The sequence below is a fragment of a genome, unplaced genomic scaffold (genome assembly GCF_019419815.1).
Source record: "Pyrus x bretschneideri cultivar Hongxiangsu unplaced genomic scaffold, Pyrus_bretschneideri_v1 Contig21, whole genome shotgun sequence".
NCBI lineage: Eukaryota > Viridiplantae > Streptophyta > Magnoliopsida > Rosales > Rosaceae > Pyrus > Pyrus x bretschneideri.
This window is the reverse complement of record NW_025999513.1, coordinates 4,873,907-5,015,460: the sequence shown is the minus strand read 5'-3', so window position 1 is coordinate 5,015,460 and position 141,554 is coordinate 4,873,907. Positions and strand designations below refer to the sequence as shown.

Below are 141,554 nucleotides of genomic sequence, written 5' to 3'. Positions count from 1 at the left end.
ATTGTTGTGGCTTATTTCAATTGACAGGGAGAGAGGGGGCCAGCGACACAGAGAGAAAATAGAGAGATATGTGTTTGTAGGGTTGTGTGTAGAGCATGTGTTATTTTCCTATGCAGTGACTTTATTTATAGTAATAAGGGAGGGAAGAATCCTTCTCCTCCAAGGAATACAAATCTTAATAGGGTAGAATAACTAGAATAAAATATAATCTAAGATTTACACAATCACACTTAAATACAAAGTTTATGACAGTTATTATTTTATGAGGTAATTATTACATCATGTCTATGTAACTATTGGGATTTGTTTGTTTTATGAATTTAGGGTTTTGAATCTTAATGTGATCTACTCACGTGTGGATCTACCGTCTAATCTAGATGAAAATTGACAAGTAAACTTTATGCTTAATCTTCCATGAACCATTATAATACTAGAACTTAAGTTGCAGAAAGTCAATGTTTGAGGACTAAGAAGGGACTTGAATTGTCATATTACGGTTTGATCGTATTCCTCTTCACAGTGAGAGATCTTAGGTTCGAATCTCATAGATGGCAAATTCGATACCAAATTAGGTTGCCCAATGTGTGGCTTAACCGAACTTCCTCTCCCCTTGTGTAAAAATATCGATGTACTAAAAAAAAAAAAGGGGGGGGGACTTGAATCAATGATGTTTTTATTTTATTTTTTTTCAAAAATTTATATTATTATTAAGAGAAATGGGAGAGTTTGAAACTATTACAAGAATTTAGGGTAGAGGGAGTTTCGAACTCAGGACGCATAGGTGAAAACTCAACATCCTATGCACTAAGATATTGGACCACATGCAGAATCAATAATGATGATTGATGACTGGTAGATTAGAAAAAAATAATGTTCTTATCTCATATAAATGGAATCATAAAATGAAAATTTTCTAGATACATATCAAAATATGAGTTGTCTGAACGAAGAAATGCAACTTTTTACACATAAGGAACTAAGTATTTCTAATAAAAAAATCTTCAAAATTTAGATCAATCCTACATATATAAAACCAGCTGAAAAGGAAAACAACTGCGTGGTTTTTGAGTACCTACTCCAAGAAATGAATTCATAATGTACCAACAAAAATGATCTCCAATATTCACATGTAAATCCGCATTTTGTGCAACCAAATTCTTTGTAACAATTCGCATTTTCAAACGGAGCAGTTAAGATTTTTCTCAACTAAATCAAAATTATCAGAGAACAAAACATATTTTATTGAGTTTTTGTGGTCTACATCTTGGAAACAACCAACCCCACACCAGGACAGAAACAATAGGCTCCCTCGTAAGGAAGGGCCCATCACTCAAAGTTTTATGCTTGTTTTGTTTTGTTGGTTTATATATGCTTCACCATATAGGATGTTATTTTTTATTTTGTTTTCGTTCGTAGCAATACAAAACTAGTAAGCATATGAAATATGCAGAGTCAAATCATGCAGTGTCCACTGACCATATATTTCGTTTGATTTTTTTATTATTAATTGGGAGCGGCAATTGAAACTTAAAATTTCTTTTAACATTGGGAGAGAATTACCACTAGATGACCTAGTTGTTTCGTTAATTTTCAAGCTTGTTCAGTAATAGAAGATGTTTAAAATCCTGAGAATCTCCAAATTAAGTTGTCTAACTTTTTTTTTCGCCCTCCGAAGTTCTGCACTTGGTCACATATTTTCTATAAATCTGGAGTAGATATGTGCCGTCAAGAATCACAATACAATAACATAAGTTAATTTGACTAACAACATAAACATTAATATAATAACATAAATTTGGCTAGAAAACATTATTTTTATGTTTTTTAACTTCTAACGTACTATAAATTTGATTTTATATCCTAAATTGTACCATTAAATAGTTTCGAATGGTTGATTTTTTTGCTACTATCGATTATCTAACTTTTAATCTAGTGATACTCTTTTTCCAATGCCGACAAGATTTTAAGCCTAAATCACACCAGCTATCAAGCACATTATTAAATTTAAGTCATAAACAAAACCTTAATGATAACTTTGGGGACAAATTAAGGACTAAAGCATGCAGCAAGCAGACGTTCGACATTCCATATTTACTATAAGTTACTCACAAAGGACCCTCTTTCAAGTAAAATATATCAAGGTTGGATTTAGACATTGATCATCGTTTCCAAACTTCGAAAGCAATAAAAAAAAGGGCTAGGTCAAAAGGCAATCAAGAGCTTAAAAAAACACTTGCAAAGCAAGGTGGAGTAAACTGCCCAAACAAAAGTTATAAGTGGAGTGGGGCAAGTGTATTAACACATTTGATTATTTAGCAATTCCAGTAGGAAAAGTAATCTTTAAACCCGTTGATTAGTTAAACCTCACATTGCCAAAACGGCATGGGGAATGGCATAAACTAATCACAATGCCAAATGGGTCAACCTACTTTCAGTTCATTTAGCATTTCCAAATGTTGCAATGCTTTGCCACTGGTCACTGTCATGGTCTATTGTGTTTGTGTAACGAACCTAACAAATATGAATAATCATAAAAACATGTAAAATGTTATTTTTCCTTACATGCAAATCATAGTCTTATACATTAACTTATTAAAATAATAAATAAAAAATTATGCACGCTTGTCAAATAGTAATTTATGTGCGGTTATGAATAATTCTTCACATATAAGCAACCAAATGCTTTCTTATAGAAAAAGAGAAGAAAAAAAGGGGGACAAATTATCAATAGTGTATCAAATATGGAGAGAGGGGTTTACAACTTACAAGGGAAAATACTAAATAGTATGATTAATTACAAAAAATTGGTTCTTTTAAGAATGAGATGGACTCAATTGGAATCTATGACCTTTGACTCCTCCACTAAGAATTTGAAGAAACCCAATAAGATAGGATTGCTTCATGAAACCCCATCTTAATAAATTGTGGAAAATGAAGTATTTTTATGAATTTAACATTAAAAGAGCAGAAAGGTTTGGTCTTTGGTCTTTAGTCAAGCCCCATCTCAAAAAAGTGTTGAGCTAGTTGGAAGGGATGGAGTGTATAAATTAACATGACTAAATACTCATTAGATTTGCTTAAAACGTATTTACTTATTGGACTTGACCAAAAAAGATTTAAAAAAAAATTGCTTAAAATGGATAACAATTTTGTATTTAATATTGACAAAATAAAAAATAGAAAATAAAAATAAAAGAGATGTGGTAGGGGCCTCTCTGTGAGACTGTCCATTCCCTTGTTCCAAGTTTTTCTTTAACAAGTGTCTGGTGTTTAGTCAAATGAGAATTTTGCACATTGCCCCAAAACAAGCACATCATACTTTTCATTAGGGTTAAAGGTTCCCCCGGGATTTAGGGAAAATGATAGATGTGTCTTTGTTTTTAGGACTTGGACTTTGACACAGAGGGGGAGAGAGAGAGAGAGAGAGAGAGTTTATTGAGGTTTTGGAGCTTTGAGATTAGTGGTGGTCTTTATATTAATTCAAGAAAGGTTCTTTTGCACTTTGATTGGAAATGTCCCATTGTTAGATTTTAGCCTTTCGTGGTTCAGCTACTTTCTACTTTCCAGTAAACTGCAACACGCTCGTGTCTTTCCACTACGATGCAGTCAAATTATGTGTATGATAATAATAATATATAATAAGCTATTCATTTTTCATTTATGTTTCGACAATACTTTAATCTATCAAATCAAAGATAATATAAATTTGTTCACTTACTTAAGATTCATACATTTTTATCGTAGAAAATTTCTTAGTCCAAATGGTTCATTTCTTAATCATCGCTTAAATGAGATTGTTCACTCATTCGTATGTATCTAAAACTTGATAGTTTTGAAAGCAATTTTGATTATAATAATCTTTAAACAATGATTAACAAAGTGAACAATTTTAATTATGTAATATGTATGATGAAAATACGTTGATCTTACGCTTGATGAGGTGGGTGTAAGTTTGTTTTGGTTTTTTGAAATTATTTTTTCTTGAGAATACTACATACTATATTAGTGGCTTTATAGCTTGTGGGTGAAATGCTATTTGCCTGCCTAAATGATCATTGTGTTAATTTGCCAGAGTGATTGGGCGACGTGTGATTGGTTCTTATAAAAATAAAACCCTAGTGTTAGTGTGGTAGACCACTCCACGCTTTCATGGCCTTGATGGCATCTGTCTCTTTGGTATTGATAATTTGACATACTAAATTAACAAATGAATACTTAGTGATACCATCAAATAACACAACTCCAATGTAATACCAAGTTAAATTACTTTTTAGTTGATTACTACTTGACACACACTAACATAAACCATGACTAACCAACCCAATACTAAACATGTCAAGTTAGTATTAATCTTTGTTTAATGATAGTAAACAAAGATGCTCCGGTTTTGATTTAGCCCATGTAACTCCTTTGTCTTGAATACATAAAGAAAATGGAACAATATTCTCCAATTATCGTTACACATGCATTATATGAAGGTTTATTTTTAGAATTCGATTTTAATCTCATTTTACTTTCTGTAACTCAAAAGTCACAATTTTACTCTCTGTAACTCAAAATTTTACTCTATGAATGCTTGGGAGATTCAAAGATTATTTTAATAGTTTTCCTGTAATAGATTTAAGAATTATTTTATGATGTTCCGATGTATGAAATATTCTGAGTTTTATAACCGTTAAATTTGTTCAACTATACAACTCCATATCTAATGATTAAAAACCATGGTCCAAACACCGTAGAATTTTTGGAGATTTGGTTTAGAAACAGAAACCTATTTTGGTTCACAAGATACAACAGTGTAGAGATCTGCTAGTGTGCTAGGGAGTACGGACTACTGTTTGACGTAGAGGTCTGCTACTCCTGCCACGTGACGCTGTAGTGTAGAGTGCACAATCTGCAATGCCATAGCCAACGAGAGAGGATCTCGCCGGATCCTCTTTGTGAGGATCTCGCCGGATCCTCTTTGTGAAGATCGGGAGGATTCTTTAATTTTATTATTTTATTATACATCGTGTGGTTATAAATTATTTTAAATTATATTATTCAAAATTGAACAATAATAGTATCTAACGAAAACACAATATATGATAAACGAACATGATTAAAGGACCTCTACAACCTTCACGAAAAGAATACAGCCATGATCTATCTCGTAGCCAACAGGGACTACGTGATCAATATATCGATCATCCACTGTGTTTATAAAGTTGGAAACGTGGCGACCTCTCAATGCGTTTTCTGGTGTCACGATGACGTTGCAGAGAAGAAGAAGATCTTGGCCGTACAAATGTACGTGCCGACGTGGTACGTAAATCACGGAACATCCGACAGCGTAGAGTAAAATGATGAAGATACGAGGTTGAGGAACGGGAATGAACGAAGCAGGCAGCTCGGTACATCTTCCATTCTTCTTCTTCTTCATGCAGAGGGAGAGGAGAGAGAGAGAGAACAGTAAAAGCGAATCTTTAGAGAGAGAGAGAGAGAGAGAGAAGGGGGAGTGGTCAAAGATTGTATAAAAGGACGGTTGGATCGTGAGATTGGACGGCTACAAAGGTTCTGTTGTCGTTGCCTTGGGGAACAAACCACGATATTTACTCTACCCTCAACCCCTTCCCATGCAGAAACTAGAAACTCAAACTAAAACTGAACCGAACCAAAAATATACAGAAAAAAGCTGAAGTAAACAGTATAGTAGTAATTCTTGCTATTGGATTCTAATTTCATTAGAACTATGAGAAATGACGGAGTTTAACAAATGATGAACTACAAATGGCTTAAATTCTTTTTGGGTTATGTAAGCAGTCTAATACAAAAGTTTTATACAACCATAAAATAAGAAAAAAGGATACTACGCCGTTTTTGAACCGCTATTTTGTTTTTGGTCATGTCTCGAAGGTGAGACATGATAGCTGAACAGGTACAGATGTATGTTTTGGTGTCACATGTCGATTTTGAATGTATTTCGGAATCAATGCGTTTCTACTGAATAATGATACATGAAATACAAGGGGATTCCTTTTTCCTTGTAAATCTGAAGTGGCAATTGGCAATAGTTATATTGTTTTTAGTAGCTAGATTGCTTTCCTGTTTAGTTTAGACATCCTATTGGAGTTTCTTCTACTCTTCGTACACAGAAAGAAGCTTCACATCATTGGAAGATCAATCGGTAGTTATGACACAGTGCAAGCAGTTAAACCGACCTTTTAAGCCCTAAGGACATGGCTAGGAACATTGAACTACATTGCGGTGGGCTCATACAAGGGTATCCCTCGAATAAGCTTGTCTGAGGGCTCCCTCAATGAGCCTCCCTTTGTGTGCGTTCATCGTGTGGGATGCAAGTTCGTGTGTGAATGAGCGGGCCTTTGCTCTTGAGTATGCTTCTAGGTGTGCGAATGTGCGAACATTACCAGAAATGAAAGGATAACTAAAATTTTCTATAAATACATCAAAGCCTGTTTCATTCTTTCAACAGATGTTACTGAATTTCATGAGTTGTGTCGAGATCGTATATGGAGAAGAGAAACAAATTGCAAGAGCTGATACCCTTCTATTTCTATCGGTTAGCAGTGAAATAACACACGAGACCACGAGCTCACTTCCATTGAGGCCACTTGGTTGTTTCTGTGGATCCTTTCCTAAAACTTGAAAAACTGGAATTATCTGCAGCATCGTGCCATACCATTTCCATCTGAAGAAAGTAAATGAGAATATGTTGTCATTGGAAATTATATTAGAAGAAACAACGCTACAAGTTTTAAGTTGGACACTTCAATAAGGTAACAAAGTAATAACAGAGCAAAGAAACATACATCTCCAACAATCACCGTGTCGCCTTCTTTCACACCAAGTTTTATAAGAGATTTGTTCACGCCACAAGCATCCAGAACATGCTGGAACCTTCTCCCAGAATCCACATATCTGTTCAAAAACATTCATTACAAATTTTCCGTGACGATTGGAACAGCAAAAACAAGATGCAAATTATATCAGATAGCAACACTGAGGCATCGTAATCAATTTTGGAGAACATTGAATTGTGCATGATCTGACTACAGATTATAAACGTAAGTTGATGAGCACTATGTGTTCCGTGTGACGGTGTGAGACAAAAGAAAACCAATTTATACTAAAACAAGGGTGCTATTTACAGCCATGATTTTATTAAACCCATTGAACAATGGACTAGCTGTCCTTTAGAAACAATACAGCAATAAGAACAAACTGCTAACCATCATACGGAAAACATTGCATGAAATAATTCACACCACAACTTAAACGTCAGCTCTCCAATATGAAAAAAAAAATAGAGGAAAAGGGAATTTCCTGAAACTCAAACAGAGACTCGAGGCCCCTCACTTCACCTTCCCAACCCCTCCCCTCTTTTCCCCTTACCCCCTTCTTTATATCTAAAGACATTTTGTGCACGTGAGCTATTCAAATTAAGGAAATCCTTATCTTTGAGTAGTACTGCATTAGCACAAAGCAATTGAAGAAGAACGAGGTGGCTGTTGATCTGATCTTCATTAATTCATCGATCCATATTCATTATGTATTTTCTAACAAACTACATCATAAAAAGAGGTGGTTGTTGCTTCACTCTATTTACTTGTGCGATTGTCAGACTCACACCACTGATCACTCCCCCCTCATCATGCACTATTCTTTTAAGAAGAAAGAGAAAATGAAACTAAAAGACTTCTATTAGTCAAAATTTCATGATATTGAATCCACAATGCAGGTCACCCATTACAATGCAACTTTTGAAGTTTGAACTTTCCACTATAACCAACAGATAACGAAACAAATTTGATATCATAACAGATCAGACTTGTGATATCAAGAAAGCATAATATGAAAAACTATAACAGTGACATTATTATAACAGTTTCTAACCTACCTCCAATTCGTCATTTGAACAAAGCGTTGCAACCCAGATCCCACAACATGCCAAGTATTGCTACTGCTGTCATGAGTGATCTCAAACTCATTAATAGACGCAGTTTGCTGCTTACGCACCATCTCAGCTACATGATTCAAATTGACCGGGTCTTCCATATCAAAACAAAAGAGACTTGTCAACACAGTGAATGAGTAACCTATGGAGTTAAAGCTTATTTATCCTATAAGTACAAGCAGGTATGGATGTTAAACATTAGTCAGCTGAAAAAAATACTTATAAGCTCTGCTTTTCTCTTTCTTTCCCCTTTTCTTCTGTTATTACACACACAGAATTTTGTTTCTTACAATAATGCGAGACCATTTACATTAATGTATTCATTCCATTTCTCTTCCATTTTCGATCAATTCCAGTGTCGCTTAAATTATAGTAAAGCTTACTTCCAAATTAAACAGTGACATATCTATTTGATAGCCCGTCATCAAACAATCTTCGTAACATGTATAATTTAAACAACCCTATAGTCCATGTGATAATGTGAGAATAAAACAAAATCCACAAGATAATATATGCATGCATTTAGTTAAGAAACCCTTTTAATATAGAAAAAATTAAAGTAAACTGACCTGGGAACTCCTCCTCGGCCACTTTATGTTCTCGTAGAAGCTCATAAGCAGCACAGCTCACTTCATGAGTACCCTCTCTTTTCACTGCACTCATGCAAAAAACACGAATCCCACGAGATTCTAAATTTTCTTTGAATGATGACCAGTTTTCATATGCATCTGGAAGGTCCATTTTATTAAACGCAACTACATAAGGCTTTTCAGCAATTTCAGGGCTAAACAGTTCCAACTCCAAACGTACTGCATCAAACTCAAATTCTGGCTGTTGTGATGAGCCATCTACGACATGTATCTGACATTTCCAGAATGATGAATATTTTATCAATAATGATGGTGTTGATAAAGAATAAAACAAAACATTTTTGCACAAACTTTAAATTAAATAAGGGAACTATATTAGCACTCCAAAATTCTCATTGTGCACTCCAAACATTCTATATGTAGAAAGAAAAATACACTTGTGAGGAAAGCGCAATGAGATTTTTGGAGTGCCAATAACAATTCCTTTAAATAAGAAAATTTGAAACAGTGATTACTAAACAGAGAACAAAAGGGAGTTTTCATTTTCCTCAGCCACAGAAAGAAGTAGACTTAACATTCATCGGAGACTGTAAATTTAGCCTCATAATTTTGCATATATTCTATCATGTAAAGAAGGACACAATGGATGATACCAGAAATTGATTAAAATGACCACCAGAAAAGACCGTATAATTTGGTTGAAGGAGAATTCATACTGTGTTTCCACAGGGTAATATGCGAAGATGAGCTAATGACAACTAAGATGATAAAAAATATATCAAGCTATTTTAATCTTCGAGCATCCAAAATAATTTGTAACAAAGTTCCACATAACTTGAGAGATGATGGTCAAAGCCTATACCAGGGCAGAACACCTCTCAGTGTGCCGTAGGAACTCATGGCCCAAACCGAAACCGCGGTGTGCTCCTTCAAGTAAACCTGGCAGATCTGCTACTACCATTGTAGAATCATAGTCAAACGAAACCACACCCAGATTGGGAAGTAAAGTTGTGAAGGGGTAATTTGCTATTGCTGGCTGAGCAGCACTTATCACACTCAAAAGTGTGCTTTTCCCTGCATTTGGGGCGCCCACTATTCCAATATCTGCAACCAGCTTTAGTTCCAGCTCCAACCACCTGATCAATAATACCAGCATTTATTCATACTGTATCCCTAATTTTGAAATCGCTGGGACCAAGGAAAGGCCATTGATTGTAAGATATCAGACAACATAGACCAATTTTTAAGAATTATTTTAACTAAGCTAATCTCAACTGTTTGATATACTGCCTAGCTTTCAAGATCAAATCTGCAAATCGAGCTTAGAGAAACACTACAAGTCTACAAGTGGGTCTACTTTTACAGTAACATAAGATCTCCTGGAAAGCACCTAGCTTCTAATTGCACCAATATTTAGGTCACCCTACCAATTTCAAACTGCTTCGGCGCATATCATCTTCTACTGCCAGAACGATGTCTCAAATCAATCCTTCAAAAGTTTTTACCATTGTTTTAATTTTGAATGACTACAGACTAACAAAACAATTCCATCTACCACAAATCATCCAAACAATAATAAAGAATCAATGATGACAACAACAGCATGCTTTAAGTTAAAGCAATTCAGATTGACTGACAAGAGACTCAAAGAGGGGTAAACTCACATCTCGGGACCCTCTGCACCATTCTCAGCAATCCTGGGGACCTTATTTGTCCCGGATTTAAACGAAGCGTTTCCTCTCCCGCCTCTCCCTCCAGGCAACAACAATGCACGCTGCCCCGGATGCAACAACTCCAGAAGCACCTCATCCTTCCCCGCCTCTCGGACAACAGTCCCGGGCGCCACCTTAATCACTACGTCCTCTCCCTTAGCCCCATTCTGAGACTGCCCTCTTCCATGATCACCTCTCCCTGCCCGAAAATGTACGCTGTTTCGAAACGGCAGAAGTGAATTCATCGACCCATCCACCTCCATATACACATTCCCACCTCGCCCTCCGTCGCCGCCTGAAGGTCCCCCCAAAGGCACGAACTTTTCCCGCCGCATTGCAACCACGCCGTTTCCTCCGTCCCCTGCCTTGGCAAAGATTTTGGCGCGGTCGAAACACCGCATTACCGCTGGCACTCCCTTCTCCTTCACTTCCACTTCCTCCAATTCACCCTCATTACCGGAGAAATTCACAGCTTTGCCCTCCTTGAACCCTAGGAACTCACCGTCGTCGTTTTGATAAACATTTTCCAGTTCGCCGTCAATTTCACCATCACTGTCATCCTCCTCCTCCTCCTCATCCAGTTCAGAATCGTAATTCCCATCAAAGACCTCAAATTTCCCAGAATTCATCCCTAATTTCTTATATGTGCCACTTTCTTCCTCCTCCTCTTCGTCGCTGCTTAAATAATCAATCTCCTTCTCAACCACCAATGCGGCATTTGACTCAGAGAGCTTCACCTCAGACGAGAACTCCAACAACGACGCATCGAGGGACGGGAGAGAGAAATCCTCTCTGGGAGGCAGGCGAGTGTAGGTGGTGGCCTCGACGCCAACGGAGGACAACTGCTTCGCGCCGGTTCGACCCTTCAGCCTGACGTTAGGGTTAGGGTTAGGCCTCGGAGTTACCTGCTTCTTATTCGGAGGCTTGCGAGTCTGTGGGACCCTCGGGCGAGCCATGGCGCACGGGCAGAAGCTTATGGATATGGTCGCCATTTTCAGGCGCGGCAAAGTGAAACGAAACTCCTGAGTTTTCTTCAACTCAACTGGAAACAGCCTAGTGTGTCGGCATGCCACGTGTCCTGTTCTGGATTACGTTTTCGAAACGCAGCGTTTTGTTCATGGGCTTTTATTCTTTTCCCTTTCCTTTGCACCCTTGTTAAGCCATCTCTAGCAGCGCTGCAGTGGACCCATGTTCTTGAATTATTTGGATCATAAGTACGGGACGTTGGAGCAACGGTATATTTGTGTTATACAAGTTATTTTTTTTAGAAAAAAAGTTATACTCTAGTTAGCAAGGGATTATATACTAGCTAGTTGGCACGGTTGGCTACAAGGTCTCAAGCATAAGACTACGAGCACAAAGGGTGAATGCTCCAAAACACTTTAGTTAGAGCATCCCCAATAGGGGGGCTGGAAAAATGGTAGATGTAACTTGTTTTGGAGCTCTGAAAAATCTTTGAGGTTTTATAAAAGAATATCTCCCAATGAGGAGCTATTTCTTTTAGGCTCTATATGGATATATAGATTTATTTATGTAGTAATGTGATTATGCAATTTTTTTTTATTATTATTATTATTATTTTTTTGTGTTAACTTTTCTTAAGTTGATTGACACACCCCGACAGGAGTCGAGGCATGCTGGCCGACACCTGAAAGTGACGTAACCAAAAAGGAAAGTGATGCATAAGAAAAATGTGGATAAATTTAAACTCAAGCTAACATTTATTTAATCTAAGGTAAAGAGTGCCCAGTAGTGGGAAGAACCCATAAAACACAAATGTTCAGAGCATATATGACAGTACGACAAAAGTTGTGCAGTCGAAACTAGTTAAAGTACTTAATACACAACCAGGAAAATGCCCCTACATTTATCTATGGAAATGTCAGAATACGCTAGAGATTCCTCGTATGCCACAACGAGTTTAGCTATCTAAGTCCTGGATGGGCGAAAAACAGAAGGGTGAGTGGGCAAAAACAAAGGTTTATAAAATACATTTATTTCTGAACAAACTAACCCATCGCCGTACAACATGTATAGTTTCCAGAAAATCATACTACATATAAGTATGAAATCAACTGTAAATCAACAATAAATCCATAAATACGCTAATCATAATATCTCAACAACAGCATAAGTAAAACCAGGTGCTCATCAATCTATGCTAACACATGAGTTGATGTAGAGGGAATCTGACATGAACATGACTGGGTGTAATCATAATATACGCTTGAGTACTACAATCACGTGAAGACTGGCGCTAGGCGCATCACATACAAGTATGAGTTGCCTATTGCAACCTGTACGACAGGACTGTCACCTACAATGGATCCAAGGTGAGCGTGCGATGCGATGTGAACATACACGTGAAACCTGGCCCTGACCCGAGCGAGTATAACACCGGCAAGTATAATGTGTATGAACATGCCATGACAATATGTAAATCTCAACAATATAATGGCATTTTTAAAATTAAATAAAACATGGCATGATAGGCGTAAAATTAATCAAAACACTTGTGGAAACTATAAAACTTTATATTATATATATATATATATATAAACAAATGCCCACTCACTGATACGTCGATGGATCGTAGCCTCCTAGCCTTGTTTGTCCTCGTACCTCCTCGAGGTAAGTCTCACCTATATGTGAAATAACTTTACTAATTAATTAATTAGGACATACACTAAAAGGCTAGGAAAATCCCCCATAGTTTGCTTAAATGGAGAGTTTAAATATACGAAAACATTCTACTCGACATCATGGACCCGTACACGTCAAGCACACGCTGCCCTGAGGCCGGACGAGCCCTCGCCCTCACGTGCAGGCCACGCGCCTGACAAACTGACAGAAACCTTAGGGAATATTCCGTCAGATTTGACTGAATATTCCGTTAAGTTTAAACGACGTTACCTAACGACGTCATAATTTTCCATTAACTTTAACAGAATATTCTCCTTTTTCTCTAGTTGTCCTCCGCCGTCCGCTGCCATCTGGTTCGCCGATTTCTAGAAAAATTCGCTAGATTTTAGAAAAAAATTTAAAACTTCATGTCTTCTTCATTTCTCAACCATTTTTTATGTACTTTATATGGAAATGAAGCTTATGAAGAGTAGAACAAGTTTATACATTTCAAAAGTCCAATAAGTGGATGGGAATGGACTATAAAAGCCTCGAAACTCTAGGCCCTATTTTCATCGTCTCAAACACGTGTGTTCTCACGTTGGCTCCACTTCAAACCTAGGCTAGTGGCCACAAGGAGTTGCCTGGATGTCTCTAAACCTACCAAAACCAGTGCAACTTAAACGGAAAGTAATCAGAAAAATCTACACCTGAGTCAGAGCTTTAAGCTGCTCTGAGTTAGACACTCAAAACTCAACCACTTTAAGATCGGCTTGTACGGATGAACTCATGAGGATGAGGGGAGCACGATGGTGGTGATTTAAAGGTCGATCTATGAGGTTTGATGATGATTCTTTGTTGTTGCAGAGAGAAGGGAGACTCGGGTGAAGGAGAGAAGAAGAAGAAGAAGAGAGAGAGAGAGGGAAATGTTCTGATTGGACAGAAAGAAGAGATTATCTGATTGGGTGAGGGAAAATAGGAGAAAAGTTGATTGGTTGGTGAAGGAGAATAGCGCATGGGACAGAATTTAAAAAGAAGAAGTGATAAGATTTCTACAATTTGAAATCACATGAAATCTAACGCGCCTTATCAAAAACAGTAGTCTAACACTAAATTATTAGTGCACACGTGTACAAATCTACCCATTGTTAACGCACTTTAATTAAACGTAACTTCTTCATTACAAATCCAATTCGGGTCTAACTCGCGCTCACGCATTCGTAACAACGAGTACTAATTAATTACAATATCGAGAAAAATAATTTAAAAGCCGAATAACTACGTCAACGTCAGGTTCCACTTTAGCCAAAAATGGCATATACGTCATTTTACACCCTCGGGGAGAAAATTACATGGAAAATTAGGGACGGGTCGTCACATTGATTTTTGGACTTGTTATCTTAAAATTTTTTTATGAATTCTCTTATCTCAATCTCAGGCGTTGAAAGATACAAATTCTCACTTCGCCCTCTGAAATAATTTGATTTTTACGTACAACATAACAATTTACCTAGTATCAATCGGTAAATTAGCATCATACAATTTTGATTTTTTTTTTTTAAATTTCACCCACCAATGACCATGAACGTTAAATCAATTTGAAATTTCTAATTCTTATGAAATTTAAAACACTCATTAATTAGCCAAATTGCAAGAAAAATATGTAAGAAAAAAAGAAATAAAAAAAAAAGAATAAAAAGGAGAGTATAAGTTTATTTGGAAGTAGAGGGAGATTGATGAAATTTTGCTCATATGGGTTGTTACTTTTTTTGTGGGATTTATTGTTTTTTGGGGCTAGATGTAGCCTAATTTTATGCTACCAAAGAAAGGAAGTTGCTTGCCTAAGTAGTTGATCTAATTGCATTTTCCGGCTCATTGGGGATGCAATTTCTTGCCAAGGCTTGAAATGTAGCAGTCTTATGGAGGATAAAGCCCCTTTTGGAGATACTCTTACAAACTCCTTGCACTTGTTATTTTAACAAATGCAATTGTATCTTAATACATTTAAAATGTTTAATCATATCTTCAATAATTAGTTTTAATATAGGAAAAATGCTAGAGAGACCATATTTTTGCACCACATTCATGTATCATCTAATGTACTATGATAAAGAAAAGAGTATTGCTACTCTTACCCTATTTTTCATACCACGTTTGTGGTTGTACCACCTCCCTAATAGAGGTAGGGCTCACCAATACATGTGGATCTCATCTCTGTTAGAGAAATGGTACAAATGTGGTATGGAAAATGAGATTGAGATCCACTCCGGATCTCTGTGTTCGAAGCCTGCAGACGAAAGATCCAGACCACTCAATTTCAATCCTACGGCCATCGTTCACCTATCCCACTGACCCACTTCACTAAAACCCAAGAACTTGAACAACCTGAATATCTTTCTCTCTCTTGAATGGTCAGATCTCTCGGTTTGCAGGCTCGACACACAGAGATCCGGAGTGAATCTCTTTCCTAAAAAAATGTGATAAGAATTGCTATTTTGTAAAGAAAATACTCTCTAACAACTAGATTTTACTCTTGTAAAATCAACTCTTCCCTTAATTTTAGAGTGCATTGTATCTTCCCACCTTTAAGTAACGGTGAGCATTATTATCATAATAACAGTGAGCATTATTATTATCTTATATTCGAATCTCATGGATAGCAGACTCGATATTAGATTAGATTGTCTATTGTGTAACTTAGATGAACCCTCTCTTCCCTTAATATAAAAATATCGATGTACTAAAATAAAAAAAAATTTAAGTCACTCATTAAATGACAGTTAATACGATGATACTCCTCACCACATCTTACTTTTTGCTCATTCACTTTCTCACCCCTACACCCTAATTCTCCTCCCTTTTTACTATAACTCCATAGTCCATAGTAATATCACACCCATGTGTGTAAAGTGGTGGTTGAAATGATAAAAAGGAAGGGAATTTTTGGTAGGGCAAACCCAAAATCTTGATGGATCCTTTTTGCCCTAATTATGGAGGGAGGCAGGGAACTTTGTGGGTCGTGGGAGCTAAGGAATCTGTGGTGCTGTGTTTGGCTTCATATGAGTTTGTCATACATTCACTCAGTGAACAGTCCCAAGTAGAGAGAATATGGACAAATTTGTGACTTATTGGACAATGAAGTCGTCGGTAAACGCATATAGGCACATTGTAGTTATGATGAGTGGTAGCGAGCTCATGAAAAACAATAGTACTTGGAAGTTGGAAGTGAATGCCTACCTAGTTGTTTACTCTTCTGTTATGTGCTCCACCATTTTAGTGGGTTTATCTGAGTGAGATGTAGGATTACGTTTATATCTTTTGTTTGCATCATGTCATTTCATGTTTGTGTAAACATAAAAGAAATAGTTAATTTTAAGTTGATTCAGTAATGGGTGTTTAGACTCGAGCTCAAATAGTTACTGATGTTGATAGTAAATGAGTTTTGTATTGAGAACGAAAAATATAAACCTTAATAAACGCTAGCATGTGGGTAGAAGATATGCAGTCAAGTCATAACCTTTTTGACTAGTTTACAATTTGTATTTAGAAGTATTTCGTTTTCCTGTTAGGTTAACAATCATTTCATATTGTAACTTATGTCAATTTTGGAGCCTTATTGTCTAGTCGTGTCAAAACCCTAGTGAAATGCGAATGATTCAAAAGGTTGTTGAACAACGTTTTGAAACGGGTACCTAACGGGGATCGCCAATGCTACATATTATGTAAGGTTTGGTAAAACTGTACAATTGGTGTCCTTAGAATAGTACGTGTTTTGTGATCTTCTTGAATTCAAGTTTGCTCAACAGAATCCCACCAGGACCAACTTGATGTTTGTAAGTTATGAGACAAGTACGGCTCTGAGTACCAAGTATAGCCGGTATGTATCAACTTTATATCGCTCGTATATTATTGGTGTCCGTAGTTTTAGGTCTAACTAACCAACCTTCAAATGAATCTAAATTGCGGAGAAGAGAAGTCAAACTTAAGTGTATAAGAGGAATTACATCCATTCTAAACAATGTGACTACGCACACTTCTATTTGTCTAGCTTAACTTTAAGCTAAAGAACTATACAAGTCCTAATGTTGAAACTCAAGTTTTTTTATGTGTTGTGAACAAAGTGGGGAGTCATTGTATCATACAACAATGTATAATACATGTGGGATCATGAAATTTCAAGGGCGGGGGTAAGGTGGATCAGAATACACTTACCTCAGAAGTCCGACCATGAACTCAATAGCCTCCATTGCGGAGTTGACTAAACGGATCAATGATGCCACCATCATCTTATTCCGAAATCAGTGGGCGAAGTTTGTCGACTTCGCTGAGATAAACCATGCTTGTTCTGCAAGATTTAGGAACCTAATCGAGCAACGAATCAACAGGTTTCTTATAATCTTGGAGCCCTTACAATCTAACGATTACGTGCACTGTAGGTAATCACACTCATAAAAGGTACAACATCTACTTCCTAGATATTCTCTATGATTCTCCCAATTTAATAAGGATTCTACCGATTTAATAAGTTCTACTATCTTAAATGGTCCTCTCTTCGACTGGTATAAATACACCCTTATAGGGTTCACCTCTGGTAATGCAATCTCTGCATACTTATTCTCTTGTCCACTGCTTGAGTATCAATATTGCTTACTAACTTAACCATCGGTCGAAGAGCCTTTGACCGGCACACCCCCGGTCTTTGGCTTGCTCACGGTTGTATGTTCTTTTACAGGTTAACGAGTTTGGGCATCTCCACCACTCACGGTGGTGCACAAATTTGGTTTAACAATAGTGTCTTTTTGGATCATGTTTACCGCTTAAATTTACTAAATTTCTTAAACGTATATTCGGCCGGGAAATTCAATAATGTTTGTAAGGGATTAAATAATGCATGTTTTATGACACAAACAACACTGGTACACTAGTACATGAGTCACCCTTAAGAATATAACATTGAGATTACTAATTAAACTTGTTTTTGTTGATGTGTGATTAAGCTTAAGCTTTGCCCGAGCTAACATACACCAGCAATTTGTGCAAATATCTTCACATATATATTCAAGTGAATAGTACACTCCCAGGAGTGATTGTATCGGTTCCCTCACCCATGACTGTAGTCATTGCCATTTCTTTCTCTTGAATTCTTTCTAGCTCCGCCACCACCATCTCCATCTTCGGCCGCCTTTTTGCCGGAAAACTCATGCATTTCAGTGTCAGCCTGATCAAGTCCCTCATTCCCTCCGCGGTGAAGCTTCCAGCTAGCCGGCGGTCCACTAGGTTATTCGAACTCAGCCGTGATTCCACCTTCACGAAGTTCAAAATGTGATTCAGAAGACAAACAGTAGCCTTTAACTAGTATATGTATAGAGACATTGCAAAATTATGTGACCACGTCTCTTAGAGAGCGGAGATTCACTCACACAGGTGAAAGGGATGTGATCAACAATGTAGTCGATAAATAGGGTGCAAATAGTTTTATTTTATCGATGATTAGAGTGCTTGCTTGTTCATACCCATTGAAATAAGCTTTCATTTGATCCCAAGGAGCCAATGTGCACAGCCTCCTGTCCAGTTAGAAGCTCCAAAGCGAAAACCCCGAAGCTGTAGACATCACTCATTTCAGAGGTAACCCCGGATGCTCCAGCCCTATCACATGCATTGTTAGCTTCTGAATATGAATGAAAGCGCCAAAACGAAAACCGAGTTCATTCAGAAGGCATCGAATTACTCTGGATCTTCGAAAAAATTGACACTAGACGTGCGAGAAGGACCTGCTTCTTCTATCTTCTCCAGCAGTTTTGAGATTCCTGCATCTGCAACCCTAGCAATGAAGTTCTCATCAACCAACACATTGGCTGTTTTGAAGTTTTTATGTGCTATGGGAGGCTTTAGGCCATGCAAGTGGGACAAACCTGCAAATTAGATACTTAAAAACTTCAAACATGGTTCTTAATTTCTTCGTTTCTTATGGAGTTCCCATTTGATCTTACCTCTCGCAGCGCCAAGAGCTATTGATAGCCTTTGCTTAAACTCAAGTTTAGTTGATGGCTCTGGTCTAGTATCTGCCACAAATTGAATAGCATCTGAAAAATGCTTATAAAACCAGTACTACGCACACTCACGCGCACACGTATGATCAGTGAAATTAGGTAAAAATAATTACCATATAGGTGACTAGAGATGCTGCCATTTGGTAAATACTCATAAACCAGTACTTGATATCCACTTTCCTGGCAGTAACCTAGAATTGAAACTAAATGTCGATGATGAATCTCCGACAAATATGTCACCTGTTGCAACATAATAACCTGTCACTTCCTCATGAAATTCTATAAGATTAAGCTCATAAATAGTTTTTCGCTTATGAACCCCCGACACCACCTTCATTTTCTGCTTAGCAAACGATTCATTAAGCAACTATATGTATACGAGCTACATTATGTAATGCTCATAAACATAGAGCAATAGACTTCTTATTTTTTCATGATCGGTTACCTCTGAGACAAAATCGTGTCTAGGAGCACCAGGCCGCCTTTTGATAGCCACAACAGTCCCATCACGCAGCAATCCTTTATAAACCAGGCCAAAGCTTCCATATCCCAGCAGACTGCTTTCATCAAAATGCTTGGTTGCCTGGTCTAACTCCTCCAATGTGAAGACCCTCGGCCCCTGCCGTGCCCCCGAGCTGGGCCCACCCCTGTTCCATTCCACTGACAATGTTGGGGAGCAAGGTATCAGAGTTGTTAACAACACTACAGCCATCAATTGACCAATGTAGCATAATTTTCTTTCGAAAAATGCAATATTCAGAACTACTCTAATCAACGGGAAGGGGGATTCAAATTTGGGTGCAAAGAGGCCGACATGCTGCCTGGCTAACTCATACATTCACAGTTCATGTAAAAATAGAAGACAAGAGGAGTTTTACCTATTGCAGATGGATCTGAGGAGCCTGTTTCAGAGGTCCTGTTCGAAAAACTCTTGCAATGAGCCCTGCAAAACCACACGAATGCGATGATGATTGCGAGCAAGGCAAGTGCCCCAGCAGCACCTCCAACAACAGCAGCAGATGGCTTTGGCATTTCAGCAAGTTGGAATCAAGCAACCAGCCATAGATGTGGCAGTACAATAACTTATAGGACTTGCAGATTATACTTTTACAGCCTTTGGCACCAGAAAAATGGAAATTTGAATATATATTGCTGTTGGTGGGGTTTTACTGCAGACAAAGAGCTGAGAAATGCTAACTGGCTGATCTCAAGAATCTACTTAGAAAACAAGAACTTTAGGAAGAATCAGTGCTGCTAAAATCTAAACAAACAGATCAGAAAGACAACTCATTTGCTTCTTCTTTTTCTTTTCTTTTTTTTACGTTGTGCCCCCACTTTGTTTCAGCATCTCATCACAATGACGTTGGAGAAAACCCCATCACTGAAGAACATCTTGGTCCTTTCAAAACCCCCCTCCCATCCCCCACCCCAACTTTTCTCTATTTAAGTTGGGGCAGTATTTTTCACACTCTCGTTTTCTTCTTCTACATTTCTCCTTTTGTTTTATACGACGGTGAGAGAATGAAAGTGCGGAAATCACTTTGCTTAAATGTGATGAGGTAAATGGGTGATTTATGAGACCAAGTAGGAAAAAAAAAACATAAAGCAGAAATTATTATTACCCTTTTCTCGTACTGATGTTACACTTGATGTTGGCTTATATTTGGCATTGCTGATTACAACAGAACAAAACTTCTTGGGTGCTCCAAATTACCGAGTACTCCGGATTTATTGACTAGTAAATTTTAATTTTTTATAAAAAAACAAAGATCTAATGGTTAAAATACGCGGAGTATTCAAGAAAGTTTCTACCTCAGTCACTGTAAATTTCAAATGTAATGGAAAGTTAGAAAAATGATACATTGCAAAGACTTTTGTCAAGTAAAAGAGGCGACAACCTATGAATGCAGATATCAGTGAATGTAAAGAGAAATGACTGAGCTCAAAATCCAACAAAAAACAGGAAGTAAAAAACAAAAAAACAAAAAAATTGAAAAATCTTTATGGGGATAGTTGCTGGTTGTTACCAACTGTAAAATACTTTTGATTTTTACTATGAAAATGTGGACATGTGTGAGAGTGGCTTTAAATTGTTGGACAGTGGAAGACATAACAATTAATTGAAAGGGATCAAATTCAAGAATTTTGTAACATGCTCCTGAGTATCCTATACATTGAAATATTAACCGTCAAATATTAGGTATCGCATTGTCAACCAAGAATCTAACGACCAAAAATCTCAACGTATAAGTATCTGAAGCATACTAGAATTTTCTCAAATTCAAAAGAAAGAAAACAAAGTAGTTATATTGATCAATCATTCACTTCCTGAATTCACTCCCATGATCTTCCTTTTTGCCTCTTTTTCTGTCATCTGATCTGGAAAGAGAGGGAGGGCAGTTCCCGTATTTGTATAAAGTGGAAGTCCTCTCTCTTCCTCCGGATGGGGTCATTTGACAGCTGATCCAACTACACATTATATATCTCACTGCAAGTTCTGCAGCAGGAAAAACAAAATATGATATCAAGTTTCCACAGTATGCATGTCCTTGGTTTTTTATTGCTACACAAAAACACATATATATATCCCATAATTTCTGCTTTGGAAAAATGGGGTAGTCTTAAAATTTCTTACCCTTGCCTGCTTTTGTGAATATTTATAATTCGAGCAATTTGGTTGAGCTGTACGAATTGTTGGTGGGGAAGGCTACTGAGCTGTAAGTCTCTTTCCATTTTATTAATTCAGTTTGTTTGTTTTTCTGAAACTTTTGTTTGTGTTGTTGGTTTGGCTGGAAAGGGAGGGGAGGGATTGGAAAGAGGGTTGTCATGTTGTGCAGCCTACAGGAGGTCCATATCACAGTCTGGATTTTCTCAAATTTGGCTTCTTGTTTGGATCTGGTGTCTGAGACTCTAATCACTGAAAAATCTTCAAGTTCATTTCGGGGTATTCTATACTTGAAGTTTTCAATTGTTTGATCTTAAGTTAAGGATATAACAATTAAGATTTAACGGTTAAAAGCTCTGAAATATAGAATACTCCAAAGCACCATAGAAATTTTAACATTGTTTTCCTTAGTAACTTCATGTGCTTTAACTCCTATATTTCTAGGTAATTCGTGGTGAGTTTAGAAATTTTCTCTTCCATGGCAAGATGTCGCAAGCTATTTTGGCTTGTCTTTTTAAACATTTTGTCAAATATCTTGCTCTCGTAACCTTCATGCTTAAGAAAAACATCAAATGAACATTGGATAATAATTTCATGTGTAGCAACTGTAGGGTGGGAGGATTGCATACCCTGAACCCTAAGTGGATCCATCATAGTAATAGGTATCTACGAACTTCAAAAATAAGGTAATCACATTGTTACACACGGGTTTACGAACTTATTGTGTATTTTTCTCTCATCACGTGACTTGTACACCAAAGTTTTACTCCTTGGCCTGTTGCTTAAATTGCTGCTAGGTATTGGGCCAAGGGTAGTCAAAGTGGTACCATAAAAGCCAGATCATACATGGCATGTATGCTTGGGAGGACTGAAATGAAGAAAATATGTGTGTGGGCAGGGTGGGGCGGGGGGACCATCCATTTTGGTAGGGAGGAATAACCTTGCAGTCCTGCACTTGATTCATGACCAGTGAAAACTGACTGCTGATGGAGGACCGTGAGCAAAGAATCTATTGCACATTTTGAGCCATTTTTCTTCTTTTTTTTTTCTTTCCCTTCCTCATAAATCAATATATATGCATCATATCTTGAAAAGCATCTGACATGTTATGTTACTGGACAGAAAATTAAAAGCGATCTCTGTATGAACTTATTATCCTGTAACATTATGCAAAGATTTCAGTACTGACTTGTAAAATTACAATAAATTATTTAATAATAAAATATATAAGATACTACTTTGTATCAAAGAAAAGAACTTGCATGGAATAATAGAAATAAAAAAATTATGATAGAGTCTGAATATGTACTTCTAGTAGTTGATTTTACATGCAAAAGTAATACTAAATTGTCATGCCCTTAGTTCTCAAAAAAAAGAAAAACAAAAAAAAAATCTCGTGCCTTTATGCATTAAAGTTGGTTTTGTGAAATTTGTCATGTTTATTGTGAATTTTTTTTTGTTGCTAATGATTTGACTTGTTTGGATTTGTCATGTAGTTTGAGTCGAGTCTTTTTTGAGCAAGCTACTCCTTCTTGTCGGCGGTTGTTAATTGCAGGTATAGTTGAGTCTCGTGATATTCTTATGTAATATTTCTTTTTCTTTCAAACTTATGCCCCGTTATCAACCAAAACAAGTAGTAGAACTTGTTTAGGGGCATTCAAAGTCCAACATGTCATGCCTAGCAAAGCTCTCCTAACAATATGGGATCTTTGTTCTCATATATTTTAGTTTGATCCGATTCACGTTAGTTTCACTCAGTGTGAAAACTGCTCAGCACATCTTTAAAGTTGACACGATGCAACTTTGACAAACCCCTCTTGGTACGTTTAAGATCCAATTGTTACGTTACTCGATTAGACCTTGCTTTTTCCCATGTGAAACTACAACACAGCAAACAACAAACAACAATTCTTCGGCGCCGCAAAGGTTTGTGAGTCCGCAATCACAATGTCAATGTGAACCAGCCACGGTCTTGATGTGGAGTTTTTGGAGAAAGAAATGTCGTTTCAATTTTATCTCTAATTGGAGAAATACATAATTTTATCTTATTATTTTCAGCATGTTTCACAAGTTATGTATAAGAGTTTGAATCTGGCCCAAAAATAGGATAGGGGTCAAGATGCAGTCGGGTGCCCGCCGCTGATTCAACTGTCCTCCGAATTGTGCGAAATGGCTGCTTAAAGATTATGGATATCCTGACGGTGGTGCAAGTAATTAATTTTCTCCTAAACACACATGAATAATCATGAGTAATCATTTCATGATGAATTCAAAACTTACCACACGAGTAATCATTTCATGATTAATTCATATATTATTGGGATGAGTTAGATTTTACTGCACTCATTATGTTACTTATTGCACTCATTATGTCGTTTTATCAACACTGGGTGAAGCCCACATACTCTATTTGTGTAAATATAAAAGATTTAAAAATAAGAAAAATATGAAAGAGAAAGAAATTGGAGAGAAATGTGAGAGAGAGGGGAAAGTAGAAGGGGACAATTTTACTTTTAGGGAAATTTTATTTAAATCTATCTAACATTTTTTTACATCTAATTTAAATTTTAAATATTAATTGTTTATTTTACCTTATTGCATAATAACTATTAAGTACAAAATATATTAATAATTAAAATCAAATTTATCAATAGACCTGTTAGATCCTACATCGCTCATGGGAGTGGATCATCTGTGCCTTAAATGTACTTGCCCACCTCCATATAGCACGAGGCCTTTTGGGAGCTCACTGGTTTCGGATTCCGTATGAACTCTGAAGTTAAGGGAGAAAGGGGTCGTAGCATCCTAGGATGAGTGACCCACTGAGAAGATTTCTTGTGAGTTCTCAGAAACAAAACCATGAGGGCGTGGTCAGGGCCCAAAGTGGACAATATCGTGCTATGGTGGAGTCGAGATCGGGATGTAACAATTTGGTATCAGAGTCAATCTTTGGTCGAAAGTGTGCTGACGAGGACGTCGGGCCCCTAAGGGAGGTGAATTGTTAGATCCCACACCGCCCAAGGGAATGGATCTTCTATACCTTAAATGTACATGCATACCTCCATATAGCACGAGGCTTTTTGGGAGCTCACTAGTTTCAGGTTTCGTAAGAACTCTGAAATTAAGCGAGAAAAGGGCCAAAGCAACCCACGATGGGGGACCCACTGGAAAGTTTTCGTGTGAGTTCCCAGAAACAAAACTGTGTGGGCGTGGTCAGAGCCCAAAGCGAATAATATCGTGTTACGGTGGAGTCGAGCCTGAGATGTGGTGGGAGCCCGGGTTGGGATGTGACATGACCCACATACTACTAAACCCTAGCATCACTCTTTGTTTATCATTCGTTCATTTCGACTAAAACCCTAATAGCTTTGATAGAGAAAAACAAACTTTTCTATCGATTGATGGTGATTTTAAAGTTTTTAATTCTCCAACTAAAGTATGACTCAATTTATGAATATTTTGTTTGTTTGTTTGTTTCTTCTTTGGAGTAAATTTCATACTTTTTATATTATATTGTATTTGTTTCTCTATGTCATCTGTATGCGCCCCAAAACACTAGTGCGATGACTTTTGATTAGTACTGCAAAGACATAAAACTTGATTCTTGGTGCAAATAAAGATTGATCAACCTTAACCACAAACTAGTGAGTGGCATCTCTTGCACATTTTTTATTCGAAATAGCTCGAATTTGTTTATTTGTTTATTAACATAGCATCAAAACAACTAGCCCTATGTTACTTCAAAGTTTCTTACAAAGTACATGAAAATGCTCGATTTAAAAAGGGTTGAACTGGAGCTTGCATAACATTCTCTTGGCAAATTCAAGTCTATGAAATGATCTCTTGGATCCTAAGTCCATGGATGGGTTGTGGTAGCAGAAAGAAAAAAAAGGGGCCATGGAAATGCTAGTCCTATACTACAAATGCAATTATAGGGGGCAAAGGACACATCTTTGAAGAAAAAAAACATTCAATTAGGGATATTATTTTATAAAGAGAATGTGTGTAAAGATAATTTTATATTTTGAATTGGGTCTAAGAGGGTAGTTTAGATAATAAATTTGGGTTTAAAGAGATATTAATTCTTTAATAAAAAACAATATGGGTGAAGAGAGTAAGATGAGTGTAGAAAGAAGTTAGATAAGTTGAAATAAAATTTCCCTTACTTTTATTTTTATTTTGAAATTAGAGATTTTTTTATGATGGGTGGGAGAAAATAAAAAATAATTTTTGTACAAAATTACTTTAATATTTATAATTTTTTATTTGTTTTTTTTTAATTATGCATGCAATGGTATAATAGTATTTTCATTAATTTTTTATTAATAAAAAGTGTTCTATTAATTTTTTTGACAAACGTATTGGTAGTTAAAGACTCGTTTAAAAGTACTTTTAAAATGATTAAAAAATTTTTAGAGAACTTTTTGAGTTCCAAAAAGCACTTTACAAGAAGTACTTGAAGTGTTTTTTTTTTGCAAGAAACACCAGTTATATGTTTTTTTTCAGAAAACACTTTAAGTGTTTTTTTTAAGAATTTATTTGTGTTTTTACTAAAGATTGATTGTAAAAATATTTTAACCAGATGTACTTTTAGTTATTTTAAAAGTACATCTAAACGCACTCTAAATTATTAATCAGTCCATAACGTGCTTGAATTAATCCGTCTCTGCATTTATAATCATACATAATTTCAATATGAATTTGTTCTAATTTCTAAATAATAAATATTGATAATACATGATTTGGACAAAGCTTTTGCCAAAAAGTGACCCCTCTAATCAAATTAGTTCATAAAAAAAAAGGTAAAAAAAAATAAGAAACCCAAAGGCTCTTGCTCTATATCGCCACTTCCCGGGCTAGATCGGAGCTCAAAGCTCAAAGCTAAGATTTTTATACATGCCCGTGGCAGCTAGGGCTTTGTTCAGCGACTCTAACCGTGCGCGGGCTCCGGGTTGGTCCGAGTTCAGCAATGTACAGTGGGTCCAGCGACGGCGAAGGCCATGAGGCCGCGCAGAGGAAGATCCCTCCCGCCTCCTCCATGCTCTGGGTCCGCAATCTCCGCCGCTTCATCGGATCCGGCGCCGGACTCGGATCCGAAGCCCTCATGGGTATTTTCCCTCGCACTTCTCTCTCATTTCCATGCTAATCCTTCCAAGTGTCGAATTTTAAATTTTGGAATTAGGGTTTAGATTAGAACCATGTGTTACACGTTTGGGATTTTGGGTGCAGTCAGTAATTCTATGTTTTCCCTCTTTGTTTTAGGAATCATCAACTGTTATTAAGCTGTTTTCGTAGTGATTAGAACTTCCTTAAGAACTAATGAATCAAGTGATAGCGAGATAAGCTCATCGAAACAGAAAAAAGATGAAGGAAAAGATCTCTTAAAGTTTCCATTTTTTGAAGTTTGAGGGCTTGTGTCAATCTATCACAATTGTTCGAATGGTTGTATTTAGGTATGCATTATACATTCAACTGAGCCCATGATTCATGGGTGCCAGCGAATTTCGAAGAGTTCGGCTTGGGTTTCTCTGTTTGGTCTGTAATATGTGAGGCCCCTGGTCATTGACTACTTGAGCCCCTTCCCCAAGTTTTTAGTAGATAATGTGTCGGTGTAATTTGCTTTTATGAGCACATCTGTGAGTGTGCACGCTCGAGATAGAAACCAAGTTTTTAGTTTCTACCTTGCCAGTTGCTATTTAAATTGCTGAAACATGCACTGATGAAACTGAGGTGGATTTAGTTCATACATATCTGTCTCCATGCCGATATTCTCTGCCTGAGATTTAATCAAGTGTTTTATATTATTTTATTCTGTGTAGAGCTTGAAACAAAAAGAATCTTGCTTGATATTTTCAAAGAGAAGCAACAAAAAAGTGCTGAAGCTGGCACAATCCCAAGTTTCTACAAGAAGGCATGTAGTAGGGTTTTTGTTGTATTTCAATGATTCTGTTCGTCTTTGGGAATCTGAGGAGGAAGGCATTAATTTGTGATGGAAAATTCATAATCTTTAATATATATTTGTTTTGACCCTTCTGGTGTGCTCTTTCCTTGGTCCGTTTTGACTTTGCGCTGTCTTTCCATTTTTTCAGAAACCTGAAGAAGGATCTATTAGTCAGAGGGTCCAGAGGCTGGCAAAATATCGTTTTTTAAAGGTAATCATCTGGATTTTCATTCCTGATGATTACTGTTTTATTAAGTTACCTAAGCATCTGACTTTATTGGTGGCATTTACCTTTGTTTTTGCAGAAGCAATCAGATCTTTTGCTAAATGCGGATGATCTAGATGCTATGTGGGTTTGCTTAAGGGAAAATTGTGTGATTGATGATGCAACTGGTGCAGAAAAGGTCTGTGGTAACTGAGACATTTTAATCTGCTTTACACCTTTGCCATATGTTATAAATATCTCTTATGGGTTTCACACTAACATTTTGATGTTGTATCAAAATCTTTCAAGAATAGTATTACGGCATCTCATCTACTTCCGTTACATTATTATCTGCACTTCAATTTATGGCTTTGAATAATTATAAATTTTTTATTGCGTAGTTAGGTATCTGACTAATGCTAATAAGTTCCCTGATTTATCATCGTGTAGATGAACTATGAAGACTTTTGCCACATTGCCTCTGTATGTACGGAGCAGATAGGGCCTAAATGTCGTCGCTTTTTCAGCCCTTCAAATTTCATGAAATTTGAGAAAGATGAACAAGGAAGAATTGCCATTCTGCCCTTTTACCTTTATGTGATGAGAACGGTGGGTATAATTGATAATTAATTCCACCAAGCTTTTTCTTGCATCCTTTTGAAGAATTGAAATTATGCATTATATGACTACTGAATTGCAAAAGTCTGGAATGCTACTTACGAATTGTTGCCTCCAGGTTTCACTTACTCAAGCTAGAATTGACATGAGTGAACTTGACGAGGATTCTGATGGTTTTCTTCAGCCTCATGTATGAATTTTTTGCAAAATTTCAGCATCTAAGTGTTACATAACTTATATTTGAATCTTGAGACTCGTACTTTAGCTACCTCATTTTTCTGTATGATATTTGATAGATCAATGATGCACTATCTTTTTCCATCTTTTCTTATAATTGTAATGATTTTGTTCTTTCTTCAGGAAATGGAGGCCTATATACGAGGCCTTATACCTAATCTAGCACAATTACGGGACATGCCTTCAGGCTTTGTTAATATGTATTGCCGCATAGCTGCACAGAAGTTCTTCTTTTTTTGTGACCCTCATAGACGAGGTATGCCAAAGTTGCAAAATATAAAATGCAAGCCTCTCCACTCATTGCCAATTGGTTTTGGGTGATGCTTTAACTTTAGAAAAAACCAGATTTAAAATTCTTTATTTAATTGTTGAAAAAAATTAAATTAAATTTTTTCACACAGGAAAAGCCTGCATAAAGAAGGTGTTATTGAGTAATTGTCTCCAGGAACTAATGGAACTGCACCAGGTAGGCTGTGAAAGAATTTATGAAAAACTTGCTATGTTATAAATTGCATCATCTTTATTAGGTATATATTCTCCAAAGTAATTAATTATGTCAATAAAACATCCAGTAAATTCCGATCTTCTGCTAACTATATGTCCTGAATTTTATTCCATATTAGGAAACTGAGGAAGAAGTCACTGACAATGAGCAAGCTGAAAACTGGTTCTCTTTGACATCCGCCCAGCGCATATGCGGTGGGTACTTTTCACATCTAAACTTTCATTCCATGTCTCCGGGTTCCATTGTCATTCCTTTTTTGTTATGGGTTGTCTTCTACATGTGGCATATTTGTGCTGCTGTTAAACTGTATTATGAGTTAAACCGTATTATGAGGATTCCATTCTAGAGTGAGGTGATTATCTGCAGTCTTGGCTTTGGCTTGATTGCCATTACCTTGTCTTGATTTCGCTTAACATTCTTGAGTCTAGAAGACAATTAAGTCCTAGGATCAGTATGTAATCTGTATCTCAATCTCAAGATAAATGCAATGATTATATTTGAAAGCTTTAACTCTACTGTAATTCTGTTGCTGATTGCAACCGCGTGCTTTCTGTAGACATGTTCATTGCTCTTGATAAAGATTCGAGTGGATCATTGAGCAAGCAGGAACTTCGAGAATATGCAGATGGGACATTGACTGAAATTATCATTGAAAGAGGTATGCCTAGAAAATTTGAATCCATTGTTTGTACTGTGTACATTCATTTACTTAAAAATGCTAAGAAATCTGTGTGGAATTCTATTTCTGAGGATTCCCCATCTGATATGTTATCATACAGTTTGTATTTTCCTTTTTAGACTCGTTTATTCATGCTTTGCATTTGATATGCCCTCAACAGTGTTTGATGAGCACGTTCGGCGTGGAAAAAGTGGCGGAAGTTCTAGGGAAATGGACTTCGATAGTTTTCTGGATTTTGTCCTGGCCTTAGAGAACAAAGACACTCCAGAGGGGTTAACATATTTATTTCGATGTCTTGATCTTCAGGGAAGGGGTTACCTTACAACAGCTGATATACACTCTCTTTTCAGGTAAATATCCTTCTGTTTATGACTTGTTTGTGGGAGACTTATCAGAAACCCAAAAGAAAACAAAAACTTTACTTGGTGGTAGAACTTCTGTTGTCAAAATTTGTTCTGTTCTTTGCTTGGCTGCTCGTGCAAAACTGCGAGTATTGCTTTTTAGCAATGTTCTGTAACACCAAGCAGAGCCAAATATGGAATGGAAGTAAAGAAGAGGAGCATCCGAAAGCTGGGATGTTACCTGATACAAACTTCCTACAGAAAAACCTCTCTGGTATTTTCCTGCTGGCAGTACTTGAGCAATATATCTGCAAGTCTCAGATTATCAGAGACATGAACATCACTAATGAACTCAACAAACTATAAGATTCCATTGTCCTTTGCCTCAGCACTGATTCCTTACTATGTTGTGTCAGTCAAAATATCTTATTTTGTGGTTTTATGAAACAGGGATGTACATCAGAAATGGATTGAGGGCGGAAACTACGAATTGTGTATTGAGGATGTAAGGGACGAAATCTGGGACATGGTTAAACCAGCTGATCCACTGCGGATTACCTTGGCTGATTTACTAGCTTGCAAACAAGGCGGCACTGTTGCCAGCATGCTCATTGATGTGCGCGGTTTCTGGGCGCATGACAATAGAGAAAATCTGCTCCAAGAAGAAGAGGAACCAGAAGAAGAATCGTAAATACACTCCGAGGACTCAAAAGTTTGCCCCCGGGCTTTACTAACAAATTTAGAGGTTTTTTCGTTCTTTTGTTTTGTTTATTTATTTATTTTTTTCCTTTTTTTTTCGAGTTTTATGTTAACGAAATGATTGCTTTGAATTGTGTAAGTCAATGTGGGATGTAAAATAACAAGTATAGCAAATTGTTGATTGGAATGCTCGGACTAAATGTGAGATCATAGATGCAAGTACAATATAAATTTTGTTTGACTTTAAAGCCTGAGGGTACATTCGGTATTTCGTTGCTTGCCATGGTGCAAGTAATAAAAATGTCATGTTACCAAGTGTCGAGAGCTGACCTAATTGCCAAAAAAAGAGCAAGATTTTTATGTGTTTTTTTTTTTTTTTTTCTTTTAAAGGAGAACAACTGGTAGCAAGTGTTATCTGTCATTTTCGGATCCGGAGAGGTTATGAGGAATTTCATCTTATCCGTGGTCGCAGTCAAGCAAATTCACCAGTTCGGAGCATTGAACTTGAAACTTTTTATATTTTTTTGTTTATTAGGGAGCTGGAGTCCGCGATCCTACCATTGAGTCATTTGCTGTGATTCAAGAATTTGAATGTTGGGTTCTTGAAAAGTATTTTGAATTTTGGAGAAACAAGATATGATTAAAAATATTTCTCAATCAAGATAATCACTAAATAGACGAGTAACACTCATGGAACGAATGCAACCTAGCGTAATATTTAATGTAAAAAATAAACGCTAAATTTGGGGTTATACTATTGGCAAGTCACTTACAGACGAGTGTTCACATGTATGTAACATTTTGGCACGGTGCTTGTAGAGAGCGGGTTCCGGCTTTCGTTCACAGAGACCGACGCCAATTGGTCCATAAATCTCAGCATCGGAAGCAAAATCTTTCCAATTTCACTCACTTTCACTCCCAGAAATGGAGGTCCCCAAGGATCAAATCGCCACTCTCATGGAGCACGGTCTCTACAACTCAGCTCAGATGCTCGTAATCTCTCTTCTCCCTCCTCCAATTTCAAATTTTGTTTGCAGTTTCATAACTTTCCGCCGACTGAAATGACTGTTTATATGTGGGATTAGGGTTGTTTTCTTGTTTCGTCACCGGCCGCCAATGCCGAAATCAATCCGCACCTTAAAGCTGAAAGCTTGGTCAGAATCTTCAACTCCATGAGTTCACTTACTCTCTCTCTCTCTTTAATTTCTTGTTAATTAAATTGTTAATTATTGCTTGCAGGTGCTTCTTGGCGATTCGTTGTATCGCGAAAGAGAGTTTCGCAGAGCAATTGTAAGAAAAATCACACATTTTCCAGTAATTTCGTATTGTAATGTACAAAGTAGTGATCTTGCACAAATGTAGTGGACTTAACACTCTTAGTGATTGCAACAAAATTGGAAGGAATGTGTAATTTTTTACTGAGTGAGCTTACCCTTAGGTGAAAATGCCCATTCGATACTTTCTTGTGTTAAAAATCGTATCTACCTACTTCGGATTTCTTTACTGTACGATTATTATGCTGTCATTTTATTGATTTTCGCATGCTTCTTTATATTTTTTTCTTTTTCGTTGACAGCATATGTACAAGCAAGCATTGCAGCTTTGCAAGATGATTTCCAAGACAAATGCACCATCTACTAGAAGCTCATTGTCATCAACTAGGTCGTCTTCTCCAAATTTGTTTAACATTTCAGGAATTAATGAGAATGAGGTAGGCCTCTTTCACTTTTCAAGTACTTATTTCTGTTTCAGCTTATACCAAAGCATAATAGTGGTTCTTTTTTGTTTGGTGCTATTCTACATGATAGGTGAAGTTCAAAATCGCATCCAGTTACTTTGCGCTCGGTGAGAATGGAACAGCCCTTTCTGAGGTACAGACTTACATGCTCTAATGCTTATGGGCTGGGAAAATTTTCATATTATCTGTGTTAATATTAGGGTAATGCTAGGGAGACCAAAATTTTAAACCAAATTTGCAAACCAAATGATGTGTCACCAATAGCAAATAAGCACGTTAATCAACGCTTAAGTAATAATTTAATCATTAACAACCACATCATTTGGTTTAAAAAATTTGGTCTCCCTAGCATTATGCTGAATATTAACGTCTGAGTATAAACATCCTGACAAGTCTGTTAATTTTGTTGGTTTTACTTGCTTCCTTATCTTTTTTTTAATCTTTTTTTCTATCTATTTCTCCTGTAGCCCTATATATATTGTTAAGTTGTGAGCATAGTTTCACTTCGGCTGGGTACGTTGGGAATATGTACTATATAGGCACAGGGCACCCTTTCTTTGCAAGCTGCTTTTGCAAGAAGAAAATCTACCCATGGGTTTCTCATCAATATCAATATGCACTTATATTTCTTGTGTCACTTTTGGAATATTCTTACTGGGGTCTAATGCACCTTTAAACTTTACAGATGGACAACATTCCAAGCAAATCCAGAAACTTGCCAATGAATCTGTTGATGGGAAAGCTTTATCGGTTTTCTAGACAGAATCGTTCTGCCAGTTTCTTGTTTCAAAGAATGTCTAAGGTTTGTCAATCAAATTGTGATTCTCATGTTTCAGTTTGTATTTTTATGTATGCAGATATTTTGAGTCTTATACTTCTTTGGTTAATAAAATTTTGTGATCATTATGCTGCACTAATACTCTGAATCTCAAGAATTAGGAGTTCTTTGTTTCTCTGGAGTCAGCAATATCATGTTCTGGTGGACATTCATTTTTTAAGACTTGGATACTGTAGTTGAAGTAATTAAAGGGTGGAAAGGTTGGAGTCAAAGGTCAAGGCTGTGATCAATTGCAAGATTATAGGTGTTTTGTTTTGCAGACCCTTTAGATCCCTCGTTCTACGCTTTCCTTTCCTGGTAGCTCCTGTATTATTAAAGAAGGTTGCACCATAAATTACTTTAGAAAAAGTCGATGACCAAGACATTCCTATGGATATAAAAGCCTTTGGATTTCCTTCTTCTGCTCCCCTTAAGTTTAATTGGGCCATATTGCATCCATCTCCACTTGTCTTTATTCTCATGGAGATTATTCTCTGTGAATTCCTTTCCTGTTGCAATGTTTTTAAATGTGTTAATCCTTTCTGGTCTGCTAGCAATCTTTACTTCATCTTGCTATATTCAGGCAGCTTCATTTTTTGCGCTTTTGACAGGCATTGCCCTTATGTCATGGAGGCTATTGTTGCTTTAGCAGAATTAGGAGTTGCTGCCAAAGACATTATTTCCTTGATTCCTCAGGTTTGTCCTGTAAAGTTTTTTCATAGTGAAGCTGTCTTTATCTTATGCTGTTTGTAGAAAAACAAAGTTAGAGGGGCCATATGAGACATGGCTCATGTGGCTATTGTTATCTGATTACCTATGGAGTGAAGCTTTATAATTAGATGTCCATCCCAATGTTTCTTCAATTTAGCTTCTTGACTCTCAATTTCAGACTCCAAACAGAAGCGGGAGGGCTCCATTTGATCATTTTGACTCAAGTCGTTGGCTGCATGTAAGTAACAATGGGGAAAGCAGAGGTCGTTTATCATTAGCTATCATTTGGTCTATATTTATATATTTATGCTATATGTGTATATGGCTTCATATCCACATTGAACCGTGGCACTCATTGTGACAAATATTGTAAGGTTGTTTGGACAGACTTATATGTCAAGAAGAGAGTAGTTACTTTAGCACCTAGTGATGAAGATTTTGTTAGTCAGCCTATGTAGTTGATTTGTCATGCAATAGAAAGAATACACGTGCATTTTGCAATTTAGCTTGCACAATTTTGTTCTTTCACAACTGAGCAATTCTAGGGATAGGATCTACATAATGGAAAGAGGATTGAAGGGAGGAAAGCCCACTTATTCCAACAAAGTTGTTACATTTGTTTTTCTCTGTGCAGCGCTACGTTGAGGCTCAGTGTTGCGTTGCTTTAAATGATTATAGAGGTAATGGGAATATTTTCTTCTGTACTCTTTGGCCTCATTTGATAGAGAGGATTGGCTTGGATAGGACTGTTCACTATATTAAAGGGATTTTATAAGAAGAAATGAATGACAAATTCCTTATTTTGTCCAGGTTGAAGGTTACTCATGAAGAATTGTTGTCCCTTTTAATCCTACCATTTTTGTGGGGATTAGTAGGAATATTTTTTCTTCATGAGTAGCCTTCAACTTGGACAAAATAAGGAATATGTCATCCATTTCTTCCTTTAAAATGTCTTCAGTATAGTGAGTAGTCCAACCCAAGCCAATCCTCTCTATCAACGAGGCCTTTGGGTTTTTGTCTTTATGTGTGTTTGTGGAAACTTGAGAACATATTTAAAAAGTATTCTGTCATGATAAGGCTTGCTTCATCGTCAACACTGCATGCATTAGAGGTCTTTTCTATATACTGATTTAGTACGTGGCCTATATGCGGTCACACTTCAGTTTTGTAAAATTTCTACAACTAATAGATGGTCATCATATTGTTCTGTCAACAACTCAGTGATTGTATAAAATTTCTGTGCAAAAGCCCAGTTTCTTTCAGGCAAGGAAGTAAAGGGGAACTTTGCATGGATAAAGATGGGGATTATTACAGTTAAAATCTTGGTGGTATATAGATTTGCTGTATTACTTCTAGAATCTATTGGATGATGCCCTATAAGGAAGTAGAAAGTTGTTTGAAATAGATATTTGTGGCAGTTCTCATTGATTTTATTTCATAACTATTCTCGATCCTAGATGTAGTTTCATTATGCTATTAGTTTGAAATTCTGCTTGCATTGACAGTCTATGTATTTAACTTTGGCATTGCAGGTGGTCTGGAACTCTTTACGGATCTTGTACAACGTTTTCCTAATAATTTACACCTGTTACTTGAAGTTGCAAAGGTTAGAACTAATTGTTTGCGAGGTTATTGCGCTTTTTTTGCTATGATAATAATGGTATAATGTTGTCTACCGATTTTACTTGATAATAAGCAAATATATGCGTGCACTGATTGCTGAATGAAACTATGCTTATGATGGGAGGAGTAGGTTTCTGACCACTAAATCTCATCTATATGTACCACAAGTATGTAGGTTGCTTGTTTGCTTCTTTTAAGTTTCTCATTCCTACTAGATCTTTGCAGTTGCTCTCTATTAGGTATAATTTGACAAAGAATGAATGGCACTAATACCAACCACCAAAATGCTCACCTCACTACTCAAAGATAAAAGATGATTACAGTTTCATCCCTCTATAAAATTATCTATGAAAATCTTGCTGCTAATTTTTGACGTGTTATCGGCATAAGTTACTTACAGAATTGTAATTAACCAAGTATTTGTTTTTATTTTTCCCAAATACAGTCTTTTGGCCTTATTAAGAAATACCACAAATTTACGCTGAATGAATGCAAAGAGTGCTTTCATTCTGATTACTTGGGTTAAATTTCTATTAACAGACTTAAATGTTGCCCTATGATGTTTCTAACAAGGTTTTGATTTCTGCTTTTGTACATGTAAAAACTTGCATGGGAAGGTTGAAGCTATTATTGGGAAAAACGATGAGGCTATATTGAATTTTGAAAAGGTAATTTCTTGTCATGATGGTGATGCATGTGTTCATCTCTCTCCCTCTCCCTCTCTCTCACACACACACACACAGACCCGCACATGCCCATGAGCATGCTTGTGCATATGCCTTTAAATGAATGCATGTCATGCAAGTATGAATTCACATGTTGATGCTTCTACTCTCTCTCTCTCTCTCACACACACACACACACACACACGCACGCACAGACGCACATGAGCATGAGCATGCTTGCGCATATGCCCTTAAATGATTGCATGTCATGCAATACAAACTCACATCTTGATGCTTCTATTCTTTGCAGGCTCGATCAATTGATCCATATGTTGTAACCTATATGGATGAGTACGCAATGCTTCTAAAGACAAAGTCTGATTTTTCTAAGCTCAATAAATTAGTGCATGATTTGCTGATTGCTGATTCTACAAGGCCAGAAGTATTTGTAGCCTTATCTGTTCTTTGGGAAAGGAAAGATGAGAGAGGATCTTTATCCTATGTTGAGAAGGTCTGTTTGTCAAAATTGAGTAAGTTTGCTGTTTTTTAATTAATTAATTATTTTATATCTCGTAAGTTCCTTATTTTTTGCATCAGAGTATACGAATCGATGAGAGGCACATACCAGGTTATATAATGAAGGTACCGATGTGATCTTTGTATTTAATAAGCTGCAGCATCTATGCTAAAAAATATCACCTTCTCTTTCTGCTTACCCTGTTCTCAATGAGGAAAATATGAAGTGTTCCAAGCTTTCAGGGTAACCTGTTGTTATCAATGAAGCGAGCAGAAGCAGCTGTAGTTGCCTTCAGGGCAGCTCAAGAGTTGAGACCTGATATTCGTTCATATCAAGGTGGGACATGTAAAGGAAAATACTCATGTGCATGACATGCATCTTATGTCCGCATTGACTTATTCATGTTCGATTCAACCATTTTGCAAAAAAGAGAAATATGAAGTAATTGCAGAAGCTTAATGATTGGGTAGCTCAATTATGATTTCAGGATTGGTTCATTCATATTTAGCTCTCTCTAAAATCAAAGAGGCTTTATATGCTTCCAGGGAGGCTATGAAGGCTATGCCTCAATCTGCGAAGGCTCTAAAATTAGTAGGGGATGTACATGCGAGTAACCCCGGTGGTAGGGAGAAGGTAAACCCGTAACAGATTATTTCAGCATGATTTCAGAAGTCAAGTTGACATACTTATGAATTCAACCTAATCTTGAAACAGGCAAAAAAGTTCTATGAGTCAGCCCTTAGGCTGGAACCTGGTTACCTTGGAGCTGCATTAGCTCTAGCTGAGCTCCATGTTAATGAAGGCCGCAATGGGGATGCTGTGTCACTGCTAGAGCGATATCTGAAGGACTGGGCAGATGACTCGCTGCATGTAAAACTTGCTCAAGTATTTGCTGCAACAAATATGCTCCAAGAGTCATTGTCGCATTATCAAGCTGCGTTGAGGTTAAGTGTTATTTTTGGATATCAAGAATCACTTTCTCACTGTTAGGACTTAAAAACGCACATTCTCATTGATTATTTGCTTGGGTGTGTTTGTGTATGGTGTGGAAATTTTAGGGATCCCATTAATAGCAATTTAAGGTAGTCGTCCTGAAATAATTAAGGTCATTTAAGAAATTAAATTCCAACCATTGATGGCATGGGATTATAACACACCTTTGATCTGTTGTGCAATGCTCTATGATCATATGACTATAAGGTGCTTAATTTTTTCTTCTGACATGGATTGCAGGATAAACCAACAGAATGAAGCTGCGAAAAAAGGTTTGGAGCGCTTAGAGAAACAGATGAAGGTCCGTCGTCCTGTTTATACAGCTTAAATGAGTGATTGGGCGTTTGGTTTACATTGTTTAGTATAATGATTTGCTTAACAATGATGAGGCAATTCAGGGAGATGTAGTCTAAAAGTTGTCCTTTCTGTAGGGGGTGGATCCAGATGCACCTGAAGAAGATGATGAAGAAAATGAGGTCGATGATGCTGATGGAGACCAAGAAGAGACCGAGCTTCTTTAAATTATGCTAACCATGAGTATTTGTAAAGCTTCCGTGACGAGACTCTAGTTGCAAAGAATGCCATCGTTGGAAGTAGAGTGGGGGATTTTCCATGCCACAACAGGCCACCAACGGAGTTTTTGTATTGATATGGAAGGCGTAAGGTCTCGCAGAATAGATTGGGAGCAGGAGAGAATATTTACCAGTTGTTGCGTAGTTACGATCTTTGCGACCAAGGCAATCCTCCTAATGGTGGTAACCCTGTAATCTCCAATTCTTCGTTGTGTCATGCAGTGTATTTCATTGGGATCTTTCTCATGTTTCAATACAAGTTGTATAAAGTGTTCGTAATCTCGCCCCGTTGCAATAACTGGATTTAGATGTTCTTTCGAACCTTTGTGCACACAGACGCCCTGGTTCAGTGTCGTCTGTATGGACAAATTTACCTGTAACGGCTTTCTTATCGTTGTTCCGGTGTTATTTTTCGTCTTTGCATAATTGTGTCATCTGTCAAGTTGATTTTGTCAAAGAACAGAAACTAGCTTCAGTAGTCATGAGACATCAGAATCAACGTTTTCTTCACGTGAACGTGGAAGAGCCCACATATGTTACTTATTAAGTTATTGACATACATTTTAAGGTTCAGACCAGAAACGAAAACTACATGTTACGGTGACAGATGGGTTCACTTCTGTACGTGGTAGAACAAGTAGGACTCTCAACAGCGAGCTCCTCAAGGTGTGCAACTGGTCTCATAACCAAGCAAAAGCGTTGTGGTATATGGTTTTGGGTTCGGTGCCATTGGAGGGCAGTTGGGATTTGTTTAACAGCTCCCCGCTCTCCGTTGGCAAAGATGTTTAAGTCCATTCTTTGTTTTCTTCAAACTAGAAAGGTTTCCGAGGTGTCGGTGCTCGGTTCTCCATAGATTGCAATCTCTGTTTCAGGTGGAAAACTTCAACCTGCATAGCGACATGAAGAGGATGTCGATGGTGGCTAACAAAATAAAGAACTAAACCTTTGATGCATAGATTTTTGTAAAGTTTAGAGGCAAGATTATTCAAAGAACAGCTATGATAAAAGATGTTATAAGAGTTTCTGTAACGCACTAGTCTCCGAAAAATGCATACCTGTAGTTGGAATGCCCTTGCTCGTTCTCCTGCAAGGACTCCTCTAGTTGAATGGAGCTCCTGTTGATCACCCGATTTGGCTTTCAGGCATAAATCACTTAACCTAACAACAGATAACTTGGTTTCTAAACAAGAACATTAAAGTACGAAGTTTCACAGTACCTTCTGGGTATCATCCAAAACCGCCTTGAGGAAAGCCACATCATGCTCAAGCCTGACATTGTCAGAATGAACAATATTTGAGAGGTTGTTAGCCTCTTCTTGCGCTATCTCTACACCCGCAACCTTTTCCTTCAGAAATTCCATCTCCTTCGCACTGTCTGACAATTTTCTCTCCATCTCCTGTCTGCTCTTGAGGGCCGAGGATAAATTTTTCTCAGCAGCTTCCTGGCTGGCCATCACAGTAGCTAACTTTCCTTCTAAAATTCCATTCTTTCTTATTAGTGCGGCCATCTTTGATTCATAGTAGTGGTACATACTTGAAGCAGTTGATAGGGCTCCTAGTTTACTATCATTTTCTGGGAACACGGCATCGTTGTTATCCATTGAAAGGTTTCCAGTTCCATGATGGTGAGGATTTGAATTTTCAAAATCATATCCAGATAGTATCTCCTCCGAAAAGAGTCTGCCTCCATATATGTTAGTCTGGACTCCTGAATCAGATTGACTGGTTTTCTTTTCTATTGGCTGAAATTAATGTAACAGTAAGTCATTAGATCATAAAAAATAGTGTATGTTTAACAAAGAATGACTGCGCATAGGGAAATAGATTTTTCTTGCTCTTGTTTGTACAACTGAACTCAAAAAGTTTTTTTATTTTTTTTCCTAAATCATGCAAGTTCCATTCGAGAATTCAAAGCGAGATAAAGATGATAACATAAGTCAGGTAGTGATCATTAATTAAGAAAAGCTTCTGCAGCTTACCTGCGAGAAAGAACTTTCATCTTCCGTACTTTTTGCCACCTTAACAGTCGTGTTGAATTCTTCTTCATTGTGGAATTGTTTCCTGAGTGAAACGTTGCCAGAAACAGGATTTGGATCAACAAGCAAGGACTCCGACAAAGATTTTCTTCCAGAACCATGTTGTTCAATTGCAGATGCAAGATTTTGTCTGGTAACAGAATTAACTGAGCGTTGGGAAGAACCATTACTTAGTTGAGAAGCCAAGCCTGTGGATGATGCGCGTTTCTCAGGCAGCAAAGTTCCAGGGCCTTTGCTGGGAAAAGATCGACGACTTATGGATGATTCATTCTTTTCCATGGTCAGTACTTCAACCTGTAACAAAAAAAGTTTAGGTAATGAGCTAAAGTTTTATGAGAAATCAACTAAAGTCTAAAAACAGAAAGACAAGTTTCCAATAACCTGATTCGTTGGTTCCTTTCTGCATCCCCCAAAAGAAACAAGAAAATCCTTTTCTTTGTGTTGCACGAGCCCGAGGCTGAAACCCTGAGAATATAACATAAGAACAGTGCTTAAAGTACCAGCCAAAAAATTATTTCCATGCTACATTATTTTAGAGGAAAAGAAGAAATCAACACCAATGAAAATTATGCTACAGGTAAAAATCACTGCTGCACACCTTATTCGCGGTGATTGAAGAAGGAGGCGATGTAATGGCCACTGACCACTCAAGTTTAAAGATATCAAAGATCAGAGTTTCAGCATGTCCTGGAACGATTAGGATAAGTCAATATAAGATGTTGCATCCTTTTTCAATGTTTCAATCGCTGAGTTAAAGGAACAATGAAACTCATGCATATAATATGTCAGTACATAAACAGCAAGAAAACTTCAAGCATGTCATTCAATTATGAGGCATACGTTTTTTCCTGCTTCCACCCCCAACGATATACCATTTGTTTCCACATAGGACCCCACAGCAACCAGCTCTAGGAGATGGATGGAAACCTCGTTTCTTTATTCTTGACCATTCCATCTGAGAGAAAAGCCGATCAGCATGTCATAGGTAAACTTTACACTCTCATCCATGAAGAGATGAAATATTGGCTACATAATCAGGCAGTTTATAAGATACAAGCATGGGAGAGAATTCACTCACAGTTTCAAAGTCCATTGAATACAAATCATTCAAAGTCTTGGATTTTGATGTGCCTCCAAATATAAGAAGAGTTTTATCATCATAAAGAGCTGCTACGTGGTTGGACCTTGCAGATGGTCCTGTACCGCTGCACATATATCAATATATATCAAAGTTGAGACAAAACCAGTGTCTACCAAAATAAGAAAGGAGAAGGGTTCAGTAGCAACCATGTGCAACGTAATATTTGTTACAGATAGTTCGATCAAAGAACAATATCATTGAATTTCACACACTTAAGAAAAACCCACTCACGTGCAATGAAGGGGTAACCATGTCAACGACTTCAGATCAAACATATGCAAATCGTTCAATTTCCTCCTTTTAGCATCTTCACCTCCAAATAGGATAATCATAGAGCTTGCCCTGACTACAGTGTGACCAGTGCGAGCAACCTGCCATGCGTGAGATATGTGGGTGGGTTAAATTATCACTCCATTTAACTATCATTAGTTGAGTAATTCACAATTCCTCTAGCAAGACAATAACTTAGAGATACGGTACTAAAGGGTATATAATTTTAACAATGCAGTAATTAGTTACACCTACTAGTTCAATATAATTTTAAATATGTAGTATTTAAAATTATGCTGAAGATTAAAAACGATGAAAAAGGCTCAAGCAGTCATGTTACAACTTTTCAAGTGTAAGGCCTAAGAAAAAATTATACTAAAGCTGAAGAAATGTTTGTGCATTGAAGAAAGAGAATGTACCGGTATATTGCCCTTTGATTCCAAATGAGACCAGCATTCTGTCTCTGTATCAAATGCCCAAACTGCACAAATGAATGAAACATTGGACAATTTCATACAAGCACAAGCAAAAAAGTGATGTTTTCATGAAGCTTCAAAGACAAACTTTAACCTGAAATTTTGTCGCTCCCCGGTTCAGTTTTTCCTCCAATGAGGAGTGCCTTTTTCCCCCAAGACACCTAGACAACAGAAATGACGGAGAAAAATTCAAAATATCAAGCAAGACATTATTGTTGATTCCAATTTATGATATGCTAACCTTCTTATAGTCCACATCTACAGAAACAATCAACCTTCCCATCGTATTTTTTTCTCAATGTTGCTTGGAAACTAGGTCCTAGGAAATGCTTTTTGATATCCAATGTGTTTCGCGAGTATATTCAAATTTTTGTATTGCATAGGAAGGAACTATACACTGGTTCATGATAACAAAGGAAATGCAAACAAACAAGACAACAAGGTTTGGTACGTATATACGATTGTACCAGTTTGTGGCCCTTGCATGCAGGGATCCTTAATGGCAGACTGCTCGGTGACAAGTAAAGCTTTGACGAAGCTGTGGTCCACGTAAAACTATCAAACTTAAGCACCTGACATTTGCAAACACCACTATCAAATTAATTATCAAACAAATCCCAAAGATTCCTACTCCAAACTTCAACCAAATTTCCTGCTCATACCCCTTGAAATGTAAATTTACGCAATAAACACACATTATCCTACCTGTACATCATCTAGCAATTCATTCCCAGATTCACCACCAACAACTATCATCTTGTTCCCAATTACAGCAGCCGCATGCTGTTCAGGAAAATTAAAAAAATATATAAATCTTTTGCTTTCGGCAACACCATCAACAAGCACGAACCAAATCAATGTACCATATGAAACAATCACAAGAAAAAGTATTAATAACACTGTACATTGAAGCGGGGCGAAGGCTTGTCCCCAGAAATCGACAACACCATCCAATTCTCAGAGCTCCCAGTCGCGGAATTACTAATCTCGGGCACAGCAGATAGACACTGGCCATCGAGCTCATCAGAATTACTACTTGCCGGCGCATCACATTCATTCTGAAAAATGTAAACAACCTTTATTGTACTAAGGATTCATTACACCGAAAACAACCTACACGCAATACAAAGCTAAAAAAAAGCCTTACATTGGAGCTGTTATTTCGTTTCGGGTGTCTTATGGGGCTTCTGGTTCCCTGAGCAGAATCCGAACGCTGGACTTTCAACCTGAACACAGTAAATACCAAATTTATATCAAAACCTGAATCTTTAAACATAATTAACACCACAATTTCAAATGTCAAAAACTACACATTATTTACCGACTGCCTCAATGATTAAAAGATCAAAACTAAAAATTAAAAATTAAAAATTTCAAATTTTTACAAAAAAGGGGAAATCAAAAAGAAGAAAAAAGTTAGTTCAAAGTAGAAATAAAGCAAAAGGAGAATAAGAACAAAAGCTCTCACCGTCCCAAGCTTCATGCGCCTGCGAGAAAAACCGAACATCTTCGCGAAACAGCAACCTCCGCAGCAGGAACAAACCTCTTCCTTCCCTAAACAAGCCAAAAAAAAATCATCATCGGACTCGCCAAAAAATCGAACAAAATCCTAAATTTCAAAGGGGAAGCTACATTAATCTTCGAGTAAACAAATGAAGTTCTCAATAAAACAAAATAATTAGAATTTTACTTTAGCGTTGCTGTGAGCAAGTAGTCGCTTACCTTCTGTTTGGTTGCCGAGAAAGTAAGGAAAATGGGGGAGAGAAAATCCCGAATCACGAGCGGGTGAGGTTAACTGAGTGAGTGAGCTGGAGGCAGGGCCTGGTACTGTAACTATACAGACCAGAGGTTAAGGTGCGTACGTTAGCATCTTGGCGCAGGTTGTCCTGTAGCGCATCACAGGAATTTCCTTTTGTTTTTTTACTTAAAGATGAAAATCCTTGCAAGTATTTTCAACATTGTTACTGTAGAAAATAAAATTAAAATAACAATTTATTCCTCGCACACTTGTTTTTATCTTCGAACATCTTATTTTTCAAACACCTATAATTAAATTTGCATATTTCTCTAAATACTTATAATAAATTTATAAATTATTCGGTACTTAAAAATAATAAAAAATTGACACAACTTCTTATTTGAGCATCATTGGGAAAATGAAAAAACCCGTAGCGGATGAATGACGAGAGAAATGGAAAGAGGGACTCCGGGAGAGAGAGTTGGGTGGTGGCTGCAACAACACTTTTCCATTTATTTTTTATCTTATTTTTAAAATGTTAAGAATTATTTTTTTTAATTTAATTAGGTATTTTGCTAACTTCAACAATAAATAGGATGGTTATTTAAAAAAATATATATATTTGTGGATGTCCATAGAAATTAGGAAATTAATTACATTTTTTTTTTCTGTTTGTGTGAAGTGTGGATGACCGTTGGGTGGAGGAGAGAGAGTTGAGAGAGCGCGGTTAAATATTCGAGAGAGACATTTATTGTATGCGGCAGTGGGTCCCTGGGGTTGTCTTGGGACTTGCAAATTTCAGCTCAAAAGATCAAATCTCTGTTTACGTCCACGTTTCGATTCGTAGAGAGTTGTATGGTTTTGATATTCTCGAGTAATTTTTTTTTTCTTTTTCGAAGATATTCTCGATTATAAAAAGGTTGGCTCATGTTAATAATGCGATTTAGTAATTAATCTTTTTTTCTTTTTTTTATTATTTTGTTAATTAGTTTTGGTGATGATAAATAAGAGAATGAATCATGTTTAATACTCAAAGATGAGTAGGAATTTTTACTTAGAACTCTTGGTGATCGAATCACAAAAATCTTTTCTTATGACCAGAACTATTTATGTTATGAATTACATTATAAAAATTATCTCGGCAAGAAATGAATTAACACTAAGTCGTGTGGTCAATCTATTGTAGCAAGTATATAGACGATCCATAATACTTTTACCAATCTCGTTTATATGTTTTTATATTATTTGATAACTAAATGACCTTAGTTTCAATTGATTTTTTGCAAAGGCGATCTTAATAGAGTGACTTACAATATGAACGGCTTTGATCATAAACACGAAGTTCTATAAATCGGCAAATAACGGTTTTGAGTAAAAACTCCGACTCATCTTTTGAGTAGCCAAGTGTTGTTCTGAGTGAATAAACTACTGTGATCAAATTAGTTAAGTTCAAGTATGCACAAGTAAAAGTGGCAAATCATCTCATTGGGTTGTTAACGAGTATCATAATTAAAAACCATTTAATTTGATTTTACCTTGCACTATCATAACCACTACTAATCTCGTCTCTATATCTTGGTGATATTAAATTATACGGGTCTTAATGGTACCCATTAACAACCTAATGAGTTGCTTTGCCTACTCTATGATTGTATCAGTTTTAAGTCTGTATATTAAATACTAGCATATGTCCCACACTTTGTGTGTTAAAAAAATTTTATTTTTGTTTTAAAATGGGAAGGAGAGAGGGAGAAAAAGAGGAACGTCGATTTGGAGAGAGAAATTTTATTTCTTATTTCTTTTTAATTAGAGAATGTTCAATCACTTTTTGGTGAGACTTAAAAAAAACTATAAAATTTAGTTTGTGTGAAATTTGTTTTTTTTTTTTTTTTGGTCAAAAAGAAACGTTCATTAAGTAGAAAAGGTTATAGGCTAAATCCAAACGAAAAGCAAAAATAACCCAAAGCAAACTGGTTGGGGGGAGGGGGGGGCGCAGCCTAATAAGCAAACTAACGAAAATTAAAACCTTAATCCCTAATTTCCAAACACAGGCCGCTGATGCCGTTGGTATCACGAATGTCTTGCCAGTAGCCACCAAAGCAGCAATACTAGAGAAAGCAATCGAGCGGTCAATTCGACCAAGACATCATAACAGAAAACCTACAAACCTGCAACTAAAGACGCCAAACCAAGAAATAGTCACTAGATCCGAAACACCATGACAAATCCCTTCAAATATATACAAACATAGTAGCATGGATGGAAGGTGAGGCTGAGGGGTATGTAAAATACCCTTACTTTGGCCAAAACCGCAGAACACTTGGCCTCGAGGGGATTCCACCATGCTAGTTAGGGGGAAGAGAAGTGAGCAAGGGAGAGGGATATGGCATCCATTTTCGATTTGGCGCAGCGCCCAGGATGGGGTGCGGGTAGATTATGAAGAGGTGAGGTAGAAAGGAAACGTGGGGGAGATGAAGTTCTGGGTTTGCAAAGGACTCCCGGAAAAGAGGGAGGATGGAGAAAGAGTGATGATCGCCAAAGAAAGTGCATGAAGCCCGAAACTGAGACAAGCTCAAGGAAAGGAGGAGACCAAGCTCAAAAATTTGAAACAAAACTGAAATACAAGCAAAAAGGAAGGAGAGAAGGAGAAAAGGAGAGAAGAAGGAGAAAAGAGAAGGAAGGAGGTTGCCACCGGCACCCAAGCCAAAGGCTAGGGTCGGGGGCTAAGGTTTTACCTCAATTTGTGTTTACAGAGAGATGAAGCGAGAGCTATATTTCTGTCGTAGTGACTTACTAGCTTATGACCTGTAGTTTTATGGTTTCAAACACTAAAAAAGACACTAAACTATCTATAATCATTGCAATCCTATCTACTATTGCCATATTAGGCATGCTTTAGTTCATACTACCATGGCAAGGCACTATATAAAGAAAACACATCATTTAACTTCTCACTCTTGTAATACAGAGTTGAGATCTTTTATATACAACCTAATTATGGGTCAAAACATTGAAATTAGGGAAATTGTATGCAAACTTTATGGAAAGAGATTTTTTAGTGCGTCAGGAACACAGCTCGATACACAAAGTGTCATAATATAAGTAGTTAAATACTTGGAAAAAAAAATCCAGCCATTTATATTCTAACATTGGGTGTTTTAGATCGTGTTCTCGACATACTCGAAAATTTCTCTTTTTTGGATAATGCATATAAAATTATTCTATTAAATTACACATACATTTATATAGAATAGTGCTCTACACACATCAATTTTACCAGTCACATCCCGGCCCCGGTGGGACCACTTCCCGGGCCCGCTCCACCACCATAGCACGATATTGTTCGCTTTGGGCTTACCATTCCCTCACGGTTTTGTTTTTGGGAACTCACGAGCAATTTCCCAGTGGGTCACCCATCATGGGATTGCTCTAGCCCCTTTCTCGCTTAACTTCGAAGTTCCTATGGAACTCGAAGCCAGTGAGCTCCCAAAAGGCCTCGTGCTAGGTAGGGATGGGAATATACATTTAAGGATCACTTCCCTGGACGATGTGGGATGTCACAATCCACCCCCTTAGGGGCCCGACGTCCTCGTCGACACATTTCCGGCCAGGGATAGGCTCTGATACCAAATGTCACATCCCGGCCCGGGTGGGACCACTTCCTGGGCCCGCTCCACCACCGTAGCACGATATTGTCCGCTTTGGGCTTACCATTCCCTCACGGTTTTGTTTTTGGAAACTCACGAGCAACTTCCCAGAGGGTCACCCATCCTGGGAGTGCTCTCGCGCGCTACTCACTTAACTTCAAAGTTCCTACGGAACTCGAAGCCAGTGAGCTCCCAAAAGGCCTCGTGCTAGGTAGGGATGGGAATATGCATTTAAGGATCACTTCCCTAGACGATGTGGGATGTCACATTACCTCTCACACACCTCTCTTATTTATTCATTAAATGACGTGGATGCTTATGTGGATTCTAAATAAAACAGAAGAAAAAAAAAATATAAAATCTAAAAGGAAATTAAAATAAAATTAAACGAAAGAAACTCTATAAACCTGCAAACAAGAAATGAGTAAAACTCCATTGATTCGTAACCTCCATCTCCATCTTTGTGAATGAGGTCTACAATTAAATATCAATAATCGAAAAGGAAAAAAATAAGAAATTAGAAGCAGAAATTAGTGACCCCAATCACAAATCAGTGACCCCATCTTGAAGCATGGTGATGAAGTCCTATGAAGATCTTTTATTCATTTATTTTTCTTTGACATTAATAAACGAAAATTAAAAAAAGAAGCAGTAGACATCAGCACAATGGATATCAATAATCTGTCACTTTATGGGCGGAGTAATATTTCTTGAAAGCCCTAGGCAGATAGACAGGCAACAAGAACCCAGATAAATTGAAGCACCAAAACCCCATATTAGCAATACCAAAGCCCTCTCCCCGCTGGCAGAGAGGAGGACAACAACGGTGACGGCGTTGAGCTACCAGAAGTTGCAGAAAGAGGGAGATGTTGGTTACGGATCGATGGAGTTCTACTCTTTTCTTGTTTGGACGCTTATAGGGTTCTTCCGGCCTTTTAATTTTATTTTTAATTTCTTTCTAGATTTTAAGCTATTTCAGTTACTTTTATCTTCAGTATCCATATAAACATCTATATCATTTAATGAATCAATAAGGACTCTTGGATGTTATGTTATCTACGGGTTTAAAAAAGTGTAAAAATATTTGTCAAAATGTTTGTCCCTTAGACCATCTCCAATGGTTGGGCTAAAAGTCAAATATTTTAGCCCGGAAAATTGAGCTTTTAGTCCAGAAACAGTTTTTCTGTTCCAACCGTTATAGCCTAAAATTTTAGCAGGGATTATTAAAGAATGAACTTAGGTTTTTATTTTATTTTATTTTTGTTAAATCAAATTTAAAAAAAATAAATAAATATGTAGACTATCGTAAATTAATTTTATGAACATTTCAATCTAAAAAAATTTAAATTCCGATGAATATTAGATGGAGTCTACTTCGATTTCAGGGCTAAATTGCGGGGGCAATTTGTCTTTGGTTTAGCATTTAGCCCAAGTTTTCTTCTTGGGTTGGAGTGGGTTTGGAAGGAAATTTTGGAGGGTAATTTGGCTTTTAGCCCACCATTAGAATTGGTCTTAATGCTATATATATACCAACTCCAATAATGAATTAAAAGCTAAATTATCCTCCAAAATTTTGTCCCAAACGCACTCCTATATATATATATAAGACGAGCTATCCGCCACCAATTCTGCTTAAAACCAGACCGACAAAATGTGGGGACCTAAACTTCAATACAATATATATATATATATATATATATATATATATATATATATATATAAAGGACGAGCTAACCGCCACCAATTCTGCTTAAAACCAGACCGACAAAACGTGGGCACCTAAACATCCAATACACACTCCACTGGTCTACCCCAAACAAAAGAGTGAAATGCCTTGGTTTGCTTGTGGAGATCAAGTGTATCAAACTTTGGAATTGCTCCAAAACCAAACACATATTTTCTTTGCCGTATCTAATAAATACCTAAGACAGTGACAATTATTCATTAGCTTCTGTTAGCCCCATTTCACGGATTGTTTTTTTCTTTAGATAACATAACCATCACTTAGCGCTACCATCTAATAATATTATACTCTACTTATAACGGTAAGTTTGAAATACCACTAGTGATATTATGAGTAATGCATTAATTGTGTGTGTTAGAGTACAAACTTCATCTCTAGTGTATAAAATATGTCGTCGTGTTAAAATAATAATAAGAAATAGAGCATGAGGGCTGAGGGTTAGAGGAACCCAACCTATCCAATGATCTTCCCAGTTCAAAAAAAAAAAAAAAACCACTATATCCCCTAGAAAAGTAGGAAGAGAACTCAATTCCCAATTCAAATGAAGCGAGAAATCAGCTATAATTGCCTCCTGATGAGTCCATATTATATCATATATTTTACCCTAATTTTAGTATTAATTTATTAGTTATTTTGGTAGAATTTTGATACTTTGTTATATATTTTCAATGTAAGACATTCGACTTCCTCTGGAGCAAAAATTATTCAAACAGATGAATTTTAGAGTGATTCTAATTGGAGGATGTTCGTGTGCCTTTCAAGGTAATTGTGTCAAAATTCCAGATTTTTTACCAAGCCATTTGACCTCGACGATGAAATTAAGGCCTAGCGCATAACTTTCACAAATTGATGTTTTTGACGTTTTAGGTATTTTGGAGGTCAAGATGGCGTATTTTGAGGAAGATTCCTTTTGAGGATTTGTAGGGGACGTCTTCAGCTTTAAAAAGAGACATTTTGGGATCAAATCGGAGTTGATTTGGTTGGTCAAAAGTGTGATTTTCTGAGAACTTTGAATTCTAGTTCAAATATAAAACCTTTTATTTTCTGTTTTATCATTTAATTATGTTTCCTAGTTTTATTCTAAGACCTTTTCAAGATAGGGTTTTATTTTCTAGTAGTATAAATAAGGCTTGTTAGCCATTAGGGTTCTCTAGGCAACATTGGGGGGAACGTACGTGGAAAATTTAGCTAGGCTTTGATGCTTTGTATTTTGAATGTGTTTTCTATCTTTTTTTCTATTTCAATAAATTCCTTTTGTTTTATGGTTGCTAGTAGCTAATTTTCGTTTGCTAGGGCGATGCCTTGAGCCTTAGTATGGATATGTAGTTTTTATTTAATTGCTTATGATATTATGCATGCATGCTTTGAATTATTAATTACTGTGCTTTAAACTGTCTCTATATCTTAATGCTTAGCTACCATTAGGATTTTTAGATAAGTAATCGGATGAAAATCGATCGGAACATCACCGGAGGATTGAGTATTGCTTCTTGTGATTGATAGTTGTAATTTCACCGAATACCACATCTTAAGGGTTGCATGGTTTTTCAAAGGGTTTTCACAAAGCGTAATGAGTCATACATATTTATATTTGATCTGAATACCACTGACAGATTGCATGTTGAATATACATTGTAGCTTAAATACCACAAGTAGAATATGCATTAGGAAAACCTAATCTTCAAAGTTGCATGGGTAATTCTTAAGTAATTGATAAACCTACATAGACTTGTTAAGGGGACGGCGAAACCCTAGGCTTTTACAATTTAGTTTTCAAAACTATTTTCTTTTGTTTTCTTTACTTTGTCAAGTTATTTTTTTTTAATTTAAAATTCGTTTTTAATATTCTAGGTTATAAAATCAACTTTTTCCAATCTTTGTTTTTTAAATAATTAATTAAGATTTGGTATTTACATAAATTATTCATTCAATCCCTATGGAAAATGACATTACTTGAGCCGCTATATTACGACAACCTTGTACTCTTGCAAGTATTTTTAAATATTTTTATCACTACTTTTGCAGGTGGTAAAAATCTCTATCACCTCCCTACAAACTTATCTTCACATATGAAACATTTCATGCTTCACGTATATATATCCAATTTATAGGGGCATTTATAATCGTTTCGCTTTCAGTTTTCAATTTTTAGAAAAATGAAAATTGAAAACTATTTTCTTGAGTTTTCAAAATTGGTCTTGAGCTTTTAGTTTTTGGTTTTTAGTTCTTATTTATTTTTAACTAAAAACTAAAAATAGCTAAGAAACAAGATTTCAGTTTTCCTAAAAGTGAAAACCAAAAACCAAAAACTAATTATTATCAAACGACCCATTACTAATCACCTCTCACACATGTAAAACTACCTTGCAGAGATAGATATTTCACGTGAATGTGTGTTCATAGGAAGTTTGATGAATGATATTAATTAGTCTAAATATTCTTTTTATCCATTTATAATTATTGTTGTTGTTGTTACAATGAAAGGGAATTATTGTTGTTGTGATCTGGTTCTAGATTATTGCATTTGCAGAGGGGATTATAACGAGGCTAAATATCCATATGCTTGCATTATTATAACAAATTCTGCTAGTGTTAACCGTTGATTTTGATTGGCCTTAATCCTACTTAACTTAAATCACAACTTAAGCTCGATCTTACATGAACATTGAAATTACATTGTATAAGTAGGCACCGTGATTAGTAAAAGTAAGATTTTATTACCATAATAATTAACCAGAACCAGAAACATAGCATCTTACAAAAAAGCTAGAGTACATAATAAGTTAACAACTTTATTATATGATATTATATATATATGCTCTATATTTATTCCGACTCGGATACTTGTTTAGTTAATATCTCAAGCATGCATAACTAGGAATCTTAATAGCTCCTGTTATGCAAGTTAATTAGCCATAGTTTGAACTAATCAAACCCATAATGCCCCGACACGCTTAAGCATGGGGATTAAGGAGCGCCTAAGATGAAGACTCATGACCTCATTGGCTCCACCAACAAGTTCACCACCAATGAACACAGCAGGCACAGTAGGGTTGCATCCAAGCCTAGAGAGAGCTTGCTCTATCTCTCTCCCTCTTTGCATCTGATCAAGCTCATACACTGCGGGGTTCACCCCAAAGTCACAAAGCAGGGTTTTGATCGTGTGCGACATGCAGCACGAGCTCTTGCTGAAGATCACCACTGGTCTCTCTGATGCCATGTTTGTCACCGCATCCATCGCTTATTGAAATGTTGCTAGCAGTACTCTTCAAAAATGTAAGAAGTTAGGGTTTACGAGAGCAAATGAGAATTGAAGTGAAAGGTGTGTCAAAAAGATTGGGAAGTTGGGAAAAGGGTAAGGAGAGCAATGCGAATAGTTTAGAGGATTGAGGTTTGATGTTGTGAGTATTTGGGGGAAGGATGGAGGGGTTTATATAGGGACATGGGAGACTAGTGGATTGGCATTGTTGGCTTTAATAATTCGATGGTGAAGGAAAAACAAGAATGTTCCAACAGATATTTAAGCCATCCCATCCAAATGCTGCACACTGTAGCTTAATTAGATCATGAAAGTTGCATGCACAAAAATTAACCGAATCTTTTTGCATACGGAAATTATAGAGACGTGTCCTTTGTACGGCTTCACGTTCTTATCTTGTTCCATGATATGCTATTGCCTAAACAGGTACCTTGCCGTATTCCCCTTTTTTTTCTTTTTTGTTTAATAATTTATTTCTCTTGTGCTAGCTAGATTGCTTATTTACATGTTTGTTTAGGGTTTCTTTTATATGACGGTAACACCAAGTGACATGTTAATATGAGGACACACTCATTTCCGTTTGTTCTACATTTTCTGCACATAGGAAGGGCTATGGTACGTACTCAGCGAGTTGATGATCAACGGCTCACTACAAGAAAGGGTCTATTGTATTTGATCTGCCGTATCTATCCTTGAGCATCTGCTGAGTTGGAGAAACTAGTTGGTTTTATCCATTTGGGACCTCCTTTTTCGTACTTGGATTCGCATCCAATTCATGAAAAGGATACAGAAAGCCAAGTGAAATGAGAAAATACATGTCCCCAAGAATTATACATATGCAATGTTCACACCTGTCAAAAACTACTTACAACTCAAAAATTGATCAAGTACTGATGCATAATTAGGTTCTCCACAAGAAGCCTAGCTAATACAAATTGGTTTCATTGCATTCCAAAAGGTCAAAATAAATTTGGGACCTAGTGAAAATTTTAATTAACAAATCAGTCTCCTCTCACTTTCGACGGACGATGATGCACAGCGGGGCACGTCCTAAATCCAAAAACCGCCGTACATGGAGTGAGATGACAAATCGAAATGCCATGAGGTGCTGCCGTGGTCCCAAATGTTATCCCCTATGTATCTTTCCATGTCAAAGTGATGTAGTTTGTTGCTTTTTGTTATTCTATAACTGGAAAAATACATGTATTTAATTTTCTTGTCTATTTTCCTCGAAATTACTAATATCTAGTCTGGACCGCGCATGCATAAACCATGTTTTTGAAAGGTCGATCGAGATGTTGATATATTGTCCATCAGTCATCTCTAGAAGAATGAATCCCATCAAATGGAAAGCTCCTTCACTTTCTTTTGATCGATTTTCCATCACCACTTCAAATCCTGGTCATGCGAATTGATGCTAACGTGTCTCAGTGATACGTAATTTATACCCCTCAATTCATATGTATATATATCGGTACTATGATTGTTTATGCCATGTATATGGAGGAAATGATCATACCTGTGATTTCAGGTCTCATCTCATATTCTCATGCATGTGTGTGTCACGACCTATAGAAAGCCTGTGACAAAGTACTTTATTAAGGAACAATGGCCTTACCTAAATGGCCCAGCATTATGGCAATTGGGAGCCAAGGGTCATCTTGGAGGTTCCATGACCGTACATCTCATGCTTATTGCAGCATGCATATATATGCATTAATGCATGCATGGCTATTTATCATCTCGTATTTATGCATGACTTCCATATAACATACATACATACATACATACATACATACATACTATATAGCAGTGATTCTAATGTTAACTGCACCGCGGATAAAATATTGACAACTGTAAATTTATAGTATTCAACGGTATATCAAAGACTTATATATTAACCCCATATTGACCCATATTAACAACATGTGCAGTTTAAAACATTGAAAAGCTTATATATTGGTATATATAAATATATTTTAGGCTGCATATTTTATTAGACCTGTTATTAAATGCAACTTAGAATAAGTTTTATATGTGCAGGACTCTCAAACACTAACTTAATACAGCATTAATCACTCATGTAGCCTTGTTTAACAAAATAATCTTATGATTCGAAGCGTTCATTTCGACTATCAATATTATTCATGCATCATGAACCTTCACTCTTTACATTAAAGGTTCGGATGGATGTACTTTTAAAATAACAGAAAGCGCTTTTAGAGAAAATATTTTTGGGTTTCAAAAGCACTTTAAGTGCTTTCTACAACAAAAAAAAACATCAGTTATGTGTTTTTTCCATGAAGCATTTTAATTGCTTTTCTAGGATTTATTAGCATTTTTATTAATGATTGTTTCCAAAAATATTTTCATCAAAAATAATTTCCGTCATTTTAAAAGCACATCAAAACAAACTCTAACACATAATATATGTACCTTCCATGACTATTCTCTTTCGTTCATACTAGCTAATATGCGAGAGTGTGTGTGGGGGATAAGGTCCTTATAATTACACGTGTGTAGGTAGCGTAAGTTGGAAAAAGAATGCCAACTTTTTAAGCCAAAAGCTATTAAAGATAAAAAAGTAACGCGACGACGGATCGTGGCATCACGCAAATTAGGGTTTTGGGTTGGTGAGGTCAGGTACGTGAGAGGCTCTTGTGTGAGGTCAGGTACAGACCCTGTACAGATTCTCTTGATTGTTTTATTCCTTCTCAGAAAGGAAAGAAAGGATTCTTTGTATGCTTCGTGTTGCTTTTATCTCACACGCAGATATATTGTTACATCTCACATCGTTTAGGGGAGTGAATCTTGTAAGCCTTATATGTATATTCTCATTTCTACCTAACACAAGGCCTTTTGGGAACTCACTGGTTTCGGGTTCCATCGAAACTCTGAAGTTAAGCGAGTTCAAGTGAGAGCAATCCTAGGATAGGTAACTCACTGGAAAGTTCTCGTGTGAGTTCTTATAAACAAAACCGTGAGGGTGTGATAGGGGCCCAAAACGAACAGTATCGTGCTACGGTGGAGTCGAGCCCGGTTGTGGTGGGGGCCCGGACCGCGATGTGACAATTTGGTATCAGAGTCAATTCCTGGACGGAAGTGTGTCAATAACGACGTCGGGCCCTTAAGGGGGTGGATTGGTACATCCCACATCGCCCAGGGAAGTGGATCATGTAGGCCTTATATGTATATTTCCTTCTTTACCTAGCACGAGGCTTTTTGGGAACTCACTGGTTTCAGGTCCATCGGAACTCCGAAGTTGAGCAAGTTCAGGCGAGAGCATTCTCAGGATGGGTGATCCACTAGGAAGTTCTCGTGTGAGTTTCCAAAAACAAAACCGTAAGTCAGTGAGCTCCCAAAAGGCCTCATGCTATATGGAGGCATGTACATATAAGGCTTACAGGATCCACTTTCTTGGACGATGTGGGATGTAACAATCCACCCCCTTAGGGGCTCGACATCCTTGTCGGCATACTCGCCCCACACAGTAGAGTGGCTCTGATACCAAATAGTCACATCCTGACCCGGGCCCCCACCACATCCGGCCTCGACTCCATCATAGAACAATATTGTCCGCTTTGAGCCCCGACCACGCCCTCAAGGTTTTGTTTCTGAGAACTTATGTGAGAAGAACTTCCCAGTAGGTCACGCATCATGGGAATGTTCTGGCCCCTTTCTCGCCTAACTTCGGAGTTTCTATGGAACTCGAAGCCAATAAGCTCTCAAAAAGCATCGTGCTATATAGAGGTGGGCATGTACATATAAGGCTTATATGATCCACTCCCCTAGGCGATGTGGGATGTAACAATATGGAACCCAAAGCCAGTGATGTCCTTGTCGGCACACTCACACCACACGGCAGAATGGCTCTGATACCAAATTGTCACATCCTGGCCCGGGCCACCACCAGATCTCGAGCTTGACTCCACCATAGCACGATATTGTCTGCTTTGAGCCCTGACCACGCCCTTACGGTTTTGTTTATGAAAACTCGTGCGAGAAGAACTTCCCAGTGGATCACCCATCCTGGGAATGTTCTAGTCCCTTTCTCGCTTAACTTCGGAGTTCCTATGGAACTCGAAACCAGTGAGCTCCCAAAAGGCCTCGTGTTATATGGAGTTGGGCATGTACATATAAGGTTTAAAAGATTCACTTCCCTAAACAATGTGGGATGTAACATATATACAGATATATTAATTTTTGAAAAATAAATAAACATTACATATATATATATATATTAATGCATGCTTTTGTGGATTCGAAACAGACAGAATGACACTTCTCCGTCCAAAATCTTAAAGCAGAAAGAAGAAAAGAATCAAAATCTCTCCCCAACTTATATTGTGCATAAATATGTCATTTCTATTATCGAACAATATATTATATGATCACTACTTCAGTAGCTTGCTTGGCTGCGATTCGTGCTCTGTTGTTGGTGCTGCTGGCATCTTCTTAGTTCTGACTAGGAAAGGTGCTAATTTTGACATCGATATTTTCTTTTGTTCTACGCGTTAAACACGTTGACAAATTAAGCATGTGTTTGATTTATCTCTATGATCTTGACAAAGGAATCAGAGCCGGCCCTGAGATTTCAGAGGCCCTGTGTGAAAGTGAATTGGAGGCCCTCAAAAGTACTGAGAATTTAATTTTTTTTATTTTTTTGTTCAAAATAATAATTTTAGTTTTCAATTGAGCTTCTATAAATTCTAATAGTACAAACAAATTTAACAAATTAACAAGTGAAATGTGTCGTATTGTTTTTCCTTAACTATTTAGAGGGTCAAGGTTCGAATTTTCATGTTATTGTGTGAAATTTTTACATTATTTTGTGGAAGCTTATGCATTTAATAAAAATATAAACTGAAAAAATGATGAGATGAGTTTCAAACCATTTCCCTAGGATGATGTAAAGAAGCAATAATTCTACTTGCCTAAGACTCAAGTTTGTAATATTTTACACTTACTACCATATATACGTATATGCATGCAAAATTGAAAAATCAAGAGCCCTTCTAAGATGGGAACCCTATGCGGTAGCACAACTTGCACCCCCTAAGCGCCGGCCCTGAAAGGAATTTAAGCTGTATATTGATGGTCAAGGGATACCAACATTTTTCAAATAATTAATGGGGGGGATATATACGGCATCTCAAGTAGATAGATCGTGCTTGCTTTAAAAGATCAATTCTTAAGTGATGGATTTGTGACAAGCCAAAAAATATCAGAGTCTTAAGTGATGGATTTGTGACAAGTTGGCTTGTCTTTTATATTTCTGTAAAAATTCCACCAAAATCTTGTCACTTCCAAATTTTCAATCATGATTTGTAAAAATTCTTTACGAATTTTGTAATAGTCAAAGTAACAATTTATATACAAAGCTTGAAACCAAATGATTTGTAGGATACGTACCTCTTACAAAACTTAAAAGGTAAAGGGAATACGTAAATAGGAATCTTCAGATTTCTTTCAATTAATAATCTTATTTGGTTTGACAACATTCAGGTTACCTTACTTTGTTGAAGAAAATCCTAAATTTAAATCACATAAACAACCATTTGTTGAATAATATAACAAAAAATATTTCTCCAAATCATTGTTCTTTTACTAGAGATTTGTAGTTTCGGAGAACGTTAGAGATTTTTGGTGATTCATGGCAACGGATCCCATCACTCTTCAATAAGTAATGCTAAGGAGACCAAATTTTTTTAAACCAAATGTTGTGGTTGTTGATGATTGGATTATTACTTAAGCGTTGATTAACGTGCTTATTTTATATTGATGACACATCATTTGGTTTAAAATTTTGGTCCCCTAGCATTACCCCTCTTCAATTAAAAGGGCCTGTATTTACCTGAAGGGCCTTGTTCAACCTAGGGTCAACCTTCAAGGTGTTAACAAATCAAAAGGCAAAAAGAAGAGATCGATATTGATTGCAAAACTCTGAATCTTCTTTTATAGACAAAAGGAAAAAAAAATCAAAACAATTGTCAAGAACGACTACACGACACAAATGCGCCATCTTGCCAAAACATAATTTGGAACAAACAGGAAAGCAGTCTAACCTTAATTAGTAGAAAATATTAAATAAATTAAACAATCTTTGTTGAACAATCTTTTTTCAACACCACTCACCGTCAAGATAAAAGTGGTATTCAACATTATGAGTTTGCTAAGAAAAGCCGATGAGTATGCCGTTCTTGATGGCCATGCCAATACTGATCTAAATTTTTATTGCCAGTATCAATGCCAGTGTCAATGTCAATGAAAGCTTCTAACACCAATGCGAACTTCCCATGTCAATGCAAACTTCCATTGGCAACACTAATGTCAATACCAAATAACATAAAATAACAAACTGGTGCCGAGTGAAGATAAAGCGGGTCAACATCCATCCTAGACAAACACAAGCAACCAATGTATGTCCAAAGACTCCAAACTAAGCACCACCTTCATTCTCGTGACGGACATCATCCTAGACCAAAGGCGGAACTACAATCAGACTAAGGTGGCCTATAGCTCAAAGTTTGAAAAATTATGACTAATTTCTAGACCTCCTAACCATTTTGCATGAATTATCCAACCTACTAACAAGAAATTAGCCACCCAATTACTCAAAATTCTCCGAAACTGGAAGCCAGACTAATGCATTGAAACTTCTCGTTAAAAAGAAAATAAGGAAACAAACTTATACCTTTGTTGGAAAGAAAAATTATCAGCCCACCCTTGATTAAATTCCTAATTCCGCCAACATGATCATGATTCACTTTTATATTTTCCAACAGGACAAACAGAAAAACAATCTTGGTAGAACAAGTATACCAAATCCACAATGACGAGCTAACTTAGAACTTATACTACATCTAAAGACTAACTTAGAAAGCAAAACAATCTCCCAAAAGTTCCTAACTTTATATTTTCCAACACAGGATCCTTGAAAATTATTAACCCTCGGGTTTGGACGACAACAAGTCAACACTAAATGTTTCCATGATAGTTCTTTTGATGATTATCTTGAGTACAACTGTACAAGCGCGATCATTGATGCTATAAATCCACATATGTTATAATATAACTAGAAAGTGTTTAATATTCTTGAAAAAATCGTTATGACTTAAGACACACAACACATAGAAGTGGCAAGGCCAGTTCCATCTCTCTCACTCTCTTTTTGAAATTCTCTCTTGAGTTCGGATTGATATTCTAACTAGGCAATCACACATCATCTGCAAATTTGCCAACTTAAAATTCTTAAATCCCGATGCATGCATCACAGCATCATCGTCTGTGTGATGCAACTTCTATTCGTGCGCGTCTTCATCAAACACCTAATTATATCTAAAGTTTGACATTGGTTATCATGCTTAAGTCCCTCTCAAATTTGTAACAAAGGGTGTTTTCGTCCACAAATAAAAACCCACAGTCCCTTAACTTAATTTTTTAAAGATTTTTTTTATTAACACTCCACATAATGTTGAATAACCTCGTATTAAAATTTATTATTAAATTACATATATATCCTAATATGCAATGACTGTTTAGGCATCATAAGTTTTTTTTTTTTTTTTTAAATAAAACTTTTAAATGCATCACAATCACTTTCAACATGTATATCTCATGATTATTTTTCTCTTCAAGCTCTGAAAAAGTCACTTTCACCATCCACTACAAAGCGGAAAAAAAAAACCTCTAACCAACCAATAAAATTACAAATACTTTGATTGAAAAAAAATATTTTTGACAAATGAAACTTGAAATCAATGTTTTAAAAACTTAACATGAGATAAAACTTTATAATTTTTCTTTGTTTTAGTGATTTTATCGACGTCATCAATCAAATTAAGGCATTCTATGTAACCGATAATTGGTGATCGGTGCAGAGATATCAACGAAAATAGCTTTTGACTGGTTATGAAGCCTACGATTTAGTTCAGTTATGAAAAGCTAATCCTGCTTACTTTTATCATTGACAAGACAGTGAGATCTACCCATTCAAATAAAACCCCCAATCACAAATTGAATGTTCCATGCAATTACACATTACAAACTCTATTGCAGCAAGTTATTCGGAGGTAATAAAATTCATGTTATTTATACGAAGATGATAAAATTCTTTGTTTGCTTTGACATCTAAATTTGTGAGGGTTCCGATTTACAGGTACCAATTTTTGGTTAGTTATCCAAATTTACCAATTTTTGTGTACTTAAACAGAATCGATCACAAGGCGATGCCTCTACATGGGACATTGAGGTTGCATCTAGGATGTGGATAGTATGAGGTATATGTAGAAAATGAAGGGTGTATGAAGAGAGTGTGGGGCTTGAGGGTATTACGATAAAGTATGTGGGATGTATTAAGTAATACAAATTTCAATTAAAAAAATAATTGTGAGGTGTATAAAGTATTTGGGTTGTATTCAACAATATGTAAGGTGTAATTAAAACAACCCTTTTTAAAATAATTTTTTCAATCTCTCATATTCCACTTTCAGCCACGTTTGGCTTATCTCTATAGTGTCTTAGAGTCTTGGCACATAAGTTAGTGTATTAACTATTAAGCCAAACAAGTGCCTTTCATATCAAGGGCAGTTTGGGCATCAACCCAAATATCTAAAGGAACCTTCTGCTTTCGCATTCCCTTTTCCCTATCGATTTTAAAGAATGCATATAATTTGTAATCCCACCTTGCTAGCTTCCCATTTGGCGCCTATATATACATGCCCATAAGATATCCAATTCCATCACCAAACCAATCTACTACTAGTAAGTTGCATGCAAACCCACAAGCTTCTTTACCTACATTTGCTCCATTTCCATAATTTTCCTTCACATTCCCATCTAGTTTCTTGGCTTCCACACAAAAGTTCCATTAAGTCTTTAAACCCTAATCAGATATCATAAGCATCCCTACCAACTAATTTTCATTTAGCCACATATACATTCCACTTCTTGGATACATTTTAATTTCTTTCTAGCTATTTGAGATCAACAGTAAATCCATTAATGGATCGTGTAACAAAATTGGCATCACAAAATGCCATAGTGATATTCAGCAAGAGCTCGTGCTGCATGTCCCATGCAGTCAAGAGACTGTTTTACGAACAAGGGGTAAGTCCAGCAATCTATGAGCTCGATGAGGAGTCAAGAGGGAAGGAGATGGAGTGTGCTTTGACAAGGCTAGGTTGCCAACCTTCAGTGCCTGCTGTCTTCATTGGTGGCAAATGTGTAGGCTCAGCCAATACAGTCATGACACTTCATCTCAATGGGTCGCTAAAGAAATTGCTAAAAGATGCGGGAGCATTGTGGCTCTAATTAATTAGCAACATTAATTAGCAGTGGAGCATATATCTATATGTGTCCCAAATGGTTAAAAGGGATAAATCAGTTTTATTTTTCTTTTTACTTTCCTCTTGTTACATCCAGCGGCTAAAAGCACAATGGAACTACATATCACTTTTGAGTGTTTGTCTAAATATAATTTTTGAAGTTTAGCGCTATATACAGGTAATCTTTTTCTCTCGCATCATCCATGTACATAATGTAAACTTTTGAAGAATGTTGATGAAGATAGTTATGCAAAAAGAGAGAAGAAGAAGAAGAGAAGATCAAGAGTTTAGAGAGAGAAGATAATTTTAGAAAATGTATTATCTTTCTTATTAGTTACAAGGTTTATATAGTTTGCATTGGTAGCTTACACTCTAAGCTACGCTATAACAAACTTTAACTCTTTAATATTTTGACACATGTCTAATTCACAACCATAGGATAATACTTTACTAAATATCTGTCCCTATAGATCAAACTTTTTTTTTTTTTTTTTGGATAGATCAAACTTTTAGTAGAATGTAACCCAAAAGAAAATGCATCATACAATATTGTTCCAGATTGATATATACTGATATAGTGGGTTGAATTAACTAATTAAGAAAATGAATAAATAAAAAAACAAAAAGCAGATGTTTAGCATTTGCCACCACAAAATAAATAAGGCTAGGATGCTTCTGAGTAAATTAATTAATTAGCCTATATAGGTTAGTGCCATGCAAAAGCATTAATCAGCTGCGAAATGGCTGAAGATTCTGAGGTGCATAAATTTGCGTCACGTACCCTCTTGAGTAAACTCTGAAATTCTGCAACAAATATTACGTGGTGCAATCATACCGGCGGAGACGTTCCATTTTAATTGCAGATGTCTTGTAAATAATGAAAATTATGGATATATTATATTCTTTGATGGCTAAATCTAAATTAAAATTGGATTATCGACTTTATTGCAGCTATATGAACATATATCTTGGGAGTGTTGTTCCATCACGCATATATGGCCCTTCCAGTTCTCCGATGGGTTTCATCTGGACAGCTTTGAACCTTACATAAACACATATGGCCTTTCCAATTTATAAATGCTTATTCCTGCTACACTTGTTTACAATAAAAATATTATTAGGCCTTGGTTTGGCCTAATAAGACGATTTGCAAAGGAATCTTGGACCTTTAGTTTACTCTAAATGAACGGTGCACGCTTAAATTGTTTTTAACTTGTCAAAAATATCATAATCTCAATCTTTCTTCTCGACTAAAGAGAGCATTAAATGCGAAATACTTTGGTGTTTTAGAGGGAAGGTGATCGTGAATTTAGGCAAAACCACCGTATTGGTTATGCTGATCTTCATTCACCGCTAAAATATTTTGGATTATTTTTCTATTAATGCATCACTTTTTGGAAAGTAATCCTAGGTCGACTTCAAATGAGAACACATGAAGCATCGATGGAAGAGATGGACGGTATATAAATACAAGTGAAGGAAATGACACTCAAATCATATAACAAAACATATTACAAGCTTTCAAACTAAAAGCTCATGTCTTTCACTTGTTTCATCCCTTTTGCTTTATCAAAAGACAACTTAAAACCAAGACCTTAGAACTTTAGGAAAACTTCCTTTAGACTCTAAGACCAATTATAATTTGCTCCGTTTCCATCTCTTTTGCATAGTATCAATTAACTAGCCTTAAGACAAACAGTCTTTTTGGTTGTAACCCTTTACAAGGAAGCATTTTGACCCCAATCAGATGGTCTCATATCCAATCCGATAAGAGCTTAATCGATTGTTCTTCATTCATTTATGTATGTACTTTGCTTGATTGTGATATTTAGCAATATTAATATCAATTTCAATTACTTACTTATTGCTATTATCGCTTACTGTCTTTACTTTCTGTTGTGAATTGCTGAAGTGGTATGCTTAAATATAACTAGTTTGTATTTAACCCCATCTCAGTAGTTTCTGGTCCAACATCAAGAAACTATTAAAGTTATTAACATGCAAGATATTAAAAAGAACCAAACTTGAGCCAAACATTGGCACAATTCTTTATTCAAAAAAAAGTTTTACTACTTGTGGTGCAAGTACTCAATATGCATATAATATATTCTAAATATATTACAATTTTATGCTGGCAGAAGCCAACAGTGGCACATCTGATAATTAACAAACCAAATGATTAAGCCTCTTTGAAGGTCAAAGTGTGAAGCCTATACCAACTGGGAAACAAAACTACTCCGCGAGCCAACAATGTTTGTTTTCACACGGACCCTAATGTGAAAATCTACGAGTGCATATACTTAGTTATCATTATATATAATCTTTTGCATTATCATCATCTCGTCCTAAAGTGGAGGAACTACTAAGGAATACGGTAGCTGGGAAATAATGTACATAGCGAAGCTAAAATTTTCATTATATTTGTTGTCATAGACACATAGTGGAGCCTCCTATCCAATTACTCGTCAAATCTTTGCAAAAGAGGGATACTTTTGAAGTGAACCATTGCTTTTTGCTGAATTATTCCAAAATATTGTAGTAATATTTGCTAGTAGCTATTTCCCAATCCCAATCTCTTTACTAATTACATCTTCCATCATACAAAGTTATTAGCTTAATTAGGCTACGGAATTTAACTATATAATTATATAATGTTGCACTTTCTAGGTTCTAATAGTACTTCATGTTTGGGGCTAGAAATTGATATTTCATCTATATTGTATAATGTGGCACTTTGTAGTTTGTATTCTTTCATTTTCGAAAAGCGTTCTAGATAGGCAAAATATTCACCTTGTCAATATTGAGTGGTGGAATTGATTCCACGTTATCTTATAAAAATTAAAATATATAGAAAAGGGCTCAACAAATCATGAACAACGTGTACAGGAAATATCAACGACTACGAGCTGCAGTTGGAGATGCAGGACAATTTTTTAGGTTTATACTTTTATACGTACTTTACGTACGGACGGGTTCTTTACTGTAATTTTTGTAAGAAATATGGGCTTGTGGTGAAAGTACGGGAATGGATCATTTTTAGCAGGATCCATGACATAGACACAGCCACAGGTACTTCCATTGTAAAGCAATCATATTGACACATAAGCCCATTCATCAACTCCTGAAGTTTCAAGCATAAACCATACTTACTACGGCCGAAAAAGTATAAAACATACGATTCGGCCTTTTTCCCTCAAAGACTGACACATGAACTTCATAATTTTAGTACTTGATTAACCAGAAAATGAAATCAAGTACTTGATGCAGTGTAGTTTTGAAGTAAAGTATGTACGTTACTATATGTAAATATAGGGTCTCTGTGTTGACAAATTGTTTATTTTAATTACATATATCATATTTTACCGGTTTAGTTAACATTACTTTGTACATCCAGTAATATTTTAAAGAAAACGACATTTTCATGTATAATATATGCTTTAATCTTAACGTGTATACGGATACTAATGAGTTTCACGTGCTTAGCATGGTATATAATTGTCCTATACTCCTGTCTATTAAGTGGCAAATCACAGAAAGAAGAAAACATCTCCAACATGCATACGTGAATTACTACACATGCAACTAAAGATGTATAATATTCTGTCTGTGTTTCATTGGCGTGGCTTTGGTTGCTTCATCCTTACTTCAACTTAATTAGCTTTTATCAGGATAAAAATGTACGGGGCAGAACCAGCAAGCATGCATCTACATTTCATCAGACAAGTACTTATCCTGCTTTTCATCCATGTCATCCATACACACACACATGCCTTTATGCAAAGGGTTCTTCATTTAAAAAAAAAAAAAAATAGAGATTAGGTGTGGGACCCACTCCACATTGAATTTCAACAATCCGAATCGTCTATTTTGTTAGTCTCGATTTATAAATCATCCTTGCAAAAATTCAATTCAATTTGAAACAATTTGCCTATTTAATTATCAATATCAAATTTCATTATTTCTTATATAACAAAGTATTTGTTGATTTCTTTGAACCCAATTAGATGTCTTAAATATTTCCGATTTGGCTAATATTTTGCAAGGATGATCTATGAGGTACAACTTGAAAAATAGACGGTTCCGATCGTTAAAGTTCGATGTGGTGTGGATCCCACAACTAATCTCAATTTTTATAAAAAAAAAATGAAAATCTCTTTCCTTAAAGGCTTCCTATATATATATATATATATATATATATATGTTACTGTTTGTGATAATGTGATAAACTCCCATTTTAGGGTGATTCGAAAACTCTAAAACTGTACCATAACCCTAAACCCTACGATTAATAGAAAGATTAGCCGACATAATCCTGGATTAACCCACCAAAAGAATCTTCTTGCTAAACTTGTACAAATAATATTGAAGATATTCCAATCCCATCTACTTTCACGTTGTAGTATTAGATTTTCCCAAGGCTAACAAATGAAATTAGGACGTGATGACGTTAAAACCTATATAAATGTGCTGGCTTTTGTTGTCCTTGAGAATTAGCAATGGACTATTTTAATTTTATTTTAAGCAAAGTGGCGTAAGATAAGATGCATGCCCTGGAGATCGAAGAATAGAGGTGTACAACAAAGATGAGAGTTGAATTCCACAACACAAAAAAAAAAAAAAAAATTAGTTTTGTATATACTTATAAGAAGTTGAGTTACTCATCGCATTGTCAATTAATTTCAACTTTCTTCACAACGTGCTGATGATCTTGAGATCTTCAACCAACCCATGAAAATCATGTGGATTGACATTAATCGGGTTGGACTCGGTGTCGGATTCAGGCCAACCTTGTCAATAATACACCTCCAATGGAGAATGAAAATTAGACTTCTAATCTTAGACGAGGTAAAGACGCTATCAAAGTTTGTCTACAACATCAATCCAGTCATCCAACATTGCAACTTATACATCAGTGCACTGTACAATTTCGTATTATTAGTAGGAATCTGGAAAGGTCTTGTGTGGGTGCTCTTTGGGTTGAGGCAATCGTGTAGTGTTTGACATTAGCATTGTGACTGTATGTTGGGTTGTCAACTGAGATTCTAGATCTTGGTTATTACTGAACATTAGCACATGCAATTTGGTGCGTCCTTGTTAAGTCTGCAGAGGCTCACAGCCTCACAGCCGTAGGTAGTGCCACTACATTCAGCTTTTCAGCTAATGGCTATGAGGACTGAGAACTATAGGTGCATATTGGGTTAGGTGGGATAATCATTCGAGTTGAATTGTGCTTCAAGTAGAGAAAAAAAAATAACATACTGTCAAGCAGTGTATAATATCATATCATATTGTATCATGAAGATGTAATTTAATTAAATTGTAAATAATTTTGAACAATGTTGAGATTTCACGATAAAGTTAATTGGTAATATGGAAAGTAACTTAATTATTAATACGCACACGCAATGTTCTTTATTTCTCTGATGCGGAATTGATACTCTCAACACGCTCCCTCATGTGTGAAGAATTTTCAAGTCTAGCACGTAAACAACATAAATCAGATGACGTAGAGCACACTTAGTTGTTGGATTTCACACGTTAAACAACATGTTTTGATACCATAAAGAAAGTTAATGTTTTATCATAAAATCAATTGATAATAAAGTAAATAACCTCATTACATATAAACACATGCAAAATTTCTTTATTTCTCGATGTAAAATTAATACTCTCAATAAATTCAAATTTCAGCTCCCAAACGCGACAGACAAAAAGTCTCGTAATACAAAATGTCTCCCTTTTTAAGTTTTTATTCGCATTTGAATTCATCAACCCTATATTTATGAACTATAATTCTTCCTCTTGTCAAATATTTTTATTAATTTTTAGTCAGAGTAATTGGCTTGTGGTACGGATGTTAGGCAATAGTTGTTGGTTTGTTTGACCAGAAAAAAAAAACCATTAAAACATAATAAAAAAATTAAAATTTTACTGGGCCAAGGCTAGTTTGATATTGTTGTACTTTTTAAAAAAACTACTTATGTAGTGTTGTGAAGATAAACAAATGCAAAATAAAGTTGCTAAGTGTTTGGTAAACCTTTTTTTTTTTTTTGTAAAAGTGCTTTTAATAATAATAAAAAAAAACAGTGTCTGAGTATTTGTAAATTTTTATATAAATTGCTTTGAATATGTTACTAAAAAGGATATAATATTTAATATAATATAGCAGAGGCAAAAACTGTAATTTTGTAAAACATGTGGGGGTATACTTGCCATTTGAAAAATTCATTAAATGAGCATTGATTACTATGCTTTGAAAAAAAAACTTTTTTTTTAGAAGCATTGTAGACCTTACTTATGTTTTTCTACTTTCATTAACAGCAGTTTTAAAAAAAACATTTTTTTTGTTTTACCAAACACATTTAATATTTCAAATTTTTTAATAAGCTGCTTTTTTTAAAGCACCACAATCTCAAACAAACCCTAAATAAAAGTTGAAATATTTCTTACCATGTAAATTTATTACATGTTCTAATAAAAAGAAAAAATTCAGTAAATCTATAATATAGGACAAATACATTTCATAAAACCTTGCTAGTTTGAATCATTTTAAGGAGAGAGAAAAGATCAAACTTCAATAAACCTAGCCCAAAAACAAGCAAATCAAAATTTTAAAATTGTAGTTGTGGTGTGTGACTACACCGTGAGGTTTTTTATTAATTTGTGCTTCTTTTTTCTTCAAATTTTTTGTTCGATTTTTGCTCATTTATCGGCGACACTCTAATTCTTGGATTAAAACTTCAATTTAAGTTTTGATTCAGAAATAATTTTCCTGCTCCAAATAGGTTAAATTTTAGTTCAAAATTATTAAAAAAATTAATTTAGAATCCGATAAATATTGAAAAATTAATTTAATCTAAAAATATTTAGAATCCGATAAATATTGAAAAATCATCAAACCTGACACTTATTAACTACATAAAATTAATTAGTAAATCATAATTACTAATTACTAAACCATAACCTTTAGCTCTAGCAAATATTTTATGCGGGAATTAACGAAAATGTTCACTTGATGTGATTTTATCCTTTATTAAGCCCCGAAACTATTTCTCGTTAATTTTTTGAAGTTGAAAAATAGAAAGGAAAAAGAAAAAAAAAACTAACTATGGGGTCTCGCAAAGAGATATGTAGGTGTCCAAAATCTTGGGAATGTGCTAAATTAATTTTAAGAAACATACGGTGCGAGTAAAATAACTATAACTTTGGCTTATAAGTTTATAACGAATATTGTAAAAGTTCTCAACATCGATTAGAGCACTATGGGTTGTAAATCACAGTTTTTGTGAAAATTTGAAATTTTTAGCTTTAGGAAATATTTGCGTCAGAGTTAAAGAAAATATTGGAAGACCTTTGGACGTGATACCGTTTATTAGGTCCTGAAACTATTTTTTTATTGATTTTTTCAAGTTGAAAATATGAGAGTATCTTTAAATTTAGGTTTTAAATCATTAATTTCAAGTGTTTAAATATTAATTATAATAGATTTAGCATGGGATAATATATTTTGAAGAACATGAAATTTCAAGTGCTAGCGATTGTAACCGAGTGCAATCGCTAGCACGATAGCAACTCCCTTCAAGGAGGATCGGGATCAAAGTATCGATCGTAACATTTTTTCCCCCGCCTTTTTCTTTTTCTTTTTCCATTGAATTTCTTCTTCTTAGTGCGTTACTTTTGTGACATCCCACATCGCCCAGGGGAGTGATCTTTAAATGTATATTCCCATCCCTACCTAGCATGAGGCCTTTTGGGAGCTCACTGGCTTTGGGTTCCATCGGAACTCCGAAGTTAAGCGAGAAGGGGGCTAGATGGGTGACCCATAAAGAAGTTCTCGTGTGAGTTCCCAAAAACAAAACCGTGAGGGCGTGGTTGGGGCCCAAAGTGGACAATATCGTGCTACGGTGGTGGAGTCGAGCCTGGGTTGTGGTGGGGGCCCGGGTCGGGATGTGATAACTTCATTTAGATTCAAATACCTTTTATATTTGTATCCTTATTTTCAAATTTTTTGACATGGATTATAAGAAAATTTTCACCAAAAATACATTTTGTAGAACATCAATATGATAGTTTCGTGTTGTGGTATGGGCAAGACGAAAATTTAACAAAAATAAAAAAAAATAAAAGGAAAACTAATGAAAATGGTTTGAAAACTTTGAGTTTTAATGATAAAGACAAAATAAAGGGTACAGTGAATAGTACCATGATTGATTTTTTAGTGTAAAAATGTGGTTTTTCGTTAAAGTGAACAGTACCGCGGACTTTTCGTTAAAACTCCCAAAAATAAAACTTTAAATAAATAAAATTAAAAGTTTAGACGTAGTCCAAACGTATGCCCACTAGAAAGTTCAAGCCACATTAGAAGCAGTGAAGGCCCATGAGGTTTAGCGTTTAGGGGCACATGAATAGTAACACCCTGAGTTCAAGTGTTTAGGGGCGTGTTAATTTTATAGATGTTTTAATCTAAAAATATTTAAATTCCGATAAATATTGAAAAATCACTAAACCTGACACTTATTAACTACATAAAATTAATTAGTAAATTATTAAACCATAACCTTTAGCTCTAGCAAATATTTTACGCGGGAATTAACGAAAATGTTCACTTGATGTGATTTTATCCTTTATTAAGCCCAGAAACTATTTCTCATTAATTTTTTGAAGTTGAAAAATAGAAAGGAAAAAAAAAAACTAACAGTGGGGTCTCCCAAAGAGATTTGTAGGTGTCCAAAATCTTGGGAATGTGCTAAATTAATTTTAGGAAACATGTGGTGCGAGTAAAATAACTATAACTTTGGCTTATAAGTTTATAACGGATATTGTAAAAGTTCTCAACATCGATTAGAGAACTATGGGTTGTAAATCACAGTTTTTTGTGAAAATTTGAAATTTTTAGCTTTATGAAATATTTGCGTCGGAGTTAAAGAAAATATTGGAAGACCTTTGGACGTGATAACGTTTATTAGGTCCCGAAACTATTTTTTTTATTGATTTTTTCAAGTTGAAAATATGAGAGTATCTTTAAATTTAGGTTTTAAATCATTAATTTCAAGTGTTTAAATATTAATTATAATAGATTTAGCATGGGATAATATATTTTGAATAACATGAATATGATAATTTCTAGTTATGGTAAGATAAATAAAATAAAATAAAATAAATAAAAAGAAAAAAATTGAAAATAGGGGGATCGGTATGAAGATAGCGACTTTAATTCATTAAAATTGCTAGAATGGTAGCGATTGTAAGCCAACACAATCGCTAGAACTATAGCAACTCCCTCCATGGAGGATCGGGATCAAAGTATCGATCGTAACATTTTTCCCCCCACCTTTTTCTTTTTTTTTTCCATTGAATTTCTTTTTCTTTTCCCATTGAATTTATTTTTCTTAGTGCGTTACTTTATTTAGATTCAAATACCTTTTATATTTGTATCCTTATTTTCAAATTTTTTTTGACATGGATTAGAAGAAAATTTTCACCAAAAATACATTTTGAAGAACATCAAGATGATAGTTTTGTGTTGTGATATGGGCAAGACGAAAATTTAACAAAAATAAAAAAAATAAGAGGAAAACTAATGAAAATGGCTTAAAAACTTTGAGTTTTAATGATAAAGACAAAATAAAGGGTAAAGTGAATAGTACCATATTGATTTTTTAGTGTAAAAATGTGATTTTTCGTTAAAGTGAACAGTACCGCGAACTTTTCGTTAAAACTCCCAAAAAATAAAAATTTAAATAAATAAAATTAATGGTTTAGACGTAGTCCAAACTCACGCCTACGTCCAAACACATGCCCACTAAAAAGTTCAAGCTGCAGTAGAAGCAATCAAGGCCCATGAGGTTTAGTGTTTAGGGGCATGTGAATAATAACACCCTAAGTTCAAGTGTTTAGGGGCGTGTTAATTTTATAGATGTTTTAATCTAAAAATATTTATATTCCGATAAATATTGAAAAATCACTAAACTTAACACTTATTAACTACATAAAATTAATTAGTAAATCATAATTACTAATTATTAAACCATAACCTTTAGCTCTAGCAAATATTTTATGTGGGAATTAACGAAAATGTCCCTTGATGTGATTTTATCCTTTATTAAGCCCCGAAACTATTTCTCGTTAATTTTTTGAAGTTGAAAAATAGAAAGGAAAAAAAAAACTAATAGTGGGGTCTCCCAAAGAGATTTGTAGGTGTCCAAAATCTTGGGAATGTGCTAAATTAATTTTAGGAAACATGTGGTGCGAGTAAAATGACTATAACTTTGGCTTATAAGTTTATAACGAATATTGTAAAAGTTCTCAACATCGATTAGAGAACTATGGGTTGTAAATCACAGTTTTTGTGAAAATTTGAAATTTTTAGCTTTAGAAAATATTTGCGTCGGAGTTAAAGAAAATATTGGAAGACCTTTGGATGTGATACTGTTTATTAGGTCCTGAAACTATTTTTTTATTGATTTTTTCAAGTTGAAAATATGAGAGTATCTTTAAATTTAGGTTTTAAATCATTAATTTCAAGTGTTTAAATATTAATTATAATAGATTTAGCATGGGATAATATATTTTGAAGAACATGAATATGATAATTTGTAGTTATGGTAAGATAAATAAAATAAAATAAAATAAATAAAAAGAAAAAAAATTGAAAAGAGGGGGATCGGTACGAAGCTAGCGACTTTAATTGAGTACAATTGCTACTGTTATAGCGATTGTAATTCAATACAATCGCTAGTACTATAGCAACTCTCTTCAGGAAGGATCGGGATCAAAGTATCGATCATAACATTTTTTCCCCCCGCCTTTTTCTTTTTCTTTTTCTTTTTCCATTGAATTTCTTTTTCTTAGTGCGTTACTTTATTTAGATTCAAATACCTTTTATATTTGTATCCTTATTTTCAAATTTTTTTTGACATGGATTAGAAGAAAATTTTCACCAAAAATACATTTTGTAGAACATCAAGATGATAGTTTTGTGTTGTGGTATGGGCAAGACGAAACTTTAACAAAAATAAAAAAAAAAATAAGAGGAAAACTAATGAAAATGACTTAAAAACTTTTGAGTTTTAATGATAAAGACAAAATAAAGGGTAAAGTGAATAGTACCATGATTGATTTTTTAGTGTAAAAATGTGATTTTTCGTTAAAGTGAACAGTACCGCGAACTTTTCGTTAAAACTCCCAAAAAATAAAAATTTAAATAAATAAAATTAATGGTTTAGACGTAGTCCAAACTCACGCCTAAGTCCAAACACACGCCCACTAAAAAGTTCAAACTGCAGTAGAAGCAATCAAGGCCCATGAGGTTTAGTGTTTAGGGGCATGTGAATAATAACACCCTAAGTTCAAGTATTTAGGGGCGTGTTAATTTTATAGATGTTTTAATCTAAAAATATTTATATTCCGATAAATATTGAAAAATCACTAAACCTAACACTTATTAACTACATAAAATTAATTAGTAAATCATAATTACTAATTATTAAACCATAACCTTTAGCTCTAGCAAATATTTTATGTGGGAATTAATGAAAATGTCCCTTGATGTGATTTTATCCTTTATTAAGCCCCGAAACTATTTCTCGTTAATTTTTTGAAGTTGAAAAATAGAAAGGAAAAAAAAAAACTAATAGTGGGGTCTCCCAAAGAGATTTGTAGGTGTCCAAAATCTTGGGAATGTGCTAAATTAATTTTAGGAAACATGTGGTGCGAGTAAAATGACTATAACTTTGGCTTATAAGTTTATAACGAATATTGTAAAAGTTCTCAACATCGATTAGAGAACTATGGGTTGTAAATCACAGTTTTTGTGAAAATTTGAAATTTTTAGCTTTAGAAAATATTTGCGTCGGAGTTAAAGAAAATATTGGAAGACCTTTGGATGTGATACTGTTTATTAGGTCCTGAAACTATTTTTTTTATTGATTTTTTCAAGTTGAAAATATGAGAGTATCTTTAAATTTAGGTTTTAAATCATTAATTTCAAGTGTTTAAATATTAATTATAATAGATTTAGCATGGGATAATATATTTTGAAGAACATGAATATGATAATTTGTAGTTATGGTAAGATAAATAAAATAAAATAAAATAAATAAAAAGAAAAAAAATTGAAAAGAGGGGGATCGGTACGAAGCTAGCGACTTTAAGTGAGTACAATTGCTACTGTTATAGCGATTGTAATTCAATACAATCGCTAGTACTATAGCAACTCTCTTTAGGAAGGATCGGGATTAAAGTATCGATCATAACATTTTCCCCCCCGCCTTTTTCTTTTTCTTTTTCTTTTTCCATTGAATTTCTTTTTCTTAGTGCGTTACTTTATTTAGATTCAAATACCTTTTATATTTGTATCCTTATTTTCAAATTTTTTTTGACATGGATTAGAAGAAAATTATCACCAAAAATACATTTTGTAGAACATCAAGATGATAGTTTTGTGTTGTGGTATGGGCAAGATGAAAATTTAACAAAAATAAAAAAAAAATAAGAGGAAAACTAATGAAAATGGCTTAAAAACTTTGAGTTTTAATTAGGGGTGGTTCGGTATGGGATACCGAACCGAAAGTAGTATCCCGAATCCCAAACCGAAATCTTTTGGGACGGAAATTTGAAGACCAATCCCAAACCAAAATTTCGGGAATCCCAAATTTCGGGAATCCCGAAATATTTTCGGGATTTCGGGACAAATCGGGAATCCCAAATTAAAATATGAAATTATGAATTATTCTTCAAATATATAATTTAAGAACACATTCATGAACTAGGAATGTGATTTCATTCACACTACCATTTAATCAAATATTGGCATGCTTGATTGTTTTTATCAGAGTCAAAATTCAAATTAATTAAACCCTTTTGACAATCTGTTAAGAGACAAAAGAATCAAACCTTCTGAAATCATTAGCCATGATAGTAGCAATAATAAAATCCAAATGAATATCAAACAGAACATGAAAAATATGCAAGGTGTAAGGCATTCCAGGTTGCAGAGCATGAATTAGAAACTACTAGCATCAATTATAAAAGAATAATATATAATATATATGTATAATTAATAATATATAATTCGGTTTGGTATGGGATTCTCGAAATATTGAGAAGTCAATCCCAAATCCCATACCAAAATTTTGGGATTGGTTCGGGATAGCATCCCGAAAATTTCGGGAATTTCGGTTTGGGAAATTTTTGGTTTGGGATCGGGATTTTTTCGGTTCGGTTTGAGATTTTCGGGAATTTTTTCCACCCCTAGTTGTGCCCCAAATAGATTTGTTACTTAAAGAAAGCAAAACCAACACATTCTATAAAAACAGTTTCACAATTCATACACTTCTTCAAGATCGGTTTCAAAGTTTTCAACACTTTTGCAAGGTTAGTTTCAAAGTTTTCATCATTTTTGCAAAGTATTTCTACAAGATAAGTTTTGGAATTTTTAGCACTTCTGCAATATCAGTTTCAAAATTCCAACATTTCTGCAATATTAGTTTCAAAATTCTTATTTCTGCAATATTAGTTTCAAAATTCTTACTTCTGTAGGATCAATTGCAAAATTCTAGCACTTTTGCAAGATCAGTTTTTGAAATTTTAGCACTTCTGCAAGATCAGTTTCAAAATTCGAGCACTTCTGCTAGTTTCAAAATCTCAATACTTATGCAAGATTAGTTTCAAAATTTCAGAATTTCTGCGAGATCAGTTTTTAAATTTTCAGTATTTTTGCAAGATCAGTTTCAAAATTCCAGTACTTCTACAAGATCAGTTTTAAAACTTCTAGCACTTCTGTAAGATTAGTTTCAAAATTTCAACATTTTTGCAAGATTAACTTCAATATTCCAGCACTTCTGCAAGATCATTTTAAAATAATTGCACTTCTACAAGATCAACTTCAAAATTCATGCCTCTAAGGCATCAAAACCTCAAAATCTATGGAACAATACGAAAAAGATGGGGAGGAGAGAGAATTACGAATAAGAAGTAGGAGAGAGAACCACGAAGAAGGAGGAGAGAGAGGTAGGAAGGAGGAGAGAGAGAGAAGTAGAAGAATAAATACAAGCGAGTGAAAGAGAGAAATACAAAGAGATAGAGCCCTATCTTTCAAACATAAGGGGATGAAATTGTAAATTTCATAAATAACAACTATGACATCGCCTACTAAATGTATAAGTTTGTCCATCTAAAATAGCGTCTTATAATTTATTTACTTTTGTCGAAAAGATAGAAATTTATTAAAGTTGAATGACAAGGTTTACAGCAACTGTAAGAATATTAAATAAAAGAGGTATTTGTTGATTCGTTCCCTGAACTTGTATGCAGCTGTCAATTCTCTCTCTGACTTTAATTTTAGTCAATTACCTTCTTGAACTTTTATAATTAGTCAACTTCCCCCTTAAACTTTAATTTTAGCTGATTACCCTCATGAACTTTTATAAATAGCCAATCCCCCCTGGTGCATTAGATTTTTAAAACTTTCATTCAATTTTTCATCCTTTTTACCCTTATACAATTGTCATGTTTTGTTTCCGTGATCTAGATGGATTAAAATTCTTAAAATCTAACGTCAGGGGGAAAATTGGCTACTTATAAAAGTTTAGGGGGTAATCGGCTAAAGTTAAAGTTCAAAAGGGAAATTAGATAATTATAAAAATGTATGGAGGTAATTGACTAAAATTAAAGTTCAAATGAGAGATTGACAACTCTATACAAGTTTATGAACAAATTGACAAATATGCCTAAATAAAAAATGCAGCATCTCATCCTAAAGGAACTCACCGTCATGCTTGTTAGCAAACAAAGCCACCTCATGGGCAACAAAGTTTACTATCCCCCGGAACAACACACAAACTTTGCAAAATCAAAATACATTACTAAAGAATTGATATCAAACATCACCACTTATAATATTGCATCCCGTTTCATTTGGCTCTGTGTTTGCTTTTAAAATGTTTCGCTTTTAAAATATAAAAGATTTTTTGAAAAAAAATTATTAAACATATTATTGGTATTTGGATTTTAAATTTAAAAATTGTCAGAAATGTACTGCTACTCTGATTTCTCCCCAATAAGGTTGGATCAGACGGCATCGTCACACCTATTATCCACCCGTAACCCATTCACCCATCTCTCCATCCAACGGCTCACACCCCTATACCACGAGCAATAAAATAGTTTCTAACGCAACGGATCGGAACCTTTCTTCCCCACCCAGAGGGTCTGCGTAGTTTAAAGACATGTGTTAAGGATGTCCATCACAAAGTGTGTATGGAAGCACATCCCTTCGAAAGGTAGGTCCCACTCATGGAGATGATCCTCATTCATGATTATTAATAACAATTGCAAATTTTAGACGTCTGTCCATGAAGATTTTTATGTGATCAGAATACAGGATAATACATTAAATGTCGATATGTAAGTGAAGGAATACGTGAAAAATAATATTTTCCATCACTTATATAACGATATATAGTGTACCATTCAGATTCCGTGCACACTAAAAAATTTTCATTCGTCCAAATAGTTTTTTAATACAATCAAATATCATTATTATTTCGTTCAAATTATAAAGTTTAATATATTAGTTTATATTTTATCAGACATATTTTCAAAGTCAGGCGTAGAAATTTTTTCGTCAAACTTTATCCTAACACGTAAAATAAAATAACATATAATTGTCCTATAGAATATTAATAAAAATTTATCCTACCCCAAAGGATAAAAGGTTAAAAAAGAAAAAGCATAACCAAAAAGTAAATTTCTTTTTTCTTGTTGGTGGCATAAGGGCATCTTCTAATTATTCCAAGAGATTAACATTACGTATGAGTAATTAGCTCCTAATGACTACATAATCCTACAATTAATTAAAAGTTAATCCCCCTCTTATTATTTCATTATTGTTGGTCTTCATATTTTACATAATTTTTCTCCTATTTTTTTAAAAACTTGTAATATTTTTTTTTCGTGGGGGTGGGGGTCTTCTTTTTCTTTACCTTCTCTTCTTACACCACACCAGTATTTTTCTTCGATTTGTTGATCTGCTTCTTCAGACATGTTGGTCTCGATCTTATTCTTAAATGGCCACTTGGGATCCTAGAGAGAGAGATAGAGAGAGAGAAAGTGGGTGAATTTAGAAATTTTGATTGGAATTGGGAGATTGGGTTGTGTGTGTGGGCTGTGGGGAAGGAGGTAGGTGATGACTGATGAGTGATTGTTGAAAAAGTTTTGAACTTTTTGTTGGGGGAGATTTTGATTTTTTGCTTGGAGTTTGATATGGGTGGGTGCTTTCCTTGTTTTGGATCATCCAAAAACAAAGAGGGCAGCGGTGGTGGTAGTGGTGTCAAGGAAGTGACCAAGAAGGACTCATCAGTTAAAGAAGGCTCAGCTGCTCAGTCTCACCATGTTACAAGAGTTAGCTCTGGTGAATTTTTCTCTCCAATTTTGTTTTTCTTCAAAGTTGTTTTTCTGGGTTTCTTTGGTTTTTGATTGGTGGGTTGTGGTTCTGCTGAATTTTGTGTTTTTTGGGGGTTTTTGTGGTGTACCGTGATCATGGGTTGTTGGTAAAATATGTATTACGGTTGATCTGATGCATCTGTGGTCTTTGTTGGATGGTTTTGGTTGGTTTGGTAATTGGGGTTTTTATGGTTTCTTTGTTGGAGTAATTCCTTAATTGTTGATTTTCTTATATGTGTTGTTTGAATTTGAACTTGATGGAGTTGCAAGTGAATCAATCCTGGAGATCTACAATTAGTTCCTGAAGTTTCGAGCATTTTGCTTTCGGTTTATGGCGTTTTGTGTTCATTCTTTAACTTCCAGATGTACCAAACATTTAGAAATTATGTTAGTTTTAAGCTTTAAATTGACATGGTCACAGAATAACTGTTATGACAATTTATATGTGCCCGGTATGCAGTAATTGTCGTTGTTAGTGATTTTGAATCTGAGGTCTTTGCTTGTGCATTCACATTGAAGTATCATTTAGGCCACTTCAGCCCTTAGCTTTCCTCGTCTCTTTTTGTTTCTTTCCAATTTTATGAATATCCGTTAGGCTAATGAGTAGTTTCTATAGCTTCAGAAGTTATTCGCTTGGCTTTATGTATTTTAGTTTCTTTGTTAACCAAACCCCTTTTCAACTTCTTTGACCCTTTTTCAGATAAAAAATTACGGAATGGTTCTGATCCTAAGAAGGAACCACCTATTCCAAAAGATGGACCTACGGCACACATTGCTGCACAAACATTTACCTTCCGGGAGCTCGCAGCTGCAACAAAGAATTTTAGGCCAGAATGTTTGTTGGGTGAAGGTGGTTTTGGACGTGTTTACAAAGGTCGCTTGGAGAGCACAGGACAGGTAGGTTCATTGGTATGAAATGAAATGGAGAAACATCGCCATTGCATGTTTAAGTATTTTTCTGAGTCTTGTTACTATCTGTTACATTTAGGATCTTATTCAGCATTTTCTGGATTGTGGTAAACTTGTATGCAGAGTTCATTTGAAGCATCAATTGCTGATTTTCCATCTAGTAGTCCATGATCGATCTCTCCTATGAATTTATTTGTTTCCAGGTAGTTGCAGTGAAACAACTTGACCGGAATGGTCTTCAAGGAAATCGAGAATTTTTGGTTGAGGTTCTTATGCTTAGCCTTCTGCATCACACAAACCTTGTTAACTTGATTGGCTATTGTGCTGATGGGGATCAACGCCTCCTTGTTTATGAGTTTATGCCCTTGGGATCCTTGGAGGATCATTTACATGGTTAGATCGAATTTCTCTTATTACCATAGAAAAATATAATGACATGACTCTTCCCTGATTTAGTGGCGAATGGCGATGCATCTTATCTTAAATACATATTCTTAATAACTTGTTCTGCCTGTGTTAGTCCTCGAATGTTAGTTTCCTTAAGGTGATCTTATATCTTGCAATACTATTTTAGGGTTTGTTTTTATGGCAACATTTCTTACATGAAACAAGAGTTAATCAGGGATTCAGCTAATAGATTACCATCACTGAAGTAGATCAAATGCTGATGAGTGATGATTAATAAGTCATTCCTGCTATTTATTTGACCATTCTATCTATTTAATCTAACTTGTACTTTTAGTCTGTACTCAACTGCTGGCATAATCCCTTGGTTATGCTGCATGAGTTCCTTTCTTGGTCAAAGTCATAGCGTTGCGCTGTTTTTCCGTATTTGATTATGCTTTCCATAGTGAGATTGCGGGATTCAAATCAGAAAAACCAGTGATAAAAATTTTTGTTGGAGACAAACATGGGATTGCTTTAAAATGCTTAAGTTTTGTAACCTAGCCATCTTTCTCCTCATCGGCTCTTGACGTCTGGAATAGCTCTTACTTCGAGTTTATTGCGTTGACATGACATTGTGTCTTTGTTGTAGTTCTGGGCTTGTTTTGAGTAGTGAAAGTTCCAAATTTCATTTTTTCATATTTGACAGTCCATGGACTGTACATTTAGGATACTAGTAGGCCAAAAAAGGCGCACTGTGATGCACATGGGATATGCACTGAGTCCTGTACGTAAGGCTGACATGGTAGTAAATGCGGATTCAAAATTGAGGAAACAGTTAATCTAATTGCCACATTGTCGTAGAATACAGACGGGATATTTTTACTGTGTGTTTACTGGCTGATGCCAGATACGTCTTATGTTACTGAATGAATGTTAGGAAAACTGAATGAACGAAACCAAAATTAGGTCAGTAAGATAAATGCATGGAAATAAAGAATTAGACATTAGATTGTTTGCTTTTCTGATCAGTTGAGGGTGATACCTGTCAAAGTTACAGTTGAGGGTAATTTTTCAAAATGGATTTTCCCATTGGAACAGTGATTGGATTCAAGCTCACGGTATCAAAAGGACCTTAAAAAAATTGTTGGAACAGAAAAAAAATGTGTGAAAAAGGCCTGAAGTGAAGCTAAGTGGCAAAAAGGTTTTTAGTCGAGTAATATAGCTCCAAGATATGAACTACTCTTCCGACAGTCAACTACCCAGACCTGGGTTCAAGTGTACCAAGGATCTCTAGGAAACCTTTCACAGTACTTACAAATGAACGACTAAATATTGCTATGTAAAAGAAAGAGTATGTTAACTTGAAGGTTAGTGGCCTTTGCTGCAAACTGACTACTTTTGTAACATCTAACTTTCAAATTCAATGCACTGAGAAGGGCCAGTAAACACTGTGCTCAGTCATATTGCTAAAACCCCAAAACCTAATTTTGCGGTATCATTATCTTTTTTTTTTCGTGAACAATTTCTTCTCCCTTCAAATCTCTTTATTACTTACAAATCTGAAGTTTGTTTTCGATGTGTACAATTTCTTTAAATCATCCACATTGCTTCTGTTTTACATTTTCAGATCTTCCATCAGACAAGGAACCCCTGGACTGGAATACAAGAATGAAGATTGCGGCGGGTGCAGCTAAGGGTTTGGAATATTTGCATGATAAAGCAAACCCTCCCGTCATATACAGAGACTTGAAATCGTCAAACATCCTTCTTGACGAGGGTTTTCACCCAAAGTTATCTGATTTTGGGCTTGCAAAACTAGGTCCCGTTGGTGACAAGACACACGTCTCCACACGTGTGATGGGAACATATGGATACTGTGCTCCAGAGTATGCTATGACTGGCCAACTGACTCTGAAGTCTGATGTCTACAGTTTTGGAGTCGTCTTCCTTGAACTTATTACAGGGCGAAAAGCCATTGATAATACCCGAGGTCCTGGAGAGCATAATCTTGTTGCATGGGTAAGTATGCATTTGTCATTTTTATAATTTTGGTTGTTAATATTTTTTCAGATAAGTTTTCATCACTCCGCAAATTCACTTGAAACAAAGCTGTCCTTTTGTTTTCGTCTTCTCGTTTTGTGGATATTCGGTTTACAGGCACGGCCACTCTTCAAGGATCGTAGGAAGTTCCCGAAAATGGCCGATCCGCTATTGCAAGGCCGTTACCCAATGCGAGGGCTCTACCAAGCTCTTGCTGTTGCAGCCATGTGTTTGCAGGAGCAAGCGGCCACAAGGCCTCTAATAGGGGATGTTGTGACTGCTCTCACGTACTTAGCCTCCCAAACATATGATCCAAATGCAGCCAGTACTCAAAGTAACAGAGTTGGTCCATCTACTCCTAGGCACAGGGATGAACGAAGGAACATGGGAGATGGGCTAGATAGCCCAGATGACTCTGAACGTGGTGGACGACAGGGTTCTCCTGCTAGGCATAAAAACTCACCTGATTTCAGAAGAAGAGACCCCAATAAGGACTTGAATACCGCCGCAGAATTAGGGAGGGTTGAAACTGGCACTGGGTCTGGGAGAAGAGGAGGTTTAGATGGGTTGGACCGACAAGAGTCTCAGAGAGACAGCCCATTAAGTGCTGGGAGAGCACGGGAAACTCCAAGAAACCGTGATCTAGATAGAGAACGTGCAGTGGCTGAGGCAAAGGTTTGGGGTGAAAATTGGAGAGAAAAGAAGCGAGCAAATGCGATGGGTAGCTTTGACGGTACAAATGAGTAAATGCAGCAACAAGCCTGGTAAAGTTTTCTTCTGAGGAAAAATGTATTGTAAGTTTCTGGGGGACGTTGCGATGAAAGATAAGATTACGAGAGCTGCATTCATCCTTTACGGTATTGGTGTCCATGCTCACCGAGGGAATAAGTATTCTGTCATCCTCCGGCTTTGGCTATTGTTTGCTTGTGATATATGTCATTCTTGTAGTTGAGTATGGAAACTGAATGCTCGGGTATTGCAGTAAAGGAAGAAACAAGTCGAGAAAGGGATTGGAGGAATGGGGGTAGTTTAATGATTTTCGGTTAGCGCCCGACAACAGAACGGTTGTATGCAACATGTTGGTCTTTGTATTAATGTTCTGATGCTCATATTACAGGGAGAGTCGTCGGAACGATGTATAATTTTTGCCCCGTATGATGTGTAGCCTGTACGTTTTGGGGAAGTAGTGGGTTTGGTTTGGATGATGTTGTTGCATCTTTTGTACTCTCTCATACATTCTCGTGTATGGATGGATTTCTGAGTCATGTTTTCGGCCTATACAGAAACGTCGATCCAATTGTTTTTCCCATGTATATTTCTCTCCTTGTGAAGTTATTTTCCCATATGTTTTTATTTTTATTGTCTTCATTGTTCAATGTACAAAATTGATATTGCAAAACATTGTTTTTCATGCTCGGTACTTCGTTGCAACCCCCTTGCTTTGTACTTCATAAAATTATAGCTCGACCACCAAATCGCATTGTATCATATGCACCTTAACCCTTGCTAGAAAACCGTAAATGAGAGAAGCTCTTGAGGTCAGCGTAAACTATGTAGTATGTACGACACTGCTCTAGTCACCTTGACCAACCACACGTCTACTAATATCATCAAACTTTTAGAAAAAATATATACTGCAACCGCAACGGAGAGGAACTACAGAGATAATATCCTCTCTACACATCAGACAAGCAGTATACCAAAGACATACATCTCATTGAATGAAATCCATGGTGTTCAAAACGTTGTGGGTAAATCAGAACTAGTCTCTATTTCTTTATACATATCTTTATAATTCAGCTAACCCTACCGCTACTAAGATCACGGTCACTACTCCGATCATGGGTAATGTCGAACCCTGACTGTGATCCGAAAGACTAAAAACCTAAACTTACTCCGTGCTTTTCGATGTCGAAACATCTGATGCCTCAAGCACCCAAAAGCATTCAGGATGTTGTTGTTTGATCATTTCCTCTTTTTACCCTGCAAAATAAGACCATAAATTGTTTCAGTTATTAAAGCCATCAGCCACCACTTACAGAGATTAAAAATCGACACTGTACAACTCAATAAAAGAAACACATACCGAGTTGACATAATCATCCATTGTTAATTGCTTCCTCTTCTTTCCGGAATTTGGGTTCTCAGTCGGCTGTCTGCCCATGGCCCGCTTCGATGGTGTCATGCTCTGAAACAAAACATGATACATGATAACGCATCATCTAATTTGGAACATTTCTTTAAAACAAGCTTGACACTAGACCAGGAACGAACACAACACAACAAAGCCTTTTCCCACTGGGTGGGGTCGGCTGTGGGGGGATACAACACGAGAACTTCCCAGGCGGTCATCCATCCTAGTACTATTCTCGTCGAAACTCGCTTAACTTCGGAGTTCGGATGGGATCCGGTGCATGTGAGTTGGTATGATCGCATCCCAAGGATTCGACATAAGATAGGAGTGTCGGTTGTCAACTACCTAACGCCCTTCCCCTCCTTTATCCGGGCTTGGGACCGACAATGTAAGATAAACTTACACAGGAACGGAAAAAAAATAATAATAAAGTACAGAATAAATGTGTGCATTTGAAGCCTTCAAACCTTAGCAAGCTTCTTCTCTTTGCGGGCCTGTCTCTCCCTCTCGTCGTATTCTTGGTTCTCTTTCTCCACCAGTCTAATTATTGTATCACACCTCCTAGCGAGTTCCTGAGTTGTGCGAGACTTCACAAACCAATCAAAACGAAACAAGGGTGATGTGCGGAATTCTGCCTTCAACTCGTCCCAATTCCCATACCCAAGTTTGTGAACCATGCACAACTGTAGTGACATAGACATGAAAAACCACCAGAGATTAAACATCAAAAAATCAGAGTTTGTATAGAACAGAGTCTAGAGAGTCCCAAACTGTACCATGAAACGATCGCATTCTTCATTGTACAACTTCCCTTTGTTTTGACCATACTGGATCTTCAATTCCAGCCATGGATTCTTGTAACGATCCAACTTCTTCCCAATGGCTTTCATGATCTCATCTTTGCGGGAAATTCTAGCCTCACCTCTTTCAATGTTCTTAATGATCCTATCATAATCTGAAAGCACCAATAGAGTCAACAATTTGGAATCCAAGGTTCCAATCACAACAGGTCCCTAAACAAAACCAAAAGACATTGTATGTATAATGTGCATATATATATGTGTGTGTATATATATGACATTTCTACATACACACACACACACACACATGTAAGCGCCCCAAGTCTCGTTAGCTCAATCACAAACTATAGCTTTTTCTGATTTCCCAACCAATGAAAAGAAACTCAAGTAACTCAAGCATCTACCATGTGCTTGAGTTCATAACTCATAAGAGATCTAACTTGCTCAGAATCTGAGATGATTTGTTGGAAAGTACTTAGCAAGGGTGCTTAAGCAATAAAAATCAGTGATGTCAAATTGCCTATCTACCACAAATCATGGTGAGACATTAATATGCTCAAGCACTGAGCAATACAAGCCATTGAAAATCCAGTCACATGATTTGAAATTCAATACCTGGACAACAGCAAACAAAATCAATTTTTTTGGTTGAATTATTTAGATTTAAAACCAATTCATGTTGCATGTGGATAGTATATTTAAAAATTAAGGATCATGATATTTAGCTTTAAAGCCAATTCCAAATCCTGCCTTCCAACGTTTCCAAATAGAGCCTTAGACTTTAACCAACGACATTGTCCTACCTAAAGCTACCAACACATAACTGCTGGACATCGCTTACCATTTAACTCCTTGTATCTTTCTTTAAAAACCTTTGCATATCTTTCAACTTCCTCCTCTGTTTTCCCTTCCATCTCGGCAGCAATGCTTTTTATGTCATTACGGCCATACTTCTCACAGGCCCTAATGAAGGTATTAAAATCTCTTCTACTCCAAGTAGAGAAACCCTGAAATCGACCAATAAAAAAGCTCAATAAAGAAAACCTCGATGAGAACCTTATCTGTAGCATATATTATACTTGCCTCTTCTAACAGGCTTTCCTTTTCTTCCACCTCCTCAGCAGTCAAAGGATCTCCAACTTCTATACATTTGAATACGCAGTTAGCAGTTGGAATAGCAGAAAACACAAAAGCACATTAATTGAATTCATATGAAAACCATAAATACCTTCTGGTTCCTCCACCTCTATTGTATCTTTCAACTGATTCTTCTGATGAGTTTGCTGAGAATTTTTCGAAAAAATTAAGATAGATAAATAGGCTGCAAAGGCGCATATATCTCAAGCCATAAATAGAAATGAATATAATAGTTCACTTATACATACCATGAGGAAACGAACTTCTTTTTCATACAGCTCATTCAACCTTTGTGTGTGGAAAAATTGGAAATCATGTCTGGAGACAAAAAGGCAAGAATAGATAATAAGAATTATTGAACATTATAAAAGGTCAAAGAACATAACACAGATGAGAATCAGTCAACAACCAGCTTAAGGAGGTGCTTACAATTGAGGCATGCGTGGAATTCGAGGCTCTCTTGGTTTTGCTGGAGCACCTTGGCGCATTGTTTGCTTAAAGTATTCAGACTCTGAGTAACTAATAACGAAAGCACAAAAATTCATGCTTATAAACTAGAGAAAATAAATGCAAAGTAAAGAGGCAGACAGGTAAATCCATACTTGCGCTTCCGCTCTCTTTTTGGTGGTTCAATCCAGTTATTGCTAACAATTTTCTTAAAATCAAGCTTGTCATCCTTCATCAGGTAAAAGATACACACAAAATGAGTTATAAATCACAAAGACGAACAAAACTACAGTAAGCCAAATGAAATAATACCATAACCATAAAAATTTGATAGAAGAAGAAAATTAAAAGAATATGGTGCCCACCTTTTCATCATCAAAGTCATACAATTCAGCAGCTGCAGAAACAGCACCAACATTAGAAAATTGCAATTTCCATTTTAACATCAATTGCAATAACAAAAATATAATCTAATGCATAAAGGAAAGTAACAATAAATTGACAAACATACTATCATCCATCTTAAATTTGATAGCATCTTCAGTAAATTTCTTCATCTTTGCATCAAGCTCAGCAGTTGTCTCTTCTCCTTTAGCAATAATCCTATCAATGTCCTCATCTGTAATTGTGCTATCCTTGGAACTGAAGACCATTTCAGCACCAAACCTCACCATTTGAAGTAATTCATCTTTATTAACAGCTGCATACAACAAGAACAAAATTAAAGGAAATAAATTTGTGCATATGCTTGCTTAAAAGATCTTAGAAAAAAATTGTGTTCCATACTTTTTTGCTCTGCTAATCGCCCTTGTTGAATCACCAAAGCATCAAGAGCAAGCTTTTTATAAGCCCTCTCAATAACTTTTTCCTCAATAGTATACTGTTTCAAAGTGTAAACAATGCACAATGAGAAACTACCCATATACAAACATTACTTAGTTTGAAATGTATCATGTCAGAACACATTCATACCTCAGTGCAGAACCGGAACACTTGAACTTCTTTCTTCTGACCAATCCTGTGAGCACGATCTTGTGCTTGCAAATCAACTTGAGGGTTCCTAGGACACGTCACATATTAAAGCAATATCAAGCACCAGAGGTATAGAAATGTAGACAGAACAATGACCATCGGTATAAAGAAAATGATAAAGATGCTCACCAATCACTGTCATATAGGATGACAACATCTGCAGTGGCAAGATTAATACCAAGTCCTCCAGCTCTGGTTGATAGCAAAAACACAAATTTCTCACTTCCAGGCTTGTTGAAGGCATCAATGGAAGCATCACGATCTTCTCCGCCAGTATTGCCATCAATGCGACAATACAGGTACCCCCGCAACATTAAATAATCTTCAAGGATATCTAGCAGCCTAGTCATCTGACATTTAAACCAAGGAACCATACAACAGAATTGAGATACATCTCTGGGCATGCATTGCAATTCACAACATATTTGCTTACACTCACATGAGTTCATACCAATAAAAGTATAATGATTTCACAGAACGGAACTAACCTGTGAAAATATTAGGACCCTAGAATCACGCTCTTTTAACTTTGGAAGCAACTTATCCAAAAGAACCATTTTACCTACAATTGAAAATTTAATAAGGATGTGTTAGATGATCAAACAAACAATATGCATCAATGAAGTCAATGACTTACAAAATGTCAAGCTTACCAGCATTTGTGATAAGATGGTCTCCAGTCGTATATGGAGGCCCAGGCTCAGCACCTTGAAATAGATAAGGATGATTACAGCATTTACGAAGCTGCATTGCTATGTTCAGAAGGCGTTTACGTTCTCCACCAGCGTTAACAACTTCCAGATCTTTTTGTAGTAAAGCCCTGTAGTACTGTTTCTGCATTTGTGACATGCCTACTTTGAGAATTGTTTCTTTTTTTGGAGGCAAACCTTTCTCAACATCTGACTTCAACCTTCGAAGAAGAAATGGCCGGAGGACCTTACCAAGAATAAATCAAAGTGAGATATTGCAATGATAAAGCAGGGGCACCAAATACTCAAGATGACTTTAGGCCTACCTTGTGAAGCTGTTGAACAACCTCCTGCTGGTCGTTCTCACCAGATATTTGAAACCATTCATCAAAAGTTTCAGCAGAACTAAATATCTCTGGCAGAAGAAAGTTAAGCAGAGACCATAGTTCGTGAAGATTATTCTGCAAGCAAACCATGGAAAAATAAAAAGCATGCTTAAAAAGAAATATTCTTGCTACTTAAAAATTAAATTTAACCCAGATTACCCTCGAAAATTGACATCGAATAAAAATAAATTAGAAACCTTCAAGTGCCATGCTAGGTATGCATAAATAAAGCATCGCCAAACAAAATTAATCCAGCATGTAGCATGTCCCATAAATCAAAGAAATATCGCAATTCATACCTGAAGTGGTGTACCCGTAATTAGGAGGCGGAAGTTAGTATTATACAGCCTCATGGTTTTTGAAAGCAGTGAATTCTCGTTCTTAATACGATGGGCTTCATCAATTATTATATAACGCCAACTAAAACGGCGTAAGCAGGTCTTCTCTTTGATGGCCATTTCAAAACTTGTGACACATACATCAAAATTACCAGCAACCAGCAGGTCCTCACGTATATGCTTCTGAAGATAGAGAACGAAATGAACTCTTGAGCAGAGTATCCAAAACTTAAATAACTCATGCATACAAATCACACCAGAATGACTTACTCTTTCATCAGGATTTCCAAGAAATTTCACAGCACGCAAGATGGGGCAGAAACGCCGAATCTCATTCATCCAGTTTCCAAGAGTTGACTTTGGAGCAACTACCATATGAGGGCCAGTTATTCCTCTAAACTCATGCAGGTATCCCAATAAGGAGATGGTTTGCAATGTTTTACCAAGCCCCTGATGGAAGAGAACAAAACGTATTCATCATTAGGACAGCTCACACAGAATAAAACACAATTCATAAATGGAATAAAGGAAAGATTTAACCCTATTAGCCGCAAATCAGTGCTTACCATTTCATCTGCAAGGATTCCATTTATACCATTTTCATAGAGTCGTATGAGCCAGTTCAATCCAGCCAGTTGGTAATCCCTCATCTTCCCCTGAATACCTGAACAAAAGGAAAAAGGAAAAGCAAGTATAAAACTTTAAACTGTACCTAAACTGTGAAGTAAATTTTAAAGCAGCCTTCAGAAAATCAACTAGATTTAAGAAAAATTTCTCACAACAAGGTTGTGTCAACAGCCGTGTGGTTCCAGCCCCAGCCAATCCATCTTCTTCCTCCTTAAGGCATTCTTCATCCTCTTCCTCTTCAGTTAATTTTGAAGCATGACGACCTCTAAATTTGTGATTAAACAAGTAAGCACCAGTAAGAACTTTCAAAATCTTAATTCCCTCATGCAATAATCATAACCAATTAAAGGCAATCATTCTACTTTTTTTTTTTACACAAAAGAAATTCTAGCTCAAAATTTTGATTCCTATTTATCTCTTCAAGGAAAATATACTACCGAAGACAATAATCAATGACCAAATAGTGTAGATTATGAATACACAAAGACTCTGCACTAATTAGTGAACTTACTTTCCCTTCACTTTCTTCTGGGATGCAGACTGGTCACCTTTAGCAAAATGGGCAAATAACTCTGTCTGCTGTAGAAGATACTTCAACCGCCCCTTCCCCTTGTTATTCTGTAATTAAACCAATACCAAAAATATCAGCTACCTTATAAAAGAGACTACATATCCAATAACAAGTGCAAACACAGGGCCGTATTAACCCTTCCAACGCACTCACCATGTCAGCCTCAATGGCTGCATTTTGTGCATCCAATATTTCTTGAACCTTTTGTCTCTTCAAATTTTGCATATCTCTGAGCCTAGCCTTTTCCCGTTTTCCAATTTCAGCATTACTCAAACGAGCTTCATCATCCTGCATGAATGACAGAACCTTTGGTCAAAAAAAAGGTGCGCTGAAATGCTTTGGCACTTACACCAGCAAACCTTAAAGAGTCAAACCCAAGTACAATGATGCCAATGCCAACTATTTTTTTGTTTGTTGGAAACTAGTGTATCCGAGTCACTAATAACTAGCGCCCCCCCCCCCCCCCCCCCGGGCCGCCTGACCCCACAACATTTGCGGAGCAAGAAACTATAGCATTTTTGCTAGGTGGGTACCGTGGGAGAGAGTCGAACCCCAGCCCACTTGGGAGCAAACCAAGGACCTGACCGCTAGGCCAACAACTCTTAGGTGATGCCATTGACAACTATTATCCACCAAGAGCCAAGAAATTTGGAGAAGCTTCAGTACTTCCGGTAAATACACAAACAATGACAAAAAAATAACCACTTGCAGTTCATTACTCAGCTTTCATATCAGAAAACAAAGTGCCAGTACAAAGAAACTTGTTTTTCTTCAAAGACCACCACGCAAAACAAAACGAAAAATGCTGAGAAATCAATTTAATAACACCAGGCCAAGGCATTCGTTTCTCTCCTTCCCCATTCTTCTATCCCAAAAATGAGGAAAAAGCATCCAATCCCTGTACCGCCAAAACCCTAGCGCAACAAATTCCCAAACTTCAATTTGAAACAACCATAACACACCAGCAGTAACACATCACAGCTCGGATCCAAAGCACCACCGTAGACACTACCGCAATGGCAAAATCGTAAATGTCATACCTCTTCCTCCTCCAAGCCATCATCGGCCACCATGTCATCGTCGGACCCGGGGTAGTTCTCGTCGGCGGCTGCCTCGTCGTCGTCGGAGCCAGCGGTGCGAGCCACGGCTTCGAGCTCCTCCTCGTCGACCTCCTCCTCCTCCTGGTCGTTGATTGGCTCTTCCTCCGACGAATTAAAGCCGTTGGACGGGGCTTCATCAGACGACACCTGCGGCTTCGAAGCTCTCGCCATGGCGGTTGTTAATTTTATCAGATCGAGGGTTTCGTGAATGAAAGAGGAGAAGAGTGAGAGACAGAGCGGTGAGAGAGGGACCGAATTTAAATTATATATTTTTGAAGCCTCTGGGCGAAAAATCATGACAAAGTTTAAAACTTTAAAAATGAGCGAGAGTAGGGCTGCTTCGGCTTGGAGGATGTTATTAAATAGATGCGTTTACAGCCGTTCGATTTGGAAATCGAGATGTGCGGTTCGGAAAGGCGTTGGGTGGGAAAAGTAAGAATTTCCCGCCAATTACAGGAAAATGTGGTTTCCCGCTCTCACGTGTTGGTCATTCTACGGTGCGATGCTGAGATGCTTCAATCACATTCGTTCATCTGTTATACATCTTACGATCAGTTTTTATTAAGCATATTTATATTAAATTTTAAATAAAAAAAATTACAATGATTTCTAATTGCACGATATACTATGAACAGATGTGATTGGAGGATTCTCATTCATTCTACGATTCCTACCTTATGGGTCCGGTTGCCGGGTGGGTCCATCAGCTAATTTTTTATTTTTCTTCCTGGTTTGGGTGCCCGATCGATGGGTTAGCCGGCTCAATTTCTTTTAATACACCGTTATTCTATTTGGAAGCGACGATTTATCAACTCAGTTTATTTTTCTTAACACATGAACCTTATACGAGGAGGCAATGATTTGTCGACTCAAGATTTTGTGTTTACTTATAACGTCTTATAACTGTCAACGATAATTAATTAGTGCTGACAATTACTCGCAATGCAGACTTAATTAGCAAGTAATACACTGCCCAACACACAACCCAAAACAAGAGGAGCACTCGTACACCCAGAATGGTGATACCCATGGTACGAGCATGAGGCACCTCTACAACGCTTTTGGTGCTTAAGATCAAATTCGCCCTGCAATAAGTTCATTGGCATTGGCATTGTTGTCAAGACGCATTCTAATGAGTTCGTCGTTAACCTGGTGACGAGCAGAGGGTGGACAGAGCGAAGACCCGGTGTTCGGATCACTAGGAAGTTCAAAGAAGTGTATGTGAGAACCTCCGCGAACCATTCAACGGTTTGGGCAGGTGGTGAAAAAGAGAAGACCATCATGGTTGTGTTGATAATGTGCAATACAAGCTTTGAACTAAGAAGAAAAATCTAATTTTAGACGAAAATGAACACAAAGAAGACTACCATGGTTCTGTTGTTTTTGGGCTTTGCTTTTAGCGAAGAAAAAAGACTTATCTCTCTATTTCCCATGTGACCGACTACCCATTTTTCTTTGTTTTAATCGATGTTCAATTAGGTTGTGCGACCTAGCCTTTTACTTTTTATACCACATGTTTAACATCGTTATTTCTTTTAGGATTCACTATAAATTCATACAATATCTGAAAAATATTTCGTAAAGTATTTAACACGTAATCACTTGAGCTTTTATCTCATACCATCAAATTTACTAAAATACTACAACAAAAATTATGATATTGTCGTATGTTATAAATTAAATAATAAACTCAATTACAAGCATAGTTTTTTTAAGTGTAAATAGACACTTATTTATATGATTTATAATAAATTTACTTAAATTCACTTAGTCCATTTAGGCCCCGTCTAAGCGTATAGGCACTAGGCCTCACATGTCGCTTGATTAGTGCCTAATGACTACCATCCGATGTTAGAATCCTGTATCAGTCACTGACCTCTAAAGCTACACCTCCATTGCTTCTATATATATACAGCGATACGATTTCGATGCATATGATCAACTTACGTACGTGGCATATTGAATGCATTAGTGGTGTCCGGAAATGAACGTATAGAACAATATTGTCTTCATTTGCATGTCTTGGTGACGGCATCTGCTTGCTGCCAACAAATTCTCCAGCTCTCAGTACCGATAACTCGATAATATGATAACTAATGTTTGTATATTGAAAATTTATGTTAATTAATATGCATTTAGATGGCGTATGATAACAATATCTGTCTCTAACTTGCTCTACTACTGATGTGAGAGAGAGAGAGAGAGAGAGAGAGAGAGAGAGAGAGAGAGAGTTACATGGGCAAGGGTGGATAATGGGGGAGCTTCGGAGCTGCCGACAGTGGTTGTGTGTGAGTGTTTTCCTTTCAAGTTTTTAAATTTTTATTGGTGGAAAAGAACCTGTAATCTGTAAAATATTTCTTCAGTCAACTTAAATATGTTAATTAATATGCATTTAGATGGCGTATGATAACAATATCTGTCTACTTCTACTACTGATGAGAGAGAGAGAGAGAGAGAGAGAGAGAGAGAGTTGCACGGGCAAGGGTGGAGAATGGGGGAGCTTCGGAGCTGCCGACAGTGGTTGTGTGTGAGTGTTTTCCTTTCAAGTTTTTAAATTTTCATTGGTGGAAAAGAACATGTAATCTGTAAAATACTTCTTAAGTCAACTTAAATATTTGCGTGTGAATGAAACCCTCTCATGTATATTCTTTAAGCATATACTTTATCCCAAACCTTAAAGTATATCCGTTAAAGCACAACGTTAAGGGTCCTCGCTAGTAAGTATCGTCTTTTGATTTTGTTCAATGATATTTTAACACTTATTTTATTGCTTTAAAATAATGGACACCTTATTTATTTTTTCTTGGACTTTAAAACAAAAAAACATGTGACATCTTTTTATTGAGCCATATCAAAAATTTAGTTGATAGAGTAATCACTAGTGAATACCTAAAAATTATCCAAACAAGAATTATTATGACAAAACTAGATATGCAAGAGACTAAGCACAATTAAAAATAACAAAATAAACATTCAATTGGTACAAGGGGGTTTCGTTTTCCAAATCTTGACTTTACTTCTTTCTTATTTAAGCAAATGAGGATTCGAATTAGAGATTATTTTCAATATTGAGAAGCGAAAGATCGTTAGATCAATAGGTAGTGAGTACAATTTAAACTCGTTTGGATGTCGTTTGCTTCTGACCGATTCACAAGTGAAGGATCAAATCTAAACGCGTTAGTTAGAGCATGTGTACTTCTCCTAATTCAAAACTCCATGTTCGCATTTAAAATAAAATATCAATTGTATCAAAAAACAAAATAAGTTTACATACCATCAAAAGAATTCAACATTTATTTATAGGAAAATGATTTAAGTTAATTTTTTTTTTTTTTAAATAAACGATATTTCTATACTAAGGATGAGGAGGTGGACTCATAATGGGCTAGCAATAATGTAGTTCAAATTGATTTTCGACGAAAATCAAATATGAGACATTTCAATTACAAGTGAGAAGGAATAGCAACTGGTTTAAGAAAATAATTAGAAAGGGAAAATGAAGAACAAATTAATAGCGTAGAGGAACAGTACGGAGGCAAAATTCCTGTCATCCAAACCCAATCCTAATCCGAAATAATAAAATACACATCAGCACGTGCAATTCCACACGCTTCAAACACCGGCAACTTACCGTGATTACCCTCCAATAATGGCTCTACAAAACACGTAGAGACAAAGATCGACGGTTGATAAACAGCGAAAATAAGGGTATTTTAGGAAGTATGCACTAAACAAACAAGCTTGCATTCCTCATTCTTCGTCTCTCTTTCAGTTATTTATTTATTTATTTTTCGCCTTCTTAACTCCTTTTCTTGGGTCTTCCTCCACAGTCTTACCACGTTGGCAACCACCACAGCAACAGCTCCTAAACGGTGCGTTGCGGATCATACCACGATTGCACGGTCGCAAAATCCGCTTCAATCCGATAGTCTTCGGAGCTCCGAAGCCGCCGCCGGGTTGGGGTGAGTGGAGTGGGACGTCGTGACGGTGGTCGGTTTCTCTAATTTTCTGATTGCTTGCAACTAATTATTGCTGAATTGTGCCCTAAATTGTTTATTTCTGCTAGTTTTTGGTCAGGGCATGGAGAAAAGGAGATGGTTGGTATTCGTAATATTAACGTGGATGTTTGTTTTTTCTGCTGGAAGAGGTAAAATTTTCAATTTTTGCATCAAAAGTTTTATCTTTTATGTTTAATTAAATTTTAAGTTCATAGCGGTTGATTAGGGACTTTTTTGTTGTATATATAGAAATTGTAATTGGGTTGAAGGGAAATTGATGGTTGGTGAAGAATTAATTCAGGAGACTCAATGGGTCATTCAAGGGCTCATTTGGAAGTATATTTAAAATGATTGAAGGCGCTTTGAGAGAAAATGATTTAGGGTTCCAAACGAGCTCCGAGTCATTATTCTATTTTAGAAGTGATTTTAGAGTAGCTAAGCAAACCAAAAACGCTTCTGACGAGGTTTGGTAAGAAAAGTTAAAAGGTGCTTCACGGTTTAAAAGTGACAGTGCTTCGTGGAGTGGTGAAGCACTTGGATTTGTATAAATTTTTCCTAAATGCCTCTAATAAAAGCACTTCTAGCACAATCGCTTATGAATTGAAGTGCTTTCTAGAAATGTATTTCCAAACTGGTCTATGATAGCCTTTGCAACAATGTGGTATTTGTTGGTTTTACCTTATCATAGTTTATCAAAGGATGATTTGGTATCAGTCTGTTAGGGACTAAACTAAGGAGGTTCTATATTCACATTGGAGAAGGAAATACGTGATGCGAACTATACAATTATAAACTGGTTGTATATTGCGGATTCTTTGTCTATTTTTACTTTGGTTTTGTTTTTGCCTTGTTGGGGTGTGCGGAATTATAGATCAAAATAGTTGGAATCAGAATTTGGTTGTGTTGAACTTTTCGGACCCATTTTAACAGGGAGTAATTCTTCTTACAAATGCAGAACTGAAGATTAAGCACAAGGATCATGGCCCCATATACAATCACACGCTTGCCACTATACTAGTGCGGTATGCTTCTACGGTAAGTTTCATCAGATATTTGCTTGTGTCACCATTTATGGGGATTTATTGGAAACATATAGCCTTACCATTTCTCTTGCAAATCTTTACCATATGCTTTGTTAGTCATGGTATGTTGTAATTGTGACATAGAAAAAGGTTATTTTTGGGGAGTATTTAAATCTGTCTAGATAAAGTGGAAACCAAACTATGGAGATTTCTGGATTATATGTCAAGATTTGAACTATTAGTATGTACCTGCTATAAGGTCCTGTCACAATTGAAATCAAATTTCTACTTTTGTAGGTTTATGTGTCTGATTTGTCGGAGCTGTTTACTTGGACATGCTCGTGCTGTAATGGTTTGATTAAGGTACTGAGACTTATCTGATTAATATGAAGTTCTTATGCTTGAAAATTGTTGGCCTTATTTCTCCTTTCAATGGGACAGGGATTTGAAATGATAGAGATTATTGTTGACGTCCAGCATTGCTTACAGGTGTGATTTCATAGTTCAGCCTGGTTTTATGTGTTAAGGTTATTTCTTTGCTGCCTCTGTATGACATTGTCAACTTTGTTCAGGCTTTTGTTGGAGTGGCACAAGACCCGAATGCTATTATAATTGCATTTAGGGGGACTCAGGAACACAGGTGCGGGGCTAACGTTCTTATCATTCTCGATTAAAGTTTCTGCTGAATTATTTATTTGAGCCCAAACTATGGCATACGTGAAGGAAATTGAAAAATACAATGAATAAGTACATGCGTTGCTTTTCCTTAAATATAATTATATGTATCTCTATGGGCAATCTGATTTGCCCTTTTACCAGAATTTGTTGATTAATGGATCTTCTTTATATGTACAGCATACAGAATTGGATTGAAGACTTATTTTGGAAACAACTTGATCTAGATTATCCTGGCATGCCTGATTCAATGGTATTGCAGTAAAGTTTCTCTACTTTGTTGCTTGCTGGAATATATAGTATCAGTTCTCATTCTTTTTCTGTTTTAGGTGCACCATGGGTTTTATAATGCTTACCACAACACAACCATACGCCCTGGAATTCTAAATGCTGTGGAAAGAGCCAAGGAATATTATGGAGATATTGGCATCATAGTTACAGGACATTCAATGGGAGGGGCAATGGCTTCATTTTGTGCTCTTGATCTAAGGGTAATCATAATTAGGCCGGTCTCCATTTTGCATGTTTCATTTTGCAAGATCTGTTTGAGTTTTTCTTGCACCACGATTCATCTTGTTTCTGTCTTCAGTATACCTTATCTTGTCAGAGCCTGACTTACGTGCTATAAAAACTCAGTTATTGCCAATTGCAATTTGACTGATTTTTTTCCTTTCATTTTAACTGATCAAGATATATTAGTATATCAGCAACATTTCTTGAATGGCATAAAAGATTGAACTTATTCCAGAAGGGTATTTGAGTTAGTTTAATTGCATTCACTGCTTGCTGAAATTGTAGTCTATTCTGGAATTGTTCTTCAAACCTGTTACATTGGATGTTTTTCCTTGAATTCCCAGGTCAATCAAAAAGAGAAAGATGTTCAGGTTATGACATTTGGACAACCTCGTATCGGTAATGCAGCTTTTGCATCATACTATACCACACTTGTACCAAACACTATACGAGTAACAAATTCACATGACATGGTGCCTCATTTGCCTCCATACTATACTTATTTTCCTCAGAAGACATACCACCACTTTCCACGAGAGGTATTCCCTTAGCTGACATTGCTGGATGCCTTGACTTTGAAGCCTTTAAGATCTGTTAGAAAATAAACCGATTAAGTAGTTTCTTCTAGTAAATCTATTTGTGACCAAATTTTCAGTATTTTATGTTTTTTAGCCCACAGAGGTGGATTAGTTACACATTCACTTTGAAGCCTTTAAGATCAATCAAAAAATAAACTGATTAAGTAGTTTCTTGTAAAATGTCTGTTTGTGGCTAAGTTTTCAATATTTTATGCTCTTTATATACAACCAATTATTTGTGAATAGCTTAAGATTATGTGAAATATTTGTAATTGATGAGAGAATATGATATCTGACTTACAATTTCTGGTCGTATTTTGAATAGGTGGATGAATATTAATGAATAGGACTCTTGATATACACTTGCACAAGGCACTTGAATCATAACTTCGTATATTTATGACCTTTTTTTTATGGAAGTTCCTTTCCCTTCAAACCATTGAGAGTCTTATTCTGATCCTAGGTGTGGCTTTATAACATTGGAGTTGAAAGTCTTGTTTACGAAGTTGAGAAAATCTGTGATGATTCAGGCGAGGACCCAACGTGCAGCAGGTAATCCAGTTTTTTACGTTGTGATATAATTGGTAGTTGTCTCCTCAGTTCCTTTCTTTCATCATGTTTTGACACATAACAGCTCGCTAGTGCAGTCTTCTATGGTTAGAATAATAATAAAATAATGAAGTCGAAAAGAATAATCTGATCACAAAAATATGATATAAGTTTTTGAGACGTTTTTGTGCAGGTCAGTGAGTGGGAACAGCATTTCGGACCATTTAGTTTATTATGGCATTGAATTAATGGCCAAGACATGGAGACGGTGCAGAATTGTGATGGGTACTGGTGTAGAAGGGTACAGCAGAACAGATCTAGGAGGAAATTTTGTACTGTCCAGAGATCCTGCAACTTCTGTTCTCAAGTTGAAAGCATCGCCAGATACTGGGGCAAAACCTCTGTAGGGTGTCAGTCATGTTTTCCCTTGGAAGAAATCTGAGAGAGGTCAGTTGTAGGTGTATGTCCTGGAAAAGCTGTTTCGTTGTATGCCTAAAAGCTCTTGCTTTTCAGAAGCCATAGCTGATGAATATCGTGGGTTGGGATGGGGCTGCGGATGACTTATGTATGTATAAATGTGTTCATCTTCATTCTAATTGGGATATGAATGCTGACATTGTGTTACTTGTGTAAATATAATGTGTTCATCTTCAAACACTTGTGTATCTTTGGGCTCACCGGTAAAACTCAGTTGTCAACTCAGGAAAAATCTTAGGTGCAACCAGGTTTTATCGAAACGAGACCACGTTGATGTAGCGCTGCACAATGACACTACATTTCCATATCATTTCCAGTGGGTTTGATCAACAGATAGGCATGGTTCTGTAGTCAAAGCAACTTCGTCACTTCGTGTACCCATCGGATGGCAGCCCTTTCGGGGGTTCCATAGGGAGACCACATTGATGTAGCGCTGCACAATGACACTACATTTCCATATCATTTCCAGTGGGTTTGATCAATTAACCTACCAAGCTGGTACGGTGCTTTAATTTGATTACACTGACACATTGACCCTACATCTTCATCCCTTATAACTCGTGTAACCAAGTAAGGTGGTCCAAAATTCTAATGTCATTTCTGGTTCAAGCATAGGAAACCAACATAAAACGCCTTCTCGTCAAATTTTCTTCATCATTTTTACTGTAAGACGATATTTTAAACTAATCTAATTTATATATATATAGTGACAAATTGCAAGTGTATAGATGCAAGGACGCTAGAATGTCTTGAAGTTCTCAGTGATGTTGTAAAGTTTCTTCTAACCCTTTGCGCAATTCCATAATGTTCCTCCCCGACGATACAAGGTCGTTTGACATACTGACAAAGGCTAACTAGTCTAATCCACGTCTACTTAATACATTAATATTGAGTGTTTGAATTTGGTCTATAAAAGCGAAATTGGACAAATTTTGAAACAGAAAGCATTTCCAAGATTTCAACACACAGTACTAGTACATATTCTCTGTCCAAATTACATGTTATATGAATAGCAAGATCAACTTTGTAGGACAGAAGCAGAAAACCAATAAAAAGTAGGTGATTAATTGCCCTTCGCACTTAGCTTGTCTTCTCATCCTTGGCTGGTGAATCGCCCGCATATTGTTCCTGCAGTCGTGTACTTCTAGTTTCAGATTAATTCTTCGCTTCGTCAGCAGGGATTGAAGCTTTAGGTTCGGCGGCTTCAGCCACTTTGGCTTCAACAGTGGTTGTAACTACTGCTTCTGTTTCCTTCTCCAAACTCTCCTCTGGTTTCTTTACGGGCTCTTCTGTACCTACACAATAACCAAATTAAATCAGCAGCAATACGTTAAACGGTTACATGCATGTTTCCAGACGTATGTTTATGTCAGACTATGCGTTTGCTTGATACGGTTGTAGCTAAATTCGACATGACCAATAGGTCAAGTTCATAGTCTGGCAAGAGAATGTTTCCGTTTAGAAATATATAAGATCTACTCGGCATTATCATACATGCATGCAATCTTGCAATGTGATCAACATAGTTTCACGTTAATGTTGTAATTAAACGATTTAACATTGTGGTTTACAAACCCCTATTTTGTGGCTCAGCTACTAGAGCTTCGGTTTCTGCAGGCAGATCCAATTCGTTATCATCCTCTGCAATATCATCATCTACCTTGAAGAAGCTTCCCTTACTTCCATGGCGTGGAGTGTAATAGTCTGATGTCCCCGATCGTCCCTCAGAAATAATCCCATCAATTCCCTCCTCATCCAATTTCCTCGACGAAAAGAAACGATTCGGAGAGCCATGCGAAATCAATCTCTCCGCCGCCTCGTCATGCTCTTCTTTGTTACCTCTTTCCAATACTTCCTTACCATCATCTTCTCCGTCCTTGTTAGTTACTTTTATGTCTTTCACATTCACATCATCACCCACGGCAGACGCCTCACCACCACCAACGTTATTGGCAACCACATTGTCCTCCTTGACTTGTTCTTCTTGTTGGTCATGTTGTTGTTGTTGTTGTTGCACCGTTGAGTTCGCTGCATTGTCATTGTTTTCTAGGACGGTTTCTATGTCCTTGCTCTTCTTGGAAGGATCGGCAACGCTGGATTTCTTGCGGCGGAGGATGGTGTTGCTGGTGGCAACCGCCAACTTTGATTCCCCGCAACCCATTTTTCAATATTTTGTGTGTTGTGAGGTCTCGAAGATGTAGAGATTGGGCAGAGGAGAGACCGAGACAGAAGAATTAATGCTCGAGCTCCCTTTAATAATAACAGGAGGAGAGAGATGTGAGAAATGGAAGAAATGGAAGCTTTTTTTGTGTTTGATTTTGTTATTTGTTTGTGTTGGAGCTGTGGTTTGCATGGGTGTAATTTGGTGGCATGCAGGTATGTACGTAGCTTATATAGAACCGTTTTATTCGTTGTGTTTCGAAGGTGGAGAGGGATTTTATGTCTTGGCAGCTCATCATTATTAACACGTCAATGTTGCTTGGTGTATTTTACTTGCAAATAAGCAAATTCACATTCATTTTTAACTTTTCAACACTTACTAATAACGCATTTTCACCGTATAAATTCATATATTTAAAAAGTCCGTTAGCTAGGTTAGTAATTAGGAAACATTTAGTTTGGCAAAGTTGATGCATGCATTCAAAACTTTTTGCTAGGGTTGGGTTCGGTTCATTTGGCTCGGTTGTTTTCCAAAATCAAAAATCAAACTGAAATTATTGTTCAGTTTGGTCTTCTTTGGGTTTTTTCGGTTTAGTTTTTTTTTTTTCAGTTTGGATTGGTTTTGGTCGGTTTTTTTTTCGCATTTTTTTTTTTTTGAAAACCTATAATTAAACTGGCTTTGCCCAGAAAAAAGAAATCTGGATTGGCAAACCTTAAGCCACGATGGAACGAAGATGGGATAAAAATGAAGAATGGGATATAGAAGATGGACACTCCACAAACATTGGCATTTATCCACCTGAAGAAGGTTAATGTTCCTGAAGAGGGAGTGACTGTTTTTCCAAGTAGTGTTTCACCAATTGGATCCCCAAGCTTCCTCTGCTTTATAGAAATTTGCATCTGATTCCACAAGGTGGAAAAATTACAGATAAAAAATAAAGATGGGATACAAGGAAAAAACCGACTAAATCAGGCAAATCTGAATAATTTCGTTCAATTTTAAAATAAAAGAGTGTAATCCTGAACTGAAGCGAACCAAAACATATAACTTAGAGAGCATGAAACACTGGAAACACTGGAAAATTGGTTTCTCCACTGGTTTTAGTTGAAATTGAACCACATCGTACCACTGGAAGTTAACTGGTTCGGTTGCAGTTTAAAGGTAAAACTTATTCAACCGAACCGTCCCACCTCTAAGTAAAAGGTTTTTGGGATGAGTTGAATTCTGTAATACATGTTTTATATTTCTTAACTGCGGAATATACAGAAGAGCAAATCAACTGGAAAAATAGGAAGAAAGAAGAAGAAAACTGAAAAACCAAATAACAAAACAAGATTGTTTGGTAGTTTGAATGCGTTCACGTTAGACCAAAGGTTTAGAATCATGAACTGCAGAGGGAAATACACAATCCTAAAAGAAGTCCAGGATTCACAAGCACACATTTTGGCCAGATAGTAATACAAGGATATATTTGAAGTGAGACCATGAGAAAATCACTCCCATCGAAGTCCTATCATGCTTCGGCGTATGACACACATCAGAGGAACGAGCAGTTAAATGTGCGATCGAGGATCTAATGAATAAAAATTCTACGATTACAAATTTTAGTGTGTGTTATAAACTTCACATGCTTAAAATCCTCTATTACTTCTCACTTCCCTTTTCCGTATGAGAGTTTTTTTGGTGTACTTAAAACACAAAGCAGTATACCACATGTTAGCATAAAACTAGGGAGACACTGAAAATTATACTATTCCTCTATCTGAGTAATGCTAGGGAGACCATCTATTTAAATTATATTTTGTAAATCATGTTTCATTGTTGTTGATAATTGAATTATTACGTAGGAATTGATTATGCTTATTTCTTATTAGTGACATATTGCATGGTTTGTAAATGTGATCTTAAAAGTTACTTTACCTAACATTATTCTTCTCCATTTATATTATAACACGTGACATATTGACTTGTATTTCCAAATACAGAAAAATCTCACCTCCACATATTTGAAGAGAGTTGCAAATTTTTTTGGGGACCGTTATGGCAGACATGAGGGAAGAAGACCAACAAAAATTGAGAAGTCCTACTTGAATGTTGTATGTATCTCAGGTTTCAATAACATCCATTGCACAGACCCCCAAATGGCTAAATATCATCAATAAACAAGATCAAATAGACGAGAAATTTTTCAGTGTGAATGTAATACGAGATGAGATACTATATGTTAGTGTACAAATAATGAGATGTGTTGGTTTTAAAAATTAATAACTTAATATTAAAAGTTTCCATCGTTTATATAAAAATACGTGGTATATCATTCGTATTCTAATCATAATAAAAAATTTACATAAACAACTAGGGCAACTCTCTAGAACTTGGAAATGAACAAGGAAGAAGCAGTTTCAATTTCCCATAAATCTCTACCATAAAAAAAGTTTCCCATAAATCTCTAGATGCATGTGACGTCATGCCATCTCCACCTCATATTTTGTTTTAAATAATGAACATACAGCAGAGGCAGTTAATCTCAAATTCATGACAATATTAGCTTAATAAAAAAGGAATGTAGAGTGATTTTTAATCGTTAATGCATTATGAAATTTATTTGTATCAACCACAAACAGTAACGATAAATTATAAATATTTTAATTTAAACAAGATGAATAAGCTTTCAAAATTTTACGTTTTAATTTTTTATAATCAAACTAACTTTCAAATGTTGATTAAGAATTCATCATGCACTTCCTCCTTTATTTATTTCACTAATAAAATATACGATGACGTTTTTGTAATATCAATAGTAACTTGATAAAGTTTCTTCAGTGGTTGTGAATTATTGTTCCAAGTATGGAGCTAGATCGGCAATATTGTCCCACAAGATCTTGACAGAGTCGTATGAATTGAATTGGATAAGAAAAGTATTGGGGATACAAAGTTTTATCAAGTAAGCGTGAGAGAGACAAACGGACATGGGAGAAAAGCTACTCATAGCTTGCTTCTATATTAAAGCTAGTGAGACTGAGAGTGCTTTTTCTGTTATCAAATATTATTCTTCTCCAATTTTTGGTCTCTTATAATGTCTTTGTAAACTTTGCAATCGAGCACCGTAAATTATATTATGTTTCTGTGTATAACATGCACCAGTATGATTAACAATTCAATAAATAAAATTCGGAGGCCAAGGATCCCGGTTATGCTATACACGCGGGTTCTTATTAGAAAGTCTCATAAATCAATATTCAGAAACATCTTCAATGGAGAAATGTGGATTTGATATGTAAAAATACAATCTCATAAGTATTTTTAAGAAATTTAAATTTGAGTTCTATTCAACAAAAAGATGTGAATTTAAAATCCCGTTTACTTAAGTTTTAGGTTGTTTCTTGCGAATGCATGAAACAAGTGATAGCGAGGAATCTTAACTGCTTTTCTGTTATTAAATTTTAGGCCAGTAGTGAACGTTTAGATAAAAAAAAAAAAATTCAATAGTTTGGACTATTGAGTAGTGTGATAGCGTTTCTAACTTTTTGCGGTAAATAATTAGTTGTTACGAAGGAAGCAAAATTAATGTGAATCAAACATGCACCAGGATGCATGTACACGATTGCTTTTCTTCATCATAATAAAGCGTTATCTTCAATAATCAGATGCTAAAAAATAAAATTGTTTAAAAAACCGAACTACTTAATAAACTGGACTACGACAGGCAAACTCGAAAAAAGAAAATAAAAAGAAAGTTGCCTGAATTTCCGTTCTGATTTCTTCAAGGGGGTTCATGCCCCTTCTCCATGAAAAAGGGGAAGAGGGAGAAAGTGATGATATAATTAACAATTATGCCCAGCAGGTGTTTGTTAAAAATGCCCACCGGAAAACAAGATTGATTGTTTTGGTCAGCCTGCCTCTCATTCTCTCCAATCCGATTCCCTCATCTAACGGCGCCTGTCCTTTTCTCCATCAACGTCCACCAGCCACTGCCAACCCCACCTTATCCTCTCTCTCTCTCTCTCTCTCATCTGTCTGTCCAAGTGGGTAGCTGCAAATGCAACCATGGCAACTACCAAAACAAACAAAAAAAAGTTTAGATCTTTTTTCCCAAAACTCTTATTGCCCATTATTTTACAGCTTAATCCTTGAAAGAAAAAGAAAAATAATGACTATTTTAATGCAAAGGCGATCCTTTACGTGATGGCTCTGGCTCTGGCTCTTTCTAATCGAGGACTCAAGAGACAAAGAGCGCCCAGCCAATAGAGCCAACCCATCCTTCCCAAATCGGGAAACTTCCATTCATTCTTTAGCCTTCCCCTCTGCAATTCCTCCTCCAACTCTCATGGAAGGCTCAGCCAATGAACGTCTTGATTTTGGGAAGATGGGTTACGGGTAAACCACCATTTCGACCTTCCCCTGCTTCCTCATCTTCGAATTTCTGGTTCGCTTGCGAGAAATATGAATTGGGTTTCGTTTTTATGGCTTATTGTGTCCGGGTTTTTGTTTCTGCAGATGCAAGCATTACAGAAGAAGATGCCAGATTCGAGCTCCGTGCTGCAACGAGATCTATCCGTGCCGCCATTGTCACAACGAAGCCACGGTATTTGTTACGTTTAACTGTGAACAAACATCTCATATTTCAATTCGTGACATTGGTGATTGGTCTGTAATATATGTTTGATTTTCTCAGAGCATGTTGAGCAACCCCTTTGATCGGCATGAGCTTGTTCGCTACGATGTGAAACAAGTATGTGACGTTATGTTATACTCTCTGTTTGTAATTTATGTCCTTTTTTGGAAAAGGAGGATTCGAACTCGTGTGCAATGAGGCGGGCTCACTGCCTGGTCAACTGGCTCTGCGTTTATAATTTGTGTCTTTACTTTTTTGAGTGTGCTCATTGTGTTTATTTGTGTTGCTGTTTCAGGTTGTCTGTTCAGTTTGTGACACAGAGCAGCCGGTTTGTTTCCTACTTTGTTGGTTGTAATCCAAATTAAAGGATAGAACAAAGAAAAATGTTGTCTTGGTTCTGATGCTCTCGAATATCTATGTCGATTTTAGGTTGCAAAAGTTTGTACAAACTGCGGCGTCAGTATGGGGGAATACTTCTGTGAGATTTGCAAATTCTATGATGATGATGTAAGTTAACTTCAATCTCAGATTGAATTATCGGACCCGGAAATTTGACGAACAAATTTAGTTAAATGTCTGTTCTTTTGACTTTATTGGTTTATCTGGTAGTTGGTCTGTGATCTGTATCTTTTGTTGGTGGTTTGCTCCTCATTGAAGTAAGCTTTTCTTTTTATGCGTTGCAGACCACGAAAGAACAATTTCATTGTAATGATTGTGGGATCTGCAGGTTAGTACAATTTCAGTATTTATTTCCTTTTGCTACACGGTTGATTTTTGTCATATAATTTCGTGGCATTAAGGAATTTCTTTATCTGACTTTTCATATCGAAAACAGAATCGGGGGTCGTGACAAATTCTATCACTGCAAGAAATGTGGTATGTGCTTACTTAGAATCATTATGCAAATATTGTTTCTGAAATTGGAAACTTCCCTTCGTTAATGAACTTCTTGCTGTTAGTTATTCTTTAGATAGATGAAGTCTGTCCTTTTTAGTTTCACCGTTTAATTTCCTCAGATCTGTCTTTTGGATCATAGTGTTTCCAGGTCGAGTGCTAATTTAAGTTTTGGAAATCCAGTGTTGGGTTGCATACTACCAATCATCGATCAAACACCGTTCTGATTTTATGACAGACTCTCATTTTTACTTTGTAACATTAATATTCTGGTAAGAGTTCGGAATATAATGATGCTTTATATATTTTCAGGGTCTTGCTATTCAGTTGGCTTACGTGATAATCACTTGTGCGTGGAGAACTCCATGCGGCATCACTGCCCTATTTGTTACGAGGTTTGTGTTGATATGTCCGTTGTAGTTATACAATAGCAGGGGACCTTTGTCATGCCCTAACTAACAGTACATACTCTATCATATTGTGTTGTGTAGTTTCTTTTTGACTCTCTGAAAGACACTGCTGTAATGAAATGCGGGCACACAATGCACTGCGAATGTTACAATGAAATGATGAAGCGTGACAAGTAAGCGGCATCACTTTGATTTCATTAGTTTACAAGTCAGAAGATGATTACTTGATTCCTAACTCAAACTGGTTAAACGATTCAGATATTGTTGTCCGATATGCTCCAAGTCAGTGATTGACATGTCCAGAACCTGGAAGAGAATCGACGAGGAGGTAGGCTTCTCAAGTTCAAGTTCAAAGTGTTTTGCAGTTAATTCACATTTTGCGTTGGTCCTTTAGTTATCTCAGTTATGCGATAACGATGAAGATTTCATACTAATTAGTTGACATTTGCACACTGCCAGATAGAAGCAACCGTTATGCCTGAGGATTACCGGTATAAGAAGGTGCGTACTTTTTATCCATGTTCAGGTCCACCTATAAAAAACAATGCCTCTCTGGTGTAAAATCCTGAATATCCATTTCCATAGAACATCATGCGTCACGAATTTGGAACCATTTACCCATACAAGTCTAAGAATCAATGTTAATTCACAGGTATGGATCCTTTGCAATGACTGCAACGACACTACCGAAGTCTACTTCCACATAATTGGGCAGAAATGCAACCACTGCAACTCATACAACACACGCACGATTGCCCCTCCGGTTCTTCCTCAATGATATCGAGTCTGGTAGGTGCAGCGAAAGCTTGTACCGTTAATGAACAACGTAAATTGGAATACTCCAATTGTTTCTGCACCATTGCATTATGATTCAAATGATTGGAATGTTGAAATGCGTCCATCGAACCTTTTCCCGGCAATTCTTCTTCTTCTTCTTCCAATTTATTTGGTTAAAACCCAGTTGATGGTGACCGGATGAGTCTTGGGTTGATGTAAACATTATATATACTGTAATTCTAGGGAATGGTTTATGGACCAACGAAAGATTTGCCACATGATAATAACCATGCCCGTCTTGCTTTCATCTGTTCACATTGCCTTACTGTGTGTAGCAACAATTAAATTTTTTATACAAGCGATATTGAGGAACCGGGAGTCGGACCCTGACGTCATGAACAAGAGTGAATGTTCTTAACAAACTAAACTACATGTTGTGTTAACAATTAAGTTTTTATTAGCATGCAATCTGTGCACCGTTAGAGAGCCCACTTAATGGGTTAACTTCCTGCAACTTTTCAGAGGGGTGTGGGTATGAAGTGGAGTGTCACTATTTATGAATAAGTGAAGCACGCTAGAATAACTTACATAAAATGAGTCCGTCGTTATTGTAGTATTCTGATCAAATAGTACATTGATACGGAAGTTTCTCTTATTGGAGCGCATTTGATTTTGTTTGAGTAGTAATAACAGCCTCCTATACTTGTATTCAAATTTTATGTTATTGCGTCATAAAGCCCCTTACCTATTATAAAAAGAGTAGTGTTATCTACATACTCATTTTTACTTCTCAAATACCCATCTCAATTTTTGGTTGTCAGACTAAATGAATTGAAGAATATCAATGACCAAAAATTAACAAGGGTGTGTGGAAAGTAAAAATATGTGTGAATAACAGTATTCTTACGAAAAATACCAAATCTATGGGGATAAACAAAGCAGCTTTTCCGTGGGGGGTCAATCGATCCTACTAACTCCTACCATTTTCCAAGTCTTCTCTCATTTTGTTTTGTCACCATGAAAGTTGGAAATTCCGTAATTTCATCTTTTTATGTTGGATGATTTGACAAATAAATCGCGTTTATTGTGTTCGTATCATATCTGTTAGGCCTTTATCTTAATGAGTTGTGTTGTGTCATCCGTCTTTAACGAGTTCTTAACATGTAATCCTATAATGACCCGATTCGTTAATAGATTGTGTTGTTTCGTATCGAATTAACGAATCGTGCAAAAATTTATCATTTCTAATGTTTAAATTTGTCAAACGATATCTGAATGAATGATCCAATAATAACCCAATTTATTATGAATGATTAAAAAACAACCCGACTCGCGACGGATTAATCCGGAATCTGTTATTTCGATAGTGCAAGAAATTGACAAAGCCTGATCAAAATTAGGGTGTATAATACATAACAATTAGCAACGCGCGAAGCTCCACAGAAACATTTATGGACCGCCGTTGCACAGATACATGCTCCTCTCTCTTCGTCCCTCTTCCCTTTAAACCCTGATCGTTCAGTCAGTGTCTGGGCTTTAGCTCTCTCTCTGAAAACTCGCCGGCTTCACTCAGAGCCCCAAACTCGGCCTGGACTCGGTCCTTCAAAGCCATGCAAGTGATCTCCAACACTCGCAGGCTCTCCAGAGCTTTCAAATCTCCCATTTTTATCAAATCCGCGGACCAATTTCTCTCCCCCGATGCCCGAGTCGTCGAAGCTCCACTCATTTCTCTCCAATGGCGGAACCTCAGCGCCGGCTCTTCCCAAACTGCCTTGTTATCCGGTAACCTCAGAATTTGCTCATCTAATTCTCACTTGAAAATTTCAATTCTTTTGTGTTTTTAATTGAAGTTTTAGTGCATTATGTTCTGTTCGGTTGCCGAGAAAATATCTGGAAAAGCAAAGACGAACCCTTTCTTCGGAACTGAGAAAATCTGAGGATTAAAATTTTACATTTTGACAATTTTTGTTTGTTTTTTGTATTTGGGTTCTCTTGCAATAGTATAAATTCTGTTTGGTTGCTAAGAAACCTGAGGAAATGGAAAGAACGGAAAAGCTCAAGTTATGAAATGAGTTTTGTTGGGTTATTTTTCTTAGAGTAGTGAACGAAGCAAACAAACTAATTCTATATGATCAAATTGATAATTTCGTAAGATGAGATGCTGAATTCTATAGGCATTACCCGCTGTCATCTTTTGCCGATGGAACAACATGCAACGTGTGCAGTGATGACGTTGAGAGCACCCTTTTCTTCTGACGCAAGTACCATCGAAGGTGGTTCCACAGGTTGTAGCTTTGCTTTGGCTGGAGTTGGTTAGGATTGTTGTTTTAGTCCATTTGGTAATATCTACTTTGCTTTGTTGGGTGCAGAGGTTGTGAAGGAGCTGTATGATAAAATGCTGCAGTCTGTTAATATCAAACGATCAATGCCCCCTAATGCTTGGTTATGGTCATTGATTGAAAATTGCAAAAAGGAAGAAGATATTAAGCTTCTATTTGACATCTTGCAGAACCTCCGAAGATTTGTTAGTTCCTAAATTTTCGCTTGCATCTTATGAGTGAAGTGTAATTTGTTTCTGTTGGCAGTTGTATGATTTGGTTCTGATTGCAGAGACTGTCAAATCTTCGCATCCATTCCGACTTTAATTGCAACCTCTGCCGAGAGGTTACTAAGGCATGTGTTCGTGTGGGAGCTCTTGACTTTGGTATGCTATTAATCTGATTTTTTGGCCTTAAGTTAGAGTTGTTACTAGGTCTACACTTTTGAGAAACCCATACATGTATCTTACATTGCAGGAAAGAAGGCCTTGTGGAAACATAACGTGTATGGATTGAATCCTAGCATCGGATCTGCGCACCATTTACTGGTACCGATGAAATTGCACTTCGACTGTTTGGGTTTCTCTTGTACTTCATCTTTGTATGCAATAAATTCTTACTGTAAATTGGATGCAGTTGTATGCTAAAGAATGCAATGATGCTAAACTTATGGTGGAAGTAATGAAACTTTTGAAGAGGAATGACTTACCCTTGCAACCTGGTACAGCAGATATTGTTTTCAGGTACCTAGGTTATAAACTAGGACTGCCTCAGTAATGCTCTTCTTTCTTTTAAAACAAATGTTGTGAGAAATAAGATAATCATTATAAAAGTTTATAGCTTTCTATAGGGTTTTATTTTGTAGCTTTTTAATTGTTCTTAATATGATCTTAAATCCGTTTTGGGTTGACCATTTGCAGCATTTGTTACAATACCGATAATTGGCAGCTGATGTCAAAGTACTCAAAAAGGTTTGTCAAGGCTGGAGTAAAGCTACGTCAAACTGCTTTTGATTCATGGATGGATTTTGCTGCTAAAATAGGTCTCTTCAAAATCACAGTTCTCTTATATTTTATAATCCCAAATAATATTCCTTTTCTATTGTCATCCTCAGTCATGCCAGTACTTTAGGTTATGCTTTCTTTTGCTTCATATGAAAATTTTCCTGTTTTCTGGTATCCTGTTCATTATTTAAAGAATTTCTACGTTCTTGTTTGCAGGAGATGTTGAATCATTGTGGAAAGCTGAGAAGTTAAGATCTGAATCGATGAAGCAGCATACTGTTGCAAGTGGACTTTCATGTGCTAAGGTATTGAATTTGAACCTTACATACACAAACACAAAAACAAAAACAAAAGTTTGTACCTATTTGTTAACACGACTTAAAATGGGTCCCACTAAGCAATGGACTGGAGATGGAGGATTCTACTACCATAAATGGAAGAGAACCACCCAAACCTGGTTATAACCAGTTAATTCACAGTCCTTGTATATCTGGCTAAATGGATTCTATGAAACTAGAACCAAGTAGCTCTTGGTCTGAGTGGTATTTCTTTTTCAATGTTGGAAAACTGAAAAGGTCCTTAAGTTCGAAACTGCTCCTCTTAAGAAGAAAATAAAATAAAATAAAGAGAACTTAAGTTGGAGCTTTGCCTCAGCATCTCCAGTTAGAGCTTTGTTTGATTGGTTTCAAGTTTTCAGCCAACTGAACCTGTGCTTTTTCATTTTTATTTTTTTAAATTCATTGCAGGGTTTTCTTTTAGAACGTAAGCCCGAGGAAGCTGCTTCTGTTATTCAAATTCTAAATCAGGTTTGGTTCCTTAGTATACTCATGCTTTATACTTATAATAGGGACAGAAAAGAACTTTCGAGGATTTCATACCCAATTTAAATCTTGAGTCTTTTGTGGAACAGTAACGTATTTATACAGTACTAAGAAATCTTTGTTGAATGAATGAAGTTGCAATGCTAATTCGTTTATTATGTCTGGAGTCTGGACTGAACTTTTATCAGTCCACCCATTGATATATGTTTGGCATACAAAAAGGGGATGGTTGCTACACTGGTTTTTCATGAGGTTTGAGTTCCATTGTTGGCTATAGGGGGACAAAAATTTTGGTCAAAGACGTTTCCAATATGATCTTATTTTATGTTTCCCTATTTGCTGAGGCCATTGGGATTACTCTATGTCAGATTTTACCTGATACAAAGAAGTCTAGCATTGTGGTTGAGCTTGAAAAGTTGGTTAATGAGTGGCCCTTAGAGGTTATTCGGCACCAAAAGGAAGAGGACAGAAAGGTATACCAGTTATGCAGTTGTTTTTGAAAAAAGAAAATTAGATACCTATACAGCTATGCTTGTTCAATAGTCTGTTTGAGAACTCAAGCTTACGTGGTTGTTTCCGTGTCCAGGCATTAGCTACATCTTTAATTGCTGATATCCCTACAATGGTTAGTTCGCTATTAAACACAGGCTTACAAGTGAGCGCAAACATTGAGGACCTAACCACCAAAGAAGGTATTCTTTATTGAACTCCGGAGGGTAGAGACTGAAAATCTGAAGCTGCACGTGCCGTTTGTATCCTGTAAAAGAGAGATAACCACGTTTTTCTGCCTTGGTTGATGAGCATCCCAATAACCCACCCTCCTTACGAAGGCACTCCCAGATTTCTCAATGGTGCGTTAGATTATAACGAATTTTGTTATGTCAGTCATTTGATTGGATTTGACTATACTGGTGCTTTTGTGTCATTTCAAATGTTTTCATGTTGAAACATGGTTTTGGTCTTGTGATATGGAGGGATATTTTGATAGTTTAATTTTACTCTCTCTAGCATTCTAGCTAGATCTTTTGAACAAGAGGATAGTTGGAAACTTCTGGTAACATTTTCAGAATTTAAACATGATATTAGAACATCTTAGAAACGTGAGGACCATCTCCCAGTTTTCCAACTTAAAGTGATTCTCTTCTCGTCTTCGGTCTGAACTCAGTGTGCGTGAATCTAACTTAAAGTCTTCTTACTCCATTCTATGGTGATGATTGCAAAGTACATACTTGGATGGGTTTTCCTTTTGATAATGATTTGTTGGATGGCCACCATATGGCCGATGAGTCTTCCCGATGGACGGCATGGAGATTATACTTTCCTATGTTTTTCACGCCTGAGTACTGACTGCTAGAATTTGGCTGGTTCCAGTCATTAGCGCCCGTGTGTGAAATCTGACTGTTGATGCATCATTGTATTGTGGGTCACACGTGCATAAACTTGAAAATATTGCCCACATGCGTAGGCAGCTGGACGTAGCGTACATCTTACATAAAATTCACTCACACCCATGAAGCTTTTTCTCCATCTTCTTATGGCTAATTTTTCATAGGTGAAACCATAACTTTTTCTGTGCCAAAAAATGGTAGCACACCCTTGATACATTAGCTCACAAATATATATGGTAATTCTATTCGAGAAATGCTGAGGGATTCCACTTCGAGAGATTCCCGTAGCATTCCTCAATTCGATCTCGTATGTTGGAATATGGCTGCTGCTTCTCTTTCCCAGCAGTTTCTTCTCCCTGTGCATCATCTTCATTGCTCAATTCGTAACTGCCATCGGCGGTAGTTTCGTTGATGGCTTTGCGGTCCGTCTGGTCCACCGTGACTCACCTCTCTCCCCACCATACAATCGTTCCATGACCGCCCTAGATCACAAGCAGCTGCTTATCGTTCTTTCTCGCACCTTAATCGCATACACTCCCTCACCACCGCCTTTCCATCCTCAGACCGAGATCGTGAGACGTCATCTAGGTTATTCCCCGAACAAGGAGAGTATATTGTGGCTTTCTCGATAGGCACTCCCCCTGCTCAAGTGCCTGCCTTCATTGACCCCGGAAGCTAAGTCATTTGGGTGAAATGCTCAGAAAATTCCAACGTCTTCAACCCTGCAAAGCCGTCTCCAAACCTTGCGAGGTTCTAGCGCGCATTAGAACCTGCGTAGGGGATGATATTTGCCAACCTTGCTCCTACAGACTAGAATATGTTGATCGTTCTTCAACGTGGGCAACTCTTCCACATGAGAAGTTTGCGCTTGAAGATCCTTTCGGGAACCCTGTCGATGTTGGTCGGTTGGACTTGGCATCTTCATCTTTAACTACAACACTTCATCGGAATTTATCGGCTACCAGACAGGCGCTCTGAGATTGAACCAGTTGCGTTTGTCCTCCATTTATCTACTAGGAATTAAAAAGGTACTCGTACTGCATGGTGCCGCCGGACAACGAAGGACCAATCACAGGCAGTTATTGCTGGCAAACTGCATGTGATCAACAGAAAAAGGATGGCTACCATCCGACTCTCAATGGAATTAGCGTCGTTGATCAAAATGTTCCTCTCCCTGACGGGATTTTTAACATGACAAGTGATGGTGAAGGCGGGTCTATCATTGATTCCGGCACAACATACGCAATGCTTCGGCAAGAAGCATTCGATGTAAGCTTTGTTAGAGCTGCTCACTTGTTTAACACGTGCTTAAGGGATTGAGATCATAAGAGATTAGGGATTGATTATACTAGCTTGTAAGCTATCAAGAAATGTATGTGGACTGATATATAGCTAAAGTAATTCTGATATGAGTAGATATATCTATACTGATATGAATAGTATGGTTTCGTGGTGATAAGGGTTATCAGTTTGATACTTTGATAAGGATTACATGATGGGAAGTATCCTTATCAAACACCACCATTTAGGATATATAATAGGGTGCTCTCACGCTAATTACGCACAAAAAGACATCAAGCCCCATTGATTGTAGCAGTGCATTTGGTCTGTCTTGAGAGTAGAAGAACCCTTAGTTCATTGCAGCAATGGCGTCACAAGGTTAGTGGTTAATTTGGTATTGTGATTTACTTATTCTACATATATTGATCTTACATTTGGTATCAAAGAGCTTTCACATACCAATTAACCCTAAGTGGAAAGCATAAAGAATTGTTTTTTAATTTTCAGGTTAAAGACTAATTACGTATTAGGGAGAATATGTGTATGCATATGATAGCAAAAGCTATCTATGCAATATATATGATTCTCACTAAAAATACGAAATTAGTATTGGCACTAGGATTGACGCATCGTCACTGATCATCTAAAGATGTTCAGTAGCCAATACTTTGATCTCAAGTGGCATGGCACTTTACAATCCAAGGTATGAACACAGTTACTTCTTGCAATCCACAAGGGGATGACTACAGAAAAACATACGTTGGCTGTGAAGGTGCTATGATTAAAGAAAAACCTTCATATAACTCGTTAATCCAAAGGTTCTCAAGTCTATGATATAAAGAATGGGGATTAAAGATTAATACTTTTCAAGTTGCAGCCATGAACCCTAGTTCCATGAACCTCAACACAGTTGAACCATCATTGGTGTCAACTATTATATGGAAACAAGACTTAGGAAATTGTTTTGGGTGTCATGGATATGGATTTAGCATTGAGAATTGAGGAACCCCGCTGACTGTCAATGGAAGCACTTCCAGCCAAAGATCAAAGTATGAAAAGTGGCAAAAATCGAATCAGATCTCGCTGATGATAATCAACAAACAATGACTGATGTTCGTGGATGATTCCCAGAGGCAACGAATGCAAAAGAGTTCATGAAATCTATTGAGAAAAAGTACAAAGAGTCCGAGAAAACTTAAACTGGCAATCTCATGAATTCACTCACTTCAATCAGGCATGATGGTGAAGGAAGTGTGCGTGAATATATTCTCAGAGTCATCAACATTGCTTGGAAACTCAGAAATCTTGAGGTACATGTAATCATGAATTCACTCCCAGAATCCTATACTCAGTTGAAAGTTTCTTACAATGCTTTGCAAGCCAAAGCCAAATGGGATGTAAATGAGAATTTCTATTTGCGTTAGGGAGGAAATGAAAATTAAAAGGAGATAATTGAAAAGGGTGAGTATGTGAACTATATTCAAGGTCATACCAAAAGCAACAGGTCAAGGTTGCCAGGAAAGAAAATGCTAGAAACATTCCCATGTCTAGGACTTTCAAACTTAACAAATCTACCGTTTTCAAATGTTATTTTGCCAAAAGGCAGGCCATATGAAGAGAAATTGTCCCCAGTACAATGCATGGCTTGCAAAACAGGAGGCAAATAAAGGTAAAAATGTTTTTCAAATGTTTTTTGCTTGTTTTGAATCAAATTGGATTGATATGCCTACCAGTGCTTGGTGACTTGGCTTTGGCTCTTCTATTAATGTAACGAATTCATTGCAGGACTTCATAATAAAGAGAACACCAAATAAAGATGAAGTCAAAAGTCTTAGTTGGCAATGAAAGAAGAGTTGAAGTCATAGCAATAGGAACTGTTAGGATAAAATTAAATTTTGTTTTTTGCTTAGAACTTGATAACGTGGTTTATGTACCTTACATTAGAATGAAATTAGTTTCATTTCGAAGTTGGTTTTGCTTGTTTTTTTATTTTACTTTGAATAATAAAGCCTTGAACAATTTTTTTTTTTTTTTAACATTTCTTCTCATTAATGCACCGGTTCTTTACTTCTTTATGTGATGGTATGTTCAAATTCCATTTAAATAAAACTAAAAATACTTTCAATGTTAAGAAAGTAACCACACGATCAAAGAACTCTTCAAATCTTTGGGACAAGAGACTTGGTCATATTTCAAAAACTAGAATGGAACTTTTGATTAAAAACCAAATCTTGCCTCTATTGAATTTCAACGATTTTGAATTTTGTATTGATTGTGTCAAGAAAAAAATGACAAATAAAAGAAAGGAGGGTTCAACTAGGAGCAAACAACTCTTAGAAATAATCCATACAGACATTTGTGGTACTTTTCACGCACAAACAATTGAAAAAAATAAATATTTCATAATCTTCATAGATGATTTTCACGCTACTATTACATTTATTTATTTTCTGAAAAATCAAAAGCCTTAGAAGTTTTCAAGATTTATATTATGGAAGATACATGCAAATTGGCAGATACCACCCTTTGCTTTATTTTTACAAGAACATGGAATTGTAGCTCAATATACCCCCCTTGGTACACCCGAGCAAAACGAAGTGGCTGAGAGAAGAAATAGAACCCTAATAAACATGGTAAGGAGTATGATTGTAGGACTAATCTACCAAGTCCCTTATGGAGTTAGAGATGGACGATCATGCAAGCACAAGAACTGACAATTTTATATTTGAAGAAGATGGCCAAATGGGGAATGATTTAAACATTCACCGACTGCAGCAGCTTTGGTTCAACTTCCAAATCAAATGGAAGAAATTAAGTGGAGCTAATGATGATTGTAATTTTGGGCATGGCACTGAAACTAGTGAATTGTTGCATGGTGAGCAGCAAACTAATGTGTTGTTGCTTGGTGAGCAGCAAACTCGTGGAGGTGGCAGCTTTAAGTGGCAATAACAACCGACTGGAGCATGGCACTGAAATTGGCGTGTTGTTGAATGATGAACAACATGCAGGAAATCAGAAAGCACGCGTGGAGGCAGCACTGCTAACGGCAGCAACCACTGACTAAACTAACCAGTTTTGGCAATCGGTGATGTTCCATCGCTTTTGAGGAAATCAAATAGGGTAAGAAAGTCAAGATTCTCATCAGATTTTGTGTATCTGGCAGAACTAGATTTTAATTTATCAGAGTTCGATGATCCTGGGACTTTTAAACAAGCCATCTCGAGTCCAAAAGTAAGCAAACAATTAGAAGCTATGGAGTCTGAATTGTCATCAATGGAAAAAAACGAAGTATGGGAACTAGTGGAACCATGAGAAGGCATGAAACCGAAAGGTTGTAAACGGGTGTTTAAGACCAAGAGAGACTAAAAGGGAAATATAAGGAGACATAAGGTCAGATTGGTGGCCAAGGGATTCATTCAAAGAGAAGGTATCGATTATAAAGAAACTTCTAGTCTAGTACCAACGAAAGATGCATTCAGAGTAATCATGGCGATGATGGCACTTTTTGACTTGTTTTGCATCAAATGAATGTAAAAACGATTTTCTTAATTTGGAGGAAAGTGTATACATATATACACACACATATGCACGACACAACCAGAGAGTTTGAAGGAGAAAGGGAGAGAGCATTTAGTTTGTTTATTAAAAAAATCCAATCTATGGTTTAAAACAGGCGTCGGGGCAGTGGTATTTAAAGTTCCATCGTGTTGTTAAGGATCATGGCCTTGTGGAAAACCCTTACGATGCCTGCATTTACTTGAAAGTCAGTGGGAGCAACTTCATTATTTTGGTACTCAATGTTGATGACATATTATTGGCAACAAATAGTTTGATTCCCTTTTATGTGATCGGCATCGAGATTAAAAGGGAGAGAAAAAAAAAGGGATTGTTAGGGTTGTCACAAAGACGTTACATTAAGAAAGTTTTAAAGAGATTCAACATGTCAGCATGCGGCACAACTGAAATGCCTATATCGAAGAGTGCTAAGCTGAGAAAGGAGCAATGTCCCATAAATAATTTGGAAAAGGAAATGATGAAGGATAATCATTACGCCTCATTAGTAAGGAGTTTAATGAATGCTTAGGTTTGTACTAAGCCAGACCTATCTTTTACCATCAGGTTTTTAAGGAGATTCCATTCTGATAAAGGAGAAGCACACTGGAATGCTAGGAAAAGAGTTCAAAGGTACCTGTAGAAAACTAAGTCTCATATGCTGGTTGATGATTTGAAATCAACTTCAAGCTATGTGTTTATGATGGCCAATGGAGCTGTCTCTTAGAGGAGTGCCAAGCAAGACATCATTGCATTCTTCGACAATGGTGGTTGAGTACTTGTCTTGCTGTGAAATTGTGAATTAGGTAGTTTGGTTCAAGAATTTATCACTGGTCTTCGTATTGTTGACTCAATCTCAAGACTCATTCAGCTTTATTGTGATAATAGTGCAGTGATTTTCTTCACAGAGAAGAATGAGAGATACAATAATACAAGGAGCCCGGAGAATAAGTTTCTTGTTGCTCGTGAAAAGGTGATGATTGGTTTGGTTAAAATTAATTATTTGGAGACAGGTTCTAAGGTAGCAGATCCGTTGAACAAGGCCATTGCAAAGGCAATATTCAAGAAACATACAAGGAAGATGGAAGTGCTGGAAGTTTTTGTTACTGCAGAACAGTGGGAGTTTTGATCATGTTTAAGACATTTGTTCTTGGACATTGGTTGATTCAGATATTTTTGGAATATGCATTAAAGTATTTATGTTTAAATCATCTTAACTAATAAGGTAATACGCTGCTAGTTGCAAAGGTTTCCCAGAAATTGCAGTGTTATAGTTACGATACAGATACATTATGAAAGTGTATTTTGGATGACAATTTGTTTGAATTGTTGTAACTGAAAGGCAACTTAAGGGTCTTGGTACGAGACAATAAAGTGGACTAGTTTACTGGTCTTGAGGGAGGACCATAATGCAGGTGTATTATAGAAGCATTCGTATTTGCATCTTGTATTATTTTCCATATCTTGATGGAGTTTCATGTGTTTGATGGTTTCATGACGGTAATTTTGGGGATAATGTTTATATATTGGAGCATGACTTCCTTTTAGTTCTTCATGAATACTAACTTATGACAGAAACTTGTTATCGGGGTTTTGTTAATCTTATTCTCATGGCCATTCAAGTATGATTTCTTATTAGGTGGTACTGTGATAAACAAGTGTTGGCTCTAGTGGGAGAATGTAAGCTTTGTTAGAGCTGCTCACTTGTTTAACATGTGCTTAAGGGATTGAGATCACAAGAGATTAGGATTGACTATACTTCTAAGCTATCAAGGAATGTATGTGGACTGATATATAGCTAAAGTAATTCTGATATGAGTAGATATATCTATATTGATATGAATATGTTGGTATTCACAATAGTTTACTAACTCAATACCAAAATATGTGGGTGATAAGTTTACAAACTCTATCACACCTCTCACTTTCACTCTCAATAAAATTGGACAAAGAAATAGAGAAAGGAGGGAAGCAACAAGCTTTGGTAAAACACTTGGACTTTGATATATGAAAGAAGTAGCAAGCTTGGTGATAACAAACACTTTGAAATATTAGAAGAGTTTACAACTCTTAAAGCTTACAAGCTGAAAATGAGAATGGAAATGGGATTTGGATGATGTTCTCTAAGGCTTAGCAAGATGGCCTATTTATACAAAAACAGAAAAAATAAACAATCCAACAATACTTATAATGAATGATGGTGTTCCACATCTTTACACCCTTTCAAACACATGCAGCAACTTTGATAGTTGGCATACACATGCATTGCATCATGGCAGGTTGTAATACCTTCCTTTCGGCTAACACATGGAGAAACACTGTTGTCTTCCTGCTAGCACATCACATGGCAGCACACTTGCTGTCTTTCATCACCATTTCAGCTAGCACATGGAGGAAACTTTAGACTTTGTAGTTGCAGCATGTGTGGATACAACCTGTAAAGAAACTAACAACTAGCAGCATCCTTTTACAACCTGTTTTTATTTGAATTTCCAACACGCCCCCTCAAATCAAAACGCCTTCATGCCTAGCATTTCACGCAATAACCGGAATGATTCAACTGGTAGTGGCTTAGTGAAGATGTCAGCCACTTGTTCCTTTGTGTGACAATAGACAAGCTCAATTGTCTTTTGCTTCACATGGTCCCTTAGAAAATGGAACCTGGTATCAATGTGCTTACTCTTTCCATGTTGGACTGGATTCCTAGCAAGCTTGATAGCTGAGATGTTATCCACATGAATCACAGTCGATTCCACTTGTGGATGACACACTGACTTCAACAGATTTCTTAACCAAATTGCCTCACACACGGTTGAGGCTACAACAACGTACTCGGCTTCACACGATGACAAAGCAACAATTGATTGCTTCTTTGAAGTCCATGAGAAAGCTGTTGATCCTAGAAAAAACACATAGCCAGTTGTGCTTTTCCTTTCATCTTGGTCACCTCCCCAATCACTATCTGAATAACCAAATAATTTTGCATCTTCACCAAAATTATAAAATAGACCATAGTTTAGAGTACCTCTTATGTACCTCAAAATTCTCTTGGCGGCCAGCCAATGAGACTCCCTTGGTGTTTCCATGTATCGACTCACGAGTCCAACACCATAAACTATATCAGGTCTTGTGATTGTAAGGTACCTTAGGCTTCCAACCAAGCTTTTGTACACGGTTGAGTTTACAAACTCACCTTCTCCTTCCTTGGACAGCTTCAATCCAGTTGCAACTGGAGTGTTGACAATATTGCAATTGTCCATATTGAATTTCTCCAATATATCTCTCATGTACTTTTGTTGAGAGATGTAGATACCGTCACTTCCTTGCTTCACTTCTATGCCAAGAAAGTATGACATTAATCCATTGTCAGTCATCTCGAATTCACTGAACATGGATTGCTTGAACTCACAGAACATTGCTTCATTGTTTCCTGTAAACAACAAGTCATCTACATAGAGACAAATAATTAAGAACTCCCCTTTTGCACCATTCTTCATGTAAACTGAATGCTCGTATGGACATTTCTGAAATCCATTTTGATGAAGGTAGTTGTCAATCATTGAGTTCCAAGCTCGTGGTGCTTGCTTGAGGCCATACAAAGCCTTCTTCAAACGATACACCTTATCTTCTTTTCCCTGTACTTGGAAGCCTTCTGGTTGTTCCACGTACACTTCTTCCTCAAGAACTCCATTAAGAAGGCTGACTTGACATCTAATTGATAAATTTTCCATTTATGATGAGCGGCAAGAGAGATTAGCAATCTTACCGTGTCAAGTCTTGCAACTGGAGCATAGACTTCATCATAGTCCACTCCATACTTCTGTTTGTAGCCATTTGCTACAAGCCTTGATTTGTATCGATCCACACTCCCATCTGCAGTGTGTTTGATCTTGTAAACCCACTTGACACCAATAGCCTTCTGATTTGGTGGGAGCTTTGTCAACTCCCAAGTGTCATTCTTCTCGATGGCATGGATCTCTTCTTCCATGGCTTTTTTCCAACAATTTTCTTCCATAGCTTCATTGAATGAGAGAGGCTCATGATCTGCATAGAAGCAGAAAAAATTGGTTTCTTCTTCTTCTTGTCCATAAATCTCTGTGAGACTCCTTAACCTCACTGGAGTTGAGGAGCTGCTTTCCTCACTAGATGTAGGACCACTCCTTGCAATTCTGTGCATTGGAGTTGTTGTGATTGTTTGAGCAGGTTGTTGCTCAACAGGTGGTACAACTTCTGGTTCTTCAAAATCAGTGGAGACGATCTTCTCTTTACTGACTTCTTTGTTGTTCCACATCCATGCCTATTCCTCACTGAAGATGACATCTCTACTAACCACTAGTTTGCCAGTTAGTGGGTTGTAGAGCTTGTACGCCTTGGACTCTTCACTATAGCCCACAAACACACACTTCTCACCTCTATCATCAAGTTTCCTCCTCTTGGCTTCTGGAACTTGAGCATATGCAACACACCCAAAAATTCTTAGGTGTGTAACATTCGGCTTGTATCCACTCCAAGCCTCTTGTGGTGTCATCCTCTTGACACTCTTTGTTGGACATCGATTCAACAAATAAATCGAACATGCTACAGCTTCTGCCCATAACTCTTTTGGCAAATTCTTCTCCTTAAGCATGGACCTTGTCATGTCAAGGATGGTTCGATTCTTTCTTTCGGCTATCCCATTTTACTGTGGGGTATAGGCAGCAGTAAGTTGATGCCTAATTCCTTGCTCCTTGCAGTATGCTTGGAAAGCATTGGAGGTGTACTCTCCACCTCTATCTGATCTCACAGCCACAAGCTTGTGGTTACTTTCAGCCTCTGTGAGTGCCTTGAACTCTTTGAAAATTTTTAGGGCAGCTGACTTCTCCTTGAGAAAATAGACCCAAGTCTTTCTACTGAAGTCATTAATGAAGGTAATAAAATACCTATTACCTCCATAAGACATGGGATCCAATGGACCACATATATTTGTGTGCACCAACTGCAGTGGTGCCTTTGCTCTCCATGTATCACCAACAGGGAACGATAGTCGTGCTTGCTTGCCAAGCACACAACCTTCACATACTTGGCGTGTGGCTTCAATTTGGGGTAGACCACGAACCATTCCTCCACTTGACAGCAACTTTAGGCCATTGAAATGAAGATGGCCAAATCGAAGATGCCATTTCCATGACTCATCTTCCATTACACCGATGTTGCAGCTTCCAATCTTTGTGTTCAAATTCAACGGAAACATCCGGTTCTTTGACATTTGAACACGTGCAATGAGCTTTCTCCTTGCATTCCTGAGAGTGAGAAGCATGTTCTCCATATGTATAATGTACCCTTTCTGGAGCAGTTGACCAATGCTCAGAATGTTGCTCTTCATACCTGGTATGTAGTAGGTATCAGAGATGTATTCTTCTCTACCATCCTTCTGGATGATCTTGATCTTCCCTTTGCCTTCAACTGGCAACTTTGAGGAGTCACCAAGACTTACAGATCCATAGGCCCCATCTTTGAGTTCGGCAAAAAACTTCTTCTTTCCACACATGTGATTGCTTGCACCAGAGTCCAAATACTAAACATCTTGTTGGCTACTGGAATCATGGTGTGCTAGCAAGACTGTAAGTTCTTCATCAGTATTTCCACTTGATTCTGCCATGTTGACATGCTCACCATTTTTATGTGAACATTCATTGGCATAATGTCCATATTGCTTGCAATTGTGACATTGGATATGCGCCTTTCCTCGAGTAGATCTCCACTCTTGAGACTGACCTCGATTTTGTGCATAGCCTCGACCTCTTCCTCGAGCTCGTCCTCGGCTACGGTTAGATGAACTCCCACAACGTGAGTTCCACTGCCCACGACCTCTATTTGGTTTGTCAATATTCAACTTTGACTCCAAAGCTTGCTCTAGCGTTGTGGGGTTTGCATTCTTCTGAATGCGGTGCTCGTGAACTAGGAGGGATCCTAGTAGCTCCTCTGCGCTCATCACCTCCAAATCCTTGGATTCCTCAATGGCAGTCACCACATGCTCAAACTTAGATGTGAGTGACCGGAGTATCTTCTCCACAACTCGTACTTCATCGAGTCTCTCGCCATTTCTCCTCATCTGATTTACTATCACAATGAGCCTTGAGTGATAGTCGGAGATGCTCTCTCCTTCATTTATGTGAGCAGTTTCAAAATCTGCTCGAAGTGACTGTAATCTCACTTTCTTGACCCGATCTACTCCTTTGTAGATTGTACTGAGTGTGTCCCATACTTGCTTGCTCGTTGTTGCTTCTGCAACCTTTTCGAACGTTGAATCTTCCAAACCCTGGTATAGAAGATACAGCGCCTTTTGGTCCTTCTTTCGTAAGTCCTTGAAAGTGTTCCTTTGATCCGCAGTATATACGGCTTCTTGCTCGGCAGTGGGTACAACATACCCACTACTGATAACTTCCCATAGCTCTTGTGATCCAAACAATGCTTTGAATTGGATGCACCATCTTTCATAATTTTCTTTCTTCAATGTGGGAACCTGGAGTTGCACTAAATTGGACGCCATAGCTACTACACTTGCAAGAATGGTATTCTGGCTCTGATACCAATTGTTGGTATTCACAATAGTTTACTAACTCAATACCAAAATATGTGGGTGATAAGTTTACAAACTCTATCACACCTCTCACTTTCACTCTCAATAAAATTGGACAAAGAAATAGAGAAAGGAGGGAAGCAACAAGCTTTGGTAAAACACTTGGACTTTGATATATGAAAGAAGTAGCAAGCTTGGTGATAACAAACACTTTGAAATATTAGAAGAGTTTACAACTCTTAAAGCTTACAAGTTGAAAATGAGAATGGAAATGGGATTTGGATGATGTTCTCTAAGGCTTAGCAAGATGGCCTATTTATACAAAAACAGAAAAAATAAACAATCCAACAATACTTATAATGAATGATGGTGTTCCACATCTTTACACCCTTTCAAACACATGCAACAACTTTGATAGTTGGCATACACATACATTGCATCATGGCAGGTTGTAATACCTTCCTTTCGGCTAACACATGGAGAAACACTGCTGTCTTCCTGCTAGCACATCACATAGGCAGCACACTTGCTGTCTTTCATCACCATTTCAGCTAGCACATGGAGGAAACTTTAGACTTTGTAGTTGCAGCATGTGTGGATACAACCTGTAAAGAAACTAACAACTAGCAGCATCCTTTTACAACCTGTTTTTATTTGAATTTCCAACATAATATTATGGTTTCGTGGTGATAAGGGTTATCAGTTTGATAGTTTGATAAGGATTACATGATGGGAAGTATCCTTATCAAACACCACCATTTAGGATATATAATAGGATCCCTTGCTCTCACACTAATTACGCACAAAAAGATATCAAGCCCCATTAATTGTAGCAGTGCATTTGGTCTGTGTTGAGAGTAGAAGAACCCTTAGTTCATTGACACCAAGGTTAGTGGTTAATTTGGTATTGTGATTTAATTATTCCGCATATATTGATCTTACATTCGATGCATTGGTCAAGGCACTACGGGAAGCCATAAAATTGCCACAAAGAAAAGGTCCTCAACGGTTCGAGTTGTGTTTCGAGGACTTGGACTCTGCAGGAGTGGATGTGACATTTCTTTTCCAAGGCATGTTAGCGAAGCAAACTACTTGCATCGAAGTAGAGACGGGGACTCTAGTGCCCTGCAATTATAAGGTCCAATGAAAAGCTGTCCACACTTGGAAACATTCATCACTAGAACTATTTGGTTGGTTATGACCTTGAACAAGGCATGGTTTCGTTAGCTCCCGTTGACTGCGCTGCCTTCTGACAATGATTGGATGATCGCGACATGGCAGGGGGGACTAGGTTAACCGTGTAGCCATGGCCAAGAGCTTGAATATGCTCTTTGATTCCAAAACAGGGATATTCAAAATACCCTTGAAGTTTCTTCAGCTTTGTACGGCTATTTTTCTAAGAGTGACGCTAGAGAGACCAACTTTTTAAAATAAATGTTGTAATTTTGTAAACTATATGGTGTAATGGTTGATGATTGGATTATTACCTGATGATTGGATTATTACTTAATAATTGGTTAACGTGTTTTTTTGCTATCCGTGACACATTATATAGTTTACAAATTTGGTCTAAAAAGTTGAAGTAGTGCTACATTTATCATCTATTTGTATCTTCAGTAGAGGTAGGGCTCACCAACATATGTGGGTTCCATTATCTATGAGAGAGATGCTACCAATGATGGTACAAATAGATGGTTGGTAAGAATAACATTTTAAAAAAAGTTGGTCTACCTATTATTACCTTTCTAAATATTAATTTGATAGGAATAAGCACGTTAATCAATACTAAAATAATAATTTAATTCTTAACAACCATGTCATATGGTTTACAAAATTTAATCTCCTTAATATTACCCTTTTTCTAATGTCCAAATATAATTTAAGATAAATTAAAATTAGATGCCTCATTTTAGATTTTTCAAAATTAAACATCTGTTACTTTTTAACTTTTGATTAAAATGCTTTTACTTTTAATTAAATTTTATATTCCAGGTATATTCTTAATTTAACTATTTTATAAATTCTTTTCAATCCATTTCTATGTAAAAAAAAAAAAAAATACACTCAATAATATTCTTTAATTTTTTGCTATTTTTATGGAATCTCATCCCTTCCTCAATTTAAGGATTTAATTATCTCTATTGGGGTTCAAGATTAATTGGATGAAATATAGTTTTTCCAATTTCCAACTCAACATTTTATATAGATTATAAAAAAACAAGAGTCGTTTATAATTAAAATTGAGATGTAGTTTTTTGGGTTACACAACTTACACATAACGTACCATAAGTTTTGTATGTACCAAAATAAGAATAATACAACGTACTAATAACTTGATACGTACTAAATAAAGAATTGCATAACGTACCAAAAACAATATTTTATAACGTACCAAAATACTAATACATACCCAGATTAAATTTATATAACGTACCAATAACGTACCATTGGTACGTTATATTTAATATATCTATTTGGTACGTTATATTTAATATATGTGCATGTTATATTTCATAACCGACAGAGCATTTGCTGCTCTCAATGAAGCTTTATCCACCACGCCGGTTATAGCACTCCCAGATTTTTCTAGATCCTTTACTCTTGAGTGTGATGCCTCAAATGTCGGAATTGGGGCGGTGTTATCCCAAGACAGTCATCCAATTGAATTTCTCAGCAAGCTCTTGGTACCTAAACACCAATCACTCTCAGTATATGATAAGGAAATGTTGGCAGTTGTGTTTGCAGTACAAAAATGACGTCCGTGTTTGATCGGCCATCACTTTAAGATCCTCACGGACCATCAGACTTTGAAGTATTTTCTCGACCAATGGATTACCACGCCCGCAAACAGAAATGGCTCCCCAAGTTACTCGGCTACAATTACACATTGGAGTATCGTCTCGGGTCCTCTAATGCCGCCACAGACGCGTTATCTCCTCGTCTGGAACTCCTCTCATTAATGGGTCTCTCTCAGCCAATCTTCGAGTGTATGACTATTGGAAGAAGCACATGGGTGTACAAACAGCACAGCACAGCAAGCATACAGCAAGGGTGTGCACTCAAAGCACATGGGTGTATAGACAGCACAGCACAGCAAGACAACAAGGGTGTAAAAGACAGCAAGGGGGTAAAGCTTTCAGCTTTCTTTGTTGCTGACTCATGGACAACAGGGAAAGGAATTGCATGTGCATGTGTGCTGTTGCATCCGAAGCTTTCTTTGTATTATGTATTAATATACCTTCCCATAAGGCTTTCTAGACATGAAAGATTACAATTCAAATCAGAAAAACCAATATGGTATCAGAGCAGGAAAAATAACCTGCTTCTGCATCATCTTATCCATGTCGTAGATGGCTTCATTGTCAAGGAGAACCGACACATAGGTGTGCTCCAAAAGGGAGTGAGTGGAAAGCAGCCAGACGACATTCAACAACTCGGTTATTGTAATTTGTGGCAGCAGTTACTGCTTTCTGAGAATCTGCCAAAGAATTGGCCACAACAAAAGTCCCACCAGCCGGAAGTTGCACACCAGTAGCACGAACAGGGTTAAAATCAATTAGTTCTGCAAAGCCAGTCTTCCCATAGCTCGGCCTCTCCTCGCTTTCTGGCGTCTCATAACTGGGCCGCCCATAGCTTGGCCTTCTCGGTGGCTCTTCTCCATAACCGCCGGTCCGATCCTCTCTGCTGCCGCTGCCAGAATTTGAGAAGCCATCGGTCGGATTTTTTTTTATGTCTTTTCTTCTTCCCAGATTTTTCTCTCTTGGGATCTAAAGGCAAAACCGTGGGAAACTCGCGCCGGGTAGTTCCAATTTCTCCTGCTCCTGGTAATACTGCACATACGAGTAGGTGACGACCAGAGGAGTGAGGAGGAGGGTGGCGCTGAGCCAGTTCTCGGAGACCTTGTGGTGGATCTTTCCGGTGAAGTCCTTCCAGAGGCCGGGCATCACCTTCTGCTGAAACAGCGACAGCGCGTACACCACTGCTCTCATCACCAAAGCTCGGCTTTCTCTGCGGCTCATCGCCATAACCAGATTCCTCACCGTAGCTCGACTTCCGATCATACCCAGATCCGAATTCAGCTGGCGGTGCTTCAAACTCGGGCTTTCTCCCGTACCCAGATCCATATTCCGATTCGGGTGCCTCGTACACCGGCTTCCGACCATACACCAGGGGTTTGATGGGTTTGCTGGTGGATTGGTTTTAAAAGGATCGACAGCATCAGACAGCAGCTACGTTTTTTTAAAAAAAAAAAAAAAAAAAGAGGAAGAAAAATTCTTTCTTTATTCTTATAGGTCTTTATATGGCGGAAGAGAATTCTTATTCGTTTGGAGATTCCCAGATACCTTCCTCCTCAACCGTGTCTGAGGTGGATGTCAATCCAAATCAAAGATTAAGCTCGGTCTTGTTAAATGAGTTTAATTACTTACCTTGGTCGAGAGCGGTGAGTCTTGCCCTAGGTGGAAGGTCCAAGCTAGGGTTCATAAATGGAAGCATCGAAGTTCCTGATGTTTCTTCACCAACTTATGAAATCTGGCTTTGCAAGGATCAGCTAGTTATGTCATGGCTCCTAAATTCCATGGAACGTAAACTAGCTGAAATATTCAGTTATTCTGAATCATCATTCAAACTATGGCAGACAGTCAAGGAAATGTATGGCAGCCAGAATAATGCTGCACGTGTGTTTCAATTGAAGAAGAACATTTCCAACATACAATAAGAAGGAAAGCCCTTTGTTCAACTTCTAGGCAGCATGAAGAGCATGTGGAATGAGCTGGAAATGTATCAGCCTCACACAACTGAGGCGTCTTTAGTACTGAAAAGGGCAGAAGAAGACAAGATATTCCAACTCTTGTCAAGTCTCGATCCAGGATACGAAGACCTACGAAGCCACATACTCATGAACCCCGAACTACCTTCCTTCACCAGCGTATGTGCAACAATCCAACGTGAAGAAGTACGAAGGAAAGTCATGAACGCTGGCACAAAGACCAGTGTAACTGAAGCAAGAGCTTATCTAGCCAACGAAAGAAAATACAAAGTGAAGAATCCACACTTAAAGTGCCAATACTGCAACTATACTGGTCACGTTAAGGAGACATGCTGGATTTTACATCCAGAATTAAAGCCAGAGTTCATGAAGGATAACAAGGGCTCACAAAGACTGAACCGTGCACCACATAGAGCCAACAATGCAACTACCTCAACCTCTCATAGGTCTGATGCACTCAAGAGCTTCACTGCAAATCCAACTGCACTCATAAATGAGTTTGCAGTGTATCTTCAAAGCAAGAAAGAAAGGATTAAGAGTGACCAAACGGTCGGCTTTGAAGATGGAAGTTCAACAGCTTTGCTAGGCAAGTTTGCTGGATTTCTGACAGAAACACAACACATGGCCCAAGATGACATGCAAGGTATCATGACTGCTTTTAAAACTGCTCTTAATGTAAATATGATGCATGATTTGTGGATTGTTGATTCGGGTGCCACAGATCATATGACCAACCATGTTTCTAAGTTTCACAAGTTTGAAAAATTTTCAAAACCGTCTCAAGTCTCAACTGCCAATGGTGAGAGTTCTAAGGTTTTAGGGAAGGGAAATATCAACTTAATATCGGACAAAATTGAGTCAGTAGCCTTATTTGTTCCTTCTTTTCCATTTCAACTTCTATCTGTGGGAAAAATCACCAATACCTTAAATTGTTTGGCCATTTTCTCTCCTCACAATGTCATTTTTCAGGATTGCCTCACCAAGAAGATGATTGGTGAAGGGTTTTACCTTGATGGCCTCTATTACATATCAAAAAATAGTCCCAGAGGATTTCAAGCCAAGTCCAGTCCATCCCAAGATAGTCAATTGTGGCATCAACGTTTAGCTCATCCTTCCCAACCTGTTTTGTCTTCCTTGTTTCCAAACTTAGGTAATGATTTAATTTCGTGTGAAACATGTCATTTGTCTAAAGCCACCAGATTGTCTTTTACCTCATCCTTATCTAGGACTAGGAAAGTTTTCGAACTAGTTCACTCAGATGTATGGGGACCAACGTTTGAATCTTTTGATGGTTATAAGTATTATGTAACTTTTGTTGATGATTTCTCTAGAGCCACATGGTTGTACCTTTTAAAGTCTAAGAGTGAAGTGATTGAAGTTTTTAAGGATTTTCACAATCTTGTTAAGAACCATTTTTCCTCTCAAATTCAAACCTTAAGATCTGACAATGGCACCGAATATATGTCCCATATCATGTCATTATATTTGAGCAAGCATGGTATCATGCATCAAACAAGTTGTGTCGGCACACCTCAACAAAATGGTGTAGCTGAAAGGAAAAATCGTGACATTCTGGAAAAAACGAGAGCATTAATGTTACAAATGAACGTACCAAAGAGATTTTGGTCACAAGGAGTCATGGCGGCTGTGTACATCATCAATAGACTTCCTAGCCGAGTCTTGGGGTTTAAATCTCCACTTGAAGTCATGAAAGGAAGAAAAATCGACCTTTCACATCTTAGAGTCTTTGGCTGTGTCTATTTTGTTTATATACAGTCACACAATCGAGATAAGTTGGACCCTAGAGCTCTCAAATGTATTTTTCTTGGTTATTCATCAACACAAAAAGGATATAAGTGCTATGATCCTCAACTAAGAAAAATAATTGTATCTAAAGATGTACGATTCCATGAAGCTAACCCTTTTTTCAGCAAATCACATGAAGCCACAAGTCAGGGGGAGTGCATCTTAGACCTAATTCCTCTACCAATAATCTGTACTTCTACACCTCCCATTGAAGTCAATAATGAAGGTACTTATCCTGATAATTCTGTGCATGATGATGACTCGGTGCATGATGATAACAACGGCAACATAGAAAATCCTCAAGGAGTGGATGACAATTTGAATGAGGATGAGACAAACCTCCTAGTACCTCGACGCAATCCTCGGCGTGATAGACAACCTCCCACAAGGTTTCAAGATTTTGTCACATATAAACCGAGGCATCCAATTTCAAATTGCGTGTCGTATCAAAAGGTAACTCCATCTCATGCTGCCTTTCTTAACAACATTTCAAGTCACAGTGAGCCTCAAAACTTTTATGAGGCTAATAATCAAGTTGTGTGGAAAGAAGCAATGAGAGAAGAACTCAAAGCACTAGACCAACACAAAACCTGGAGCATCACCAAACTTCCACAAGGAAAAAAGGCAGTAGGCTGTAAGTGGATCTATAAGATCAAGTTTAATTCTGATGGTTCGATTGAGAGGCATAAAGCCAGGCTGGTGGCTAGAGGATTCACTCAAACTTTTGAGGTGGATTACAAGGAAACATTTGCTTCTGTTGCAAAAATGAACTCAGTAAGGGTTCTATTGTCTGTTGCCGTCAATAAAGGTTGGTCTATGTATCAAATGGACGTGAAGAACGCCTTTCTACATGGTGATCTTGAAGAAGAAGTCTATATGAGATTGCCACCAGGACACCCTCAAAGCCAAGAGCCTAATTTGGTGTGTAAGTTACATAAGTCAATTTATGGACTGAAGCAATCACCACGTGCTTGGTATGCAAAACTAAGTACCGTTCTTCATAGCATTGGTTTCAAAAGGAGTAATGCAGATTCATCATTATTTGTTCGCACAAGAGCTGCAAGCAAATTAGTTGTGTTGATATATGTGGATGACTTAATAATTACAGGTGATAATGCTGCTGAAATCACCACACTCAAACAGTCACTTCAACAACAATTTGCGGTTAAAGATCTTGGGGTGTTGAAGTATTTTTTTGGAATCGAAATGGCATCTTCTTACAAGGGACTATTTCTTAATCAACGAAAGTACGTCATGGACCTACTTAAAGATGCCAATGTGAGTGATGCCAAGCCTGCACTTACCCCTCTTGATAGCAAGCTCAAGCTTGAATTGGGAGGCACGCCACTCTCTGATATCAGCTTATATCAGAGGCTTGTCGGCAAGCTGATCTACCTAACGATCACCAGACCAGACATCTCACATTCAGTAAGTATTGCCAGTCAGTTCATGCACTCTCCCACCATCGAGCATCTGAACCTTGTCAAAAGAATCTTACGGTACTTAAAAGGGTCTGTTAGTCGTGGCATCCTTATGGCAAAGAATGACAACACTCAAATCATGGGGTACTGTGATGCTGATTGGGCAGGAAATGCAATCGATCGCAAGTCCACCACTGGTTATTGTACCTTTGTTGGTGGAAACTTGGTCATGTGGAAGAGCAAGAAACAAACTGTCATCGCAAGATCAAGTGCCGAAGCTGAATATCGTGTAATGGCCTCAACCGCGTGTGAGCTGATATCGCCAAAAGGACTTTTATGTGACTTAGGTGTGTTCACAGCTCAACCAATGACCTTATTTTGTGACAACCAGGCTGCCATGCACATAACATCAAACCCCGTTTTTCACGAGAGGACGAAGCATATTGAAGTTGACTGTCACTATGTCCGTGAACAAGTACAGTCGTAGGTGATTCAGACACATTATGTAAAAAGCTTCGATCAGCTGGCTGATATATTCACCAAACCTCTGGCTTCTCATCAGTTTCAAAGACTCCTCTCCAAGCTTGGATCCATCAACCTACTGGATCCAGCTTGAGGGGGAGTATTGGAAGAAGCACATGGGTGTACAGACAGCACAGCACATCAAGCATATAGCAAGGGTGTGCACTCAAAGCACATGGGTGTACAGACAGCACAGCACAGCAAGACAGCAAGGGTGTAAAGGACAGCAAGGGTGTAAAGCTTTCAGCTTTCTTTGTTGCTGACTCATGGACAACAGGGAAAGGAATTGCATGTGCATGTGTGCTGTTGCATCCGAAGCTTTCTTTGTATTATGTATAAATATGCCTTCCCATAAGGCTTTCTAGACATGAAAGATTACAATTCAAATCAGAAAAATCAATAATGACTGACATTCAGGCAACCTATATTGATGACCCGCACACCATGGCCCTCCTCATGGCTTTGAAACAGAATCCCACTAGTAGGCGCTCTTCTACACTCCAAGGGGATCTCATCTATTACAAATCTGGGATTTTTGTGCCGACCTCTTCCCCGTGGCGTGCTTGACTCCTCTAGGAGATCCACTCTTCGTCTTCTGCGGGTCACTCAAGGTTCTTGCACACCTACAAGCGTCTCACGCTCAACTTCAATTGGCCGGGCTTGAGGAAAGAGGTTAAACGCTTTGTGTCTGAGTGTGATATTTGCTAGCGCACCAATTATGAAACCATCAGGGCCGTTGCAGCCCTTAGCCATTCCACAACAGGTTTGGACGGACATCGCCATGGATTTTATCGAGGGACTACCGCCCACTCAGGGTCGGAATGTTACTTTGGTTGTTGTGGATCGTCTAGCCAAATATGGACACTTCATTCCAATCAAACACCCATATTCTGCACCAAAATTGCAGACATTTTTATACAAGAAATTTTCCGTTTACATGGCATTTCGGCATCGATCGTCGGTGATTGGGACCCTATCTTCATCAGCGAGTTCTGGAATGCTTTTTTCAAACAACAAAACACCACCTTGTGTAAGAATTCAGCCTACCACTCACAATCTGATGCGCAAAGGTCCTCAATCGAACCTTGGAGCATTACCTTCGGAGCTTTGTACTGGACAGACCGAGTACTTGGATTCAGTGGCTTCCATGGGCGGAATGGTGGTACAATTCCACCCTTCAATCTGCTATCCAGATGATACCCTTCCAGGCCGTCTATGGTTACCCACCGCCCACCGTCGCGACAGACCTACCTGGTTCTTCCCCAGTGCACCAAGTCGATGTCTCTCTCCGCCATCGTGACACCCTTCTCACCCAACTGAAAGAGAATATGCAGCTGGCCCAAAATTGGATGCGCCAACAGGCGGACAAACATAGATCAAAACGGACTTTCAACATAGGCGATTAGGTTTTTCTCAAGCTCCACCCATACAAACAGCTCTCGGTCTCCAAAACGCACTGTCCCAAGCTTGCTCCTCTCTAATATGGTCCCTTTCAGGTGTTGGCCCGAGTTGGACATGTTACCTATACGCTGGACCTGCCCCCTCTATCTCGCATACATCCCACCTTTCATGTCAGACTACTTAAACCCAAGTTGGGCGCGCATACAATGGCATCTTCCACTCTGCCGTCGGTCTCCGTAGATGGTGCCTTCACCTAGTTCCCAGAAGCAGTCTTACAACGCTGCATGTTCAAGCGTGCAAATAAAGCGGTTACTCGTTGGCTCATCAAATGGACAGGTCTGCCGGAGCACGATGCAACTTGGGAGAATGCAGATTCGATCTTGACCCGTTTTCCAGAGTTTGTCGCCTGAGGACATACTCGTTCTAAGGGGCGTGCCCTATTAGGATTTTACAATGACTTAGTTACTTTTACTTACCGTGTAATGGGGTAATAGTTAAAGGGTGACTCACCACTAGGGTTGCCAAGTCGTTCGTCTGTAGTGAATGTGTGGGCTATATACAAATCCCATGTAATTCCCTTTTGAATTATGAATCAAAACTGAACTTTATCTTCCTTTTGCAAATTTCCTTTTCTCTGCCATTTTTCCCCTTGGGGGCGGCTGGAACCTACCAGCTCAGTGCAATCAATTTGTGAGCACAAAGAAAACCCCACCAGCTCAGTCCAATTAACGTTCGAAATTCTCGTTTGCTTTTTTTGGTTAGAATAGAAGGAAATCGAACTCTTACATGTCTAATTCAAACTTAATCGGCGTTAACCTAATTGGACCCTAAAGGACTTTTCGTACTCTCGCTTTCATGTCACATCATCAACTTGGGTTCACCAAAAAGATTCACAATTAAGTCATAATAATCTAAAAGCTTCCGTGTGGACCTAAATTTGCTCTAAATATCACATATCTATCGAAAAAAAACTCTTAGCAATGATACATTCAGAAATATTATATTGGCAAAAGATCATTTCAACAGGATACAAATTATATGGAGTGGTAAAGATGTAATCAAACTGCATTATCATGCACACACACACCAAACTAGCTAGTACTTGACAACATGAACAATAAAAATAGGCTCTACCTCTACAGGCATTGTAAATTAGAGGGTTCTGATCAGACAATTTTTCTAGTTAGACGTCCTGCTAAGGCCTAGAACAGCAAGCACAATAAGGAAGAAGAATGCCAGAGATCCAAGCAAGGACAGGGTGGCTGAGGCCACGACTTGGTGGCAGAATTTTCCGAAAACATTGCAGACCTTGTTCCATTGCACGTGTGTATTCCCTTGGTACCCCATCAGACCAATTGCCCCAGTGGATCCAATGGCGGAGAAGAGCAACGCCACCATCGTCAGATCAAGCATGATGATCACCAGCCCTAACCTATTTTTCTTTCCCCGATTCGCAAACAAAAGGCCTAGGGAAAATGCTGCATATGCGCATGCTATGACATCTGCTACCACAAGGTACCTAGCACATAGTCAATCTTGGTAAAATTAGTTACTCAAATAATCACTGCATAATTAAAAGACAAACAAGAAAAAGATTTTAGTCAAGAAATAACTCACGTAGGTAAGGATACAAGTATAGTAGTCTAGACTGAGGTGTCCAGGACCGTGCTAGCTGATTGAATATTAGTGAGAGAAAGTGGTTTACGTACTTAGGAGGGACTTGAAAAGTCTTGTCGTGCATAACTATTTTGTTTTATTTTATATATAATGATATTTTACTCTAAATGGTGAGAAATACAAATTAAGTCACAGTAGGTCAGTTATAATAAATAGGCATTAAACTCGTTATTCAAATGAATCAAATTTGATACTTTAACTTATAAGTGAAGTGGAATACTACTAAACTGAACTTTTAATGATGTCTTGCATAGAGGATCATACGTACTCAAATTCAGGAGGATGTTGGAAATTTTTATTGAGATAAGTCACGGGCAAAGCATTGACGGAGTGAGCTATGACTAGAGTGAAACTTTGAAGCAAAGACTATCTTCCACTACATCAATCTTCATCTATGACATATGTATGTTTTGTTTGGTCCGAGAAAAAAAGTTCGTTTATGATTTTCGCCTAAGCTTCAAATTGTATGGAATGAACTCTAGTTACTCACACTAGACAATAGTCTAAATAAATAAGTACATGCGCTAAAACTGCATTTGGTAACACCGTGTGTCAGAATAATAGTCACATTGAAAATATACGGTAATTTTCTCTTCATCTAGCTTGATAGATATCTTGCACATTTAATGTTGTTAATTTGGACCATGATCAGTTTGACAACACAATATGTCACATTGCCAAACATGACATATATAAGTAAGATTCTACCTCTTATAAAATTCAGATGGACAATTTTAAAACATAACATAAGCTGTTAATGAATTTGACTTATAACACAACTTGAAGCTTGATAAACGAATACATGTGATGCATCAAAGGTAGGGGAAAAAAAAAACAACGATGCAATGTAAACAGCATATATTGGGTATTTATGAGTGAAACTGGAACCGGTTTTCATCATTTCTTACCCATAGAACAATTATCTTGAACTCAAAGTCTATGAAATATCTTATCCATAAAATCCATTAGATTGCATGGTAGTGTATTTATATATTTGGATTATCACATGTAAGTTTTCAATAATATTACACTTTAGAGAAAATCTTTCAAACTCAAACGATAATGGGAAAGCTTAACAACTAAAGATCGATTAGAGCATAATAAATGGACAAATAAGGTATTAGCTCTGTCCAATTGAGTTGTTGAAGTAATTTTGTATAAAACTTAGAGTTGTCGGGGTGTTTTCTTAATCAAATTTACTATTAATATAACTGGTGAAAATTACTGAGAGAGAGAGAGAGAGAGAGAGAGAGAGAGAGAGAGAGAGAGAGAGAGAGAGAGAGAGAGAGAGAGAGCGCGCTAGCTTACACAAAAGCAGATAAGTAATGCCACTTAGCCGTAGCAGGAATATCAATAGGAGGCAAGGTTGGGATGACCTTCATCGTTACAATTTCGGTTTGCTTACTGACTCCAAGAACAATAGAAGCCGTAAGAGTTAGCACCAAGGCCAAAATCCTCAGAAGTGGCTCACATGTCCCACCTCTTTGGTTTGCTATCTTCACTTCCTTTTGCTGTTCCATCCCACTATTGCTCCCACTATACTTGTTCTCGATATATTATATCCACACTACACAAATATTACCAGATAAATCACCAAAATACAAACCTAACTCAGAGATCTCCCAGAGAATTAGAAAAGAGAGAGAGAGAGTGAGGAGAAGAGACATGGGAAGAGAAATGAGCAGATGACCTTTAAATAGCAAGAGAGGAGGAGAGAGAGAATAAGCAATATTAGGGGATTGGTCTCCGTATTTTAACTTCATTTGTATTTTGTCATAAATTAAAATTCCAAAAATATTGGTCTCAAAACTTATCGCAATATAAAGCAGTGGTCCAAATTAAAAGGTTTTTAGAGGCAAATAAGAGATATAAGCCCTAAAGGGATTATCCACATGGACTATTTCTATATATTACAAATTAAAAGGTTTTTAGAGGCAAATAAGAGATATAAGCCCTAAAGGGATTATCCACATGGACTATTTCTATATATTACAAATTAAAAGGTTTTTAGAGGCAAATAAGAGATATAAGCCCTAAAGGGATTATCCACATGGACTATAGGAGATATAAGCCCTAAAGGGATTATCCACATGGACTATTTCTATATATTACAAATTAAAAGGTTTTTAGAGGCAAATAAGAGATATAAGCCCTAAAGGGATTATCCACATGGACTATTTCTATATATTACAAATTAAAAGGTTTTTAGAGGCAAATAAGAGATATAAGCCCTAAAGGGATTATCCACATGGACTATTTCTATATATTATCACACGTTAAGGAATCAACACTCATGAAATTTTAGTTCAAAAATCGAGAATTCAATTCAACCAAATCAATGATCCAATTTTGTGAATAATAGATATACAGAGAAATTTTTTATTGTGACAGGAACATGGGTAATACATCACATATTTTTATATAAGTGGTGGAAAATTTTATTTTTTAAGTTATTAACTTTTTAACATACACATCACACTATTTGTATAATGACATGTGATGTACTACCTTGTATGCTGATCACAATCTCTCTGCCTTTGGATGAGGGGAAAGCTAGTGGTGGAGGAATTAAGTAGGTTTTGATCTGTTTTAGATGGTTAGAGAGGAGAGGGGTGAATAAAGAGGGAGGGAAGAAGGGCGGTCGATCCTGACAACTAGTGTCTGTGTGTGTGAAAGGGAAACAGACACGTCTACATGCTATATCGCTACGGCATATTGTTTCCAATGTTCGTGATCTCAAATGGATATCCCGGCGCCATGTTTATCTAGCAGCTTTTCCGGTTGTCAAATATTATATATATATATATATATATATATATATATATATATATATATAGAGTAATGCTAGGGTGATAAAATTTTGTAAACTAAATAATATAGGAGTTGATGACTGAATTATTATTTAAGCATTGATAAATTTTCTTATTTTTTATTGATGACACATCATTTAGTTTACAAATTTTGTCAACAAATTTAGTCTCTCTAGCATTGCTAATATTATGTACAGGACAAGTAGATCCAGAAAAATTCAAGATAACTTTTGAATTTTGATTGGTTGGCCAAGTGGCAAGAACGAATACTGTTGCGTGAGTTTGAAGAATCTAAACACAATCGATAGATTTCTCATATGTGTGACATTTAAGATTTTTTGAATTGGTGATTGTCTGTAAATAAATAGACAAATTAATTTGATACATACGAATAATTACATGTTTGATTTTGGGAGGCTCTTTTGAGCTTTTAAGTTCTTAAGAATTATTCATGTAAAAAATGGACCAAATCAAAAGTTGTTTAGTCCTTTGATTTGTTTCAATTTTGTTTTGACTTTATCTAAAGAACATTGTTGTTTTACGCGTTTTAATATGACCAAATAATTTTTTTTATATACGTATACTTACCTAAATCGAATTATATGTGCTCTGTTTGATCTATTTACCTTACAGAACAAATGATTAAAATATTTAAGCCACTAGGGTTAGCTCAGTAGTGATGATAGATAGAATAATGAGTAGAAGAAACAATTTTGATTGCATACTTTAATTCCAAGTAATTATATTAATAGGATGAAGATGATTTCCACATCTTTTGAAATATATAATTGCTAGGTAAGTACTTGTCCTCCTTTTCAATGATTTCGTTATAGTTTGAGTGCATGTGTGGACACTGTATATGGATGGCAGCAACTGCGATCTGTCAGAAGAGAAGAATCTGCTCTCAAGTTTTTTTATGGCAAAATGTGAAAGTACACGTCATGGCCTCAAGCGGCTACTTCAGCGGATGACTAAGATGCGAAAATATGAGATTATGGTATGTTGAAATCTAAGGTTTACTAACTACCCTAATAGTAATACGACGAGGTGTGACGATCGAAAGTTGGAAATATTATACCGATAATAACTAACCAACCCCACTTCGGACAAACATTTCAGAGATGAAAATCACCAAAAAATTCCAGCCTGAATTTGTCTGGAGAGTTGCAATTATCAGCTCTGACTCCAGCGAATGCCAGCGAGCAGTGACTTAAATTCTGATCATGAACATTGGTGAGGTAGTTGACAGAAATTCAAGAAACCAACCAACTTGTTCTCAAAAAGTTATGACGCATTAAAAAAGGCATGGTATGGCTAATTATAATATAATAGTTTTCTAATAGTCCGGTTTAATTATTAATATATTATACTACCATTCGATCTTTGGCTTATTAATCCACTCTGTGGTTTGAAAACCCTAATTCCTTCAGACAGAGTTTCTCCATCGAGTTTCCAGGCTTGCCATATATATAATATTGTATAATAGTAAATACACGTACCGTATGTTTGCATGAGTCAACCGAATGTTTTTAGTGTGTAATTAGAATTTCTTAATTGTCTCTTATACTACAAGTTTTGTGTAACCTTTTATGTATGTATGTATGTATGTATGTATATTATATCTTCGAAAGAGAGAAGAATATAACAACAAATTAAACCCTAAAATTATCTCCGTTGTCGGTCTCTGTATATATACACACATGCATAAAAGATTTTAGTTTCAACACACGCAATATGAAGAGTATAAGATTTGAATGGTAGTGACAGAAGCCCCCATAACAGAGTTCGGTCACGTACTGTTCTACACTGAAAGTAACAAACGTCAAACCATGCATGCATACCATGTTATGCTGCTAATATTAGTCTGAATCAGAGCCACATATTTGGATATAATTTTGCTTCTACAATTCTTCTGATCAGTAGGCTAGCTACTATATATGTGTGTGCGCGGGTCATATATGCCTGTTTGTGTCCACATATATTATATAGAGTATACTATATATAGCAGTATTGATTATCGTTATATAACCTGCACGTCCTTCTTAAGTTGTGCAGAAGAAAGCGTGTACGGTGGAGTGTTGTGCGAAAACAAACGTGTTGCATATGTAAAAATACAACCGTTGAGCTCTCTCACTCTCTCTCTCTCTCTCGCGCCGTGGCTCTCCTACTTTCACTCTAAATTTTTCTTCAACGACTCCCTATATTTAATTATTCGACATCGAGAAATTTCTTTTAGCGCTTGAAAAGTAGAACACTTTTTTATTTTTTTAGCATGGAGAGGAGGACAATACTATAGCCAGCAAGAAATAACACCTTCCCTTTCCCCATAATAATAGACAAGCTCCGACTATGTCAGGCTTTGATTGCTTTCAATTAACTAACTTTTATTCTTTTAGCATGGAGAGGAGGACAATACTATAGCCAGC

At 36.8% G+C, this 141,554-nt stretch overlaps 13 protein-coding genes and 2 non-coding genes across 19 annotated transcripts; 8 read left to right on the top strand and 7 right to left on the bottom strand.

Annotated features, from left to right (window-relative positions):
• Nucleotides 1–6,413: 6,413 nt before the first annotated feature.
• On the bottom strand, nucleotides 6,414–11,287 carry LOC103958572 (GTP-binding protein OBGC, chloroplastic). Its single transcript, XM_009370851.3, has 6 exons — nucleotides 10,209–11,287; nucleotides 9,407–9,680; nucleotides 8,524–8,815; nucleotides 7,898–8,048; nucleotides 6,810–6,918; nucleotides 6,414–6,688 (listed from the first exon to the last, which is right to left on the bottom strand). Exons 1-6 carry the CDS (start codon nucleotides 11,246–11,248, stop codon nucleotides 6,593–6,595), a joined length of 1,962 nt encoding a protein of 653 aa, XP_009369126.2. The 5' UTR covers nucleotides 11,249–11,287; the 3' UTR covers nucleotides 6,414–6,592.
• Nucleotides 11,288–17,751: 6,464 nt separating this feature from the next.
• On the bottom strand, nucleotides 17,752–20,399 carry LOC103958570 (proline-rich receptor-like protein kinase PERK1). Its single transcript, XM_009370850.3, has 7 exons — nucleotides 19,807–20,399; nucleotides 19,374–19,588; nucleotides 19,042–19,168; nucleotides 18,869–18,940; nucleotides 18,607–18,790; nucleotides 18,392–18,524; nucleotides 17,752–18,182 (listed from the first exon to the last, which is right to left on the bottom strand). The coding sequence occupies exons 1-7, from the start codon at nucleotides 19,958–19,960 to the stop codon at nucleotides 17,937–17,939; spliced, it is 1,131 nt and encodes a 376-aa protein (XP_009369125.1). The 5' UTR covers nucleotides 19,961–20,399; the 3' UTR covers nucleotides 17,752–17,936.
• Nucleotides 20,400–26,473: 6,074 nt separating this feature from the next.
• On the top strand, nucleotides 26,474–31,066 carry LOC103958569 (probable serine/threonine-protein phosphatase 2A regulatory subunit B'' subunit TON2). 2 transcript variants are annotated; one of them, XM_009370849.3, is made up of 12 exons: nucleotides 26,474–26,701; nucleotides 27,413–27,504; nucleotides 27,683–27,745; nucleotides 27,840–27,938; nucleotides 28,190–28,348; nucleotides 28,476–28,547; nucleotides 28,718–28,850; nucleotides 28,996–29,060; nucleotides 29,218–29,293; nucleotides 29,656–29,757; nucleotides 29,939–30,128; nucleotides 30,570–31,066. In XM_009370849.3, the coding sequence occupies exons 1-12, from the start codon at nucleotides 26,563–26,565 to the stop codon at nucleotides 30,808–30,810; spliced, it is 1,431 nt and encodes a 476-aa protein (XP_009369124.1). In that variant the 5' UTR covers nucleotides 26,474–26,562; the 3' UTR covers nucleotides 30,811–31,066. The 2 variants fall into 2 exon arrangements, with proteins under 2 accessions (XP_009369124.1, XP_048440498.1); XM_048584541.1 differs by lacking the exon at nucleotides 27,413–27,504.
• On the top strand, nucleotides 30,333–30,456 carry LOC125477490. The gene has a single exon (XR_007258549.1). It is a non-coding gene; the product is annotated as a small nucleolar RNA snoR104 (small nucleolar RNA).
• Nucleotides 31,067–31,572: 506 nt separating the features above from the next.
• On the top strand, nucleotides 31,573–38,862 carry LOC103932031 (anaphase-promoting complex subunit 7). The gene is given in 19 exon segments (XM_009341570.3): nucleotides 31,573–31,811; nucleotides 31,904–31,972; nucleotides 32,058–32,108; nucleotides 32,395–32,529; nucleotides 32,627–32,689; nucleotides 33,242–33,331; nucleotides 33,333–33,358; nucleotides 33,985–34,069; nucleotides 34,263–34,322; nucleotides 34,719–34,764; nucleotides 35,617–35,690; nucleotides 36,325–36,375; nucleotides 36,683–36,883; nucleotides 36,970–37,014; nucleotides 37,132–37,225; nucleotides 37,377–37,522; nucleotides 37,604–37,833; nucleotides 38,123–38,183; nucleotides 38,314–38,862. Coding segments are annotated over 19 exon segments (1,686 nt in total). The 5' UTR covers nucleotides 31,573–31,742; the 3' UTR covers nucleotides 38,404–38,862.
• An 81-nt stretch (nucleotides 38,863–38,943) lies between these two features.
• Nucleotides 38,944–44,274, bottom strand: LOC103958566 (acyl-CoA-binding domain-containing protein 6). Its single transcript, XM_048584258.1, has 16 exons — nucleotides 44,240–44,274; nucleotides 43,525–43,603; nucleotides 43,283–43,435; nucleotides 43,083–43,160; nucleotides 42,845–42,949; nucleotides 42,472–42,538; nucleotides 42,321–42,382; nucleotides 41,863–42,002; nucleotides 41,569–41,695; nucleotides 41,331–41,445; nucleotides 41,089–41,177; nucleotides 40,872–40,955; nucleotides 40,434–40,784; nucleotides 39,672–40,196; nucleotides 39,510–39,569; nucleotides 38,944–39,341 (listed from the first exon to the last, which is right to left on the bottom strand). Exons 1-16 carry the CDS (start codon nucleotides 44,272–44,274, stop codon nucleotides 39,267–39,269), a joined length of 2,145 nt encoding a protein of 714 aa, XP_048440215.1. The 3' UTR covers nucleotides 38,944–39,266.
• A 7,929-nt stretch (nucleotides 44,275–52,203) lies between these two features.
• LOC103932029 (monothiol glutaredoxin-S2-like) lies at nucleotides 52,204–52,924 on the bottom strand. Its single transcript, XM_009341567.3, has one exon. It carries the CDS (start codon nucleotides 52,742–52,744, stop codon nucleotides 52,436–52,438), a length of 309 nt encoding a protein of 102 aa, XP_009339842.1. The 5' UTR covers nucleotides 52,745–52,924; the 3' UTR covers nucleotides 52,204–52,435.
• Nucleotides 52,925–61,456: 8,532 nt separating this feature from the next.
• Nucleotides 61,457–62,461, top strand: LOC103932032 (monothiol glutaredoxin-S10-like). The gene has a single exon (XM_009341571.3). It carries the CDS (start codon nucleotides 61,769–61,771, stop codon nucleotides 62,075–62,077), a length of 309 nt encoding a protein of 102 aa, XP_009339846.2. The 5' UTR covers nucleotides 61,457–61,768; the 3' UTR covers nucleotides 62,078–62,461.
• Nucleotides 62,462–78,017: 15,556 nt separating this feature from the next.
• LOC103932033 (serine/threonine-protein kinase PBL27) lies at nucleotides 78,018–83,281 on the top strand. The gene is made up of 5 exons (XM_009341572.3): nucleotides 78,018–78,502; nucleotides 79,235–79,431; nucleotides 79,647–79,836; nucleotides 81,458–81,849; nucleotides 81,988–83,281. The coding sequence occupies exons 1-5, from the start codon at nucleotides 78,355–78,357 to the stop codon at nucleotides 82,615–82,617; spliced, it is 1,557 nt and encodes a 518-aa protein (XP_009339847.2). The 5' UTR covers nucleotides 78,018–78,354; the 3' UTR covers nucleotides 82,618–83,281.
• Nucleotides 83,282–83,567: 286 nt separating this feature from the next.
• On the bottom strand, nucleotides 83,568–91,441 carry LOC103932034 (ISWI chromatin-remodeling complex ATPase CHR11). The gene is made up of 25 exons (XM_048584528.1): nucleotides 91,072–91,441; nucleotides 90,185–90,319; nucleotides 89,972–90,078; nucleotides 89,613–89,725; nucleotides 89,400–89,497; nucleotides 89,104–89,283; nucleotides 88,795–89,016; nucleotides 88,436–88,570; nucleotides 88,074–88,356; nucleotides 87,909–87,982; nucleotides 87,550–87,770; nucleotides 87,361–87,448; nucleotides 87,175–87,268; nucleotides 86,900–87,088; nucleotides 86,754–86,785; nucleotides 86,544–86,617; nucleotides 86,371–86,460; nucleotides 86,190–86,259; nucleotides 86,033–86,087; nucleotides 85,888–85,946; nucleotides 85,646–85,811; nucleotides 84,781–84,959; nucleotides 84,472–84,687; nucleotides 83,957–84,058; nucleotides 83,568–83,853 (listed from the first exon to the last, which is right to left on the bottom strand). Exons 1-25 carry the CDS (start codon nucleotides 91,426–91,428, stop codon nucleotides 83,836–83,838), a joined length of 3,357 nt encoding a protein of 1,118 aa, XP_048440485.1. The 5' UTR covers nucleotides 91,429–91,441; the 3' UTR covers nucleotides 83,568–83,835.
• LOC125477483 lies at nucleotides 84,190–84,308 on the bottom strand. The gene has a single exon (XR_007258542.1). It is a non-coding gene; the product is annotated as a 5S ribosomal RNA (ribosomal RNA).
• Nucleotides 91,442–94,933: 3,492 nt separating the features above from the next.
• LOC103958562 (lipase) lies at nucleotides 94,934–99,121 on the top strand. Of its 4 annotated transcripts, none has more exons than XM_009370835.3 (11): nucleotides 94,934–95,093; nucleotides 95,198–95,278; nucleotides 96,085–96,164; nucleotides 96,449–96,514; nucleotides 96,593–96,640; nucleotides 96,724–96,791; nucleotides 97,007–97,079; nucleotides 97,156–97,317; nucleotides 97,684–97,878; nucleotides 98,381–98,469; nucleotides 98,660–99,121. In XM_009370835.3, the coding sequence occupies exons 2-11, from the start codon at nucleotides 95,212–95,214 to the stop codon at nucleotides 98,871–98,873; spliced, it is 1,062 nt and encodes a 353-aa protein (XP_009369110.1). In that variant the 5' UTR covers nucleotides 94,934–95,093; nucleotides 95,198–95,211; the 3' UTR covers nucleotides 98,874–99,121. The 4 variants fall into 4 exon arrangements, with proteins under 4 accessions (XP_009369110.1, XP_009369113.1, XP_009369112.1 ...); XM_009370838.3 differs by having other exon boundaries at nucleotides 94,936–95,121; nucleotides 95,209–95,278; XM_009370837.3 differs by having other exon boundaries at nucleotides 94,936–95,121.
• Nucleotides 99,122–105,113: 5,992 nt separating this feature from the next.
• On the top strand, nucleotides 105,114–108,107 carry LOC103958561 (E3 ubiquitin-protein ligase MIEL1). Its single transcript, XM_048584612.1, has 12 exons — nucleotides 105,114–105,481; nucleotides 105,602–105,689; nucleotides 105,780–105,836; nucleotides 106,015–106,047; nucleotides 106,149–106,226; nucleotides 106,403–106,446; nucleotides 106,555–106,595; nucleotides 106,926–107,008; nucleotides 107,105–107,196; nucleotides 107,282–107,351; nucleotides 107,483–107,524; nucleotides 107,676–108,107. The coding sequence occupies exons 1-12, from the start codon at nucleotides 105,432–105,434 to the stop codon at nucleotides 107,799–107,801; spliced, it is 804 nt and encodes a 267-aa protein (XP_048440569.1). The 5' UTR covers nucleotides 105,114–105,431; the 3' UTR covers nucleotides 107,802–108,107.
• A 1,128-nt stretch (nucleotides 108,108–109,235) lies between these two features.
• On the top strand, nucleotides 109,236–112,976 carry LOC103958560. The gene is made up of 11 exons (XM_009370833.3): nucleotides 109,236–109,582; nucleotides 109,975–110,085; nucleotides 110,170–110,324; nucleotides 110,411–110,504; nucleotides 110,596–110,666; nucleotides 110,755–110,861; nucleotides 111,039–111,160; nucleotides 111,339–111,427; nucleotides 111,869–111,928; nucleotides 112,312–112,416; nucleotides 112,530–112,976. The coding sequence occupies exons 1-11, from the start codon at nucleotides 109,411–109,413 to the stop codon at nucleotides 112,647–112,649; spliced, it is 1,206 nt and encodes a 401-aa protein (XP_009369108.1). The 5' UTR covers nucleotides 109,236–109,410; the 3' UTR covers nucleotides 112,650–112,976.
• A 22,646-nt stretch (nucleotides 112,977–135,622) lies between these two features.
• On the bottom strand, nucleotides 135,623–138,000 carry LOC103958558 (CASP-like protein 1E2). Its single transcript, XM_009370832.3, has 2 exons — nucleotides 137,627–138,000; nucleotides 135,623–136,160 (listed from the first exon to the last, which is right to left on the bottom strand). The coding sequence occupies exons 1-2, from the start codon at nucleotides 137,836–137,838 to the stop codon at nucleotides 135,821–135,823; spliced, it is 552 nt and encodes a 183-aa protein (XP_009369107.1). The 5' UTR covers nucleotides 137,839–138,000; the 3' UTR covers nucleotides 135,623–135,820.
• Between the last annotated feature and the right edge of the window lie 3,554 nt (nucleotides 138,001–141,554).

Bases quoted from the DNA above. Each gene is read 5' to 3' on its own strand.
- LOC103958558 (XM_009370832.3), bottom strand. From the start codon at position 137,838: ATGGAACAGCAAAAGGAAGTGAAGATAGCAAACCAAAGAGGTGGGACA. The intron at 136,161-137,626 runs GTAAGCTAGCGC...ACTATGTGCTAG, and splicing joins CATTACTTATCTGCTTTTGT to GTACCTTGTGGTAGCAGATG.
- LOC103932034 (XM_048584528.1), bottom strand. From the start codon at position 91,428: ATGATTTTTCGCCCAGAGGCTTCAAAAATATATAATTTAAATTCGGTC. The intron at 90,079-90,184 runs GTGAGTGCGTTG...GTTTAATTACAG, and splicing joins CAGCCATTGAGGCTGACATG to AATAACAAGGGGAAGGGGCG. The intron at 87,089-87,174 runs GTATGGAACACA...TGTTGTATGCAG, and splicing joins GCGATTAGCAGAGCAAAAAA to CTGTTAATAAAGATGAATTA.
- LOC103958561 (XM_048584612.1), top strand. From the start codon at position 105,432: ATGGAAGGCTCAGCCAATGAACGTCTTGATTTTGGGAAGATGGGTTAC. The intron at 105,837-106,014 runs GTATGTGACGTT...TTGCTGTTTCAG, and splicing joins TTCGCTACGATGTGAAACAA to GTTGTCTGTTCAGTTTGTGA. The intron at 107,009-107,104 runs GTTTGTGTTGAT...TGTGTTGTGTAG, and splicing joins ACTGCCCTATTTGTTACGAG to TTTCTTTTTGACTCTCTGAA.
- LOC103958562 (XM_009370835.3), top strand. From the start codon at position 95,212: ATGGAGAAAAGGAGATGGTTGGTATTCGTAATATTAACGTGGATGTTT. The intron at 95,279-96,084 runs GTAAAATTTTCA...TTACAAATGCAG, and splicing joins TGTTTTTTCTGCTGGAAGAG to AACTGAAGATTAAGCACAAG. The intron at 96,165-96,448 runs GTAAGTTTCATC...CTACTTTTGTAG, and splicing joins TAGTGCGGTATGCTTCTACG to GTTTATGTGTCTGATTTGTC.
- LOC103958570 (XM_009370850.3), bottom strand. From the start codon at position 19,960: ATGCCAAAGCCATCTGCTGCTGTTGTTGGAGGTGCTGCTGGGGCACTT. The intron at 18,791-18,868 runs GTAAGATCAAAT...TCTAATTTGCAG, and splicing joins AGCTCTTGGCGCTGCGAGAG to GTTTGTCCCACTTGCATGGC. The intron at 18,525-18,606 runs GTAATTCGATGC...TGCATGTGATAG, and splicing joins AATTTTTTCGAAGATCCAGA to GGCTGGAGCATCCGGGGTTA.
- LOC103932032 (XM_009341571.3), top strand. From the start codon at position 61,769: ATGGATCGTGTAACAAAATTGGCATCACAAAATGCCATAGTGATATTC.
- LOC103958560 (XM_009370833.3), top strand. From the start codon at position 109,411: ATGCAAGTGATCTCCAACACTCGCAGGCTCTCCAGAGCTTTCAAATCT. The intron at 110,086-110,169 runs GTTGTAGCTTTG...TGTTGGGTGCAG, and splicing joins CATCGAAGGTGGTTCCACAG to AGGTTGTGAAGGAGCTGTAT. The intron at 110,505-110,595 runs GTATGCTATTAA...CTTACATTGCAG, and splicing joins TGTGGGAGCTCTTGACTTTG to GAAAGAAGGCCTTGTGGAAA.
- LOC103932029 (XM_009341567.3), bottom strand. From the start codon at position 52,744: ATGGATGCGGTGACAAACATGGCATCAGAGAGACCAGTGGTGATCTTC.
- LOC103958569 (XM_009370849.3), top strand. From the start codon at position 26,563: ATGTACAGTGGGTCCAGCGACGGCGAAGGCCATGAGGCCGCGCAGAGG. The intron at 26,702-27,412 runs GTATTTTCCCTC...TATTCTGTGTAG, and splicing joins CGGATCCGAAGCCCTCATGG to AGCTTGAAACAAAAAGAATC. The intron at 27,505-27,682 runs GCATGTAGTAGG...CCATTTTTTCAG, and splicing joins TCCCAAGTTTCTACAAGAAG to AAACCTGAAGAAGGATCTAT.
- LOC103932033 (XM_009341572.3), top strand. From the start codon at position 78,355: ATGGGTGGGTGCTTTCCTTGTTTTGGATCATCCAAAAACAAAGAGGGC. The intron at 78,503-79,234 runs GTGAATTTTTCT...ACCCTTTTTCAG, and splicing joins TGTTACAAGAGTTAGCTCTG to ATAAAAAATTACGGAATGGT. The intron at 79,837-81,457 runs GTTAGATCGAAT...TTACATTTTCAG, and splicing joins CTTGGAGGATCATTTACATG to ATCTTCCATCAGACAAGGAA.
- LOC103958566 (XM_048584258.1), bottom strand. From the start codon at position 44,274: ATGCGCTACAGGACAACCTGCGCCAAGATGCTAAC. The intron at 43,436-43,524 runs GTAAGGCTTTTT...TACATTTTTCAG, and splicing joins AACGAAATAACAGCTCCAAT to AATGAATGTGATGCGCCGGC. The intron at 42,950-43,082 runs GTAGGATAATGT...TGCAAATGTCAG, and splicing joins AATTGCTAGATGATGTACAG to GTGCTTAAGTTTGATAGTTT.
- LOC103958572 (XM_009370851.3), bottom strand. From the start codon at position 11,248: ATGGCGACCATATCCATAAGCTTCTGCCCGTGCGCCATGGCTCGCCCG. The intron at 6,919-7,897 runs GTAGGTTAGAAA...GTTTTTGAACAG, and splicing joins GTTCAAATGACGAATTGGAG to ATATGTGGATTCTGGGAGAA. The intron at 6,689-6,809 runs GTATGTTTCTTT...TACTTTCTTCAG, and splicing joins ACACGGTGATTGTTGGAGAT to ATGGAAATGGTATGGCACGA.